At 39.1% G+C, this 144,179-nt stretch overlaps 1 protein-coding gene and 1 long non-coding RNA gene across 3 annotated transcripts; both read right to left on the bottom strand.

Annotated features, from left to right (window-relative positions):
* Positions 1 to 3,307: 3,307 nt before the first annotated feature.
* PAX1 (paired box 1) lies at positions 3,308 to 16,477 on the bottom strand. The gene is made up of 5 exons (XM_072645144.1): positions 16,187 to 16,477; positions 14,883 to 15,512; positions 12,834 to 12,976; positions 11,962 to 12,181; positions 3,308 to 4,620 (listed from the first exon to the last, which is right to left on the bottom strand). The coding sequence occupies exons 1-5, from the start codon at positions 16,461 to 16,463 to the stop codon at positions 4,529 to 4,531; spliced, it is 1,362 nt and encodes a 453-aa protein (XP_072501245.1). The 5' UTR covers positions 16,464 to 16,477; the 3' UTR covers positions 3,308 to 4,528.
* Positions 16,478 to 34,375: 17,898 nt separating this feature from the next.
* LOC140527869 (uncharacterized) lies at positions 34,376 to 102,386 on the bottom strand. 2 transcript variants are annotated; one of them, XR_011974957.1, is made up of 3 exons: positions 102,211 to 102,386; positions 101,805 to 101,951; positions 34,376 to 35,903 (listed from the first exon to the last, which is right to left on the bottom strand). It is a non-coding gene; the product is annotated as an uncharacterized lncRNA (long non-coding RNA). The 2 variants fall into 2 exon arrangements; XR_011974956.1 differs by having other exon boundaries at positions 102,217 to 102,386.
* Between the last annotated feature and the right edge of the window lie 41,793 nt (positions 102,387 to 144,179).

The raw sequence follows: 144,179 nt of genomic DNA, 5'->3' as shown, positions 1-144,179 counted from the left end.
GTTCAATTAAATAAATCCCATCCTCTTAAGAAGTAGTCAAGAGACAGCTAAGGGAAAAAATAATGCAAACACATTTGTCAGTAAGTGTTCTGATTTGTGGGCTTCTTTCAGCTCATTCAAGTGATGGGCTAACCCTTCAAGGGGACAATTCCATATTTCTTCTAAGTAAAATTGGAGCTTATGAAAAGGATTGGCTTAGAAGCAGTGGATGTTGAAATACCGTGGGTAGCCACTGCTCCTGAAAAATGAAAATTTTCCAGTGTTTAGTTTTTTCTCTTGTTCTTATTCTTATTTCATTGTGATTGAAACTTCCATCTCCATGACACCATCAACTTTGTATAAGATTTGATAGCTTCCCTTTGAATATCTGTAGAACAAGTTATGATGTATTTAGCTTTTTATAATAAAAAGCTATAATAGAAGAAATGCTGTCTTCTCATTCTTCCTTATTATTCCTCTTCTTCCTCCTCCTTCTTCAGCTTCTACTGCTCTGTCTCCCTCTTTTCTCTATGTCACTTTCTGCTCCTTTAGCTCTCATTAATATTCCTTTATCTCTGACAAATGTTAAATAGTTGTTTTAAAGAAATAGAGAAAAACAAATTTTCCAATAAACATTTCAGAAAACTGTGTTAATTGAAAAATAAAGTCCCAAAGACAAGGATCCTCTTCTTACACTGGCACCCTTGCCACACCTGGTTATTATATATGCTTTACCCATCTCTCAAGAATTCCATAAAGAATTCAACTATGAAGAACCCAGCCCTACCAATATAGAATATAAAAGATATCTAGACCAGCATGAAAACTGTTAGGCAACACCCTATCTAGGAAATTTGTAGACAGTGTTCCTGACTGGTTCTTATTTGTTATACAGTATTTGGGAGAAGAGTGGTGTTTCAGGAAATGCTTCCTTTGCCCTATTTCTGTCTTATGAGTAGCGTTAAAAACAACTACCTGACAAAAAGTTATGATTCTCTAGTTTTTTCTACCCCTTCTATCATGTCTCCCAACTTAAGAAAGGAAAAACAGAAGAAATGATGATGTGACCATAGTTCAGGATGGGAATTGAGAAGTTCAAAACTGGAAGGGACTGGGAATCTTGGTCCCATAGATGTAAAGGAATTTCCTCTAAGGTAAAACAGGTTGTAATTGGCAGATTCAGAATTTGAACTTGCATCGTCAGACTGCAAATCCAGAACCATCAGGATTATAGTTTCATAGATTTAGAATTTTAAAAGACTTTAGAGGTCTTCTAGTTCAACATCCTCATTGAACACCTTCTTTATAACCATTAAACTATAAGAATGGGGAAAATCAGAGCTTCCAGATGAGAAAATATGCACAGTAATAATCATAAGATTGATATCTTAAGTCTTCTAGTCTAATGAGAGGATGCTTTCTAGAGAAGATATCATTAAAGTGTATTCTTTTCCCAAATATCCCCATGATTTGCTCCATGACCTTTAAACATCATTTTAATTCCCTTTTCTCAATATTCCTGACTACAGAATGGAAACTGTTTTTCTTTTTGTGAATAAGCTTTAAAAATCTGCGATGAAAGACCCTATATAAATTCTTCATGTTATCTTGTGAAAGCCACCTTCAAGAAAAGTAAGATTTCCAACAAATGTGTTTGAAGCAGTTGTGGCTCATATGGATGGATACCACTTGATTCTGTCAGTATGCCATGTGTGGCTACATATCTAGGAAAGCAAAGTCACATATTTGCTTTTAAGAGAAATATATATAATTTAATAAAATCCCATGAGTTTTTAAATCATTGATTACAGAAAACCAAACATATACAAAGTACAACTCATTTACTGGTGGATATGATAAATTTTGTAGCCTGGAATAGTTTTATTTTAATTTTATTTAGATTTTACCTAGAATGGTTACTATTTCAGAAAACTTGAAGTGCTGCTTTTCCTTTTTCTCCTTTAGCTCTCCAAGAATTAGCTCTATTATGAGGCAATCTGTGTGTATAAATCATAAAATCCCTAGAATCATAACATGGTAGGGTTAGAAGAGACTTGTAGACCATCTAATCCAACCCCATTGTTTTATAGGTCAGGAAATCCAGACCCCCCCCCAAAAAAACGTAACTTGCCCAAAGTCATACTACTAGCTAAAAACAGATCAATGACTACAATAGTCTCCCAACTCCTTGTCCAAATGTTCTTTGCATTCAATTATTTTCACTACATTTTAATAAAATATAACAGTGGCATTTTTTTTAACAAATTAATTGGTCCTGTGACTGAGCTGGAATCTGTGGTCTGGGAATAAATTCTATTCTACAGACCATTATGTGATTTCTCCTTCCGCAGTCTATCTGTAGAGTGACAATTCTAGAAATTAATTAGTCTGGTGAGAACTAACCTTTTTTGTGGTAGATTGTAATTTCTGGGAAATTAGGAGTAAAAGGAAAAATAGTTAACTGAAACCAAATATTTTCCTCAAAACTCATTTTAGTCATTTGTTTTCAGCTCCCATGGATTTTTTTTAACCTGAGCTTCTCCAGGTAATAAATTGATCCCAGTTTCACTTCCTATTCCTATTCCTTGCCTAAACTTTGAGGAAATGAAAAAAGCAAATGAGATGCCCCTTTAATTAATTTATACTTTATAAAATTCAAAGTAGGAGGCAACTTAAATTACTTTGAGATCCATGAAGTTGAAAATTGTATTACTCCAATTTGGGGGAGGGGGACAGGGAAAGAGGGAATAGCATTAAAATAAGATCATCTTTTCCTGGTTGTTTGGAAATCCTGAAAGATAATTTTCTTTATCCTAAGGATAATCATATTCAACAGGTAATATCACAAACTTTGACCCTGTTTTTTTTTTATAACTATTAAACAGCAGTTTTGCATCAAGGGCCAAGAGCTTCTGAACTTGAAAATTTTATTAGCTATTATGCCTTTAGAGGAATCCTCAAGTTTTACTGCCCTCCAGTTTACTCACAAGCCAGAAGTTCTTATACATTTTTATAATCCATAACGTTTGCAGCAGTTAGTGGTTGAAATGAACGAATGATGGAACCTCAAACACTCAAAATAATGATATGTTTTAGTATTGATCAGATTCACTGGATTGGGAAGGTAATATTTCCAAAAGAGGAGAAAATTCTTAAACTATTATAGTTACAAAATGTTCTGGTAAAAAAGATGTCTTGTCTTTTCTCCTGGGCCCCATTCCAGTCTCCTTTCAGGTGAAATTACTGTATAAGGAGCAGAAAAAGGAAACTCTCTAAAGCAGTAGGATACATGGATTTCTTGAAAATATACCAAGGGCTGAAAAAGCAGCAGTTTCATTGGATTTTTATTCATGTTATAAAAATATAAAATAAAATGCTGTGACTTTTTTTGTCCTTTTCCCTAGGCAGTGAGGCAATCATCACAGTTCCTATTGTGGACTTCTGGCAATACAGGCTCTCCTTGCAGTACTGGGTCTTCGAGGGAGAAGGCAGAGAAGAATGGAGACTTGGGGATCTGATTCTTTGACCAATAGTGACACTGAGAAAGCAGTTTGGGCAGAGGCTGGTGTCTGGGAAGCCCAAAGGAAGGTGGAAGATTAGTAGTCTGGGAGATGGACTGAAGGATCACTTCTAAGGCTTATACTTGGGGAAGATCCATGGACTTAGGTACTTATTCACTTATGAAGAGAAGGCTAAAAACAGTCAGAGCTGAAAGGGGGAATTCAAAAAGGGAGATTAAAGAGAGTCAAAACTCGGCTTCAGTAACCTTCATCCGTAAAGTGAGGGAATTAGATTAGAATCTAATCAATAAGTGATCTCCAAGGTTATTTTCAGCTCTAAGCAAAAGAACTTGAGAAAACATGGGGATGGGGGAAAAGATTGAGGGGTAAAAAGACAAGCAAAAAAAAGAGATAAGAGGGTAAAAGATGACAAGAAAGATACAGGCAGAAAAAAAAACAGATGTTGAAAAAATAAAGAGGAGAATCAAAACATGAGAGAGAACCAGGAAAAAGAAGGGATAAAAAGAGAAAATGTTGACACGACAGTGGGGAGAGACAGTCTAGAAAGGAAATACAGATAGAAAAGAAAGAATTTTTCAGTCTGGCGAAGTTAAATAATGCAGTTAACTATGAGAACGTGAAAGCGGACAAGAAATAAATGAAAAAGGGATAATTTCACCCTTTCCTTTCCCTGACTTGGGAAAAAGAGGGACGGAGACAGGCGGGGATGTGTTAGAAAGCAAATCCTTTCGGCGGACAGCGGGGATGCTGCTTTCTTTGCGCTTTCCCAGGCAGCTTGGCGTTGACCCTGGCGGGATAACTTAGGTCCTCTGGGTAAGGAACGGATCTCAGCTCGTTTCCTCTCCAATACTCCTCCCTCCCCAAAGATGCCCGCTGCATCGGAGCATCTTCCTCGAATTCTTAAAAACCCGCCTGCAATTTTTGCAGGTGCCTATTCCCACCTGATCTCCATGGCCATGCCTCCCTCCCCTCTCACAGGTCCCATCCCTTCTCAGTTCTCTCAGGTGCCTGGAAACCGCTGCTCCTCCCTAGGAAGACGAAGCCGGGATAGACAGTCCGTGTAGGCTATTAAGGGTGTCTTGGGGTTTGCCGACTGGGCTGGAAGGCTTTCGATCTGCCACTGGGAAAGAAAAAGAAAAAAACAAACAAAACAAAGAGAGAGTAGGTTGTGTATAATAGGCGTCTTCAAATTCGACGGATGCGCAGTCCATATTCATATTCTAGTACTCCCACACATACACCTGTGACCCGGGTTAGAGGTGAGAGCAACTACTCCTTTGTATCTAACGGAGAGCAGCTCAGGGAAAAAAACTCGAAGCGCCTGTTCCAAGCTGCAGTGAGTGTTTTGCAGAAGACACAAAGACCACACGTTTCTACTAAGGGGCAAAAGATACGGCAACTCCCCAAGAGGAAAAACAGAGCCAGATGAAAATACAGAACGCGTCTGGCACAATGGGAGAACAAGCAGACTCAGGAGTTGGAAAAGAAAGCAAGCTAAGGAGACTGGCAGCCGGGGAAGGGGCAAGAGATGAACGTAAACGGCGGGCGGCGCTGCAGACCATGGTGCTGAACTAGAAAGAATCCTATTTTCTCCATGGCAACTGGCTTCCCTCAGCCTGAGGCCTTGTAAACGAGCTGTGGACCGTCTCAGTTTCTCCTATTTCGCTTCTGCTCCCCAGACTGCTGGTCTTCTGCAGGTTCGAGCACCCCGCACACACTCACACTTCACACAGCAGGAAACCCCAGAGACCAGGAACCCCCAAAGAAGCTGCTGGTCCTAGTTGGATACCCGTGGTTCTGTGCACAGCAGTGGCAATGAGGGAACCACCGGCTGAAATAAAGGAGGGAGGGAGGGTTCACCAAAGATTATACACTATGCAAGACTCAATGCGGTCTGAATTCTTCTGAAATAGGCGGATAATTTGCACTTTAAGAAGAGAGGAGGAAAAGGGCTGGACTTTATATAGCCCGCCTAGTCTTTGACTGCTGGGCATAAATGGCTCCTAATTGATGGTCATAAACAAGTACTGAGGAATGTTTGCCGCTATATTACGTGACACCGTATTTACCAGGTCATATGTTACTTAATGTTTCACTCTATTATTTAAGGTTTTGGTAAGAGACCCAACTTATGCTACTGGAAGACAGAGAGTGACGCTAGAATTGCAACAACTGTCCCCCCCCAACACACACGCACAAACACCGCATTCAGTCTCTCCACTTCTCCCAGAAATGCTAAGCCACAACAGCTCCATTTCCCAAGAAGCCTAATTTTATTTTCCTTCCTAGACATTTGTCGTTTGCAGGACAGGCACAGAACACCTTAATTTGAGTGGCTTCTGGATTTCCAAATGTCTGAAAGCCCTCACCTTCCCCTAACCCCGGAAGGGTCCTGTTTAGACAAATGCTTCTTCTCCAGCTGCCTGGGGGATTGGGCCCGCACCTGTGTGCACCCTCCAAGCAAGGGTGGGGAACTCCAGGCGTTCCTCTGGTCCTGGCCCTTGTCTCCCCAACACACACATAAACACACCCTAAGTCCTTCCTCAACTGATCCAGTTTAAAAAAAAAAAAGTATTGTTTTGAAAACCCATGGCCCTCTCTGTGGCATGATATTTAAAAGACTAGGAGACTCTTGATTCTTCCCCCTCTTTCCAAAACACTGTACTCGGTGCCCAGGCCTGAGTTGTTTTCAATTCCTTTCCATCTTGCACACATCAAAAGGACTATACTGTTTAGAAAACATTTGAGGCTGTCTCAGCCAACATCCTTTTGACTTTAGAGAGAGGAAAAAATAAATAAATGAAATTTTACAAATACCCTTCCCTGACAGATTTTGGTATTTCCCACTAAACTCCTAGTTACTGGTAACACCAGCCCCTCTCCCACACTAACCCTTTCTTATTTGAATTTCCCCCTCCTCTTCGATAAGCTTTGCTGTAAACACCAAGTCACTTCTGATGAAGCCCACCAACCTGGTCTCTGATGATATTAATGTACATTCACTCTGCTTATAGTTGGGGGCTGAGGAAAATGAGAAGCAAGGGAATCACTCCAGGAAGAATTGTTGTTTATTTTTTTCGTTCAGTTAGAAAAGCAGGAATTTAGTCTCTCTTTTGTCTTTGTATGCCCAACACCTAGAACAGCATCTTGGGTGTAGTAAGTAATGGGAATTCAATAAATGACTCTCCATTAATGAGTTGATTGATGGTCCCAGCTTCCTGACAAAGTTCCTACTGGTGCTGAGTAAGGGCCAGTGGATATTCCTGACTGTCACTGAGGTTTTCTTTTAAAGTTCTGCCGGCTGTTTGATATGGAAGAGACATTTGCTAATCATTCTTGGTAAAAACCCAAAGCAGAGTGGGTATTATTTTTTTTTCCTTTTAAGGTCTCCCTTTAGGATTCCTGGACAACTGGTCCAAGGACAGAGACAATTTCTGTGAGTGCAGGGTAGAAGTGCAAGGATTCTTCAAGAATTTTCAAATGGTGGCATTTTTTTTCCTTTTTGGTGAGGATTTATCATTTCACCCATGAAGAAATTAAATCCCTGGTGTGGAAACTTCCTCACCTATAATTTTTCATTTTTAAGAGTGTTTCCCAGGCCACTGAGAAATCAAATGAGTGTTCAGCCTCTTGCAGTCAGTGATATCAGTGACCAAGTCTCCTTGACTCTAAGACTGACCCTCTAGCCACTACACCTTCCTGCCTCTATTCTATAAAATAGATATCTACATTGAAAATTGTTCTTTTGTCTAATCTAGTTGGATTTTCAGAGTCTCTCCGACAGTCTTGAGTTGGGAAGGCTGGGATCCGAGGCTTGTAGCCCAATGATTGATTGCGAAGACAGGGCCGATTTTACAGTAGAGTTTCTATGTTTTTCCAAACTGCTACTTCAATACCAAATGTCCTGGGGGAACTGTCCTGGTGTTCTGACCACACTGAAATGATCACCAGTGCTGTGTAAACAAGGCCATACTGCCTGGGACGTTCGAAGAAGAGTGGTGGGTGGTAAGATCTATAAATGCCTGACTCCTGCCACCAGGACGGGTGGAGGAAGCAAAATGATCTGGCCCTTTAATTTGTCTTTGCAATTCATGAGAATTTTCAGACTCTTTACAACCAGAATAATAATAGGTTGAATTCAGTAGAGGCTAATCAACTACGTATAGGAGACCAGATGATGCATTTGGGGACTTATTAAAAGGAAATGAGGAGAGTAATTTGAAATTCAATTAATTTGTACTGAAGAAAAGGAACTTTTCCAGTTTTATTCTATATCCGTTGAATCATAATGAAATATATAACACTGACCTGTAATTTCACCTGACATGGGGAACTTACAATACAGAAAATCCTTCCACCCACAAAGAGGAACAGTTTATTTGTACAGTTTAGGGGAAGAATTATGTGCAGCACAGAGAGATTAAGTGTCTTCTCTAAGATCAGATACTCAGTAAATTGCAAGGGCAAGACCTGAATCTGTATCTTTTTGGAACCATGGAATTCTTCACCTCCAACTTACTTCTAGAGATGGATGGAACCCCAGAGGATATGGAGTTGAAAACTCTCATTTTACATATGTGGAAACTGAGGTCCAGAGAGGTTAAATAATTCACTTTAAAAAAATGCATGCATATATATACATATATGTGTATGTACATATATACATGTATGCTTATATACATATACACATGTACATACATATACTCATACCATATGTGTACATACACACACATATACATATATATCTGTCACAAACCAGAGCCTGAATCTCAGGCCAGCCTTTCTATAATACTATATTAATTGAAGTATTTACCAGTTCAAAAGCCTGACACTAGGCTACCAAAATTCATTGTTTTTCCAATGGCATACTGTTTTCACCCTCTAAACGAGAAAATTAGTCATCTTTGGTTCTAAATGGTATTCCAAATAAAGTATGGAAGTTGAAGATTCAATGGGAATTTATATTCTCAGGAAATGATGCCCTCTTTTCAAATGTTCAATTTCCTAAACAATGATGCCTCAAAAGTCAAATGTTGACAAAAATGCTTTTAAAAAAAGTCTCACTTCTACCTTTAGAACAGGGAGTGAAGTGTTTAAAGTGAGGACAATTAATATCTTTGCAACTGCATGGAAAGTCCAATTAAAGTATCCCATTTAATGATTCCTACACTTCAAATGAAGTATATTTACAATATTGTAATTATATTTGCATTCTATCTTGATATAACCTGATTCAACAGACTTAACAATAGAAATTATTTCAGTACAAGTCATTTTAAATGGGATGCTTAATGTTCTACAGTTCTGAACCAAAGACCCTGATTTTAAGAATGTACAAACCAAAAAAATAAATAATTAAGCTATTACTCTAATTACTGAGGGAGTAAGGTTTGAAATGTGTGCAAATATGTCCTTATAATGAAGAAAAGGACACCAGTTGGAAATGTAAAGACAATTAAGTAAAACATTCAAAAGTTATACATACATTTCTGTATTTCCCAAATTAGCACACATTCACTTAAAGGTAATTATCAGAAAGAGGAAGGAAAAAACTCATAATTGAAAAGTTTGTTTAAGGGACTTGTGAAGGACTATATTTCTGTTTCCAGAGGACGAACTGGCTTAGCAAATTCTAGGGAGACTAATTGATAGGACATAAGTTGATGAATTTTTGGATCCAAGGCAATTCATGAAATCATCTTCTAAGGCCTGGAAAGGTTTCATTCCACATTATTAGAGGGAGTACCCTCAGGGAAGAAATCAGGATCCTGAAATTGAAATAAATGTACCTTTATGGCATTCTGAACATTTCTTGATTTGTTTAGTATTCAAAATTTTATAAGTCATTGGGTAAAATAATATTTTAAGAGATTGCTACTCCCATCACCATTTTAAAGATGTAGGTTAGAATCATGCATATGGGAAAGAATCCTAATTGATGAAAATATTCATCCTACTTATATTTTCTGCATCTGCTAAGTTAAGTTTTACATGCTACAAACTGTAGTCTCTTGCTACTTCTCTGAATCATATGGATGACAATCCCTTTCCACCTAATGCAATGTAGTCTAAAAAAAAAAATTAAAGCACAGATAGATTGAAGACTTGAGTAAGCCAAACTCTGGGCTAAGAATTTATTTATTTCCCGTACCTCTTATTTTTCCCTGGGGGGGGCGGGGAACAAAAGGCCCTTTAAAAAGGAACTAAACAGGGAGGAAATTCAGTCTCATTTTAAAAATTTCAGTAACTAGCTCTTATCCAAAAATTCCCCAGCCTCCAGATGAGAACACTTTGAATTATTGTGACAAAGTCATCTCCAGATAGTTTAGGATCTGAGGTCGGAGAAGAAGTATCCCCTTCAACAGGTTGTTTTCCTTATGATCCAAGCCTTTCATAAAATGTGAACTGAACCTCCAGCTTGCAGTAGTCTTCCTTAAAATATGGTAGCCAAGTGCCTTACTAAATTTGAGGCCACCTGACCTATACTGTAACCTCAGTCTGAAACCAGTTGCCTGCCTGAGAATCCTGTTTCTCCGAAGAAACCTTCTCTGTAAGGGTCAGCCCACAAGTAGTGTGATGACTTGTTTCTCCACTGTCCTTTCACTGTTTCAGTCAAAATTCCCTTGTGACAGTGGCAAATATCTCAAATTTATTTTAAGTGTTTTATGATTTTCAAAGTCTGCACAACACTGTGAGGTAGTTTGTCTACATAATTTCTATTTTACAAGTCAGGAAAATGAGACTGAGGAAGAACCAGAAATTCAGTCCCTTCAGGACTCCAGGACTAGCTCATATTATCCATTCATAGCCACTGAAATCATAAAAACTGAGGACATTCTCTAAGAAGTGACTTGTTCAAGGTCATAGACTGTTAATGATAAAGTCCAAATCTAACCTGTCTCCCAACTCACAGGCCAGTGAACTTTCCATTATGATGACTTTATATAACAAGGAAATGTCTAAAACAGAATTCAAGCTATCCTAAGAATGATCAGTTTTCCCTAATTTTGGAAAAGAAGAACCAATAGGTAAGTGACTAGGAGTCAAAAAAGCAATGTTTTAGACAGCCACTGTGAATCTGGGAAATGGGGCGGGGGGGCAGATTTTGTGTTTGTTTAAATCAAGAAGAGAATTCTGCCTAATCTAGTAAGGATGTACATAAAGAATGGATTGGACAATAGGACCTGCTACAGGATAGACTTTGAAAACCCAACCCAGCACAGATCAATTGACTATTGATTTGACAACAGCAGGACCTAGACTAGATAGAGAATGAGAAATTATTGGAAAGTGATCTCTTCAACATTTCTTTTTCACTAAACCCAATGAGACTGGCTGACAAAATGGAGTATGGTGAGAAATGTGTTTTGCAGGAGTAAGGTTGAAGAGCTTTAGATATGTTTCAATCAGTCCTTCATTTTTCAGATAGAAAATAGGCCCAGGGAGGATAAATAACATGCCAAGATCATACAAAGAGTTAAGATTCAAGCTAGAGAGATAGAGAAATGTCCTGGGTTTGTGAATAAAGAACAAGTTTAAGAGTCCAAGTGGTCCCAATAGCTATACTATCTCTGCAACTGGGCAAGTGCCTGAACCTCTCAGTGCCCTGGGGCAATTCTCTTAACATTATAAATTGTAGAGCTTTTTTGCCCACCCCCACTGTCAGAGTTTCATATATCTATGAAATCACAGGTCCAGTAAAAAAAAAAAAATGTTTTGTCTACCTTGTTATAACAACCTCTCTTGGCCTCAGTTCAAAATGAGGCAGTAGAGTGGGACCTTGGGGTCAACAAGATCTCAGTTCAAGGCCTGCCTTTCCCACAATTGTGTGATATTAGGCAAGTCACCTCGCAGTGCTGGAAATAGTTCTCAGAGACTATAAATTAGAGGTAAACTGCAGATCCAAATCTACACAGTTGAAGAGGGTTTCCTTGCAGGGAATTCAAGGGACCATAGTATCATAGACTTAGAGTTATGAGCCACCTTTGAGGTTATCTAATCCTATCTTCTCCCATAATAATGGAATCACAAGTTTGGACACAAAAACATATATGTCTATTGATAATCTATCTCAGCATTGTTGTGAGAATGAAATGACCTTTATTTGTATAATAAATAAATAAAAATTAAAAAACCCTTTCAAACAATTCAAACGAAGCATATGCCACAACCAAGCAATAACTGTCTATACATGCTAAAAAAAATTCTAGAATGATGGTCACATATGCATATATGTCTGAATATAAAAATAAAAATAAAAACTTTTTTCCACTTCTGTTCCAGTTCCACATGTCTCTAGCTTCACTCTTATATTGTCATCACCCCTACCCCTGCCCTATTTCGCCCTTCCTAAGGTGCGGTGTGGTCCTGAAGTTAACGTTCCCACCCTCCTCTTCCTATCTAGTGACTTCCTCCGGGCAATCGGACCTCTTTCCCAGCCCGTGGCTCCCAGCCCTCTTACCTTCTCGGCTGGGATGTTTGAAGGCCATGGCCGTGGCTAGATCTCCCCCGTGTACGGTCACACCGGGTCCGTGGTGGGCCAGGGGACTGCCCTGCGCGGGCCAGGGATGGCCCGGAGTAAGATAGCCGCCTCCGGGCCCGCCGTACACTCCGTGCTGGTTGGAGGAGGGATAGGCGCAGGCTGGGAGAAAGCTGCCCACTGTGGAAAGACTCGGAGTAGGCTAAAGGGAAGGGGAGAGAAAGAGAGGAAGCATTACCAACCAGCCCTCCACTGCTGCACCCAGCTTCGTCTGGATCAAGAGTTAAATGTTGGGTGCCCTCCAGTTGAAAGCACTATCGTAGCTCCCAATCCGTTCCCCGCCCCCCCCCCAAAAAAGATCCTTCATTACTGGGGGGGGAGGGGGGGCGGTTACCAGTTATTAATCTTGAAGCATGTCCCTTACTCTAACTGCATTAGTTAGCTTGAATGAAAACAATGGTATTTTAATTGACCTGGGTTGGGACCAGGAGGAATGGGACACGCGAAGGCAAACAAGAAAGCGGGAGAATCCAAACACCGCTCTACAGAGTTCACAGGCTGAGGGCCGCTGAGCAAGCACCAGATTTACGCTCTGAGATCTAACCTTACATTCAAAAGTGTCGAGTTAAAACACAAATAAATCCTCTGCAAAGCCAACTTTTAAATGCTAACGAGGTGGGGCGGAGGAAAGGGGGAAGCCAAAAAAAAAAAGAGGAACACGCGCAGGGCTGTTTGGAATCTTTAAAAAAAATCTGGTTACTGCTCCCCCTTTTTAGCTGGGACTATTGGAAAACCAACATAGGATGTTCTTAATTGTTGCTATAACATTCTCCAGTTTCTGTGGCCCTGGTTACCTGTGGGTATTTGATGTCTGCTTCCATAACTGCTTTGTCAATTCCGTTCACTGCTTGTGTGGCCGGGAAACCCGTCCTGTTCACACCAGCCCAATCTTCCATTTTGGGGGAGTAGGCAGAGCTGTCAGTCCCTGACAGTGCCCCTTGAATGGGAAGAGAGATTGTGAGAAGACAGCTGGGAACCAGGGGAGCCTACTTGGCCCTATCACCTGAACCACGAAGCCTCGCCTTAAAAAGGGGAAGTCATTTACACTCACCAACCTTCACCCTATGCGTGACTGTAGCTGAATAAACTTTGGGAGAGCCGCAGGACACCCGACACCCTTAAAACAGGGAAAGAAATAAAAAATAGGCAAGCAGCCGCTCTATCCAATTTTGTTTCGCTTTCACTCACTGTCCACAGGGCCCTACTCAAAAGCTTTCTCTGGGTTGCAATCTAATTTCAACTCTTTTCTCCCTTTCTCTCCACCCTGAGGCCTTAGGATACAAATGTTGGGGAATTGTTGCTGGACAGTATTTGTTGTCTGAGAATGGACGTTTACACCCTGAGTAACGTTGCAGGACAACTTTTTTTTTCCTTTTTGGCTGTGGTAAGTGGACACTAGTTAGGGCATTCCAAATAATTTCCTCCCTTTTATATTGTTTTAAAAATCCAAGGAAAGCAAGATCTGGGGAATAGTTCACCTTGGGGAATACATTCGGATGACATTCTGGGAGAGGAAGTAAACAGAGGTAAGTGTCTTGAACACAGATGTGTTAATATTTGTGTTTGCATAATACGCAATGATTAGTCCCTAAAGACATTCTGCTTTGACATTCCTTTATCAAAAAAAAAGTTTCAAAATACTTATCTGTGGCTTCTGGTGGGGAACTCTGACTAGCCAGACTGAGCAACCTAATGGTTCTAGAGAAGGTTTAATGAAGTTGAAATTAGTCAAAAATCTCTGGGCAGCATTTAGGCTTTGAAAATCAATTTCAAAGAAACAACGGATTTGCAGATAGGCAAAATCCCTTGCAGGCTTCTGGAGTTCAAATCCACCACTACCCACCACTCTACTTCTGCTACATCCCCTCATTTCTTTACCACAGAAAGTTCTGACTCCCTCCTTGAGTCTCATTGAACTGATCCAAAGACTACCCACTTATGGCAAGCCACAGAAAGTCAAAGGTCATATGCACAGGACAGAAAAGGAAATAATTTCAACGACAAACTTTACATCCTCCCTAAGCAAGGCAATGAAGCTGCCTCTCTCCAAAGTCTGTGAACCCAAAGAGAAATGAATGACCAACAATTTGAATGTGAAGTTAATCCAAAAGATAAACCCTAAAAGGCCTTGAATGTAAAGTATTCCCAAAGCCCTCTGGAGTAACCACTAATATAGATTCCAATCCCCAGATTCCACAGGCCCCAGAAGAACAAACCTAGTTTTAAAATAACAATGATAATGATAAACTTGAAGACAGTCTTCTTATGGCGGGTAGCTAACCTATGAAGGGGTGTTCTCTCAGTGGTGGAGAAGGAACTGAAGCCTCCAGGAAAAGGTCAAATAAATTGATGGAGATAATTTGTTTTGTTTAGATCTGGCAGAAGAAGATTGCGATATGGATTCGCTGCGCTCACATTCTTTTTGCAAGACTGAAAAAGCGAAATTTCAAGACTCCGAATTTGTGGTCGACAATCTATCATCCACAAGAAAATATTTTCCACATTTTTCATAAAAAATTCAAGATGTCCAAGCTTTCCCACAGATGGCCAGGACCCTAACCTCCTCTGCCCCTCCCCACTCCAGAGTTTGTGCTGCTAGTGTTCTGAAACTTTGACTGGGGCAGAGGGAGAGATATCAAATCTCACGCTGGACGCTTGCTTAGTCCTTGACATTGCTTTCAGGAACCCACAAGGGCACCCCAACACCCCTACACACATAAAGACAGAGAAAGAGAAAAAGAGACAGAAAGACAGAGACAGAGAGAAAAAGAGAAGAGAGAGCGCTTCCCCTTCTGAGTGGACTAAATGTATTTAAAGGGCCGTATTGGACTCTGTTTACTAACCTGTTTGTTCCATAAAAGTTCGAATGCCCAGGATGTTGCTGACCGAGTGAGCAGAAGGCCAGGACCTGGGGATACTGACGTGTCCCGCGGAGACAGGAACTCCGGGATGGTTTCCCATCTTGGTCCCAGTGGGTGACATGGGATTGGGGTAAGGGTACTGGTAAATATGATTGTAAGGCAGTGCCGGCTGTGGGGGAGGTTGCTTGGTGGCTTCGTAAGGGTTGGGCTGGGACAGGTTCCCAATTTTATTCCTCAAGATCCTGCTGATGGAGCTGACCGAAGGCACGTTGTATTTGTCGCAGACCCCATCGGCCAGGAGTCTATCCCTAATTTCCCAGGCAAAGATACCCGGATCTCCTTGTTTGTAGTCCCTGATGTGCTTCACCACATTCGGGGTGGTGACCCGGGGCTTGCTCCCTCCGATCGCTCCTGGGAGGATGGAGCCGGTCTCGTTGTACCTCGCCAGAATTTTACTCACACAGCCGTGAGACACTCGGAGCTGTCTGCTGATATCGCACGGTCGGATACCGAGCTGGGCCAGTTCCACGATTCGAAGTCGGATTGCATTGGGCAGAGGTCTCCCATTGACAAAAACACCGCCCAGTTGGTTCACTTCTCCGTACGTCTGCTCTATAAAGGGATGGGATGGGGAAGGGATGAGGGGCAAAGAGAAGGGAATCGAGAAGAAAAGGAGATGATTACTCAGTATTAAGAATTAAAAAGAAAACCCTGCCTATCCCACAAAGAAGACTCACTCCGCTTTAAAGAAAAAGAAAGTTCTCTTCCTGCTCTCTCCTGGACCACTGCTGATCCGGCAAATCGGGGATTTCAAACAATAAACTTCCTAAGAGACGAAGTGACCCTTCATAAACTGACTGCTCAGTCAGTCCATCCCTTAGATCTGAGCAGCAGTCAAAGCAGGGTGACGACACAGGCTCCTCAAAATGGGAGATAAGCACCCGAACTCAAGGATATGCCCTCATCACGTACTCAGTTTGGACAGAAAAGCTTTGCTTTGATTACCGTTCCTCCCCCACACCCCATACACACACACACACACACACACACACACACACACACACACACACACACACACACACACACACACACACACTTGTAAAAGAAAGTGCGCCCTGCTCTGCCCCTCCGCTGGGGGTGAGTCGGCGGACGCGGCTTCGCTGCCTGCCAGAGAAGGCAGGCCCTCCGCTCCAGGGGGCGAGGAGAGCAGAGAGAAAGAACGAGGATAATGGAAAAGAGAAGAGCCCCAACTCAGTTTTCTCGCAGGCGTCCACTGCCTCCCTTACCCATAGCAGCGCGCAGGGCCGGCTGCCTGGCGCCCGAGCGGCTGCTGGGATTGGGCCGGGCGCAGTCCGGGTGTGCTCTGGTACGGGCGGAGATACATAGAGGGAGGGAGAGCGAGAGCTGAGAGTCACGGCCCCACTTCGTACTGGAGACGCTCCTGCTGGGGAGCGGGAGCGGGAGCCGGAGCGCGGCTGCGCTGCCTCCCTGCAGCCCCTCGGTGGCCCTCTCCCAGGACACTTTCCAACTCCGGCAGCACTTAAACCCCAAGGTGATCTTCATCCGATTGGGATAAATTCGTCTGACCAGGAGGCTTCAGTGTATTCGGATCAATTTGACGTGTCCTCCACGTCAATCTCGGCGGTCACGCCGGAGACGCGTTCATTGGCATCTCATTGGTTCCCGTCATTTCGCTCCGGCTGCAGCTCGGGCTAGGCTTCCCTTCTGGTGTGTAACTCTACCTCCCTCCTCCCACCTCTACACCCTCCTCTTCTCCACCTCCCCCACCCCCCAGTAAGTCATTCCTCCTCTCTCACCCTCACCCCTACCCCACTCCGCCCCAACCCAGTGTCTCACTCATCCTAGACTGAAACCCAAACCCAGGCAGAAACCTCCAGCCTGCTCCAGACCCAGCTCTGACCGCAGCCTCGAACCCCTCAAATCTTTTCCCTCCTCTCTTTCCCCGGGTTCACTTGTTAAGTATTTGGGAAATAATTGCAGGTTGGTTGTTGTCTTTAAGGCAAACAATGCGTGTACATCAGTTTGTGCCCGTGATTAGGGTCACGGTGCTGGTCCAGTTTTCCCTGCTTATTCATTGTTGCTGCTGTTGTGTTGTGTTGTTGTAGTTAAGATCTTGTGAATTCGATTCCTTTAAGTGGGAGCTGACCACGGATGCCAGGGTTATTTCACTGACTGTAAAGGGTACCCGGACTCAAACTCACTAACCCCTCAAGCTTTGCCCACCCACCCAGGCAGATTTCTTTTTTTTTTTTTAAAGAGGTGAAAAGTTACTATACCTGAAAGGAAGGGTGAATCTTTGAAGGTAGTCCAAGCTAAAGGTAGCAAAATCCCTTTCCCCTATTCCCCCTCAAACTTTCACTTATAGGAAATCATTTGCAAATAATCCAACCGTTTACGGTCTTTTACTTAGGCGTCGGACACCACCATCATCCCAAACACATTTTTCACTGTCGGCTTCTGGTTTTCAGACACCCAATTTCGGGAATTCTGCTTCTAAGGTGACCGAACTATACATCGACTGAGTTAGCTTGAAGACTAATGAAACCTCAGAGGAGAGTATAGGCAATGAAGGAGTCTCTCTCTGTCTCTGTCTCTCTGTCTCTGTCTCTGTCTCTCTCTCTCTCTCTCTCTCTCTCTCTCTCTCTCTCTCTCTCTCTCTCTCTCTCTCTCTCCCCCTCTCTCTCTCTCCCTCTCTCTCTCAGATCACAGACCTTAGAGGACCGAGAGATTCTCTTACCAGGCATGTCAATGTTTTAACTATTTTCATCATACATTGAAAATATTTTGTCCTTTGAAATAAATGGCCAAATATGTATTGTCCCGCGGGATTTCCCTTTTCTTGGCTATAACAATGCAATCAGAAACCACAAATCTATGAGAGTTCCCATTTCCAAGCTCCGAACTAGTTTAGTGCAGTTTAGAACTGGAGAAGAAACTTGTGCCACAATACAAATGTGCCTAGAAGGAGAGAGCGTCAGGGGCTCAGGAGGAGGGAGGGGAAAAGGTGGGTGAGAGAACTGAGAATACTGAATAACACCCGGCAAAGAAAAATAGACCCCTCCCTCCGCGGGTGTCTGTCTTCTAGTTCAGGTCCCAAAGACTGTGCTTCTGTGATTCCGAGTCAAGAATGTCGGACCCAAAGACCAAGGCCTAGGCCGAGAAACCCAAGAGTCCGCCTGTGTGTAATTTGTCAGGACCGCGTCCGGGTTGCCAATCTGAGCCGCAGTTATTTCTCCCGCAAAGACTCACAGATGGAAAAGATCAGCGTGGGCCCAGATAACAGGCTGGCCCTGACCCTTTTACCTTGACTGCTTGACCAAAGAGAATCGTTAGTTCCTAAGCAGCGTATATGAATATGTCAATTAAAAGGAACAGGACCATAAATCCCCACTCTGCATAGGCTAGGACTTTTCAGAAGAGCAGAGAGGACTGAAGTTGGGGGAAGTCTCTGTTTTGATCTGGGCTTAAGAAGGCGGGAATGGGGCGAGGAAGGCTCGAAGAAACAAGCGAAGGACAAGATTTCGCCTTTTTCAAAGAAAGACTGGATTTTAAATGAGTGGCTAGAACGGTCACTTGGAATGATCAAGAGCAGAATCTGTTGTTTGAAGGGCAAAAAAGAGTCTAAACAATAGCTTTGGGGAGACTTCCGAAAGTGTCAGGGGTGACCGTGGTTAAGGGTATGGAGAGAATACAGGGAGAAAGGATAAAGTAAGGAAGCAGACTGAGGATTGAAAAAAATCAGCTTTTCTTCCTTCCCCTCCACCCAAAGAAAGTCTTCGCTCCTTCAGGCCAAGAGATAGAATTCGGGTGTTGAGTTTGTATTTAGAGCGCTGGATTTGGGTTAGCTTTGGTCTGAGTCAACGGGCTACCTATCGGGAAGTCTGAGCCCACAATTCCAGTAGTAAAGCTGTTTTGGGGAGGTGAGGGTAATGTTGCTTTACAAACTCTAAAGACAATCCTTTCCAAAGGACACACAAGGCGGGGAGAGGGGGAGAAAGAACAGAAAGACTGAGATTCAATTAATTTTGCTCAGAGAATGGGACATCTCTATCACTCTTTCTCTACTACGCTACCCTTTTAGCTACTTTCGTTCATGAATTTCAGAATTTGACGTCATGAATTTCAGCGCGAGGATCTCGAGACACAACCAAAATCTTCTATTCTCCTTGGATAGCCCTGGTATGGTTATAAGGGCCGCTTGATCACTCAGGTTGATCTCCTGTGTTTCTCTTTGCAGAAGCTTCCAGGAGAATTCCAAGACACTCTTAAAAGGATACCGGTCAATCATTTAAACGTCACAATCTGTCTTTTCATAGGAGCCCCAAGAAATACTGAGTTTTGTGAAGAAAGCGCTTTGTAAATCTAGCGGCAATAACAAACACTAGTTTTATACTTATTGAGATGTACTGAAGTTTATTTAATATACATGCACAAAAACTTGCCTGACAGAGAAGTTGGCTTAAGGAGTTATTTTTACTCCCTAATAGTTTTGACAGGTAAAATGTTCACTTTAACCTCTCCCTTTGGAGAGAAGGCAATCTATTTAAAACATCATATGAAGGAAGACCCTTTTGAAAGCAACCCCCAAGTGAATGCAGTAAAGGTGTAAAAGGAAAGGTATATTAATAGCGACCAGAATAGAAACACTTATGGGATCTGGCTTGAGGCGACTCCTGCGGCGGCGGCTGCTGGGAGGTGGAGGCGACTGCAAGCAACCGCCGCAGCTAATGCCGCAGCAGCCAGTTTAGCGAAGTTTGGACCACACAAAAGCTTGCCCGCGGCCGCCGCTGCGGGAAAAGCTAACAGTTTGTCGCCCCCTGTCGGCAAACAGGCTACTCGCGGCGCGGCAGTCTCCGCTTTTGTTGAGGGATTTACCTGAAGGCTAGTTTTAAGGATCAAATGCTAAGAATCCAGGTTAACTTCTACTCGCATCCAGAGCCCCTGGCCTTCCTCACCCGATCTTCTCCCAAAGGGTCTAGGTCCCCAGGGAGCCCTCAGGGCGAGAGCGCTGCAGGTAACTGACTTTTTGCTTTTTCGTTTTCACTTCTGTCTTAAGGATTCTACCTCGGACTGTCGAGCTAATAATAGTCTTCACAGTGCGGGAGAACCTTTGATCTTGCTGGAGCTCAGGGTCTGGTTAAAGAGGCAGCTAGTACTTGGAAGAGCTGGGAGTCTGTGGGAGCCGCGAGTGTCAAGAATCCACTTTGGCCTCAGGCTACTGGGAATCTGATCAGTCGCGGCTCTGGTCCCTGGAGTAACTCACAGCGCGAAGTCACATGGCCCGACAGGAAAGCAGGAACACAAATTCGAGGATGTAAAAGCAGTTCCTGTACCGTGTCCTGTTTTGGTTCCCTTAGAGGCATTTCACTTAATTCCATTATTAATAATAATAGCAATGATAATGGCGAATAGAGAGCCACTGTTGTTCGATGGCCGACTTAAAGGTAAAGGAGAGCAAAGAGGGTCAGGATTTGAAAGAAGAGAGGCCCAGTAATACCACAGGGAGCTAACTCCTTTACCAGTCGTCACAGGGGCCATGCCATAACGCCTGGCCTCCAGGTGTCAACGTCACTCCTTCTTCTCAAACTCCCTCTCCCCTCCCATACAACTGACCAAACGAATGCAAGCAGTATTTGCAAGCTAATGTTTTTGTCTAACAAAGTACGAATTTTTGATGGCTCTGAGTAAAAGGGAATATAAAAGGCACGGTGTGTTTGCATGGCATCTTAGACTGCTTGCAGAATTTTCGGATAAACCCTGACCCTGTTTCGGTCTGAAAGTGCCTTAGTTTGTACAGGTATCTTAGTGCCCCAAACCCTGGGAGAATTTTGGAGTAACACAAAAGAAAGGGGTCTCCTGATTCCACTGTGGAGAGGGAACTCAGGGACTCGGAGAAAGGAATAAAAATTAAATGTTTATTAATGAGCGCTCCCAGGAAGAAAATGGAAAATTGGTGAATCGGCCTTAACTAGTCACTAAATTGAGTAATTCTAGAAACTTAGAATGTCAGAGAACCTTGGAATTCATGTAATCCAACTCCCTCATTTAACAGATGAGGAAACTGAGACCCAAGAGGGTTTCTCAAATGGCCCTTTCCTGTTGCTGAATAGTCCCTGAAGTTTCCGTTGAAACCTCAAGGACTGAGATCAAATGGAGAGTTTGAAACCAGTAAGTAGCCATCTAAGTATCCAAAGCAAACCGCCAGTCCCAGCCTTCAATGGTAAGCTGAATATTTAGAGAGATACAAGACTCTAAGCAATAACTTGTCCTCCCAGGTGGCAGACTGGGAGGGGCCTCAGGGGGCCTCTTTGCCTGCACATCAACATTGGGATCTCAAGCAAACAACCATACAACCAAACGTCCTATTCACCTCAGATTGGAAAGGGGCAAAGTGGCAAAACTTCTATCTATTTTTAAGCCACTTCCTTGAAACTGGTATTATTTGAAGAGTCCAGATAATCAAAATCAAAGAAACCAAAATTTCTGCCCTCCTATAAACCTGTCCTTTAGAAACAGGGAGAGGAGTGCAGATGCAATGTTGCCGAAACAAGTCCCTGATTGGGGTTGGTTGTGTCTCGCTCCCGGTGTACAAAAGAAACTTTTCGTCCAGGAGCGCCTGAAGAAATAAAGTAAAAAGGAGATTAAGGATGGAGGAGAAGAGGTCCTTCCCAAACTAAGGCCTTTCAACAACCTAAGAACCGAGAGCAACCTAGCCTGAAAACGAAGAGAATGAAAAGAAAAGGAAAAGGAAAGCCTTGGGAAAGGCTGCTCCTTCGCCTAACTGGCGCTGCTTTCAGACAGGGCATATGCACACGCAGCGAAGGCGAGTGAGCTAGGTCTGCTGAATCGGACTTTGTGTGCTAGCTCAGACCGCCCGTGGAGCCCCGTAGACATTACTCCTCTCCTTCTCCACCACGGTGTTTATATCCTGGCTGTGGATGTTCCGTACAGCACCTGCCGCTGAAAAGTTGAACATACAAACACATCATATTGTAAGTGGAAGGTGCTGAAGATCGTGCCAATTAGTATTAAATAATATTTCTAAGATCAATAAACAGCCATTCTCGCCTTACCGTAGACCCATCCACGTAGCTTATTTTAACTCGGCCATAATATTACATAGGCGGGACTAAGTCTGAACTTTTGACAAGCACCTCATTTTATTTGCTAGGCTCTAAATGTTTATTATCGAAAGTGGTTAAAGTCAGCAACTAGAAGGATGATGGAGTGTCTTTTCCTTCTATATTGGCTGCTGACATTCCAAGAGTATTCTCGGGAAATGGTTAGTGTGATAAGGAAAGCTGAAGGTCAGAATCTCGCTTGAAAAGAACAAAGAAACTGACTAGTCAAGGTGTGTAAGTGTAACAAAGTTGGAAGGTGTGAGAGAAGTTCATAGAGACACGTTTCAAAATCCATTTTAGTGGAAAGGGGGGAAAATCATCAAAATAATTCGGTATAGAATCCTGCTAAATTGGGCTAAACTAGGCTGTATACAAATAAAGACTGAGAAGTTCTACAATGAAATGCAGGAATTTGGATACTATATTTAGACTATCTTGTTTTATTATTGAGCAGAAAAGAGAAGAGCTTTTATTTAGGGCTTTCAAAATAAAGTAGGAAACATAAAAAAGATAAAAACAGTAGTTTGCCTACGGGTAAAGTGAGTGTGTAATATATGTATATACGTATAAATGGATAGATGACATATTAAATAGCTAGAAAGATAAGGCTCTCTTCTGTATCCATGTATTTCCAGATGTAGATCTGTGTTAATATTCAAGGATCTAATTCTCTTTACTGCTACACACTATTTCATGATTTTTCTGGGGAAGTGATCTATGATATAAAATATCATATGGGCAGGAAAAAAATAGATTTCATTCCTTTGTATTTTATCATACCTTATTAAACTCCATTTTTAAAAAAAGGATGCCTTTTGAGATGTGCGTGTAGTCACTTCTTAATATATTTATTCACCTTCATTTATAAATTTTTGGAAAGTGTCAGGCATTGTTTGCTTAACCTCTTCTCTTTTAAAGGTATATGCTAATGAACTAAGTATTAGTTTTTAAAATAGCATTATGGGAAGACTTAGAACATTATCAAATAGTTTATTACTTGCAGAGGATTAGGGATTATTAGTAGAGAAAAGCTAATGATTTAAAGGTGCTAGCAGGAATACAAAGGATCAGAAGTAGAAACTCAGTGAGTAGACATTTGTACAAAGAAGAGAAATGGAGTGGCTAAAGACTCAATTACTTGCAAAGATAGAGAAGTGTGACCATGGTGCTGCTGCCTAGAGGATGCCCTTGTGGATTATGTTTGCTCTATTGCAAATTTTTACACATGTGAGACATCTACATGAACAGAATCTAATTGGAACCATCTTGAAATGAGCTGCTCTAGGATCTTAGGGTTTGCTGTTTTAGAAGCTTCTTAGCCTGCATTGACAAACAGTAAATGGAGAATGAATTAGCCATAAGAAAACATAATTGAATCTTTTCCTTGATTAAAAAGGTTCTCATCTAGTGCTTCACTTACCTGGATATCCATGATGTCTTATTAAAACCCACTTCCTAGAATTTTTAGTACATAATGTATAATTCAAGTCCTCAAAATGGCATGAAGTTAGTGACGTTGCATGAATGATTGTTTAATAAAACTTCCGCCATAGAAGAATACTGAAACCTGCAAACGGATGGTTTCCAGATTCCCTAAACTTCAAATGGACAGTGAACCTCGTGTTGTATTTTTTTTTCTAAAACCACAGTTTCATCCAGTTTCACGCAGGCATTGAAAACAAATCTTAGTATCATTTTGCCTTTTACTGCTTTCTATCTCCTCTATTAATTTATTCATTAGTTATATCCATGAATCATCTGGAACCATGACTATTTTTTGGTAGACTTTATTACAAGAATTGATTATTCAGCATCAGCTTGGATGGCTTCTCTTTAATCCCACATCCTTGTCAGTTGTTTCTATATATTACATGTCATATCCACCTCTATTATCTATCTTTAAAGTTGTTATCAAAGTAACTAAAAAAGATTCTACAAAATGCATCCTATGGTCAATTTTCTTCAAGACACAAACTGGATTTTTTTTTTCTATTCAAGTTATGTTTTATTGTTAATTCATTCTTGTCACTTCAGCCTGATGAGAAGTTAGCAGTTAACTCCAGGTGTATGAAGACATAGCATTTCTTTCTTTTTCTGTAGTTGTCCTCCTGTCTAAATGCCTTCTTCATACATGTGTATGTATGTGTTTTCTACCTTGAGATGGTTTTAATTTTCTCCCTCCCCCCTTTTTCTCTATGAGCCATGGAGTTTTATTGAAGACCCGTTATGCCTAAGGTTTTGATTTAATGTTTTGGAGTTTGTGATCTCATTGCCCAGTATGGAAAATATTAGACAGGGTCTGTAGATTGTATGCATTGAAAGAGCCTGTATCAGTATTACAGGGTGAGCAAACATTCTGAAAACTGTAATAACACTGATTGTGTAGACACACAGTATGAATATGCAACTTTTGCATCAAATTAAGTTCTTATTGCTTCTTGGAAAACAATTAGGTGGGTCTTGCTTATGGAAATGAGCTTTTTAAAGGAAACAATGAATGGAAGAAAAGCTACAAATGAATGCTTTTTGTTTTGCTAAGGAGACTCTAAATCATTAAATTACAAGACTGGTTTACTTCATGTGGCAGTATTATAACATGAGAGGGATATCTAATCTTAAAATTAGAAGCTCTATAGTGGAGTGAGTTCTGGGTTTGAAATCAGAGGATCTGAGTTCAAATTATGCCTCTGCCCCCTACTACTTATGTGATTTTGAACGATTAACCTCTTGGAGTCTGTTTTCTTATCTGTTAAATGGGGCAGAGGAGTGCTAGATTAGACGATCTTTAAATAAGTGTGAATTCAACCTTTGCATGAATTTCTAAGAGGCCATACACTGGATCAATATTGTCCTTCTTCAAAGAGTAAAGCTGAAAATAAGTGTGAAACAAAAGAATAAAGTATGGCCTATTTTCCATTGTCCATTAAAAGCAAGAAAGCTCTGTCTCCCTTCAATCACATAGGTGATCAGAGTTGAATAGTTAAGTGCAAACACGTGTAGGAACGAGGGCAGTCTAGAGGAAGCTGGGCACCCTGATGGAGTTAAAATTGGACAAAGCTCCTTGAGCTGACATAAGATCAGCTTAAGGACCATTTAGTATGAATCATAAAATGCTCCCCAGACTGTGGGTGAGCATCAGTAGCTTGTCTAAAAACGAATGTTTATACTTATTTTCAGTTTTAAACACAGTTCTCTACATCTAAGACATGTTAAGATGAGCATTGTTCAGACATTTCCCTGTACCTTAGCAAAAGAATAGCCCAGGCTATATGGTTTCTCAGGTGAGAAGTTTTGTTATTTTATTTTAATTCAGAGGAGTGCTTATACAGATCATTAATCTATACCAACATTTCAAAAGTGAGAACTTCCAAAATTGACTATAGCAATAGAAGAACTGGAGAGTCAGTGAAGAAACAGTATTTTGAGAGTAAGGGGAAAACCTTCCTTCATTTAGCCTCCTTAATGTTTTAGCCATTAATTAGGAAGTTTCAAAGCAAAGTCCATCATGTATTTGAACTCAATATTTCAACATACTTGAACTCATGATTTTTTTTATTTTTGTAACTTTATGTATATTCCAAAAAAAGTGTGTGTGTGTGTGTGTGTGTGTGTGTGTGTGTTTTCCTCAGACGGCCACAAGAAATTTTTCGAAGTCATTTCATCTCAGCTTTCTCATTTGTATAATGACTAGATTTCTATGGTACCTTTTTTTGTCTCTAAATTTGTATGAGTCTAGTCTATGAAAAAAAGGTAACTATAAAGAAAAACAGCATTGAAAGATCACTGATTGAAGTGACCATTCTTGGACCCTGAGAACAAATGATGATACATGCTTTACCCTGTTGGGTGGAGATGTGAGGGATTAAAGATAAAGAACATTGCATAAGCTCCAGACATAATCTTTTTGTTGGTCAGTTTTGCTTAAGGAGGGTTCAGTGAGGGAGGAAGCCATTTAGTTCTAAAAATAATTCTGTTTGTATATAAAAAAAACAAAAGACATCAACAATTCTTTTTTAAAAAATAAAAATAAGACGAGCAGACTAATTTTGCTTATGAACTTTATTGTTTTGAGGTTTAAAAGTCATATCTGAGTATTTTTGTGCAAATGTTTAAACTCTTACCTTTCAAGTGTATTTTAACACTCTTTTGAACATAAGGTACTCACCAATAGAAAAGAAAATTGGATTTCTTTTTCATTTGAGCCTCAAAGCAGAGTCCATAATGTATGTGATATATTTGGACTGAAGATTTTTTTTATTCTTTTGTAAATGTGTGTGAATCGTAAAAGGTGTGTGTGTGTGTGTGTGTGTGTGTGTGTGTGTGTGTGTGTGAATTCAGGTGAGATTTAATCCATTGACTGTAAGCCCAAAAAGTTAGGTCCTTCAACTTTTGCGATAATAACTAAAAGGCAAAGAAGAATCATAAACGATCACAGGAGAAATTGCCTTCCTAGCCAACAAAATAAGGTAGTATTCCTCAGAAGCAACCAGAAGCCCAAGAGCTAGAGTTGTAACTCAAGTGAGCAGCAGATGCCCACACTGCTACAGAACTACATTCTTCATGAATGGGTATGCTGAAGAAATTAGTTCTGACAGGTTTTCCAAGCATTTAGAAATTGGCAAAGTGGATAACTGAATTAATATCCTGTCAAGCTGGGAAATACTCATTCTGAAGATTACCTCTCAACAGACCTAGAAGCCAAAGGCTCACTTCCCTAAAATCTAATACCACTGGAGATGCTGTCCATTTCATTTTTCTTAATAATACTTCTGGTTTAGGTAAAAGTGAGTGCAGCAACCACTTTGTCCGCTTGGTTTAATTTTTCTCCTGTAATTATGTTACACAAAATATAAGCTGGGTCATGCTAGCTGAGCTGGCAGCTGCAACATGTGGCTCATATGTTCCCTTATTCCAGGTCAGCCAACAGAATGTGATCAGAGCAAACCTGTGACTGTAGTCTTCATTTTTCTTTAAATGGGGGATAAGTAAGGACTGAAGAATCACACTGGAATTGATGGGAGCTTCACAGGGCCAGCGAAACTTTCATTCAAATGAATAGGGCCAGTGAAGTTTGATGATTGCTTGACTGGATTCAGGACTTGAGCTACTTTTATCATTTCAGACTGAACTAATGTTGGCCCTTCACTGCCTCAACTGGAATGATTGGATCAGATTTATTTTGGTTTTAATTATGGGTTCTGACCTCTTCTTTCAATCTCCAAATTTTTAATATTTGAGAAGATTAGAAACATATTTATGAACAAATAAGTTTAGAACTATTCCATTCATTGTGCATGTATGGTATGGCTAGACATAGTAATGTATACAGATCTGAGCACATTCATTGCTTAGAGAGTACCTATTAGCATTTACATTTTCACATATGGCATGCAACTCTCATTTAATAAATAATATTCATAGAAACAGACTGGAATACTTGGGTAAATAAGCTCTGAGCAATTAGTTATGGGTAGCTAGGTGGCACAGTGGAAAGAGTACCAGTCCTGGAGTCAGGATGACCTGAGTCTAAATCTAGCCTCAGAAACTTACCAGCTATGTGACACTGGGCAAGTCACTTAGCCCTGTTTGCCTCAGTTTGTTCTTCTGTAAAAACTGGGCTGGAAAAGGAAATGGCAAGCCACTCTAACATCTTTGCAAAGGAAACCTCAAACGGGATCACAAAGAGTTGGACATGATGGAACGATAACAAAGTTATATGTAATCAGAACCTAAGCTATGAGGTAAGGTCCCTCTTTCTTTTTCTCTACGTTTAAGGTAAGGAGGTAACCAAATGTAGTGGAGGGAGCACTGGAATTGGAATCAAAGGACTCAGGTTCAGTTCTAGGCTTAACCACTCGTGGATCATCAGGATGACCACTAACTATAATGATGATGAAGATGATGATGATGATGGTGATGATGAAATATAGTCTTCTAAGATTTGCAAAGCTCTTTACATGAATTCTCTCATTTGGTCCTCACAACAATCCTGTGGAGGTAAGTATTAAAGCTGTTCTTATTATCAATTCTTTCTTTTCCATTTTACAGAAGAGAAAACAGAAATTGAAGACTAAAGTGACTTGTCCAAGATCACACAATTGATAAGTATCAGAAACATGATATGAACCCAGGTCTCTTGTGACTCCAAAGCTAAAACTCATTCTACCACACCATGTTGCTTCATATCAGTTCACCTCTTGGGGGCCTCAGTTTACTCATCTGAAAAAGGAAGGGGGATAAACTTGATGATCTCTAAAGTTTTTCTCTGCTCAAAATTCTTGAATATAATTTTTTTTCCTTTGCATGTTTACTTTTTGAATGAGCATTTGTTAGGCCTGCTGGGGGTGAATCTACTAAATATCATAATAAATATTTCAGGCATACATCAAACTCTATGAAACAATATCTTGGGGAAGGTGGGGAGGGACCTTTCAAATATTTCCAAGACTTACAAGCAGCTTATTTTGCAATATTCTTTCCAAAGCTCCACATGGAAGACCTTAATTCACAGGTGAGAAACAGAATTGCATAGTCTTGGCAGGCAGGGTTGAAATAGTCATTGTGTAGTTGAAGTTTGCAAAAAAAATGGAATCAACTCCTTATTAAAGGGATGCGTGCCCTAAATGTGAGAGCTGGGAACAGGATTCCTGGCATTGACTCAGTGAGCAGAGAGTGGTGTCAAGTGACATCTGAAAAAATTTCTAAGTCAGGAAGGGACTGAGAAGGGAAGAAAAAGGAAGGAAAAAAACTGGGCTGCTATAATGGCTTTTAAAGATGATCCTTGATTAGTCCCATTCTTAATGAGGCAATTTCTTCAGATGTCAATGGCAAGGAAAATAGAGAACTTCAGTGTGTTTGTCCTTTCCCTGAAGAAGGAATAGGCAGTTCCTCTGTAGCAAGTAAGAAGATCCTTCCTCTGTGTGTTTGCTTTCTACCCATGTCTCCTTTGTGCTTCCCCCTCCTTGTTTATGTTTCTTACTCATTTTCTTGGGAGAGCATTCTCTGTAGGAGCAGTCACATCACCTAGAGAATGGAGGCCTGGGGGAACTGTCAAGCAGAGTCGTACAGAGGACTGAGGCTGATTTTGGAGTAAGTAATGCCTGCTAGTACTAATCTGAGTCTATGATTCTAATATACTGCTAAAATATAAGATTTAAGAGGCTTCCCAACAGACCCCTAAAAAGCTACATAACCCCAAAATCTGAAATTGAATGAATGATGGAAAAGCATTTATTAAGTGCTAATAGATAAAAATAGGAAAAAAAAACCAATCTGCTCTCAAAGAGCTTATACTCTAATAGGGACATCAGACTCATAGAAGAAAATTCAGCTGCAGGGTAGAAAGACCTAGAAATCCTAAGGGTACATCAGTGAGGTGGATAGCAAGGCCAAAAGACAATCTCATCCAAGCTGCATGACCAGTCAAACATCAAAACAGGGAGTATATTCCTGACCAGGTGGCCAATCTCTCTGACACCCAGCTATACCTGATGGGCTCTGGGATGGCTCAGGGACTGGGAGGAACACAGGAAGGTAAGGGGGAATAGAAAATACAAAACATTTGAGATGGGTGGGCTATCAGGCACTGGAGTTAGGAAAGGCTGGATTCAAATCCAGCCCCTAATACTTACTAGCTGCCTGACCAAGAGCAGCTCTTTATTTCTCTGGCTTCAGTTTCCCCATCTGTAAACATTTATATTATCCACATCACAGGGGCTTTTTTGTGACATTCCAGTGAGATGATACATATAAAGCACTGTAAAAATTTTAAAGAGCTATACAAATGTCAATTATTATTATTATTATATTCTAGTCTGAATTAATTTAATTAGGTTGTTTTTCTCCAAGCATCTCTCTGAGCTTAGAATCCCCTGGGGGACTACAAGTTTTTACATGGGTGAGGGAGGAAATCTAGATTCACCCCTCTGTTAAATAGATTTTTAAAAGAAATAGTCATCTTATATGACTGTGTGTATAATCTGACAACACATAATCAATATATTTATTGGGAGCAGGAAACATATTTATTGGGGGGAGAGCTAGAGGAAATTGAGAAAGGCTTTGTGTAAAAGGCATTGCCTGAGTAGAGTTTTGAAGGAAACTTTTCTAAGAAGTAGACATGAAGTGAGAGTACAGTCTAGGCAAAAGAGATATTGCCAATGAAAAAACATGGAAATAGACATCAGAGGGCCATGTATGAGGAATAACCAAATAAAAAAAAGGTGCCAGTTTGGCTGAATTGTAGAATGCCAGGAGGAATAATGTAGGGTGAGATTAGGAAAGTAGATTGGGTCCAGGTTGTAAAAGGCTTAACTATACATAAGACTGTATATTAAATCCTAGAGTTAACAGGGAAACATCAGTTTGTCAAGTAGGGAAGAAGTAGGCAGGTCAGACCTGCACTTGAGGAAAATCACTTTGGCAGCTGTTTCATGTAGTTTTCATTTATAATTTTTTGAAATATAGTTCTTGAAAACCAGGCTTTGATAAAGTCTATTCTGATTCATACAGAGCTATTTGACCATGCCCTTAAACCCAAATCACTCTGGCTTTCACTGATTGTCTCCAGCACAGGCCTCACTTGCTCATCCTTTAGGGTTTGATGGCTAAGTGAGTGCAAATAGTAATCGTTTCTGTTCTGGCCAGAAACTTTGAAGGTCTTCCCCTCCCAGACTGATTCTTTATGAAGGCAAACTACACCAAATTTTGCCTCAATTCTTACCTAGTCTTTCATTACTGAATGGGTATTGTTTCAGACAAACTGAGACCTCGGAAAAACCCTAGCTTAAAAAGGCCAAGATATTCCACTGCTTCTGGGGCCATTGACAGTTGTCCTGACCTATGTCTTATCACTAGACTCTAATGACTCTGGAGGACAGAGTGAAGCTAATGACTTTGCACAGCTCTGCCTCACTTAAATCCAACTCACATGCAAGTCAAGACACCACCCTCCTGATATCTTTGTCCTCTTTAAGAACAACAGCTTCCTTAGAGCTGAACCACTGTGCAGGATGATTTTAAATAGCTGATAAGCAATATTTACCAATTAAATTGGTTAATACATATTCATCTTTAAATTAAGCTTTACAATTATACTAAAGCAGAATTTCTTAACCTGGGATCTAAAGAACCCTAAGAAATTCATGGATTGATTTCAATGGATCCATGAACTTGTATGGAAAAAAATACATCTTTATTTTTACTAACTTTTCATTGAAATTTAGCATTTTCTTCAATTATGAATGTAGGCAATGAACATTATGCTGAGGAGTTCAGAAGTTTCATCATACAGACAAATGGGTATACAAAACAAAAATGGTGAAAATGACTGCTCTAAAGCATCATATTAAGTCATACCTGGGTGTATGTTTCACCATCAATCAATCAGCCCACAAAAACTTAATAAACACCTAATATGTAGTAGACACTGGGGATAAAAAGACAAAAATTAAACAGTTCTACCCTCAAGGAACTTACATTCTGTCTGGTGAGAGAACACATACAACCATAAGCATATATATTTTAATCATAATATATACATATATATGTAAAGTATACTCTGCAATATTCTTCCCCAAACTATGGCTGCATCTCTTGATTCACTCATAAAATATGACTTCTTAAGGCAGATTATTAGTGACAGTTGGTAAGAACTTCCTAAATCCTGAAATCAATGTTGTCTCCCATAATGCCTCTCTCCCTATTCTTCTGTCCTCCAAAGGCATCCCTATTGGTTTGTTGATGTCTATACTTTATTGATCAGATACAATTTCATTATTCAAGTCATTAGTAAATATTTTAAAAATCAAGCTGAAGTCATCTTCTCATCATCTCTTCTTCCCTAAGTTAATACTGTACTGTCTCTACAAAGACAGTTCCAGCTAGTTGATTCTCTATTTAACTGTAAAGTTTAAAACCACATATAAATATGAGTTGATATAGTACGACCTAGTAGACAGAGTACTGACTTTAGAATCAGGAAAACCTGAGTTTTTAATACTACCCCTAGCTTATTCTACTTATGTGATCATGGACAAGTCACTCACATTCTTAGAGTCCCAGGAAACTCTCTAAAACCATACAACATTGAAGAGTTGCTGATCTGCTTCAGTGTAGAGAATTTCCACACTATGAGTTCCCTTCATGGATGAAATCAGAAGTCTGACCCTCTATTCCCTCCCCATCCTCCTACCCTCAAAAAAATGTGAGCTATTATTACTCAGCTAGAGCAAAGACCAAATTTCTTATTTGCCTTCTTTCCATAACCCTGACATGTTTCTCATCTTGCTAGCATAGGATGCACATACTGTATCTTCTGTTTCTCAGGTAAGAAACTGACTCATCCATATCCTGGTGATTCACACTCTCCATCAGTCAGTAATTCCTACAATCTTATCTGCATACAAACATCTTCCTTATCTCTGTCGCAGTTATGAAGGTCTTCCATCCTCTTCTTTTTATTTCTTATGCTTCATTTCTTAGAGATCTCATTATTTTTCATAACTTCAACCGTCTCAATGTGGGATAGGAGATAGGAATAGAAACTGAATCTGTGACATCACCAATGTACAGAACTCCTACATGAGAAAACCACCCCTACCAGCAAAGATTGGCACCCTCTTTGAAAGTCTTAGAGAGTTGTCTTGAGCAAAAGAGGTTAAGTGATTTTTCTAAGATTATATAGCCAGTATGTTTCAAAAGTAAGACTTGAATTAAGGTCTTCCTGGCTCCAAGACCAGCTCTTTATCCATTGTACCACAGTGCTTCTCATCATTCAGTTGATGACTCTCTCATATATATCACCAGTTCTGACTACTTTCCCAAAATGTAGATTCACATCTCTATCTGCTTCCTGTACATTTTCATTAGATACTATATGTTAACCTCAAACTCAACATTTCTAAACCAAAATAATGTTCCTCCTCCTCTTTCCAAAAAACCTAACTCTTACTTAGTTCTTTATTACATTTTTCTATTAACTTCCTAATCTCAAACATTCAGAATTCTGTAGCCATTTTTTATTCTTACCTCTTCATAGGATCTGACAGCTATCCACTCACAAAATCTTGCTAATTTTTTGTTTGCAATCTCTTTCATACACATCCTTTCCCTTTCCCTTTCTCCCACCAACACCTTAATTGAGGCTTTCATTCATGGCTAGTTCAATTTACACTTGTGTAGAAGGAGTTTGGATTGTCCCCCTTTATATGGTACTGGGATTCTTCTAGTGAGACATGTGCTCTAGTCCCTTCCTAAAGGTCAAATATGACCAAGGACTGGATCAGTTTTTTGGTCTCCATCATGGAGGTGAGGGTGTAATGCTAAAGAACATTACTAACTGATCCAGGAAGAGTTGGCCCCCACTCTATGCGTCATGAAGAGGGAACAGAAATAATTACAGTGAAAAAAATATGACTTCCTATTTTTTTGAAACATATCCAATGTCATTCCTTCCTTGGCCTTTCAGCAAGAGAGTAAAGATTTCTCTGACATTCACCCTCCCCACTGGTAGCTTGATAACTGCACAGAACAAGAGGAAAAACACTTTTCTAGGTGAGATTGAGACAGATCCTCAATTCCCTTTTCTATAGAAAATTGGGACTTTGAGTTGGTGCTCAAAAAGCACAGATAATGAAGTCTTACTTTTTGTGAGAGTATAATAAAAGTGATCAGTAATATATTATGTTTTAAGTAATATGAATGGATACTTATAATTTTTTGTGTTTTCACAATGTCTTTTGTGGTACTATAAACAGCTGTCCTATATCTGATATTTACTATTTTGCACTTTGAATATCTTTGTAGAAGGGAACTTCTTAATCTTTTTGGGGGGTCATTAGACATTAGCCATACCTAAGCTTTCTGAAGGATATTTTCTCCAGAGTTTTGCTATGGAGTTGGGGCATAATGACCCATAACTTGCAACTTAAGGTATATAGAAGCACAAATGTATGTATTCTGTGTATATATACATATAAAGAGAGATGTAGAGATATATACATATAGATATATATCTTCTCTTTGGGGTCAAGTGTCCCAGGATTGATCTTGGTCCACATGAATCCAGAGCTAGAGCCCTTTTTGGACAGAGACACTTCCATAGGCTACAGTTAACATCTGTACTACTGCTTTAACTTCCTAACTAATCCCTCTGCCTTTGATTTCTCTTCCTGGTAATCTGTCCTTTACAGCACAATCCAATTAATCTTCCAACAGTTATTTAACTGAACTTCTTCCCTCTTCCAGATTAAAAAAAAAATTCCGTGGTGAATTCCAAACTTCTTAGTTTGGCACAAAACGAATTCCTTGATCTGAAGAATCTCTACCATTTGAGAAGAAGTGTTGCATAGTAGATAGATTGCTGGATTAGGTCTCAGGAATACCTGTGGTCAAAATCTGCTTCAAATTCATACTAGCTGTGTGACCCTGGGTAAATCATTTAACTTCCCTGAGCCTCATTTTCCTTGACTGTCAAATGGAGAGGACAAAAATATCAGCCTCACTGGGTTGTTGTGAGTATCATATGAAATAACATACATACCTAAAGAAATTCGCAAACCTCACATTATTAGTGAAATCTGAGCAATTGTTATGATCAATTTTTTAAGCCAAATCTTCTAACACTTCCCCACGTGAACCCTCTATTCCGCTCTGACTAGTCCATTTGTAGTTCCTTGGATATCCCTCACACTTTTCTGCTCTTATACTTTTTGTTCATAGCATATACTGTATCTGGACTATTTCTCTGCCTCAGTCTGCACCCGCTAAAATCTTCCCCATCCTTCAAAACTCAGCTCAAAGTGCCACCTCCTACAGGAAGTTTTATCTGATCACTCAAGCAGTAAAAAATGTCTTCTGCCTCTAAACTACTATAGTTTTTACTTACACTGCTCATATGACCCTTAGCATATTCCTATTCTTGAGATTATTTACTGAAGTCAATAAACATTTATTAAGTGTTTATTAAGTTTCAAGCACTATATAGGAGTTAGCTCCCCTAGAAAACAGACTGTGTCAGAGACAGAACCTATCACAAACCCTTGCACCCAGTAAGTACTTATTAAATATTCAATAGATTAATCAAGGAATAATAAATAAGCATGGGATTATATGAAAGCATATCACATATGTCTAATACATCATAGAGGAGCTGATGAAGGTTAATATTTTTAGTTGTTTATCCATTGAATGGTTAAAACTTTCCTGATTCCCTTTAATGCTATTGCCATTCCTCTGCTAATTATCTCCAATTTATCTTGTATCTATCTTCTTTGTACACAGTTGTTTGCATGTGGCCACCCCCTATTACCTGGGAGTTCCTTGAAAGCAGACTATCTTTTTGCCTTTCTTTGTATCCCCAGTATTTAGCACAGAGCCTGGAATATAGTAGGTGCTTAATAAATGCTATTGAGTGGCTGAATGTAGATAAGTTTGGATCATTTTACTATGTTAGACTTAAGGAGTTGGCTAAAATATAATTGTGATGAATATTGAGGATTTTTCATATGAATCTTTTGTCCTACTTTATCTTATTTCAATACTATTATTTTTAAAATGCACAACTTCATGAATACACATACTTCCTTCATCAGTGCCGATCACTTAGGAATTGAGTTTTAAGAAGTCCTGCAGTTGAGAAATTCATCATGGTGTGGCCAACCAGTTGAAGAGCCTCTCAGAGTGTACCTAGGCTGAGCTTCAAATGACAGGAATGCCTTCTGTCCTGAGGCCAGTGCTTTAAGCCTTTCAAGTTTGGATAGAACCTGCCAAAGCATGCCCTCTGCTGGCATTGCTTTCAGGAAATCTGGGTCCCCTCCATGTGATGATCAAGCAGCAGGTTAGGACTTCAGTCCAAGTCCATCTGAAATACAAACATTTGGATCTGAACAAACAAGAATTTGAAATTAAAATTTGGCAACACTGATGATTGTCCATGGGGTCTTAGGATTAAGGAAAAGGAATGTTACCGGAATATCTTGTTGTTCTATCAGGCAATGGTACCTTTACCTGGCTCTTTTGCCTGGGCTGAAGCCTATCTGGTAAAATGGAGTAGTGTGCATTGAAAATGCTATTTAGTAAAATATGAGATATCTTGAGATCTTATTTGATTTAAGCCTTAGACTAATGGCCCTTGAACTTTGTGTGATGGACTCTTGAAAGTTTTGTTGAAGTCTATGAACCACTTCTCATAATAATATTTTTAAATAGTGGAAGAAAATGCTATATTTCAGGTAGAGGCCAGGGAAAATAAAGATGAATTATACCCATCAACATTTATGTGTCCCCTAAAATTGATGACTTTGAAGATCTGTGGACCCCAGGTTAAGAATCTAGGGCGAGACCATTAGACCACCTCAAATGTAGCCTTGTGTTACATGGTCAAATCTAGTTCACCTACTCCAGGATTTCTTAGATTGTTTTTGGTTTGGGGGGTTTTTTGTATCACGCACCCTTTGGCAGTAAGTCTAGGGAATTCCTTCTCAGAAGCATGTCTTTAAATAAATAAAATACAATACATATGATTATAAAGCAAAACAATTATATTAAAATAAAGATGTACATTTCCCCCTCTATACAAGTTTACAGATTGCATCCCTCAAATTCTATCTACTGACACATTGGGTTGGTAGGTGGGGGCAGTCTCTGGATTCAATGTTAAAAACCTCTGTTTTAGAGACATGAAACCAGAGAAAATTCATACACTTTCTTTTCCACCACTGTCCTCTCCTAAATCCCCACCTCTACCCTAGTCAACATACCTATATGCATCTCTACCCCTCATTCCTACTGTATAAATTTGGAAACCAAGACTAGTAAGTTCTGTGCATGTGAAACAGACAGTCTATGACATAGTCAGATAATCTACTTTGTCCATTTTTTATAAAATCAGTTCACCCATAGTGTTGCCTTATAGCATTGTAGGAGAAAATAGACTAGAAAGGAGTCAAGAGCCCTTGGTTCTAGTCTCAGCTCTGTCACCATCTTGGGGTGTAGTCTAGGTCAAGTCCCTCTATCCCTATCTGTGCTTTTGTTTTTCATCTGCAAAATAGAGACAATAATCCATGCACTTCCTACCCAAATAATATGAAAGTGTTTTGAGAAGTATAAAGTACTAAACAAATGCAAAACATGGTTACGTTATTGTAAATTTAGCCTAAACGACTTCACCAAGGAGAGTTGGCAGGGGCAAAAATAGAATTACTTTTCTCATATTCATTCTCCTTTGCCTTGGCAATGATATTTGAATTAAACAAGGTGAGCATTAGTGCTTTCAACTCACCAGACTATGAATGCCAGTATTAGGCAAGCATCCATTGTTCATGTTAGAAAAATGAAAAGCTCATCCATACTTAATCTTCAGGAGCTCCATCCCATGGGCGTTGGTCTACTGGGAAGCTCACTTGGTCAGAAGACAGGCTAGAAACATGGTGATCTGTCTTGTTAGACTTTCTACTGGAATACAAAGAGAGCTGCCACTCCCAGACAACTTTGTTGCCTTTGTGCCCAGCACACAAGTAGGACAAAGAGGACGCCTTGAAATACTGGTTGGTGGATTTTTCTGCAAGACCCACCTCAGTGTTGACACATTAGCTCCATGGCACAGAAGTGCCAAATTCCAAGAAATTTTAGTCTGACCATATTCCTGAGAACTGTTTTGTAAGGATTTGAAACTGAACTTATTGAATTGGAAAAGAGATCTGAATAACTGGAAGTATTCTTTTGCTAGACTGGATATTAGTAGACTTAATAGATTTAATAATTGACTAATACTGGACCTAATAACTTTCCCCCATTCTTGCCCACCTTCATTATGAATCAGTTCAGGTGATGTTGTGGTTTGTGTTGATTAAGAGTTTAGTGTATTTGTTGGAGTGGTCAGAAATGCTTAGTAGTTGTCACCGTTCAACTCAGGAATCTAAAAAAGACTATAGAGGTCACCTAGTCAAATATGACTCAGTTTATAGGTATGAGGTCCAAGGAAGTGAGGTGACTTTCCCAAGGTCACATAAATAATATATACCAGAGTTGAAATTCAAATTCATGTTCTCTGACTTCAAATCCTGAACTTTCCCCCTGAACTATACTGATTCTCTGTTGCTATTTATTAGTATTACCATACAGGTGGTGACTCATTAGAGGAAAATGTAACTATTGAACCTCAATAATATCAGAAAAGATTAGGATGTATGTAAGGCTTTTGTTTTGTTTTGTTTTTGAAAAAAAAAAAGAGTGGCAGAGTCAAGGTGGTAGAGAAGAAGGATGGATCTGCTATAACTCTCCCCCTAAAGCCCATAAAATACCTGTAAAAATGACTCTAAACAAATTCTAGAGCAGCAGAAGCCACAAAACAACAGAGTGAAAGATTTCCAGCTCAAGATACCCTGGGAGGCCAACAGGAAAAGTCTATCGCACCTGGCTGAGAGCAGAATTAGCCCAATGGAAAAGGAAGTTCAAAAGCTCACTGAAGAAGATAGTTCTTTAAAAATTAGAATGGAGCAGATGGAAGCTAATGACTTTATGATAAACCAAGAAATTACAGAATAAAACCAAAAGAATGAAAAAGTAGAAGACAATGTGAAATATCTCATTGGAAAAACAACTGACCTGGAAAATAGATCCAGGAGAGACAATTTAAAAATCATGGGGCTACCTGAAAGCCGTGATGAAAAAAATAACCTAGACATCATCTTTCATGAAATTTTCAAGAAAAATTACCCTGATATCCTAGAACCAGAGGGTAAAATAAATATTGAAAGAAACCACCAATCACCTCCTGAAAGAGATCCAAAAAGAAAGACTCCAAGGAATATTGTAGCCAAATTCCAGAGTTCATAGGTTAAGGAGAAAATATTGAAAGCAATCAGAAAGAAACAATTCAAGTATTGTGGAAATACAATCAGGATAACACAAGATCTAGCAGCTTCTACATTAAGGGATTGAAGAGTTTAAAATATGATATGCCAGAAGTCAAAGGAGGTAGGATTAAAACCAAGAATCACCTACTCAGTGAAACTGAGTATAATACTTCAAGGGGAAAAAATGGGCATTCAATGAAATAGAGGACTTTCAAGCATTCTTGATGAAAAGGCCAGAGCTGAAAAGAAAATTTGACTGTCAAACACAAGAATCAAGGGAAGCATGAAAAGAAAAACAAGAAAGAGAAATCATAAAGGATTTACTAAAGTTGAACTGCTTACATTCCTACCTGGAAAGACGATATCTGTAACTCTTGAGACTTTTCTCAGTATTTGGGTAGTTGGAGGGATTATATACACATAGACAGAGGGTACAGGGTGAATTGAATAGGAAGGGGTGATAGCTAAAAAAATAAAATTAAGGGGTGAGAGAGGAATATATTGGAAGAAGAAAGGGAGAAATGGAAAAGGGCAAATTTTTTTTCAATGAAGGGGGAAAGAAGGGAGGTGAGAGCAAAAAAGGGAAGATTACTCTCATCTCGTTTGGCTTAAGGAGGGAAAAACATGTACACTCAATTTGGTATGAAAATCTATCTTACACTACAGAAAAGTAGGGGAGAAGGGGAGAAGTGTGCAGTGGGGAGAATGATAGAAGGGAGGGAAATGGGAGGAAGGAGTAACTAGAAGTAAACACTTTGGGGAAGGGACAAGCACAAAAGAGAAAATAGAAGAAATGGGGGGCAGGATAGGATGCAGGAAAATGTGGTTAGTCTTTCACAATATGACTATTATGGAAGTCTTTTGTATAACTGCACATGTATAGCCTATATTGAATTGCTTGGGTTCACAGTGGGGACATGCGGGGAGGGAGAAAGGGATAGAAGTTGGAACTCAAAGATTTAGGAACAAATGTTGAGAATTGTTTTTGCATGCAACTGGGAAATAAGAAATACAGTTAATAGAGTATAGAAATCTATCTTGCCCTACAAGAAAAGAGAGATATGGATAAGGGAGGGAAGGGGTGTGGTAGAAAAGAGGGCATATTGGGGGAAGGGGTAAGCACTGTGTCTTGGGGCAGGGGAAGGGGAGAGATGGGGAGAAAATTTGGAATTCAAAATCTTGTGGAAATGAATGTTGAAAACTAAATTTTTTTTAGAAGTTCAAAAACCTTTGTGGAATTTGCTAGTTTGAAGGTGGGTCTTTCTTAGATTTGCCCCCTATATTAAAATAAATCACAACCAAAAGGCAAATTTTGGCAGGATTGGTGTCATTTCCTCATTATGAACCAAAGGACACTGGGAAGCAGTGCTTTCACAGAGGATGGATTCTGCTTCAGAATTGTGGGATTTCCAGATGGCCAAACAAATGCAATGAGAGAGAAAATATTTTTAGAACTATCAGTGGGACTGTTATGTGCTGTTCTCTATATGTGAGTTTGAAATCTAATGGCAAGAAAACAGATGGTGCCATTATGTGTGATCCACATAAGATGTAGGCATTGCTGTGACTAGTCAATCAGATTCTTGCTTTGGTGATACTCGTGAAAACAGATGACATTATTTCTCTAGGTGATATCTAGGCCTGGCTGCCTATACACATCTGTGAGGAATAAAGAAATAAAGCTCACTAAATATTCATAATATTAGAGAAATCTTTCAGAAATATAGTTATTCCCTGGGATTCCAGATTTATCTGCATTTTAAATGATGATAAACAAGAATTCAAGTTAAATTTCCTTAAAACCATTGTCATAATTGTTAAAGACATTTCTAAGGGAAAACTAGGTGATAGAGTAAAACCCTTGAATTGGCAGGACCTGAGTTCAAATTTGGCCTCAGACACTTAATACCAGTAAGACCTTGGCAAATCACTTAACCCTGTTTGCCTTAATTCCTCATGTGTAAAATGAGCTGAAGAAGGAAACCTCAAATCACTCCATGATCTTTTTCAAGAAACCGCCAAATGAGGTTGAGAACCAGAAATGATTGAAATGACTCAGCAACAACAACAAAGGTATTTCTGGTAAAGATTTTGAGGAAGAAAAACTGGATTCATTCCTTTCCAAAAAATAATCTGATACGAAAGCAATAATTCTGATGTAAAGAGAATAACTTTTTATTATGGTGGTAAGATAAGTCCTATAATGCAATTTCTCAAATGTTTCCCTACCAAATTAGTGCTTTTCCCCCCTGACTCACTTAAGAAACCAGATGCATTAGAAAACTTGAAGAGGCAACTGTGGAATCCAGTCTTCTAGGTGTCTCATGCTTGCTCTCTTGAGCTTTCATCCTATGCTCATAAAATGCTCACTAAAGGATTTGTACTTGCTGCCAGGAAGAAGCAACAATACATCAAGTCTGAAGGAAAGTACATTTTTACTTTTTGTACTTGGGTGCAATGTCGGTTTTCTTTGTAAATGCAGTACGATAAGCAAATTATTTAGTAACCAAAAAAGTGTGGTAAAAAATGGTGAAGATGGTGAGACTGAGAAATGAGAAAGAAGCTTGAATGAGAAAGATGATTCATTAGAGAGATAGGAAGAAAAGCAGCAGCCTAAAACTTTTGGTGCCAAGGGAGGAGAAAGTATACAGTAAAGGGGAATGATGACAGTGTCAAAATCATCAAAGAACTTGAAGAAGATGAAGACTAAAAATGGTAACTGGATTTGGCAAATATGTTCAATGGTGATCTTTGAGAGATTAGTTTCAGTAGAATGATGAGTATAGAAACCATATTGTTAAGCGTTGGTGAGACAAGAAAATGAGAAAGTGCAGATACTAGGCTTAAACTTTTCAGGAAGCTTATCTATGAAAGTATTGAGAGAGATAATTTGGTAACTAGATAAACTTGAAAGATTAAGGATACCTGAACACCTTATGGGTCAATAGGAAGGAAGAAATGGAAAGGAAGAGATAGATTAAAGATTCATGAGAACAAAAATAAATAAATAAATAGCTGTCAATCTGGGTAGGCATAGGTGTGATTAGAATAAGTATTAAGATACTTCAGGAGCTAGCACAGACATGCTGCTTTCACTCATAGTAAAGAGACCAGGTGACTAGTATTGCCAAGCTAGTCTAAAGGTTAGATAGGATTGGCATGTGTTCTAAGAAGAACCTAAACAGTAGGATACCACTTGCATACCACTAATTAGCTGATGCTTTAGAATGTAGAATTTAGGCAGCTTTGATGTACGCCAGAAGGTAGAGATGAGGAAGAGTATATTCTAGGGTTGAGGGACAGCCAGCGAAAATGCAGAAATATGGGAGAGCTGTAATCAACAGAGAAGCAGCCAGCAGATAGGGAAAATCTGAAGATTAGAGAGAGAGAGGGGATGAAAGAGGGAAGAATGAATATTGAAGGAGATGGGACAGATGTGAAGTCCTTTTTACATAAGCAAATAAGAAGCCACATAAACAATCTGAAACTTTGCCTTAAATCAATCAAGCGCCAAGAAAAGTTTCAATACTTGTAAAGAAAAGATCCAAACCAGGCTCCAAGCTCCAGGAAAAGCTAGCCCAAACCTACAGGGCAGGCTCACAGGAGCTATTCCTCCTAACGTGCCTTCCATATCTGTCTAAAATACCATCAAAGAATTCCTGAACTTGGAAGGGATATTGATCAATTACAATTGACATTTAAAAATCAAGTGGTCATCCAGGTTCTACCTGGAGACTTTCAGGGAAGGGAACCCACAACTTCTCAAGGCAACTCCTTATCGCATCCATTGATAACTCCAATTTTTGGAAAGTTATTCTTGACACGAAGTCTAAATTTTCTCTGCAACTACCACCTATTGTCCTTCCTCTTAGAAGGATAACTCTTGGGAAGAGAAGCAGAAAGCTAATCCTTTTTCCATATGATAGCCTTTCAAAAGTAGCTATTATGTCCCTCTCAAGTATTCTTTTCTCAAAATTAAACACCCCAAGTTCCTTCAGTATATATTCATATGACAGGGACTCAAGACTCTTACCCAGAGTTGTGTTGAATTCTGGAACCTGTTTACAAGAACTGATTTATAAACTTTCATGGTGAACATTTTATACCTAGGAAATTAGAACATGCTACAAACTGGGGATGGATTTAATGTTTTGTTGATTGCCCAGTCTTAATACAGTGGTGAATAAAATGTTAAAAAAGAAAAAGAAATTATAAGGTCTTGGATTAAGGGATATGAGGATTACCTTTTTAGGGACTTCAGATTGTTTTGCCTAAAAGGATTATCCATATCTATGGTAATGCTGTCCTGCTTTTTTGTTTCTCTAACTGAAATGATACATAAGCCACCCCATTGGACTTCACATTTCGAGGATCACAAATGTTTTTCTGAGTTGATTGGATGTATCAGAGAGAACATCACATTATTCTTTATACTTTTCCTGTGTAAAATATATAGTGAAGATAAAGCCTATTGTATAACCCTGGAATCTAAAACTTCATTGTAAATCTCAGCCTTTCAAAAATCAATGATGTTTGTTCCAAGTTCATCCAGAATTCAAGCTTAGGATCTTGCTAGTAATGGAGTCTAGAAATACATGTATTTGATTCTCAAAGGCAAGTTGTATACGGTTCCTGTGGAAAATGGTAATGAGGGTAGTTCGCTGAAAACTTGTAGCATTTCTTTAATGTTCAAAAAGTTGAGTAAAGACCTGTACTCTCAAATATATTATACTCCTTATATTCCTCTCCTGGTTAGATAGAAAGAAAAAGAAAGAAAGAGAAGTAGAGACAGACAGAGAGAGAGAGATTTATTAAGCACTTGTCAGGCATTATCCTAAGTCCTGGAGATATAAATATATCCAAACAAGAGAGTCCCTACTCTCAATATATGTTCTAATAAGGGAAGACAAAACGTAGAAGAGAGTTAGTGGAACAAAGAAGGAATTAGAATGGGAAGGGGAGGGGAATATTGGGGAAAAAATACCTGCCTAGGCACAAGGGAGAAAGGAAACATGGATTTGTTAAGTGCCCATGTGTGGCACTGTGCTAAACCCTTTACAAATATCTCATTTTATCCTCACAACAACCTTGGAAGGTAAATATTATTTATGTCCCCATTTTATAGTTGAGGAAATGAGGCGAACATAGGTAAGTACCTTGTCCAGGGTCACACCAGCTAGTAAGTATCTGAGATCAGATTGAGCTGAGTTCTTTCTGAGTCTAGGCTCAGAACACTTGGCTATATTGGCAGGGGTGGGGAAGAGAAGTCAGGAGTCTAGTGGCAAGTGAGGTGAATACATGACTGTGGGCTTCTCTAAAATGAGGGCAGTTACTAATCAGGAAAGTAAGAATTCAGGACAGAGATTTCTCCAGGGTGGTAAGACAACTGGAAAGGGGAAAAAGTCTGGTGATTGAGTCAAGGTAAGAGTGATCTCAATAGGTCTTCCAGGGAGTCCTGGAGAAATGCAGCATGGTGCATTGGAAAGGATATTGGATTTGGAGTCAGAGAAAACAATTCAATTCATGGCTGCGTCACTCAGTCCACTGGGTGATCATGATTAAGCTTCTTTCACCTTTTTGGGCTGCAATCTGTCATCTGTGAAATAAGCATATTGGGCTAGATATTCTGTAAGCATCACTGCAAGCCATGTCATCAAATGTTTCACAGGGCTGCCCTATCAGTAGAAGGAAAATGGAGAAGACCATTGAAATGTTGCCACCATCTCTGGTCTTCCATGGTTTTGTACAGTGCTTTACTTGAAGGAACAAAAAACCTTAGAATCAGCGAGCCTGACTGTCATCCACAAGCTCTATGACTTTGGACATGTCACAATTTTCTCTGTCTCAGTTTCCTCATTTGTAAGATAAAGGATCATCATCATAATACTTGTACCACCCACCTAAAAGGATTGTGGTAAGGATAAAAAGTGGTTGGAGTTATAAAGTGTTTTGTAACCATAACATTCTAGGTAAATGAAGCTATATTATTAGGGTGCGGTGAAATATACTGTGGAAATGGGGAAGCATGATTGTGCATACACTGGCACACTGTTCAAGAAAGCAGGAGGGCAGAGGCAGTATAGGAGTCATCGTGATCCTGGAGCTCCTCTACCTTGGTAAACCACTCCTGTTTACATATAGAGTCCTTAACTTGATCTAAGTGCATTTTCTGGCACAAGCTTCTAGGAAGTTCTCTTGCTTGGGTCATGAAAAACAGCAAGCCACTATTATTAAGTCCCTTGCTTTGCTGCCAGTAGTTTAAGGGTCTTTCCTCAATCAGCAGGAAGCGTTTGTGAATTGCTTTTCCAGTAACAGTGATGGACTGCTCTAAGCCATCCACACTCTCAAGCCTGTTCCCTCTGTGAAAAATAGTACTCTTTGTAAAATCATTGGCCAAGGATAGTGAAACAATCTAAAATAGAGTCATATCACAAAGATGTTTTGTTATAAAGAAAAATGAAGATACATTTAATATTTTCAAGTGGGAGCAGCCTGTGTTACATCAGCACTTAAATCTACTAAAAATAAAACAATTGGGTTCTGCATTTCTGGAGCTGAAAATGTAATTCTATAATTTTAACAAAATAAAATGAACACTGGGTGTTTTTAATTTTAAAACTGCTCAGAGGAAACATTCCTACCATCTGTACAAATAGAAACCATTTCAAGGCTGAGTTTCAGAGGTGAGGAGAGGTTTACAACCAGGCAGTAAAACCATATAAGTGAAGAGGAACCCATGAAACACTACTGGACCTTTAAGGATTGCAGCCTAGCAAAGACAAAGTTAAGGGGACTAGGGTGGAAACTAGGTAGTTGCTTCCAAAGAAAACATGATTCTTATTATTGATAAAACATTCTTCACCTGACTATATTTTTCGGGAAATACTGCTGCTCATGTGGGGAAAAAAAATGCCAACTCGATGTTTAGTCATCATATAAGCAACTGAGATAGGCAAAACAAATTCAGGTGATGTCAAACCCACCAATGTTGACTTTGCTTGTCTGCTGATGAAACTGGTGTCAACGGATATCATTTCTACCTTACCAATTCCTCTGTAGCACCTAAGCAGAAAGATTCCAAGATTGCCCTGTAGCAGTCATTGGATAATATTGAGTGTGACCACCTCCCCCCACGTCAGGAAGCTCTTAGCAAAATACATTCTTGTGAAATAAAATCACCCTGGGTTGATGTCTATCATCTGGCTACATTAGGCCCACTTTGTATAGAAAGGGGCATTGGGTTTAAATCATAAAACTTAATTTGAATCCTGACTCTGACATATACTGTTATGGAGCCTAGAATGAATCATTTTGTCGCTCTCAGTCTCAATTTCTTAATCTGTTAAATGGAAAATAATGCTTTGCACTAGTTGCATTCCATGATTGTTGTGAAGGTAAGTCCTTTATGAATCTTTAAGTATGTTATCAGTGGGAGAGGGGAGGCTCTAATACTGTAGATTTAAATCGTCCATTATATCCTTGTCTCCATGAGGTATAACTGTTGATTATTCTCAGCCCACTTAGGAAAAGATTATCCAGGGAACAAAGAGGACACATTTAGGACAATCCAGCAGACTTATATGCACACATTTAATATGTGTGCCTATTTATATAGTGTGTATATTTATATAGTTTACAAAGTACTTCCATCAAAGTACTTCCCTATGACACAGTGAATGTGTTTTACAGACAAGGAAAATGAGGAGCAGAAAGGTAACCTGTTGATAAAAATAGCTGACATTCATAGACTACTTTAAAGCTTACAAGGACTTTTATGTGCATTGGCCCATTTGATTCTCACAGCAATCCTGTTGGGCAGGTGATGTAATGCCCATTTTAGACATAAGGAAATAAGCACGGAAAAGTTAAGTGTTTTGTTCGTGGTCCCATGATAGTTTATAGCTAGTAGTGTTAGAGATGGGATTGGTACGTGAGTTTTTGCTGACTCTATATGAGGTATACAGTGGTATACAGGTATACAATGCATGCCTTCTCTATTACACTACAATGCCTTTTCAGAGCTAGTTTGTCCAAGGTCACATGGCTGATTGTAAAAGCTGGGACTTGAACTCAGGTCTACTGCCTCCAAATCCAACACTTTTCTCACACTCCACTATGTGGGGTTGCCTCTCATTTGCCAGACCAAAACCATGATCAGAGTTTCCATGAGCTTTTGCAATGAGGAATAATCAGTCACCTGACTTAGTGAAATTACATGATGGATTTTTTTTACATGAGAAAAAGCTACCTAAATAATCATAGGATACTATACTTAATATTTGCCTATTCTTTCTTAAACTAGCCATAGGAAAATCTTTCTGCATTTCTTAAGTTGCAACAAGTGTGAGATAGAAACAGACTGAGCAGTTGCAACTATATAAACCTTCTAACCTGTGGATCGGAATGGAGAAAAGGACAACAGTACTAACTGTGTGTGCTGACTTAAAATGGCAGAGGTTAAAAAAATTCTTTCTAACTTTGTGTGTCATTTGTTTATTTTGTTGTACTTCTGTCTCAAGTGGTGATTCATAAGAACTTCACAGAAATAGGGTGTGATTACAATACATGGACTGGGTTAAATCTTGTCCAATCGCCTCAGCGATTTTTAAACCCAGTATTGCTACCACTAAAAAAAAAAGGCTAAACATATGACAACCTCAATCCCCCTAGATTAACTGTCCTTGTTCATTAATTTTGACGGCATTAAATGCCAGTGGTCTCTCTACCCTGCCCTTCACCCTTACCCCCCATTGAAGTAAGCAATCTCAAGCCCAAATGACAAAGTTTGGGGGGATTTCTATTTACAATAATTTATATTCTTTGGTCTGGTGGCTTTGTATTGCTGAGCTTAATGACTGTTTCTATTTAATTTTCAGATGCTTAATTACAATGGAACACTTCAACACCATTAAATTAAAACAAGCTACTGGCTTGTTCTTGCTTGTGGCCTGGCAAACTTCCAAATGACGTTTAGAGCCATCTCAGATGCTTAATTCATACCACACATTTGGCTAACTTTGGAACAAAAAGGGAAAATGCCTTCCAAATAGGAGCATTTGAGTTAGGAACTCTTCCACAGGGGAGAGAATTGGGCCCAAGCATTTCATCTGCTACTAACAATTCCTTCATATTACGCACAGGCCATGGTACTCCTCAGGATACAATGATTTACCAATTCAGCATTAATAAGAACTACTTACATTACATTATGTGAAAACTAATGTAATTACATGTTTCTTGTAATCATGGCCTTCCTTTCCCTGCCATGGGATCGCTCCTATTATTTGCTTTTGGCAAATGTACTGAATTGCCTTTAATCAGCCACCTAGGGCTTGTAAAGCTAGCTTTTTCAGTCCTATGAAAACCTAAAACACAGGTACATTAGAATGCAGTTCAAGAAAACACAGTGTCTCTGAAAGATAATATTCCCTGGAAATGGATGTTAAGAGTTAGTATGCCTTTGCAACATCAGGCATACGGGTATTGTTTGCATCTGACAGTTTTTCTTTTAAGATTAATGGGCTTATGAAAACCTTGTGCGTTACTCTGCGAGGCAAGCTTGAAATCCATCAGCATTACCATCAGAATGACACAATGCTGGGAGAGCAAAGTAAAGCAAATGACAAACAGAATCTGGTTTTCAGAGGCCAGTGTGTGTTGAAGGGAAATGATCTGAAGCCAAATTTGGCATCCTTCCAGAAATTCCTCCTTCTCCACTATTGGCACTACCCAAAAAAAGGAAGGGAGAGGTTGAAATGGAAGGAGGTGGGGGCACCCAAGCTGAAGAGAGGGAGAGAAAAGAAGGAAAGAAACCATGATTAATTGAAAAAAGTCATATTTGGGCATTCTGACAAACAACGTCCATATATAAATCTCATGAAAAACTTTAAGTCATAGAAAACAAAACACTTTGTTATGGGAATAATGGAGTGTCCTCTGGGTCATTGAAGCAAGTCATTTGTTATGTCATCAGTGTAACATCCAGTTGGTAATGGCCAATTGGAATATATGTTTGGGCATCCTGTTGGGAGAAGAGGGAAGCAGGAGGAAGAGGGAACTTCAGGAGCTCCTTCACTCCTAATGCCCTTTTAAAGCAATTAAAAAAACAACAACAACAATATGTTTGGGGTGGGGTTTTTTTAGATTTTTTTAATTGTCTTTTGATATATTTTGTTTTTAGATAAATTTTATATTTGAATATATTCCAATTCTTATGCCTATCAAAAGACATTGCTTGTAACAGAGAAAAAGAGAAAAAGCTGTCCAAAAAACCCAATTAACATATCAACAATGTCTCATATGTAATATTTCACACTCCTAGATTCTTACTTCAAAGAAGTAAGGAAAGTATGGTTTATGAACACTTCTCCAGACAAAACAATCAAAATTCCATGGAATTAATGATTTTTTTCCTATTTAAGTTGTTTTATTTATTGCATAGATTTCCTGGTTCTGCTTAGCTCACTCTGTATTCAGTTCATGTTTTCCCATGCTTTTCTTAATTTTTCATAGTCATTATTTCTTAAGGGATAATTTTATTCATTCACATACTGCATTTTTTCAGCCATCCTTCAATTGAAGAGTATCTGCTTTGTTTCTAGTTCTTTGTTATTCAAAAAAAAAATGAGAAAATATTTAATAAGTCTAAAGTGCTATGATGGACCCTAGTGATATGAAAATAAAAATCCACATTCCCTAACTTTAAAGAACTTCAATGCAATTAGGGGTGAAGGTACTAACATATATACAGATAAGAAAATGCAAAACTTATGCAAGGTTTAACAATGAAGCACTTAACTGGGACTCATAGGGGTTAGCAACCTGAACTACTCCTGGTCTTGTACTCAGTTTGCTCCAACTTCATTCATGGAGTGCCCACCTCTAATTAGAGGCTCCTCTATTTTCGCAGTCATTTGCTCATTAAAATCCTAGGGATGATGCTAATTGTGATAAAAATTATGACCCATGTTTGGGTCTCTCCAAAGAGGAATGGACAATATGAATTTATTTCTATAGAGAATAATAAGCATGAGATTCGTAGCTCACATTAATAGAATGATTATAACAGAATCCAATAACTTAATTTATAACCATTGATACAGTCTACTGGGAGGGTGGTAATTAAGCCTTACTAAGAAATAAAAGTTTTTGCAAGACTGCTAATTAGCCATATTATATTTCCACTCCTCCAGATATTATCCTAACAACTCTACAAAACAGGCCAAACTTAGTCCTTCTGGCAACAACCACTCTCTTCAATGTGTACGTTTCACTTAATGCTGGTCTGACTCTGCCTTGCTACAACTTTTACCATTCTCACGTATACTTTTACCACCACACTGAGACGTTTGGTTTTTCAAAATTCACAAAATCTCCTAAAAGAAAGAAAACACAGATGAGGCAGATATCCAGGGGCCCCTGGTATATGCCTGCTTCCTCGAGTCCACAGGCTATGTGGTATCTTTTGGAGGGGGTCATTTTTCATTTGTGTCCAGCTTTTTGTGACTCCATTTGAGGTTTTCTTAGCAAATATTTTAGGGTGGTTTGCCATTTCTTTCTCAGTTCATTTTACAGATGAGAAAACTGAGGCAAAGTTAAGTGACTTACCCAGGGTCACATAGCTAGTACACGTCTGAGGCCGTATTTGAATTCAGGAAGATGAGCCTTCCTTACTCCAGGCCCAGAGCTCTGTTATGCCACCTAACTGCCCTGAGCTAATCTGTATGGGGAATAGTATATATAGAGAAGAACTGTCTTCCACCTCTCACTGAAAATCGTATCTTATTACCTGGAAAGCCATAGCTAAGAGGCCCAGCCAAGAACTGTCTCCTCTTTCAAAAGGTTCCATGAGTCATTAGCTCTTCTGGCTAAGAGACTCTTATTGATATCCTATATGACTAGAAGCTGGCCTCCAGAGTTCTCATGTGCTGTACATCAGGGGTTCTTTAACTATTTGGTGTTATGGGCCCTTTGGCAATTAAGTGCATTCTATGGGACCCTTCTCAGAATAAACTTTCAAATGGATAAAGCAAAATATGCTGGATTGCACAGGAAACCATTTATATTGAAATACAGTTATCAAAACATAAAAAGCACCAAGTGTGTAACACAGCTTTATAAGCACTGGAAATTTAAGGATTCCTGGTCTATAAGAAATAGGCAGAGGATATCTGTGCCTGTTTGGTACAATCCATGTTACAAAAGTAAGGCAAAGTAATTCAAGCAGAAATTCAGTTGTGCTTTGAAGGAAAGTAGGTGGAAGTGGAGGTGGGGAGAGAGTGCATTCCAGAAGTAGGAACCATCTTTTGGAGTGTCTACTATTTCCAATGAATTTTGGTGGAGGAGATGCAAAGTTAAGACATGATAGACCCTGCTTGCACAGTGTTTACAGTCAAATGCTGGGATACGACATCTACACAAACAACTGTAATGAAAAATCAGCTCCTATCAGCTCCTCAGAATCTTTTCCTACAGCAACCTGAAGTCGGTTTGGTGTCTTCCATCTTCTCTCTCAAAGCTGGAAGGCAGAAGCACCAAAGGGACTGCAGAACCCAACGAAACTCAAAGAACTCGACCAACTCTATCCCACCACTCACACAGCATAGGGCGCTGATATCCCCCAATAAGGAGACAGTCCCCCATCAGTGGGTTTGGGGACTGGGGTTACACATGATCTTTATGTACTCAATAAATGTAAACAATGTCCTTAGGAGACCTTAATGTGATGTCCCCCTCTAGAGGACTTCAAGAAAACTTCATACAGTGCTAACTTTTTATTTTAATTTTTTTTTGAGAGAGAGCAATATGGCTTTGTCTCTGCTTAATGAAGCAATTGAATATACTTATAGGCTTGGGGAAATAAATTCAGCCTCCATGGAATTGGAAGATGGGGTGGGGAAAGATGGGACAACAAGATGTCAGGCAATAATAGAAACCATTCAAAACAGAGGCCAAGTTGGCAGGGTAACAGAGAGTTAGAAAAATGGGCACAAAAAGATACATTCCCTCCACCCCACCCCAATCTCAGCCACTAGGCCCTTAGGCATCTGAGCTGACAGCAGACTCCACTGAAGGTAGTGATGAGAGCTCTCTTGGCCCCACCCTTCTTGCTGGCTACCATCTTTCTTGATTTTAGACAGCTTCCCTTCAGCTTCAACAAATCCCACTTTCTCAGCTTAGAAAGTGGGTGGCCATAAATAGAAAAAAGTATTTTGGAGTTTCCTCGATCTGTATCCTTACTGAGTCTTAAATCACTTCCAAATGCAGTAACTGGGGACCTGGTGCAAGAGCCAAGAGATTGCATTGGAAACAGCAATTCCCCATCAGAAATGTGATGAATTGGTGGGACCCCAAAGCAGCTGCTGCTGGTGGAGGGATCCAAGATACTGTCACTGCCTGAGGGAGCTGGGGAACTGTTGGAAGAGGCTGTGTTTTTACATCATTTCTGAAAAGTGCTGCCTCAGAGTCCTCCAAGAGAGCTTGCCTGGAAAGGCCAAGGCTCCTGGGGTAGAGACAGCTTCAGATGGCAGTTTCCTCTGGTTTAGGTTGGAGGAAGTTCACAAAGGCCAAATATCTAATGTGTACAGCAGGCCCAAGGATGAGGTAGACTTGACTGGCACCATTAATAACCAAATAGAAAATTCCATCAGCTGCCTGGGATCCATTCCTAGACATCTCACATCTGGGGAACCCTGATTGAGCCCCAGGCCTTTAAAAAAATATATGTGGTGCAGAGTTCAGCCTGGCAGCCATGAGAGTCAGGAATACAAAACAGGCCCCGTCTGAATCTCCTGCTTCAGTAGTCACAGGAGGAGGAAGGTCTGGTGACCAAACACAGCACAACATACAAGTCCAGAACTCCAGCTCTTGTCCTGGCTCAGCTCCTAACCTACCACTGGTGGCATTGTCCAGTTCCCTTTGACTTCCAATTTCTTCATTTGCAGAATGAGGGCCATTCTGTGTTCATTGGGAGGGGTAGGAATTGGCAGAATGGGAGGAAGAAGAAGAAAAGGGCTTGTTAAGTTTCAATTAAGTACTTTGAAACTATAAATTATTGTGCTACAAAATGTGCTCTTCTATGAGTTACACTGTATTTTGGTTTTTCCCGACATTTTTCCTGCTACTGGGTTTCTCTCCTTAGGGATCTCTGTAGACAGAGGCAATGAACCAGAACTAGGTCAAATCTTTGCTGTTGGGTTTATGGAAACCATTATTATCTCTGTTAGGCAGTGGAAAAACATGGGAGAAGTAGTTAGATCACGGAATCACAGAGTTAAAGATGAAAAGCATCTCAAAGAACATCAAGTTCACTGCGCTCATGGGACAGTCTTAATAATAGCTAATAGTACTAATAGCTAACATCTATATAACACATACGTCAGACACTGTGCTAAACGCTTGGTCCTCATAACTACCCTGGGAAGTAGGTGTTATCCCTATTTTACAGAGGAGACTGAGGCAAACAGATTGAGTGACTTGCCCAAGGTCACATAGCTAAGTGTTCGAGTTTTGACCTCAGATCTTCCTTATTCTAAGGCCAGCTCTATATCCACTCTGCCACCAAGATACTCAGAGTAGTTAAATGACAACTCAAAATCATACAAATAGTAAGTGGCAGAGCTGGGTTTTGTCACAGGGCCTCTGACTTGGGACTCCTTCCTCTCTACCATGCTGATGCCCACAATCTTGAAATGATGCATGTGAAGGTATGTAGTTTGTGATGTTTTATAGGAGCAAACTATTATCATTTATTTCAGGGTTTTTAATAGGATGAGTAAAAAAGCAGTACGTTACCAGAGTCCTAAATGTTTCCAAGTGCAGGTATAATATACTTATAGTATAGTATACTTATGGGGAGAGATGAGCAACAAAGGACATAAGAAAGACATGACTGCACAATAGGATGGAGTAGGCACTATTAATGCTTTTCAGAGTCCTTGCTTTAGACAAACAGCCTTTTTTTCATTTATTGGCAATATAACTTGCTTTCCTTGGAATAAATATTCCACCTCCTTAAATATTTTTCTGTCCTTTTCTGTCTTCCCAGCTGCCTGCACCATAAATCATCTCAATTTTCTATTATGCTGCAGAAGAATCCAGAGAAGACATTTACTTCATACAAATTAGATGAACACCACATTGACTCTCTTTCCCCTATATTTAGCTGGGAGTTTTGGAAAGCCGACCCTAAAAAGTCTCACAATTTAAAATCCACATGATTGTATAATCCACCAAATTTTTAAGGCATCTAAAGGAAACCTCATCAAGCAGTTTCATTTCAGGGGTTCCTAAGGTGCAAGGGGATACATACATAAGTGGTACATATGACAAAGAGCCTGCCACTGTCTAGATAAGATAAAATGGGTATTTTAGGGAGTGGGCATTGAGATTGTATTATGAGAGGGTTCATAAGAGAAGTCGATTCAGACGCTGCTGCTAATTCTCCCATTGCTATTGTGATAGCACGATCTACTTGGATATCTCTATGAATCTGTGAAAGCCTTGATGTGGCCAGTTTCTTCAAGTATGCAAGTGGCAACCCTTCCAAGTCACCTCAAACCATGCAACTCTTGTTCATGTCCACTTAGGGAATTCCCGGAATTTACTCAGTATGTGGAGAGCTTTCCTCTAGCTTTCTTGACATCATATGGACACTAATGGCACATAGGCCAATCAATCAATCAATCATAAACATTTATTAAGTATCTAGTACATGCCAGACCTGGTGCTAGACAAAAAGAAGATCTTCTGCTACCCAGGAGCTGCTATTCAATGGGGAGAGATAACATACACAAAGAGATAATTACATACAAAAAACATGCAAAAATAAATACAAAGAATTTTGAGAGATAGCGCACAAGGAGTTGGAAGGACCAACAGAGCATCAGAAAATTGATTTAAAACTGGAAGAAATAATAAAGGTCAGTGAGTTCAATCACTCTTTTTTCAAATGAAGAAACTAAGACTTATATAGTTTAGGTGATTTGCCCAAGGTCTCCCAGATAGTAAACAGCTGTTCCAGGTGTTCTGATACTCACTCAGCCCTGATTCATCCATCATTTATCCCTTGCTGTCACTACATGAGTACCCATCCTCTTCCTGGTCCCACATCTCTCTGATGATAGCCTTTATATCTTTTCTGAGCTATTGTTCTTCAGAAATATGTTGTCCATCATGTCATCGAATCCACTCTAATGAGTATTTATTCACAGCATATTCTGCATCAGGCACCATAGTAGGAGTAAGGAATATACATACATAAATGGCAGTGGTTCCTGCCCTCACTTACATTCTACTCAATTTTCTTATCTGTAAAATGGGAATAATAATAGCCACTGTGAGGATCAAAGAAAGTATCATACGTAAGCCACGTGATAAGCCTTAATTTTTTGTTCAGTCATTTTCAATTGTGGCCAACTCTTTGTGACCCCATTTGAGGTTTTCTTGGCAAAGATACTCGAGAGGTTTGCCATTTCCTTCTCTATCTCATTTTACAGACAAATAAACTGAGGCAAACAGGGTTAAGCGACTTGCCTAGGGTCACCTAGTTTGTCTGAGACAAGATTTAAACTCATAAAGATGTCTTCCTAACTCCAAACCCAGAGGTCTGTCTCCTATGCCACCTTGATGCCCCTCCATTGATCTATTTTAGGAGGAATGTATCTGAACTGGGCTAAAGAATTGTGTTACTTGGCAGGAATCATTCATATTAGTTATCTAGTGCATTATAAAGGAATCCTCTCTTATCAACTTAATGCTGATGTGTAGCAGAGCTCACTTCTGAAGAAATGGGCAAAACACTGGCACTTTGTGATAGGGTAGACAGAGGAGTGGTGTGGTATGAAGCATGGACATGGGTTCACAGTGGGGAGCTGTGGCAGCAAGCAGGGTGGGATTTGTTTGTTTGGAGTTATTTTCCAGGTTCAGGCCAGACTGTGAGCACCTAAGGGTTCAATCCTCTTTGAGCCATGATGATTCACAACTGTGCTGAGTCATGTGGGTTTCATGCCTTCTGACTCTGAGCCAATCAGAAGCCAAGTCTTAGTTATATATACTGGAAGATTAGTATTTTACTTTGAGGGTTTGCTTATGAGAGGGAACTTGTGATTCCCTGGTTGAGACTCTGAGTGGCCACATGTTCAGACCCCTGACTGCTCAGACGGAAAGGCTCTCTCTATCCAGGGATGTATGTAAATAGCATGACAATATTGCTCTGATTCAGGCAGTAGAGCTCTGTCGATTTTGATAAAGATATAAAGGCTGTTTGCTGAATAGATGGAAGACTTGGTAACTTTGAGAATGTAAAAGACAAAAACGTGTGTCTGGAAGCATTTGTTTCAAGTGATTAAAGTGATTGTTGACCACTCAGAAGTTGCTTTTCCTTTTATAAATGCAGATTTAAGAACCTATGATAATAGGTCCCACCTGTGTATGCTAAGGTACTTACTGATACAGGAGCTTCAACCAATCCAGGAATACAAAGAGTCTCTAAGAGAAGAGGGAAGAGAAAGTTCAAAGCTTCAAAAAAATTGTAGAATCCACTGAGGGGCAGAAAATCCCCAGGATTCTTCATACTTCAAAATTCTGCCAGAGGGCTCCTCTAATAGTTCACATTTATATAGACTTTGCACTTAACCTCGTTTGCCTCAGTTTCCTCATCTGTAAAATGAGGTGGAGAAGGAAATGGCAAACCAGTATTTTTGTCAAGAAAACTCCCCATGGGGTCACAAAGAAAAATAACTGATCATTAATTCTTGTCCTTTTGTTTAAAACCAAGCTACAATAACTACAGGACAGATCAAAAAGAATACACTAATGTTCCTGATCCTTGAATTCTGAAAGGTATAAAAGCTAGACTAGAAATCAGGAAGACCTGGTTTGCATCCTGCCTATGCCACATTTTTCTGACTGTGTGACCTTGGAAAACTCACTTAACTTCCCAGTACTCTAACATTCCAGTCTTATATGTTGCAGAGAAAGCACTGATATGCTTTGGTAGAGGGAGTTTCCTCAGTGGAAGCTTCCTATAGGGAAGAAATTAGAGGTCCAGATTTCTAAAAATATAATTGGACAGGTGCAGAGGCACAAGCTAACACTATCTGCTGCTGTGGGGGCTGAGACTGACGAATCAATTGAGTTCAGGAGCTACAGTGAACAGATTGAATGTCCACACTAGTTTCCTTCCCCACACTGGTGAGTAGTGGAGGGCCTCCAGCCTGCCTTAGGAGGGGTAAACCAGCCCAAGTTTAAAAAAAGTAGAGGAGGGTAAAAGTTCCATGCCATCCATCCCCTAAAGAGATCAACCAATGAGTAGCTGCTGAGCTTCCAGCCTGGGTAAGATAGGGAGACTCAGGTTCAGAAAACAGGGTAAGGGGGAGAGGTCTTTTTTATTCAGGGATTTCAAATTGATCATAAACAACATTCCAACTGCTTCTGTGTTACTGAAGAGCACTTACACAACATAAATACATAAATCACAGAACGACAGAGAGGGCGTATTTGCAAGGTATCAGTTACACCTTGAATTGTCTGGTTTTAGATGTAAGGCTTTAAGCCCTTAGGCTGGGAAGAGGAAAGAGCAAGTGTATCACCCAGCCATACGTGGTGTGGGCAGAATTCCCATTGGTCTAGAAAAAAGGGGTGGGAAGTAAGCTGGGAGGATGAAATGTTCAATCTCTGGACCACTGTTAAGCTTTTCTTCAGCATGTGAACACCACTGGGGTACAACTGAGTAGTAAACGTGGTACAGGAAGAGGTGAGAGAGGCAGGATAAGGTTTGATAATCCAGGGTGCCCAGTGTGTGTTATTTCAAATCCTGTGTGGGTTATTTACAGGAATCTTCCCTCTAAAAACGGAATCCAGGAGGACACAACCCATCTATATTTCCTTAGTATGTCTGGAAAATGTTATAAAGTTTTTTGAGGTCTGGGACAGCTAGTATTGTGGAGAGTGGCTTATAATTAGTCTGCTGAGGTTCAGGAACAATTATATACCTCATCAATGATTTCCTAGGAGCAACTTCTATTCAAGAAGTGGTGCTTAGAGGGACTAAAATGCAGCTTTAGGGCTTGAGATACTCTGGGGAGAAGATGGTACTGCCTCCCTGACTCAGTGGAGGGTAGTGGTATCAGTAATCTCTAAGCTTCCTCCCCTTTCTCTGGAGGAAAGAGGATTAGAGGTGAGCTGGGAGTAGGAGAAGCTATATGGAGGAGTGAGATACTGAGCAGTTCTCTCTTCTCCTCACTCCAAGAAGGAGTTCAAAGATGGATGCTTTGAAAATGTAATACTTTAGCAGGGAATAATACCCTTTAACACTTTTCACTTGGAGATTCTACTGGTAGAATAGCTGTAATTTTTCATAACTGGTAGTGAGAGGATGTGAAGTGGGATCAAACTACATAGAGAAACATTTTTCTTAAAAGTGTGGAATGTCTCTAGCCAGGTATGATTAGATATTATGAGCTTCAACCCCTTTATTTTATAGATGAAGAAAGTCTGGAAGCCTGAAGAAATAAAGTAGCTTTAAACAAAGTGAAAAGAATTAGTGGAAAAGAATAGAATTCAGGTCTTGTGACCAGAACTATTACAGTGCTCCCTCCTCTGTGCTAATGCTCCTTCTTCTTTATTTCCTTCTCCAAGGAAAAATATTTGAGTAAATGCAGGAAGATCACAAAACTGTACTCCACTCCTGGATCAACCCCATAAGCTTTGATAGACCAACTTTGGCCTTAACTTGCTCAGTTCCAGGCTTCTTACTGAAGTTTCTGGACACATCCAGCCATGTACTTCCCTCCTTCCAGTTTCACTTTAAGTGCTATCTTCCCAGTTAGAATGTTAGCTCCTTGAGGGCAGCAGATTCCTTTGCTTGCATTTATTTGACTCTAGATCTCAGCACAATGCTTAGGAAGTACTTAATAAAGGCTCTAACTCTTCATCTCACTCATGATCTAATTCAACTCCCTTCATTTTACAGTGAGGAAATTGAAGCCTAGAGAGGTTAGTTAAGTGACTTGTCAAAGGTCACACAGGTAGAAAGTAACAGAATTGAGATATGAATTCAGACCTTGGGGATCCAAGTTCAACTCTCTTTTCATTAAACTGTGCTGCCTCTCTAGATGATTGATCCCTCTGTGATAGGTACACAGAAGGCAGATATTGGAGATATTTTACAAAATAATCCATTATGTTTTGTATTGGAAATTTTAGTGGTTGCCCAGTACTCTTTGGCAATGTGAATCTCACTTCATCTAAGTGAACCTTGTGTTGAATCTTCCTCTCTGTGAATGTATTGCTGGGAATAAGAAGATAAGGAATACTCTTCTATAGGCTGTGATAATTTTTGCATACCTTACATTATAGGTGGGAAAACAGGTAATATAAAAGTTATGAAACTCTTCAAGAAAATATTATATGGGGACATAATATGCTTTATGGACTTTTTTCCCTTTATTAATGACTACTCAGAACAAATAACTAGGGATATTAAATCGAAGTGTGGAAGATCTATCTAGATAAATAAAGTGTGTCCTTTGTACCATTATTGACTCAACAGTTAGGTTATTCATCAAACAGCTTATGGTTCAGATGGTGCCTCTACTATGGATAGGCTGTTTTTTGGCTTTTTTGTTTGCATGTATATAAATCAACCATTCTAAAAATATGTAAAAGAATCCATTTAGACAAGAAACAAACCCAGAATAGGTTTTAAATCTGTATGGAGGAGCAATTTTAATAGAAAGTGATGCTAGGGCCAGGAAAGAATCCCAAATGACTTTGCATTAGTGTGGCTGACAAGCAGGTTGGGCAGACCTCTATAACAGTGAGGCAAAGCCCTTCTCTCCTACCCCAATACACATGGAAATTTCCTGGGTGATGTCAGAAAGAATAAGGGAAGATCTTAAGAATGTCTCAAAAATTTCTTCCCCAAACAGGGCAGTGTCTTCTTACCCGTCTCAGGGAGTCAGGAATGAATGGGGGTGGCTTTTCAAACAGGAGCACTCTGTTACTGACTAAAAATGTTTGCTTAGAAAGAGTGCCATGGCCACTCAAGAGACATAGGAGAAAAAAGGGGGAACCTCCCTGAACAAATAAGTTACACATTGATTCAAAAATGCAAGCCTGCTATAACTCCAAGAGACAAGGGGGATTTTATTAAAGTTGAACGATTTGTAATTATTACATGTGTGTATAAGGTAAGGAAGGAGTGTTGAATGGTAATACTTGGGATGTTAGAACAATTACCATCACCAGCCATGTTCCTCTGGACACTCTCATCTCTTCTTCCCCTCCCCCCCAAAAAAACTTCACTGGGTTTGCTGGTTTTAAAGGGAACTCCACATAAAGAATAGCTACTATTTATATAACCCTTTTAAGGTTCACCAAACACTTTACAAATATTATTTTATTTTTTCCCCACAACAATTCTGCGAGGCAGGTGCTATTGTTATCCCCATTTTAGAGATAAGGAAACTGTAGCAGATAGAGTTGTTACATGACTTGTCCAAGGTCAACTCTATCCATTGTTCCACCTGTGTTTCTTAAACAAGAATTAGGTCTAATGAGTATGTCAATGTTTACCTGGTTTTGTAAAGTTAGAAGATTACTGTGATTTAGATTGGTTTTCAGCAAGCTTCAAGATGAGTTTGGCTGCTATTCCCATCACACACACACACACACACACACACACATACACACACACACACACACACACACACCCTCTACAAATGATCATAATCCCAACATACCTACCTGATATTGTTTCAAGTTTTATTCACATCTTATTTCTGTCCTGCTCACCAGATCCACTTCCCATTTGACCAAGTTGTCACATCCCTCTCGTTGCCTCTCATCTTACCCAGTTACATACTATATTATCTCTTTCTTCCCCTCTACATCCCTGATTTACCAAGGCAAGCACTAAATCCCCCCTCTACTCTCAATCTCTCTTCCTCCAAAGAGATGTGTACCAATGACTCTCTGTCTTCTTTTTCTGGCACTTTCTGCTTTTCATTCTTACAGGTCATCCAATTGTAATCTTCTATTGACAGATTCACTTTTCTCAAATCCTCACACCTAGGAGTTACTATCAGTCCAGCTTCTCCTCCTTAACAAAAACAGAACAGAATGAAGAAAAACACAGATGAGCGATTGATAGAAGGCAGGCACTCAGTCCATAAACATTTATTAAGTGCCTGCTATGTTCCAGGCACTCTGCTAAGTATTGGGGATACAAAGAAAGATAAAAAATCCTGGCTCTCAAGGAGACAACATGGTAACAGTATGAGCAAATAAGATATAGACAAGATAATCGATAGAAGAAAAGCATTAGGGTTAAGGAAGAATGGGAAACTCTCCCTGCAGAAGGTGGGATTTTGATAAGATCAAAATGTGTATATGATTTAGACATAAAAGGTGAAACTAAAAGCAAATTAGGAGAGCTAGGAGTAGTTTACCTGTCAGATCGATGAATAAGGGAAGAATTTATGACCAAACAAGATACAGAGAACATTATGAAATGCAAAATGGATCATTTTGATTACATTAAATTAAAAAGGTTCTGAACAAATAAAGCCAATGCAACCAAGATTAGAAGAGAAACAGAAATCTAGGAAACAATTTTTAGGCTAGTATCTCTGATAATGACCTCATTCTAAAATATATAGAGAACTGAGTCAAATCAAAAGAATACAAGACATTCCCCAATTGATAAATGGTCAAAGCCAAAGGAAGTGAACAGGCAATTTTCAGATGAAGAAATTAAAGCTATCTATAGTCATATAAAAAATGTCTTATGTCACTATTGATTAGAGAAATGAAAATTAAAACAAATTAAATCAAAAACTTAAATTAAGAAAATTAAATTAAGAAAATTAAAACTCTGAGGTACCACATCACACCTATCAAATTGACTAATATGACAAAACAGGAAAATGATAAATGTTGGAGATGTGGGAAAATTGTACCACTAAGGTATTGTTGGTGTTGTGAACTGATCCAGCCATTCTGGAGAGCAATTTGGAATTATGCTCAAAGGGCTATAAATTTGTTCATACCCTTTGATCCAGAAATACCACTGTATTGCTGTATCCCAAAGAGGTCAAAAAAAAGGGGAAAGGACCCACATGCTCTTTTTCTGGTGTCCAAGAATTGAAAATTGAGGAGATGCCATCAATTGAGGAATGACTGAACAAGTTGTGGTATAGGAATGTAATAGAATACTTATGTTCCATAAGAAATAGTGAGCAGGGAAACGTCAGAAAAATCTGGAAAGACTTATATGAACTGATTCTGAGTGAAGTGAGCAGAACCAGGAGAACACTGTACATAGTAACAGCAACATTGTATGATGACCAACTTTGATAGACTTAGCTCTTCTCAGCAAGTCAATGATCTAAGATATGATCAAAAGACTCATAATGGAAAATGCCATCCATATCCAGAGAAAGAACTGTGGAGTCTGAATGCCGATTGAAGCATACTATATTCTTTTTTTGTTTTTTGTTTTTTGTTTCTCACTTTTTTCCCCTTTTGTTCTGATTCTTCTTTCACAACATAAGTATTATAAGAGAGCTATAAGAGGGTGGGGGGAGGGAGATGACATGAGAAGTAGTGAATATCTCAACAGCTGAAAAGTAGTAGTAGTAGCAATTATATCACCCTCCCCAGCCAAGATGTAAGTTGAGCCAGCAATAATAGTAACATAGGAGCAAAAGGAAAAAGGACAAAGAAATAGTGGGACTGAACCACAGCAAACAAGGGAAAGACCAATGAGTAGTACTCTTAGGACTATGGGCATCTCATTACAGAAGCCTCCAGCTGAATCCATGAAGGAAAGTACTGAGGAAAGGTCCAAGAAAAGGCCTGGTTTCTCTTTCCTGAATTTCTCCCAGTGACTGTCAATTAAGACATATGTATTCTTCTCCCTTATTTATCAATGTTTCTGTTCACCTGAATTTTGTCTCAATTATAAAGAGACCAGAGGATAACGAAAGATAAACATAAATTTAAATGAAGGCAGAGAATAAATTTCATCAGTTTGGGTCGCCAGAACTTCCCTCAGAATTGGAGGTTTAAGCAACATTTGCTGGGACTTTAGCCCATTTTCTGAACATCCAGTTCTGAATCTCATTGAACTGCTTTGCAGTGGGGAAATATTAGCAGCTAAAATTAAACTACCCTGAAGTTCAGTGCTTTATCCATTAGAGTTTGGTTCATTTAACTCAGGTTCTGAACACATTAGTAATGAGTCTATTGTGTGCAGAGCACTGTAATAGGTACTTACGGAGAAATAAAGACAATTCCTTGGAGACCTTATAGTTTAGCAAAGAGGTAAGGTCCTAAGCAGAGATATAATGCCTAATAGTACAAGATAAAGGTAATAGAGAAATGCATTCAAAGTGCTTTATGAGATGGAAGTGGGGGTAGACATATTAATGACAAAGAAGATTAAAAATGGTTTAAATTAAATAGAAGGTAGACTTTGAACTGGGCTTTCAAGAATGTATAGGGATTCAATAGAAGAAGTAATAGAACATTCCAGACACAGAGAAATGTGTGAGCAAAGGTGTGGAGGAAGAAAGAAAGAACATTTTAAGTGAATACTGGGATAAGGAGCACAGGTAGGATAGCACCAGGTGGTGAAGGCCTTTGAATGCTACGCAGGGGTGTTTGAACTTTACTTGGCAGGCAATAGTAGATGATAAAAAAGGTTTTCTTTTTTTTCTTTTTAACTGTAGAGTGACATGACAAGATCTATTCATAAGGAAGATTAGCTAGGAATTTGTATGAAGAATCTACTATAGAAAAGAGTGAAGGAAAGGGTCGAGGTAGTGAGACCTATGAAAAGGTTATTGCTATACTGAAGACCCCATTATTCTAAAGACTTTGAATGCTAAGACCAGATTGAAATGTACAGCAGAGGCATTAAGTCCTAAAACAAAATGCTAGCCAGGTTTTCTTGAGTCCTACTTTTTGTGTTTCTCAGTTTTTTGGAAGATGGTACCAGGCTTTCTGGCTATCTACATTCCATCATGGTGTCATTTCAATAGACTTCCAACATTGTTTGACCCTGTGCCTAAAACTATATAGAGGAAGAGTAGGTTTATGCTTAGCATCATTTGAAGTACATAAAAATCACCCTGCCCTTAAAAATCTCTTTACCTTCCCCATTCATACCTAAAATTCTGCAACTAGTAATTCATTTCTTTGAATTCAACAAATATTTTCAATACTCAGTGTATGATATGCAAGGCTCTATGTAACACCTTCTCTCTTCATTCCTTTTTTTGAAGTACAAACACTTCCAGGAGGAATAATTCATTAAACTTCCTGAAATTTAGCAAGATTATAGATATCTTTCCTTCCTGACAGTAGATCTAGCTATCCATGGGATAGGGGAGAAGGATAAATGGAAAGGAATGAAAAATAGGCATTCATGACAAACTTTGCCTCCTTCCCAATTTTTTCACAAAGACAACTCCATCTCTATGAACTCCAAGATCAGAACTTATACATTTTTCAAAGTTGGGAAAAACTAGAGTTCATTCCTTCCAAACTATGTGACTTAGGCACTGGGGTAAATAGAACAGAGTCTCATTGTTCAATGATATTGTAAATAAAAAAGTTCAGACGAAAGAAGAGAAAAATGAAAGTGGAAAACAAAGGGATTTAAAGCAATGAAAATTTTTTAAAAAATCAAACACTTAGAAAAGCCTGGAAAACACTCCTTATTTGGGTCTTGTGGTTTGGTGTCCAGTTTCACCTGGATACCAACAGACACAGCAGCTGTTGGCAGTCAGATACCCAAAATGAACTAACAGTGAAACTCTATTGACATGTTAAGTGTGTGTGTGTGTGTGTGTGTGTGTGTGTGTAGCAGGTTGATTTTAAAATGTCTTCTTTCCCTAAATCAGAGCATTATTAGAAAATTTGAGCTAGAAGGAATTTTAAGAACCATCAAGTGTACATTTTACAAGTAAGGCAAGGGGAGGCAACAAGCATTTATTAAGCTCTTTCCTTATACCAAGTACATAGTAAGGTAAGTATAGACCCATAAAGGAGAAGCAATTTGCCCAATCTCACACAGATTACAAGTATCAGAACTGATTTGAATCCAATTCCTCTGACTCTCCAAATCTAGTGGTCTTTCTACTATAGCACAATGCTAGTTTTCCCGAACAAGACCTTGATTTTATAAGAAGGAAACTTATTTGAGCTTATCCAAAATATTTTAACATCTTATTCATGCTTAGTGTGATTAAGTTCTGTCCTCTTCAGACATCTGAATGTTGTGCCTACAGTTACCCTACCCTATCCTCTCCATGGCAATGTTCAAATAAAGGCGTGTGACTGTTTATCCCACAGAAACTCTGCCTCTGGTTGAGATCTCTTTCACCCTTTGGTGACTTCTCCTACAAAAATGTCATCCTTCAACACCTTTCTGTCAACAAGCCCTCCATCAAGAAAGGTTGAAGAACTTGATAGGATCTGTACACCAAAGGAAACCTGTCAAACCAGCAGGTCAGAAAAAAGCTAGCCTTCTTGAGGAAAACTTTTCCTTCTTTGAGCTCTAGGAAGTTGTTTTTTTTTTCAACAATCTGTGTATTTATATTTTTATGGATGGAGGATAAAGATGCCAGACCTAGGCTTAGCTTCTGATGTATTTCTCAGAGATATAATCCAGAAAAAGAATCAGTCACATTGAGATGTATCTCTTTATAAAAATGGAATTTTATTGTGTGATTGTTATTTAGTATTATGTCTCCATCCTATCCTAGACGATTTATAGAATATTTATCAAGAAATAGTTATGATCTACCCTGCTAGACCCTAAGATGTATATGAGAAAGAGATAAAATACAAAGACCAATAGAACATATAGGAGGAATGATGGAATAATAGAAAGGATAGACTTGGAGCTGAAAGAACTGCTTCGAAGTCCTGCCTCTACACTTCACTAGCTTTGTGATCTAGACCAAGTTACATAAAATACATCTATTTCATCACCTGTAAAATAATACTATCTTCAGCAGCATTAATAAAAAGTATAATGTTCAGAAAAGAGAGATGACAGTCCTTTTGCACTCTACCCTCGTCAGACCATACCTAGCATTTTCCTTCGGATGCTAGTCGTCAATGCAAGGAATCAACTTGGAAACATCAAAATATCCAAAAGAGAGTCACCAGGTTGGTAGGAGAATTTGAAATTTTACTATGTGAGAAACATTTAAAGGAACTGAGCAGTTTAGAACTTTCAGATGAGAAGTCTGGAGAGAGGAGGAGGAAGCATAAGATAACTCTTCAAATATTTAGTGATGCAAACTCTTTTGGTTGATTCCAGAGCAGTAGGCAGTAATAGATGGGAATTACAGAAAGACATCTCCATATAAGCAAAAAGTTTTAGAGATGTCAGTGAGTATAATGAGCTGATTTGGGACATAATGAATTATCCATCACTTGTAAAACAGGGTAGCAACTTGTCTGGAATAGTGTAGAAATTAATCTCATCAATCAGACATGGATTATGCTTGATGAACTCTGAAGGGTTTTGCAGCTCAGAGATGCTATGATCTATCTTTCTTATCTCAAAAAGATATTCTGAAAATCAAATGAAATTATGTATGTAAGGCACATTGTGATGCAAAAGCACTATCTAAATGTGAGCTATTATTAAGAGCAAATAAAATCATATAGGGCAAAAGAGGTGACAACAGATGAGTTTCAAAGAAGCTCAAGAGCTGTCTGAATTTAACAATAAACAATTATTAATTGACAACTATATAATCGAGATAAAAAGAAGACACAGTAATAGGGGTTGTCCTAAAAAAGCATACTCAGTAAACAGTATCAAATTGTAGAAGTTATAACCTTTTGAGGGGGGTGGAAATAAAGGGCAGATCTAAACAAATGAGGCTATAGAGAGAGATCCCCCAAAGTTAGCATTACTGTACTGTGCTGCCAGGGCTGAAGGGAAAATAATTAACACTATTTATCCTAAGAGGACTATTTAAAAAGGAAAAAATGGAAGGGAAGCTTCACTTGGACTCTTGTCTGAAGGTTCTAGGTGTAAACACTATTCTAATTTTAGTCCATTGTGAAAAGAACCAAGGTGAGAACTCAACCCTAGAGAAGAAAGAGGAAAGAGTATCCAAACCCAGCAGTTCTCACCTTTTGTGGGTGGAGTAAAGGGAGGGGCTCGCCAAAGGGTGCAGCTGGGCTGAAACTCTTACAGCTGGAGTCTTCTGTTAAGCAAGTACTTTTAAATGCAATTTGACTAACACAACTTAAACTTTAAAAATTTTGTTTTGGACACTGAGGAGAGGCAAGGCGTAAGGAGGACACATTTATCTTTTAGACAGTATGTTATATACAAGTATGAGAAAATGCACCAATTCCTACAGGATGAAGAAATTCTACAAATGCACAAACTGGACCAGTAGTGCAGAGACAACTTGGTAAAAACTGAGGAGAGTAAGGCCAAACTGCCATAACAAATCCAAGGTCTGCAACGAGTGATATTAGAAGTGGGGATTTTGGAAAAGGCACCCTCAGAAATGCACCAGGATGTGAAAGTCACCTTGGAAAGGAACAAGAAGCTGCTACCTCAAGAACCAGAAGCTGTTTTGCCTGTCTCGACCACCTTTCTCATCACTGTTTTGAGAGAAATTCTCATGAGATCCCCTAGGGATATACCTCTGGATGCTAAAAAAAAGCCAGATCTCATCTCATCCTATCTGAAGATTAAAAGAGTGTCAAATGTGGAAGTGACCCACCTGGCAACAAAGAAAGATTTCTCTATGCTCTTATTGTACTGGGGGTCCAGACCTTCACCTCAGACAAACAGTACTGGGAAGTAGAGATGGGAGATAAGACTGAGTGAGAAGTGGGCATCTGTGAAGATTCAGTCAGCAGAAAGGTGAAATGCTCCACATTATCCAAGGATGTAAGAACCCTAGCAGACTGCGAATGTGAAAATTATTTCTTTCTCTAGAATTCACAGGATAGCTCTCCTGTAAGTTCACCTGTACATAAAGTGGGCATTTTCCTGGATTCGGAAGGGGGACATTAAGAATCTTATGAGGCCATAGACAGATCTGTACTCTGCAGTGTCCCAAAGTCTTTCAAAGGACTTTTCAACCTTGCTTCTCTCCTTGCCTTCCCAATGGAGAAAGTTCCTCTGGATCTCACATTATTTGCCTTAGGAGATGGCTGCCAAATTCTCATAATGACCATGAGATACCTTCCATTTTAAATAACTCAAAACAACACCTGAAGGTATTTCCACTCATTATAACTCATGTCAGTCAGGTAAATAAAGTAATGGATAGTTATTAAAAAAAAACACAGAACAATTCTCCTCAGCAATTATTTCTTTTGCTTACATCTATATGTTCTTCCCTCCTTTGCCTTCATTTAGATGTAATCCCCTGAAGTAAGAACCTGTCTCATTTTTACCTTTGTCTAGCACCTTGCATAGTGCTTGCAGAATAGAAGACTTTTTAATTTGAATTTTATATGGGGCATGATATGATTAAATGAATTTCAGGAATTATCTTAAAAATCTCATTTTCATCACAGAATTATAGGATTTAGTTGTGAGTGATCTCAAAAGTTATCTAGTCAAATTTCCTATACAAAAAGAGAATACTCTTCTGCTGGATGGTCATTCAGTCCTCACTATATTACCATCAGTGAACATTATCTCACAACCAAACACCTGAGTCTGCACATTCAGTTTTTTTCAATATTTCCAATAGCTAGAAAACCTCTTACACTTCATTGTAATGTAATCCTAATCATTCCCATGGTTCAGTCTTCTTTTTTTCCTTTTGGAACAAAGCAGAACATATCTGCTCCTTCTGCTGTTCGTTAGTTGTTCAATCATGTTAGACTTCCTGTGACTCCATTTAAAAGAGTTTTGGGGGTTTTTTTGGTAATTTTACTCCCATGATTTATGATTTACCATTTTCTTTTCCAGTTCATTTTATAGGTGAAGAAAGTAAGGCAAAAAGGATTCAAATTACTTGCTCAGGGTCATACAGTAAGTATCTGAGGCCAAATTTGAACTCAGGTCTTCCTCATTCCAGGCCTGGCACTCTGACCACTCTGTCACTTAGCTGTCTGCTCTTCCTACTTGTCAGCTACTCAAATATTTGAGGAAAGAACAGTACAATAGGAAGAAAATGGATTTTGTCTCAGAGAACCCACGTTCAAATACCATCTCTGCCACTTACAACCTTTGTGACCTTGGGCAAATCATTCTATGCCTACACCTTTTATCTGTAAAATAAAGTGGCTGGATTAGATGGTTTCTGTGATCCTATTCAGTAGTAAATCCTAAGCTGTGTGCTCTTTAGTGCAATGATCCTAGGGTCATGTTTCACTTAGTCTTGTGTTCTTCAGGTCATAGATGCTGAATTTCTTCAACTGTTCCTTGTATGAAAAGGTCTCAAGTACCCTTACCATAGTAGTCAATGTCTTCTAGATGCATTCTACTTTGTCAGTTTTCCTTTTAATATTTCTTGTCTGAAACTGTGCAAAATAATCCAGATGTCATTTGAACAAAACAGATATAACAGTCCTAAATATACAGCCCCAGATTGTGTGTATTGTTTTTTGAGGAAGTATATGTTACTACTGCCTCATATTAAACTTTTGTTCAACAAAACACTGAGATAATTTTCATGTGAACTCCTACCAAATCAGTTCTATCCCCTATTGTACTTTTGCAATTTTTTTATACTAAACTCAGTACTTTGCATTTATTCTTTTACAATTTCATCTTAAAGCAATTAGACAATTGTTAGTCAATTTAACACCAGGGGAAACATCTGGTATACTAAATTCAGGATAAGCTAGAAAACCAAAACACAGATAGTGCCATACTCTAACTGAGTTTACTAGAAAGCATGTAGTGGCTCCCTATTGCCTTCTGAAAAAAAAATATCTCCTAGCTTTCAAGGACCTCCACAATCTGGCTCTAATTTTCCTTTCCAGAATTACTTTGTGAAACTCTACACTAGTCCATCTACATTAGTTACTGTTCTCCAATTTCATCTTTTCCTTTCCTAACTCCCTCCTTTGCCATATGATGCCCCCCATGCCTAGAACAGGCTTGTCTGCCCCATTTTCTACCTATAAATGTCCCTGCCTATTAATAAGACCCAATGATACCTACTTCACTGAATTTCTCATACTACTCTGTCTGATTTCACATTTGAATTTAATCACTTTCTAATTTTTATTATTACTGTATGTGTTTCATTCAACTGTTAGATTATAAACTCCAGAACAGGAATAACATTAACTAACAATTGTATAGTGCTTTAAGGATTGCAAAGTACTTTGAATATCTTAGCTCATTTGACCCTCACTAAAACTCCTGAGGTAGAAATTATTATCCCCATTTTACAGAGGAGGTAAGAAAGGCTTAGAAAGGCAAACTGACTTGCCCAGGGTCACACAGCTAGTAAATGTCTTTGGCAGGATTCAACCTAAGATCTTCCTGACTCCAAGTCTTACATTCAATCAACCACACCCCATCCATGGTTCCATTTAGTGGCTCCTTAAATATTTCAGGAAATACATGACTTTTCTGCTTTATGTCCCTAATGTATAGAGTGAAAACTTGCATTAACTAAAGATAATATCCAGGAAATTGAGAATCAGGAATTCATGAACTCAGGGAAATAAAGAGGAAGAAGGCAGTTTGCATTTTAATAGGATGTGTTTAATCATAGTTTCTTTTTGAAGGTAAATTGGAGTCTGCTGGTCACCTTTAATACTCATCATACACACACACACACACACACACACACACACACACACACACACACACACACACACACACACACCTTAAAGGAACTGGTCAGATTATATCCAGGGACTGTACAAATAGCCTGATAAGGGGGCACCACTTTCCCATTAAACATCCAGCCAGTCAAAAGAATGAAACATGACCTTCCCTCCAAATACTATAGAATATGTGAATCCTCAAAAATCTCAGATCAGCTACATAATAGGAAAATTTCTAGCACATCTCCACACCACAATTGTCTCCATGCTGTTCTAATGAGTAGCTACCATCTCAATTCTACATTTACTAAGCATTTAGTATAGCCTACAGGCTATATGTGTGCCTTCCAAGAACAAGTCTACCTAAATCTGGAGATATTCAGCAATAGTAGACTACCTCCTTATTGATTCTTTGACAACTGTGCTCTCATAAAACACAAAAAACACAAAAAAGTCCAAAGTTCAATGAGATTTCCTTCTACTCTGCCTCAACATGACAGAATGGCAGAAATGGGAAAGATGAAAAGAATCACACATTTTTGAGATATGTCCAAACACCATTGTAACTGTTGGTACTCTAAATGTGAGATCTTGTCCTTGAAGGGGAAAAGAACCTATAGAGATCATGAATCTACTCAGTCCACATAACTCACAGTATAGTGAAGGGAAAGGTCTAGGTGTACTCCTTCATATCTGGCAAAACAGATCAAATTATGTTATTTCCAGGAAAAACTCTGGATCAGGGCATAAGACAAAAGAGATTTTTTTGAAAGTAGCCCTGCAAAACTGAATTTATTCAGGTAGACCCATACCTTCAGTTCTAAGCCATGGGCTCTATCTTTGGGACTTTTAGAGCCTGGGGCCATGGGATCCTACCTGTTTTGTCACTGGGCTCTTTAAAACATATTCTCTTCTAAAACTGAGGACATACAACAGACTATGTCCAACTTTCTCCTAATTTATCATCAACTCTAAGAAAGTATAACCACCACCTCCCAAGCTTTTTATTTCTATATCATAAACTAATTCCTGCTAATTGGCCACAATCAATCAGAGAACAACAGTTCCCCTCATCCCTTTCTCTATCTAGTATATTTTTGTTGCAAAATTGCTTCTGTTTTTCTCCCCTTTGAACCTCACCCAAATACTTTCCACTGTACCTTGAGATACCATGTTATATCTCTGTCCTTTTTAATAAATTAAGCACTTGCTCCCTTCAAACTCCCATAATTCATTATTGTAAGAATGAAATAATCCTTACTTTCCCCCCCCCATCCCCCATCTGGTCCTAGATTGGCCTGATCTGACCTTTAGTAAGACTTCAGCAACAGGGCCAAAATTTGAGTTCCTGTGAAAAGCTTGCCCAAACACTGCGAAAAGACCTGTTTCTTCTTGCTTAGTATAGACAAGAACTTGTTTATTTTGGCACACACATACACACACACACACACACATACACACAAAGTTGATGAAATTAAATGTGACAATACCATATGTCAAGCTTAATACCAGTTTTTCTTAAGGTCAGCAAAAAACTAGGCTGGAAAAATACCCCCACCACCCATCAAAATCTCTCTTCTTACATTTTCCAAAAGGCAAGGAGAAGAGTATTTATTTAGTTGTATTTATATGTTTCGCATCTACCTGGTCACAAAAGGATAGCTATTGATGGAGAGAAAATATCTTTTAAAAAAGTACTAACTAGATAAAACTGAACCAAATCATTTCCCTTTTCTGAGCCTTAGTTTTCTCATCCACAAAATGGTACTTGATAATCTCTAAGGTCCTTTCTAACTCTGACATCCTATGAGCTCATTTGATTTAATAGAATTTAACAGGTGATATACTAAAGAAAAATGGTTGCTTGACTCAAAGTACTATATCCTATGTTGTAATCATTCTTGTTAAAAACAATACTGAATATGGAAAAGTATTTTCCTAGCTGATTTAAGAATAGTAGTCAAGATATGCTCAAAGACAAATGAAAAGATCTTATTAAAACTTTATTATAACCAGTTCATCAAGAAAAGACTTCCTTGTGACCAGAAACATAATTAGCAATTCTTCCACCTAAGGCAAAGATGAATTCAGTTGGGGGTTGGTGAGAATCATGGAAGAGTCCTCAGACCTTGGAATACAGGGCCCCATGAAGAGATATATGGACTATGGGCCATTAAAGGGAAATCAAGACCTGAGGATAACTCAAAGTTACTTCTGGTGACACAGCCACTGGTAGAGGAAAGAAGGAAGAACCTAGCTGAGTAAGGATATGGGTGAGGCTGCTAGGGATAATTATTTTTGCTAAATTCAGTTGTTTCCACCTACAAGTGTTGCTAACATCCTCTAAATTTTGGTGTTCTAGAGCAAAGCTCCAATCACACCAACCTAGTTATGTCTCTACCTGTGAGAGAGATATATACTTCAGTTACATACTTATATGTAAAACAACTTAAGTCACAGTAGCCTGGGCTGTGCTTTTATGTCTATTTAGCATGCCACTCCCATCCCCACTCCCTATGTATCTTCTGCATAATTTAAAGTCACTCTCAATATGTATACGTCAGAAATAGCAAACTATATCATGGATAGTAAAACATTATGAAATCAGACTAATTGAGGGAGATGATCCATCCAAATTAATAGAAAGTACAAGGAAATTTCAGGGAGTGTTAGCACTAGATAGAATCTTAGGGGTCATACAGCCTGAACTTTACATTTTGCAGGTGAAGAAACTGAAACCAAAGACTGCAAGACTTTTTTTCATGTGTAGTGTGGATAGGAGTGTGTTGGACTAACATAGCCTCTGAGGTGCCTTTCAGCTTTGAGATGGTATGATTCTGAAGCCCTCAAAAGTTCAATAACTTGTCAAAGACAATATAGTGAAGTAGTAACAAAATTAGAACTAGAAATGGAGCTAAATTTTTGAGATTTATGGTTCTACAACTTTCAAATGCATATAGTTGCTAAAAAAAATTGCCTAGAAGAGATCTTTATGGGGCCTGCTCTATTGAAGAGAATTGAACAGCATAGAATCAGTATAGCCCAAAGTATTTATGTATGTGCCAACTATGTGCCTAACATGGAAGGGAGAGGATACATAGGAAGTACAATAACACATCACCTATTAGGAATCCCTCTATCTGACATTTTAATTCACGAGGAACACAGTTCAGAATGGAAGACTGAAAAATCATTAGTCATTTTTTAAGCAGCTACTATTTTCCAAGCGTTGTGAGAACATATATAGAAAAGTTAAATATTCTTTGCCCTCCAGAATCGTATATTCTAATAGGTGGCACATGGATAGAGTACCTAGCCTGGAGACAGGAAGACTCATCTTCCTGAGTTCAAATCTGGCCTCAGACACTTACTGTATGACTTTGGACTAGTTGTATTAACCCCATTTACCTCAGTCTCCTCATCTATAAAATGAGCTGGAGAAGGAAATGGCAAATCACTATGTTTGCCAAGAAAACCTCAAATGACTATCAAAATTTTTTTTAATTATTTTATTTGTTTCCAGTGTTCTACAGTCACTTCCATATATCTAAGATTTTTTTCCCTTCCTTCCCCTTCCTCCCAGCTCCCTCCCCACTCCCTCCTCGAGACAGTGTGCAATGTTATATAGCTTCTACACATATGTTCCTATTAAATACATTTTCACCATAGTCATGTTGAGTAGAAGAATTAAAATGAATGGGAGAAACCATAAAACAAAACATAATACAAAAGAAAATGGTATGCTTCATTCTGTGATCCAGTTTCATAGTTTTTTCTCTTGATATGGAAGGTGTTTTGCCTCAAAAGTTCATTGGGAATTTTTTAGGTCCTTCCATTGCTTTAAAGGACTAAGTCTACCAGAGAAATTCCTCATACAATGGTTGTTACTGTGTACAGAGTTCTCCTGGTTCTGCTCCTTTCACTCAGCATCAGTTCATATAAGTCTTTCCAGGCCTTTCAGAAGTGTTCCTGTTCATCATTTCTTATAGCACAATAGTATTCCATTACATTCATATACCACAGTTTATTCAGCCATTCCCCAATTGAGGGGCATCCCCTTGATTTCCAGTTATTGGCCACCACAAAGACAGTTGCTATAAATATTTTTGTACATGTGGGACCTGTTCCCATTTTTATGATCTCTTTGACATACATTCCTAGAAGTGATATTGCTGGATCAAAACGTATGCACCTTTTTGTTGCCCTTTGGGCATGGTTCCAAATTGCTCTCCAAAATGGTTGGATCAGCTCACAGCTCCACCAACAGTGAATCAGTGTTCCAACTCTCCCACATCTTCCCCAACACCTATCATCTTCCTATGTTGTCATGTTAGCCAGTCTGATAGGTGTAATGTGGTACCTCCAAGTTGTTTTGATTTGCATCTCTCTAATCAAAAGTGATTTAGAGCATTTTTTCATATGACTATAGATAGCTTTAATTTCTTCCTCTGAAAACTGCCTATTCACATCCTTTGACCATTTATCAATTAAGAAATGACTTGTACTCTTATACATTTGACTCAGTTCTCTATATATTTTAGAAATGAAGCCCTTATCACAGACACAAGTAGCAAAAATTCTTTCCCAGTTTTCTGCTTCCCTCTTAATCTTGTTTGCATTGAATTTGTTTGTGCTAAAACTTTCCAATTTAATGTAATCAAAATTATCCACTTTGCACTTCATAATGTTCTCTATCTCTTGTTGGGTCATAAATTTCTCCATTCTCCATAAATCTGACAAATACACTATTCCTTGCTCCCTGATTTGTTTATAGTATCAATCTTTATAACTAGATCTTGTATTCATTTGGACTTCATTCTTGTATACAGTGTCAGGCATTGGTCTATACCCAGTTTCCACCATACTGTTATCCAGTTTTCCTAGCAATTTTTGTCAAACAGCGAGTTCTTATCCCAGAAGCTGGGGTCATTGGGTTTATCAAACAGTAGATTGCTATGTTCATTGACTACTGTGTCTTGAGTACCTAACTTATTCCACTGGTCCACTCCTCAATTTCTTAGCCAGTGCCAAGTGGTTTTGATGATTGCTGCTTTATAATATAATTTGAGTTCTGGTAGGGCTAGGCCACCTTCCCTAGCATTTCTTTTCATTAGTTCCCTTGATATTCTGGACCTTTTGTTCTTCCAAATGAATTTTGATGTTACTTTTTCTAGCTCTAGAAATAATAATCTGGTAGTTTGATTGATATGACACTGAATAAGTTTATTAAATTAGGTAGGATTGTCATTTTTATTATATTATATATTTATATATTATTATTATATTGGCTATCTTTTCATTCTTTAGATTCTGTTTGACTGACTCTTGATGCTTCATAGAGTCATTAGCTTCTACTTGCCTTGAACCCTCACTCAGAGCCCATTCGGTATTGTTTTACATATCATTGTAACATCCAGCCAGTTTGGATATTTTGTTCTAAGCTCCCAATACATGAGAGGAAATAAATTCCAGTGGGTGGTGAAGCCACAGGCAGGTCCTGCACATTGACTGTAACAAGTAATGATAGCTGGTAGGTTGACAATAAAGGAGGAGACAAAAACTAAAAGTACTAAAATATGACCATTTAGGGTAAGGGTAAACAATTCTATGCATGTCAATAAATACATCTATTTTAACAAAAAAGCCTTTATTGATTACTCTAGACACCACATTTTAAAAAGGAGATTGGCAGGCTGAGGGAGGTTCATAAGCTGACAACCAAAATGACCAGGAGACTCAAAATCACATCATATGATACTCAGTTTCAGGAATTTGGAATGTTTACCTCAAAAAACATAGGAGAAATATGACGGTTTTCAAATATTTGAAGGACTAAAATGTAGAATAGTTATTTTATTGACCTCAGAACTGAAGCCAGTGGGCAGAAGTTACAGGGGGATAGATTTTAATTCAATATAAGGAAAAATTTGTTTAATTATTAGAGCTATCCAAATATAGAGTGTGGAAAGAGCATCTTAGGCTAACTTCTTGTCAAGGTTATTTCCTTGTCTGTGTTTAACAGTTTAACAGAGATGAGACCTTTGTTTCTTGTAATAGTGATATCATTTTAATCAGATATGAACTCACCTTTCCCTGGATACTCAATGGCACAGAATCGTCACTCTAAGGATGACTGCTTTAGTCATGGCTAGAGTTCCTGGACCACGATTTCTAGATATACCAAAGATTTCTAAAATAAATCTGAACTCCTAGAAGGGAAGAACACTTATCTTGAATCTTTATGGGTAGGCTAAAATCTTTCCTTTTTAGTAGTTTTTGTCACATTAAATAAAACAACCTAAATTTGATTTGGGCAGCTGAGTGATACAGTGGGTAGAATGCCTGGCCTGCAGTCAGGAAGATCTGAGTTCAAATATAGCCTCAAAAACTAACTAGCTGTGTGACCCAGGGCAAATCACTTAATACTGTTTGCCTCACTTTCTTCGTCTGTAAAATGAGCTGGAGAAGAAAACAACAAACTCAGAATGGGGGGTCATAAAGGGTTGGGCACAACTGAACAACAATAAAATTTGATTTATTATAAGCCCGAGTGCTTGCCTAAGAAATGAGAGTCTTTTTTACCTTTATTTTGAGAGGCCCCATTGTAAGACAGAAAGTGTGGTGGATTAGGGATCAGACAAAATAAGTTCAAATCCTAGCTCTTCCACTTCCTATCTATGGAACATTGAGCAACTCACTTTACCTTTCATCTGTAAAATGAGAAGGTTGGAATAGATAACTTATGAGATCCTTTGCAGGTCTAAATCTCTGATCTTATATAGAACACTGTATACAAACTGTGTTCTGATGTTGCCAAGAGCAACTCCAAGTGGAAGCACAATCCATTTATTATGGTTTGAAAGCATGAAAAAGGCCATGAGGTATATAAAAGTGAAATGGCCCACTGAAGGAAGGAGGTTCTTCCTTTGTTGAAGTTTTCAAGGATAAGCTGAGTATTTACTAGTAAGCATTGTCACGAAAAGGGACTTGTTTTATCAGGTATAGCTTGGGCTAGATGGGCCCTAAAGTTCATTCCATTTGTTAGATTCTATAATTCTGTGAATCTTTACTCCAGTGCTTACTCTCTATATGACCATGGGCAAGAGATTTAGTCTCTCTAGAATTCAGTTTTCTCATCTATTTTCGTGTGTGTGTGTGTGTGTGTGTGCGCGTCTGTATACATACATATGCATACACATACCAATACATATATTATGGGACTTATCTCCTAGGTCTATTATAAGGATCAGATTAAATAATGTGTGCAAAATGATGTAAATGCCATTAGGTCCTCTCTGCAGATCTTCTTGCAAAAGAGATTGATTAAGAGAGAGTTTGATTTGCAAGCTTTTACGCCATGTTTTAAGATCCTGAAAGAATACTTGCGTACAAATGATTTAATATATGGAAATGACAATTTCCATATGGAAGTTTCCAAATGGAAACACAAGCCATTACTTGGTGGTACAAAGTAGGTGCAACAGAAACTGCTACTAGTCAACAATAGAGCATTTGGTCAGACAACTGAGTGACTACTTGGGAAAAGACAATGATGGCAATGAGAAAGGTTCTAACAAAGTCCAACCCTTAAGGGATAAAGCACTTAAGTAGTATCTGGAACATAGCAATTTAATAAAATTTTTCCCTTCCCCTCCAAAATAATATAAGCAAAGTACAGGACTGAAAAACAAGAGAGATAAACTAAGAGAAACTCCACCCCCCCACACACACACACACAAATAGATCCCACAAAAAAAGGAGTATATTGAAATTCTAGCTCTTAGCCAGTATCAAGAGTGGGACATTTTGTGCTCTAGTATCCCTATCTAGAACTCCAGAAAAAGGTCAAGATATAGAGGATCTCTGCCAGAGCATTCCTTTCCAAGAGGCATAGATTCCTACTTCCTCCAACCCACTAATGACCATAAAAAGGGGAAGAACCTGGGCCTGGTTACCCCATCCAAAACTGTTACATGGGATTAGAGAAGAACAGAAAGAGAAGGTTTGGGCAGCCCCATACACTGAATGTTAGAGGGAATAAAGACTAAATCTGAATCAGTGTCCCAATCTAAGATTGTAACAAGGAGAAAAAGCCCACAATGTTCCCAGCTTCACGAACCTGCATAGAACTATGGAAGGTGATAGGGATAATGATTAGGATCCCAGGTTCAGGTATCCCAACTAGTACCATAATCTCCACCACGGTATCCTAGACTAAAACTTCTAGAAGGAATAAAAACTGACTTTTTGACTTCTACTCCATGTTAAGGACTAAGAGCTCAATGTGACTATTTTCAGTTCTCTACTCCCATCCCATTTCTCACACTAAGGGATCAGAGTGACAATGACTTCAACAATTTCAGAGTAAAAAAAATACTTCAAAATAATCAGTAAGGAGAGGGACCTATGTGAACTATACTTAGAAAAGAAACATGAGAAAAAGAATAAAGTCCTAATACAGTCAAGAAATATTACAGGTTAAGATAATTCTAAGATAAAATCCCAGAAGAAGAAAATAATTTAAAAATAACCACAAGTAAATATGGGTGGGGGGAGATATGGAGAGAGAATGGATTAGCCACAAAGACTTAAACAAAGCCTACTAAAATCAAGGCAGAGCTGAAACAAATGATAAAGAATTAAATCAGACCTCTTAAAGAAATATTTGGGAGGATGAGCAGGTAAACTTTGTCCAAGAAGTGGTATCCTAAAAATAAAATGGAGAGAACTCAAAATGTTAATGATACAACAAGGAATATTAAAACCAATTGGAAAATTAAATCATGTAGGTTACCTATTTCAGCAAGAGTTGACATGGAGCATAGCATGAGTAGAGATAATTTAAGAATAATTGGGCTTCCTGAAAACCATCCTAAAATCAAAATCTTGTACCATATTTCAAGTAATCATAAGAGAAACCACTGAGAACAACTGGAAATAGAAGACAAAAAAACATACTCCACAGGTCCCCTATTAAGTGAAACCCAACACAACACACTCCACAATATAATTGTGAGTCTGCAGTTTGCAAATCAAGGGAAAACATACTGCAAGTAGCTAGGAAAAGATTGTGCACTAATGAACTACAATGAGAATCATACACAAGATTCAATCAACCAATTAGTAAGCATTTGATAAGTGTCTACTACATGCCAGTATTTTTAAATATATATGGATATATGTGTATATGTATATATGTGTGTATGTACACACACACTGTCATTCTGATTTTTTATGACTACTGGACTTCAATAACCCAGGAAGAGAGAGTGAAGTTGATGACTATGCAACTCTGCCTCATTAAAAATAAAGGATGAACAACTATATGACAGGTACTTTGCTATTAAATATAAAAGGAAAGGAAAACCTGAATAAGATATATCAAAACAAAAAGCAAAAGCAAAAAAAGAAGACCTACAAGGAAGAATAAGGTCCTGAAAAGCTTAGCATAGACCTAAATGATCTATGCTAATGGGGCAATGCATTGATCTCTAATAAAACCAATGTCTTCCATAAACATTCCTGTTGACAAAATCAGATCTGGCTAGATTCTTTCAAACACGAATGTGAGAGTTAAGAGAAGCCTCGAAAGCTAAAGCTAAACTAGTAACTTGTAATATCTAAGTGATATATGAAAAAAAAATCTAAATCATTAATATTTAGATAAATGTAACTTCAAGCAACTCTGAAGTTCCACCTCATATTAAGCAAACTGGAAAAAATGACAGAATTAAAATGATGAATGTTGAAGGGGATGTAACAAAACAAGTACATTGATGTAGTGCGGTAAATTTGTCTAGGTATTCTGAAAAATCAATTTAGAACTATCCCCGAAAAGTTAGTATACTTGCCATACTTTTGAACTCAGTGATGCAACTACTAGGCATCACTACAAAGAAATCAAAGAAAAAGAAAACTAACTCATGTGTACAAAAAAATATTTATAGCAGCTCTTCTTTAGTGGTAAAGAACTACTTTTGTGTTCTGGTAAAGCACTATGAAGGGGGTACCCCTCAATTAAGGAATGGATAAAAAATTATTGTATCTGAACTTAATGCAACACTTTAACATAATAAGAAATTATGCAAGGAACAATTTCATAGTAATCTGGGAAGACTTGTATGAACTGATGCAAAGTAAAGTTAACAGAACCAGAACAATGTACATAATAGCAACAACTCTGTGAAGACAAACAACTTGAAAGACTTAAGAACTCTTATCAACACAATGACCAACACCTATTTCAAAAAACCAATGACAAAGCATTCTACCCACCTCCCAACAGAGATGATGAACTTGGAGCACAATATATATATATATATATATATATATATATATATATATATATATATATATATGTACATGTATATGTATATGTACATGTGTGTATATACACACATTATATGTGTAAATGTACATATACATGTACACACCTATACATGCACATATTCACATATGCTTATATGGAGACTATATATATATTATGTGGCCAGCATGGAAATTTGTCTAGCTTGAAAATATACGTATGTGTGTGTATGCACACATACATATATAATGTATCCACATATGATACAAGTATATTATTTAACATATATTATATATTTAATGGAGCCAATGCGGATATTTGTTTTGTTTATATATGCATCCATATATATGCATATAAATAATATATAATTAAATGTGTAATATGATGAACTATTAATTATAATATAATTAAATTAATAGTTTAAATGATATATATATTTAATGTGGTCATTGTGGACATTTGTTTTGTTTGACTAGACATATTGGCTGCAAGGGTTTACTTGTTTCCTTTGCAGTAGAGAAAAAAGAGAAAATAGATTCTTACTCATAGAAAAAAAGTATGAAAGAAATAGTTGAGTGATCAAATGTTTGAATGCTGAAAGGAATCTTGGGGTTCTTACCCTTGAGTTGTTCCTGGCACATCCATGGTGTAATCAGCAATCTAATTACTAATTTAATAACGTTTAGTAAATAATAATTTAGTGGGGAAAATGTTGCTCCAGAAACAAAGGAAATCATTTAAATAGGAAAACAATCCATAGATAAACACAGTTTGTGCCAAGATGGAGAGCAAATAATAAAACTGTGGGGTCAAACAGTGAAATTGCATCTATATGAATATTATCAGCTAAACCCACACCCAGTTCCCATCCCAAACAAGGTCCTGGTGGCAACAGCAGTAGTGGAAATTCAAAAATTTGAGCAGTGTAACGTTAGAAAGATTTCTACTCCCGTAGTAAATAAGGAAAAAAAAGTAATACTTAAAAATTCAAATCCCTGGGCCATTTGACCCAGATGGTGGAAGGAGTTTTCGCTTTATAAGATGAGGTCCCTACAGGCACTTACAATTTGGTTTGAGAGGAAAAAGAAACACTTTTCTCTGTGGATCACAGAACAACTCCTCAGTGATCTATCAGTCATTTGTCTGTTAACTGGTCGTTGTAAGTGCTAGTTCTCCTGAGCCTTTCAACCATCTCCCTCTCTACAAGTCTTCTTTACACTATTTACTTCCTTCAAAAATCTGGCAAAAATTTTTGAATTCAGGTCTTCCTGACTCCAGGTTTGGCACTCTATCCACTATACTGAGTAGCCACCCCATCATGGATTATTACAGATTCTAAATTATCAGGGTCTAATTTAGTGAGACTCTATGGTGGTGAATGCACTAATCCTTCTATTGTTGAAATGTCATTCTAAAAGGCTATATTTTGAAAGGAAAAAATAAAATTATTTGGAATTGCCTAGAAACACATCTGATGCAATGACTCCAGATAAGAAATTAATAAAGTTTCTAAATAGTGTATACAGTATGAGAAAGCATAGTTTGTTTGCCTTCTGAACCCCTGCAAGGTACAATCACATTAAGGAGTTCAGGGATTCATTGAAGTGCTGGTATATGCTATATCTTCATATTTAGAACTGAAAATTAATGCAATAAATATTTATCAAGGTAGTTCTACATGCAAATTTGCATGTGTGTGCATGCAGGCATGATCCTGACAGCTAGTTGAGGGTAGGAAAGAATTATCAGGAAGAACCACTGGAAACTATTTACTGCACACTGTTTGCCATTCTACAATTACTAATACAGGCTTTTGTCTCAAAATCTATAGGAGACCGAAAGGTATTTATTCAGTAACAGGAATGTGGGAAATGAACAAGTCAGACAAGTCATGCCCTGTTGGTGGCTCTAAAATCTAACTTCCTAATGACATCCAGATTACCAACACTGACACGGCTGGCTCTCTCAACAGGAATTATGTAATGCATGGAGAACTTGGCAGTCACCTCTCGCCCCAAATTAACACTCCTCACCCTTAGCTTGAATGAAGTTCCTCCATAGCTTCTCCCCCTTTTATTTGCCTGTCCCCGTTTTCTACTACAGTCTGCTTCCTGTTCCAGTCCTCTTCTTTCAATCCAAAGCCTCTCCCAAACCATTCTCCTCATCTACAATCCCCTTCCCACTTCTTTGCTCCTGATTCCTATTCCCTCCCTTTCTTTACAATTTTGTTTCAGATTCACTTCTTTCTCCCCAATGCCTTTCCCTCCAATCGCAAAGACTGCCCCCACCATTCTTCATCCTTCCCACTTACATATATACTAAGCAATTGGGAGTCTAGCTTTAGTTGACTAGATCAATCAGAGATAACTTGTCAGCTGGAAGATGTTAAAAGTTATCTAGCTCAGCCCTTTCTCTTGATGTTCAAGATATCCCAAAAGTCTTAATGCAGTTTTCAGCTGTAATAAATTAAGTAGCTAAAACCCACACTAAGACTTGAGATATCTTATATGACACCTTAATTTGTATAGAATTCAGAGTTAGGAGGAATGGGTAGACACCACAGAGAGGCAAATCTGGGCTTTTAGGCTTTATGAACAATTTCCTAACAATTAGAGGTCAGCAAAAGTGGAATGGGCTACCTGAGAAAGTCATGGGTTCTTCCCTCACTAGACGTCTTCAAGCCACTACCATTTGTCTAGTATATTACAGAGGGGATTCTTGTTCAAGTGGATAATAGACCACATGGCCCCTGACGAACCTTCCAAATCAGAAATTAGATATTTTAGTGAAACTGAGGCTTAATGGGTTTTGATAGCCCATCACTACTATTTTATACCTATGCCAGGCTTGTAACTTGTTTTCCAAATTCTTTATTATTATGCAGATCTAACCATTTCATCTCCCTACCCAATAAACTCCAGTGGCTTCCAGCTGCCACCAGGATCAAATACAAAATCCTGTATTTGGCATTCAAAGCTCCTTTTAACTTAGGTCTCTCCCCCAAACACCCACCTTTCCAAGTCTTCTTATATATGGCTCCCCATTACATACTCTTCAAACCTGTGACACCGGCCTGATTGTTGTTCTCTAAACAAGACATTCCATTTAACGATTACGGGCATTTTCTCTGGCTATCCCCCATACCCAAAATGTTCTTCCTCTTCATCTCTACCTCCTGGCTTCCTTCAAGTCTCACTTAAAATCCTTTCTTCTACAGGAAGCCTTTCACAACTCCTCTTAATTCTAGTTCCATCTCTCCCTTATTCTCTCTGTTATTTCCTATTTATCCTGCTTGGTTGTATATTTGTTTGCTTGTTGATGTAGCAGCAATGTCCCTGGCATACACAGGAAGGCCTGCTGTACAGGTTCTTAGATCTGCTTTATTAGAAGGAAAGCAACTTTTGAGGGATCAACAATCTACTTTAATCAAGCACATATGTCATTCACTCAGTTCAGGGGAAAAGTCAGCACCCTAAACTTCAGAGAAAATACAAACAGAAATTACAAGCAGAAATTACAAACAGAAAGACCAACAGATAAGGCTTTCGATTGTCTGACCATAGAGAATACATACATCATTACCAGAGAGAGAAGCACCAATATCTGGGTTTTCAAAGCTGGGATTCTCCTTAGCGACTACCCAAAGTCTCATCTGGAACACACACCTTCTTACAAAAAATAAGCCCCAAAGTAAAACTTCACCTCAGAGTATACATACATTTTTCAGAGCTGGAGGGCACAACCCTCCTGACTCAGTGCCTCATTAGAAATTTACAAGAGGTATTGAGGCCCATTAATGGGCAGGGAAGATCTTTAATTCTTCCCCCAACCACCATTAACCTTACATTAAGATTACAGTTGTCTCCCCCATAAGATTTTGAGCTCCTTGAGGTCAGGAACTGTGTTTTGCCTCTTTTTGTATCCCCAATGCTTAGTACAATACCTGCCACACAGTAGGTGTGTGATAAATACTAATTGACTATTATATGATCTTCACAAGGAATCATGGTGAATTGATGATAGCTAGAACTTTCTGCAAATTACCTTATATCACTAAGGAACTTATAAAGGGCCCCTCCTGAAAGGGCCATTAAGAATGAATAAGAGAAAGCCTACTACATAACTTGATATACTAAAATAGAGAGAAAATACGGAGGGGAGGGAAGAATACTAACAGAAGTAGAAAGGAAACATGAGTTTGGAAAACAGTTCTGCCACTAACCAGCTGTCTAACCTTGACCTGTGGAAGTTTATTACACCTTTGTTTCACTGAATCATAGCAGATGTCGGGATGATTGAAGTCATTACTTCAATGAAGTGATCCATCTATGCCAGGTTTGTAATTTATATTCTGAGTTCCTTCATTTATATAGTCATCAGTCTCCCTCTGCCAAAAGAAGAGCAATGTAGAACTTCTTTCTTGACTTGTGTAAAGGTAGGAGCAACTGAATCAATCAATCACCTTTCCCCAATTAGCCTTGATACCTTTCTCAGGTGAAAATATATCTCAATTAAATCAATTGACCAGAGATGTGAACTGTTTGAGAACAAAATCTAGGCATCTCCCACTCTCTATTTATAGTTCTTCAAAAGTCATTGGATATGACTTATACAGGAAGTGTGTTTGGGATGGTTGAAGAAACCGGCACACACTGAAGATTATCTACAAAGTACTGAGAGATTTCTCACCCAGGAGATCTGAGCATCTGTCAGTTGTAAAGGAGAGCCCTTCCAGCCAAACCCCATAGGAAAAAATGATTGGTAGGGGGAGGAAACAAGCAAGTCTCCTTCCTATTCTCTTCATAGGAGGAGGAACTTGTGATCTTTGAAGGGCCTGTAGGACTTTGAATTTCCCATCAGCATCTTAGCAATAACCCCAGAACACCTGATGGCAGGGTCTACTTGAGGAACTGAGAACAGACTGGATGCAATGAGGAAAGGTATATTCGAGGTTCTACCACAGAGTCCCAGAATAAAAACCACTCCATATCTAAAGGAAATATCTTGGGGACTCCAGCAAAAGGACTTCTATGAACTGTGAGTTATCTCCTTAATCACATGAGCTCAAAGCCTGAGCCCATTTTCCCTACACTCTGTATGTTCTTGGGGGAAAGTGTGTTATAGACTTCAGGACATGGAAAGATGTTTTGTACCAATTAATCTCGTTATACCACCCCAATAAATACTCCCAACTAAATGCTAGCTGAGTCTGGATGCCTAATAGATGTCAATTTATAATGGCAGGAGGGGAATACACTGTTTGGGGCTCTATTATTAGAAAACTACCCCTCAGCCACTCAAGGTTCTCTAAAGTCTTGAAAAGGAGATATAGCAGACATGCTCTAGGGAACTAGCTTGCCAGTATGAGGAGAGATTGGGATAGTAAGTCCAGAGCTGATGTTACATTTACATTAATGATAATTTCATCTTGTAAAAGTTGGAGGTATTAACAAGGGAAAATTGTTAGGATTCTCATCAACAAGGAGGTATTAATTTCTGGGTTGGAAATTATGGGAACCTTTGTGGAAAGCAGCATTTCCATTTTAAAGTTTGTTTTGTAGAGCAGAGGAAAGCTGACAATAGTCTCACATGCAAATTTTAGAGGGGTTACAGAAGGATATGAAGGATCCCAAAGGCTAAAATTCAAAAGTCAGCCTAGAAAGCTCTCAAGAATGAAATGCTAATGATGAAGAAAAGGAGGAGTCGTAGTAAAAGACCATTGTGGTTGCAGAGAATTCATCAATTAGACTACAGTCTAAGTAGGAAAATAGTAAGAGAGCAGCAAGTTGCCTTTGATGTCTTCAAAAATTTGAAGCGTTGTTAGGTAGGCAGTGAGGTCGTGCCAGAGTGCATAGATTGACCAGCCTGGAATCAGGAAAACTCATCTTCATGAGTTCAAATCTGGCCTCAGACACTTACTAGCTATGTGACCCTGGGCAAAAAACATAACCCTGATTGTCTCATGAGCTGGAGAAGTGTGAAGGTTGGAAGTTCAATTCCGTGTGGATGGTCTCGGGCGGGTAAAGGTGGGAGCTTCTAAATCTTAGAGTTCTTACGAGGCCCCCCAGGAAAACTGCAGGGAATCGAGAAGGTCAGACCGAGCTAGCTCGGCTAGCTCGGGTATTTCCACCTCTTCCCGGGAGATACGTGATGGGTGGAGCCTCCCTGCTCTTGAGGCTGTCCCGGATTGGACACACCTGTTGTCTCCTAACAGGCTCGATATTGATATGTAAACTACGCGACAGAGGGCTTAAGTAGGTCCAGGAAAGCCCGGAAAAAGCCTCTTGGGCGGAGGGCCACGTGTGAGCTTACTAGGCTCCCCATTTTCCTCTCTCTTCTCTCCCCTCCCCCTCTCTCCCCGCTTATACTTCTACTTCCAATCTCTTATTGTAAGATCTTTGCCTCCTTGGGAGATCCCTCTCTCTCTCCCTCCTAAGGAAGAATCCCCTGCACTTGTAACCGAGACCCTGAAATAAAGCTCAACCCTTGTTCGACTCTGGAACGTCCTTTCTCTCATATGCGCACCCGGCGTGGCCAGCCAAAGACCTCGCGAGGTGAGGTAAGAAAGACTTGGGTAGCCCTCAGGCCTCTAGGCCTGGCAGAGAAGGAAATGGCAAGCCATTCCATTATCTTTGCCAAGAAAATTCCAAATGGGGTCATGAAGAATCAAACAACTGAATAACAAAGTTCTCTTTCCATTATATGGCACAAAGGAAGACGTATAAGGCCCAGAGTAGGAAATTAAACCACAACTTCCACTATTTCACCCTAACTTTCTATCTTCTTTGGTAAAAAGAATAATAAGTAGTAATACTAGCTGGCACTGATATTATCCTCACAGCAACCTTCTGAGGCAGATATAATTGTTACCCCCATTTTACAGACGAGGAAACTAAGGTTGAGAGAAGTTAATCAGAGCTTCCTGACTCTTGTATTCTATCTACTTCAGCTGCTGAGCTACCTAATAGTGAAGAAGTCCTATCTATCTAGGCACCCTTACCTATTCATCAGCCTTACATGGAGGCCTTCAGCACTATATCGTCTAGCCAGAAGCAGATGTTTCTTGGTTTCAAGAATGCCTGCTTTCTGTTTGAAGAATGTGTCAGATGTGCAATTAATTAGACAAACACCTATGACTGACACACCCTGAGAAACATGCAACTTAGGTTGCCAGTTCTGTCTGCTTCCCCAGGTTTTCTCTGATGAATCAATACTCAAATATTCCCAAGAGGAAGAATGGAACTTTTCTTGAACATAATATGTTAAACATACAGTTATATTATGTATTCAGAATCTCTGCCACAATTGAGGAGACTAGCCACTAGCAGATAAACAGTGAATATCTGACAGTGATTCCAGTCCAAACTATTTGAGACTAGAATTTTCTAAATGACCAGCTCTCAGTATTGGCAAGTTTCCCAGATGCAATCTAAGCCAATTCAGGTCTAAACAAGAACCCCTCTCCACAATATACTTGATAAGGGGTCATCCAATCTTAACTTGAAGACCCTCAGTGAGAAGGAACTCTGCCTGACTGAGGGGAAGAGGAAGGGCCATTAATAATGCTTATCCCCATGAGATGCTGGCACAAGCAGGCACACTTAGGTATCTTCACCCATACTCAGCTCTCAGTTTGCCTTTTCCCCTGAGTTAGTTCATTCCCTTTTGGCAGGCTTTAATTGAGGGAAAGTTTTTCTTGTCATGGAGTATACCCTAACCCAATGCACTATATTTATATCTGGCCTACATTTGCCCCTTTGCAAGTTCCATTCATTATTTCAGTTTCTACCCTCTGGGCAAAGTCTAATCTCTCTCCCAGGGACAGCCGTTCCAAGTTTGAGTGGATGTTTTCTTAAGTATCATCTTGGGCAACTAAAGACATAGAAACTCAAAGATGAAAGAGACTGAAACCATCTTGTCCAATCCCTTCTTAAGTGTGAGTAAATTGAGGGCCAGCAAAGAAGAATTATTTTTCCAAGAGAGTAGAAGCAAACTGATGACAAAGTCCAGACATGAAGCCAAGCTTCCTGACTCCAAATGTAGTTTTCATTAGCATTTGACATCCCCAAACTGCCCTTTGAGAGTATGAGAGGGCTTAGAGAGAACCAAATCACAGACTTTCAGAGTTAGAAGGACTTTAGAGGCCATCCACGCCAATTCATACTTGAGCAAGAATCGTCTCTGCTACTGAGAAAATCAAATATTGGTTTTATATTTTGTATGTGATTCTATTCTGTAACTGGCTAAGCCGTATTTTAAAATTCAAAAATTCAGCTTTCCTCTCTGAGCTAAGTTGTCCCATCAGTCACTTTAATTCAAAGAATATACGATCTCTAAGCACCTCACTGCACAATCAAGGGTGCTCTGTAATCTCGCTAACAAACTTTGCAAGATGCAGGTGGGTGCCAGGAGTCTGTTATCTCTGCAACATGGACTACCTTCAAGAAAGTCTACTCTGTTACTGCTATCTGCTAACTAGCCATGCAGGTGTACAAAGCCAATGAGCTTTCCATAGTAACAGGATGGGAGAAATGATTGTTGCTAGTCCTGCATTCCAGACTTCCATCCAATGATATTGTCTTCCATCTGTGATGGTTCCTGTTCTTTGTTCTCTTGTATTTCCCAAAACTTATGTGAAGGCTAGAAAGCCCTACCTTTGGTCTTTTGGCTTGCTGAGGAGCCAAGAGATCCTTTTTATTGGTAATTACTAGCTTATCAATAAATTAAGCTGTGCCTCAGTTTACCTTAGTTTTAATTGCAATACAGCATAACCAGTGATGGAAGGCACCTTACCTCCAATAATAGAAAATCCCAGTTTGGGACTACTATAATCATTAGGAATTTTTCTTCACCTCAAGCTTAATTTTCTCTGTGACATCTACCTGTTACTTCTTTGTTCTATCTTCTGGGGCCAGTCAGAAGAAGTCTATTCCTTCTTCTGCCTGATGGCTCTTTAGACATTTGAAAATATCTATCATATCTCTGTCGCCATCTTTACTAGCCTCTCTTCCAAGTATTCTCATCTCCAGGCTGCCAATAAATCAAATCACCACTTTAGGCAAGACTGGATCAAAGCCATTCCAAAAGAACCCCATTGATCTTCCTGATTCAGTAGTCCTTGAAGTATGGTCTTTAGACCCACAATGACCCCTGAGACCCTTTCAGGGAGTCCACAAACTTAAAGCTATTTTCATAACAATACTAAGACATTATTTACCTATTAAAATACTCCTCCCTTTCTAGATACATATTTGTATGAGGCCAGATGTTTTTTAACATCCTTCAACCAAAACAACATATCGAATAGATTGAATGCAAAAGACACATATGAGGATCCAGTTGTCTTTTGTTAAGCTAGACACTAGAAAGATTGGCAAAAATAGATAAAATAAATCCATTCTCAACAAATTTTTGTTTTGAAAAACAGTTATTTTTCATAAGAATATTTACATTTACCCATAATGGGTTAATTGCAATTATTTTAATAAATTAATAAATTTTTCAAACTAAATTTTAGTTTTAATGTGATAGCTTCAATAGCTAAAACCCACATAAACAAAAGCTCTTTGGGGTCAATGGTTTTTTTAAGTGTAAAAGAGTCCTGAGACCAAAAAGTTTGAGAACCACTGTCCTAATATATCAGTCAAAAATTCAATAAACACTTATTATAAGCTTTGCAAAGATTTCTGTGTACCCAAGCCTCCCTACCACTTTCTAGCCATCTCCTCATTTTGCTGCCAGGTACTCCAACCATTATTTTGTCATCTCCCTAACCCTGCCCAACCCCACCCACCCACCCACCACGAAACTCACATGCTCGTTGAAACCTTGGACTCTATCCACAGGTATCTTGGCTATGAAAGGTGAATTTTACCTGAAACAAGGCTTTCACTCCACTTCCCATCAATTACCATACCATGGGCAAGGCATTTATATGTTGCCTTCTCTCACTGGGGTATAAACTCCTTGAGGGCAGGGACAATCTTATATTTGCATCCCCAGAGTTTAACACAGTCCCTGGCACTTAGTAAGTGCTTACTAAATGCCTTATTTATCTAACCTAGATCCCTCATGCTGGTTGATTTATTTTCAATGGTCATGGGCAATAGGAAAGTAGCCAGAAACAGGAACATCCATCCAGTCCTACTATATTTCTTCTTCCCTACTTCCCAAGAAGTATATATACATGGTTGAATTTTAGAAAATCAAGAAAATGGTGAGGGCAAATCCAACTTGATAGTGCCTACAGCTCTGGTGCCACCTATGAAAGAATCCACAAGCATGTGGAATCAAGAGACTTGACTTCCAAGGATAATGGGATGGGCACTTTCCAAGAGCCACTTCAGGAATGCTGATTTACTAGATGAAAATTTTCTTTTACCTCCTCATGGCATTCTTGAAGGCAGAGCTTTTGGAATGAGGTGTCAAATTGAGGTCCTGACCCCTGGGGTGGGGCCCAGGCTTCCAAGCAGCCTTTGAACATAAAGAGGTGTTAAACTATAGTCTCCTGGCCAAGCCCAACTCAGGAAATTAGTTTTTGTCTACTGGGATTCCATGCACCTTTTCAGTTTCCTCCCCTCCATCTCATGGTGTAGAAGAGTGAAGGCTTCTTTCCAGCAGCGTAGTACCTGTACCCCACATAAGTGATTCCTTATGGATCACAGTTGCCATAAGGTGCTACATTGACTCCAAGGGACTTTTTCAAGTGAGAAGATGAGAGGTAAAGACATGGACTTAATGCTGGTGGTTACAGTGACAACTAGAGCAGATGAACCTACAAGCTGTTTGGCAGACAGTTCATTTGGACAACTCTTCCTGGTCTCGAGCAAAATCTGGTGCAAAGGTAGACAAGATTATCTGAACTCAGTTTAGACACAAAAACGAAGGCTTACAAATACAGCCCAAACAGGCTTAGTTCAACTTAATTTAAGAGGTGTTTTTGTAAGAAATGCAGGCCTCTCTTTGGTAATATGATTACCAGAGGTGTGGTACTAAATGTTTCACAACTAGCTCCCCAGAAGAAAAAAAAATAATCATACATACTTTTCAGTTTAATATAAATAACATTTTCCCTCTCATTTTCTTTATTCTAGATAATCAGCAGAATAATAAATCAAGCTCTAATTTGTATTGTTTAATGATTTCTAAGATGTATATTCTCACATTGAAAATTTAATAATTGCAGAACCACAGACTCAAACTGATTCCAGCATGCCCCAATACTAATTTGCACCATTTTGAATTTGCTCTTTTGTGCAGCAGCATTAGAGAGTGGCTGGAATCCTAGACTTTGAGTCAGGAAGACCAGGATACAAATTCCATTTTTGACAATTATTCTTTGTAAACCTAGGCATCTCCAGGTCTCCAACTATTCTTTAAGGTTGTATTAAATGAATTGCCATCTGCCATAGTGGAGGGAGTTTTCAAGCCTAAGAAATAACAGGTCTTTGACATATTGACAGGTTCTTCTGTGTATGTTCCTGTATGCCTGTGATTGGTTGTACATTCATGTGAAAGAATGTATTGGGTGAGATTTTAGCAGCAAAAAAAATAACCATAAGATTTAGAGCTAAAAAAGAACTTAGAAGTCATCTAGTTCAATGTCTTCATTTTACAGGTGAAGAAAAGTGAGGTCCTGAGAGATGGAGGCAATTTCAAATGGTATTTAGCTTTTCAATAAGGACCATATTCTCAGTTTTAAAACTTGTCACTTCATTAAGTGAACAATCACTCCGTGAGTCATCTCATGAATAGCACTCAGCTGGAGCATGGATTAACTTTAGGTCAGCATTTACCAAAAAAAAAAAAAAAGTATCCTATGGAACTGATCAGGAGTTCTTTAAGTATTGCTGTCACTAACATATTCCCTTTACAATATAAAATATTAGATTATGTATGTGTGGAGAAATAGCACTGAATTTGAAGTCACAGGCTCTGGATTCAAATCCTATGCCCCATGTTGCCTCAGACTAATGCCAGGGAACCAGTGATGGAGTCTAACTTCTACCACTGTGAGCTGGCTTCCCACTACCGGGGTTGCTGCCGAGTGGAGGGAGTTTGTGTTCCAAGTTGAAACTCATAGTGAGTTTATGTAGGAGAAAATATTATTAATGATGGATCAGTTCCGTAGAATAAGAATTCAGTTACAGTCTAGGCTAAATGGACCATTATGAGTTGGCCTAGGAACCTAATATATTTTTTTACATCTATGGGAAAATGCTTTCCACAGCTCCAATCAACTGATGTTCAAAGGAATATTTTGAACACCATCCATATGCAAATTTGAGACAGATTCTACAGACCTGAATACTATAAATTCAGAGATTGGGTGGCCATATATCAAGGATCCCACAAAGAGGAAGTTAGACTGCATGACCTCTAAGGTTCCTTCTAAGAGCTTATGACTTCATTGGACTTCAAGATTATGATAAGTTCAACCTTGGGAGTGTAGGAAGTCAAGCATCATTTCACTTACTATTTTTGGCTGCTTCTGATGCTGTCAGTCCTGCCTGTCTGGTTCAAACCAGAATTCCTAAATTCACATTCAACAGTTTTCCCTGTGTGGGAGCAGAATATTTGAATTCTGCCAGACATCTCTGTGTTATTATTTTCCAAGGTATATTACCACAACACTCATTGACCAAAAACTGCCATTTTATTGGGCAAAGAAATGTGTGCCACTTCTTTTCACACATGATCTCAAAACTCTTGACCTCTGAAGCTCAACATGGTGACATAATTGTCATTGAAGTATTTACCAACCAGGAAACACAGAGGAAGTTTTCAGGGATATTGTTGTTTCTGAGACAAACCAGGGATGATCTGTGAGCAGCACTTTCCCTTTGAAGTTTACCTTCAATCCCTACTCCGATGTATCTTATATGTATCTATTTGTATTTGTATTATCTCCTCAGTTAGAGTATAAGCTTCTTGAGGGTAAGAACTGTTTTTGCTTTTTCTTTGTATCCCCAGAGCTTAGCACAGGGTAAGGCACATAATAAGCAATTAACAAATGCTTGTTGATTTTTTGATAAAAATTTTATATAAGATATAGAGCTCAGTTTAAATGGTACTAAAGGAACAGTCCATTAGGCATTAAATATTATATTGGGAAAGACAAAAATGTATAACAGAAAGCAGGGCACAAAACAGCTCAAATTTGGAAGCAATGCATCCTGTTGTAAGATGATTTTCATAAACCTCCAGGGTAGATGCCAGGATCCACAATAGGAGGCAAGCAAATTCAAAGTTACAGAACATTAAGATGACTCACACTGAGAAACATCATGATAATGATGCCATACATTTTTATGGTGCTTTGGACATTCTTCAAAGCACTCTCCAATCTATTTCCTGCGTTGCCTATAATAAGTCCTTAGTAAATGCCCTTTGGATTGAATTTGAACATTCATCTTTATAACACCCCTAAGAGATAGATACAGCTAATGTTGTCCCCATTTTATAGGAGAAAAAAACTGAGCTATAGAAAAGCAAAGTAATTTTCCCCAAACCACGCAATAAATTAACGGTAGAGTTGGAACTATAGTCCATATCTGTGTTTTCCACTAGACCAGGTGAGCCAGTGGCATAGCAATTCATCAAAAAGGGAACTAGAATAAGCAGAGAAGATAGGGGATGACTGCTCATCTAGCAACTTGGCAAGAGAATTAGAGCAGCCCATTTTCTTTTGGTATTCTTGGGGGTGAAAAGCAAGCCGGAAATGGTCAAGTCAAATCATTAAGTACTTATTAGCATTTGCTATGTGCCAGGTACTGTGCTAAGTGCTAGCAATACAGATACTAACAAAAAAGAAAGAGAGTCCCTCCCTTAAGAGGCTTATATCCTAATGGGCAAAGGTCCATAAATGGAAGTAGAAGAGTGGGGGCAGGGGAGCAGAAGGAGAAGGTACCTGAGTGGTGGCATGGTAGAGAAAGTCTGGAGCACCAGGAGTGGAACCCAGAGAGGAATGAAGGAGTAAATAGGGCTGACCACGATTCTTTCCTTAAAATGTTAAGTTCTGGGAGGGAACTTACCTCAAAGATCCCTTCCAGCTATGGATTTCCCAACAATCTTTCCTCCATTCCACTATTGACTGTTTAAAAGTTACCATTTGCCAATAGTGTTTTTAGTGAAACAAGTGGCTTAGGCTTAGATTATTGGCTGGTGAATGCATGCCATGTGACATTTGGAGGAGGAAGAAGCAGGTCAAAAACTTTTGAAACTTGAGTGGAATGAGTAACTCAGAAGCTGATGAATGTTCAGAGAATGAGATATAATCTACAAATGACAGTTACCTGGAATAATACTGTACCCATGGTAGAGGACAAACCCAGTGGAGTTTGCTCTGGAGCAAGTGGAATAAGACATTACTAACCAAACCCTGTAATCAGACTCATTCATACTAAATTGTTCAAAAATGGGGGTCAGAAGAATTGTTGTTCCCACAAGGACAGTCTTCCTTGATTCTACAATAGTAACTCAGAGATAATCTCGAAACTCTCTCAGGTAAACTATGAGACAATGTGTGCCTCTCATGCCACAGCTAGCTCTTTCCTCTAAGTGAAAAGAGCATGACTTGTTTTCTTTTCTGATTAACATTGTGCTTTCACAACCACAGCAGGACTAAACTATGCAGCCAGGTTGGGTATCCATTTCTTTCTTTGGACAGGTTGTTTTCCTAGCAGCAGAACCAACAGGACATTCCAAACCTCTGGAGCATCTCAGCACTGACTCAGTTCACTTAACAAGGAAGAAATGGTGTCTTTGGGTGTTCTTATGAACCTTCTCAAAGGTGGAGAGCTGCTAGGGTATAGAGGATAACAACAGTTAGGGCACTAAACTATTGTGATTCCCCAGGGTCCAACTGTCTGTTTTCTCCTTAATTTCTAATGTTGGTTCCATTTTAGGAGCCATGAAAAGGACAGGACACTGAGTGGGAGATCTAATCTCTGCATTTGCAGGGAAGAACTTTTGTATCTGGCTGTTCCGGACAGATGGCATGGTGTAGCTGGTCTCAAAACCAGGAGGATCTGGGATCAAGTTCTCCCTCTGACTGGCTAGAGATCTGGGACAAATCATTTAACTCTAAGCAATTTTCTAGGGGTCTAAATCTTAGAGAGAAATTTTCTTTACCAATGAAATCCCAAGTCCAATTCTCTATCCTTGGTACTTATTTCTCTTTCTTTTGATCAAATAAGAGCCTATGGATCATTTCCTTACCTCAGTTTCCATTAATACCTGGAGGTGGGAAGGGAAAATGGAAAAGTTATAGATAATCCTAGAATCATGAAAAAGTTTCTTAGTCAAGAACCAATAAATTTTCTTCTCCATGATCAAAGTCTTATTTCTCAGAATCCTGATATATTGGGGGTAACCAACAACTCCCCCTCTTACCACTACCCCCACTACGACACTTTCTAGAGCACACTCCATTGGAACATATAGGGAACTGAACTCAACTCCCTTGGCTGCTTCTGGGAATGCATTGAAGGACTGTGAGCTTTGGGGTGACAAAGAAATCTCCTATTGGTCCCCTAGGTTATCCTTACTGCATTTATGGAGTCTGATAGAGCAATAGGAAATTGTTTCATTTCCCACCTGACTTCTGTTCTGGACTTCTCCATCCTGTTCTCAGTGCTGTACTTCCCACCCCCCATTGCCTCCCTTTTCAGTTTTTCCTGTGTGTTGTCTTCCCCCATCAGCTAAGCTCCTTGAAGAGGAGGACCTTCTTTACTGATTACTCTATTCCCAGAGCCTGGCACTTGATAATTCTCTGTCTGCCTATCTTCTGTAAATGCAAAGACAAAAATGAAAGAGTTCCTGCCCTCAAAGGAATTAAATTCTAGCAGGGGAAGCAAAATAGGATCATGGATTTGGTACTACAAAGTGCTAGTCATCTAATCCACCCCACCTCCTTTTACAGATGAAGAACTAAAGCCCAGAGAAGTTAAGAAACTTGCCCATGGTCACACAGGTAATAAACAGAGTAGCTGGGATATAAAGCTAGACCCTCTCATTCCATACTTTTCACCACAACATGCTTACACATATAAGGTAGACCAGAAAGAAGGTGGGTAAGTTAGAATGAGCATCAAGTAAGAGGTATCACTTCAACTGAGCTTTCAAGGGATCTAGGAATTATAAGGAGGAAGGAAAAGAGGGCAGAGGTGAGAAGGAAGCACTCTAGGCATGTAGAAGAGTCAGTGAAAAGACCTGACTAGAAGAGATGGAATGTTGTGTGTATGGAGAATAAACAGGCTAATTCATCCAGAAAGCAGAGGACATGAGAAATAGTAAGATATAATTATCCTAGGAAGATAGATAGACTGGAACCAGATTTCAAAAGACTGAATGTCAAGTAGAAGAGTTTGGATTTTCTCCTAGAGGCAATAGGATTGATTTTTTTGAGCAGGAAATTGACATGATGAGACTTTTGTTTTAGAAACATCACTTTGATAGCTATGTAGAGGGTAGACTGGAAAGAAGAGAGTCTTGAGGAAGGGAGACCTTTTAAGTAAGCTATTGCAATAGTCCATATGAGAGATGAGGAGGACCTTCATTAGAATGGTTGTATGAATCAAGAGAAAAGGATGAATGTGAGAGATGCTGTGGAAAGAGAATTGACAAAACTTGGCAATTAATTGGGAGGTGAAGGATAATTTAAATTTATAGATGACTCCAAGGCTGCAAACCTGGGTTACCAGAAGGAGGATAGTGCCCTCTAAGTAGGGGCATACTAAAGCAGCTTTCAAGAGACAACTGTTAAATTAAGCATTCACACCTCAGAAATCAACAAGTGCTACAAACCAAGGCCTAATTTATTGTTGACTTTTGTTCTCTATCTTTGATTGGATTTGTTCTATGAAGTTTGGATTCAATCAAAGGGCCACACTTGAGGACCTAGAGGGCCATATGTTGCCTCAAGGCCACTGGTTGGTTCCCCATCCCTTCTAGACTTAAGAAAGTGAAGATAAAATGTTAATAGTTCAAGTTAAACTTAAAAGTGTGTTTTTTGGAGATACAATCATTAAATGTTTATTAGCACACCTACCCCTTCCATTTTATAGATGAGGAAGCCAAGGCCTAGAAAAGGAAAGAGATTTCCTAGCTATTCATAAGTAATGAAAACCAGATCTCCTGACTCAGTCCAATGTTCTTTGCCTTACACCATGCTGTCACAGTATTCAGGAATTCAGTAAATGCTTGTTCATTGATTAATGAACCTACATAACTTGGCTTTTTGTATTTATTTACATTTCTCTCTGGGGTTACCTGCCAGGAATATTTTCTGGACAGATAGATGTGTGATAATGCTGGGTGCTAAGTGACTGAAAGAGACTATATGAGCAAAGGTAACACATAACAGTAAGAACTCTGACTATGCAGTCAGACCTGAATTCAGATTCACCTTTGCCATTACCTATGTGGTGTTACACCTACTAACACTGAGATACAACCGAGTATAAATTAGTTCTCTACTGCTTATGATAATTTTGGCCTGACTATTAACACCAAGAAAATGGAGGTACTCTGCCTACCAGCTGTAGCACCCATGCAATATTCACGGTGCCCATAGCAGTCATGAATATGACAGCACAGTTCTGAATCATGAAATACAACAGACTCTCCACATGGAAGACAGAACCAAAACGTGTATTCAGACACCAGAAAGCCAAATCCATCATAGTAACAAAAATCTATATATAATAACAATGCAGGGGGCAACACCATCCCTAACCTTCCCTCTGTTAGGCTTCTCACAAACCAACTCCCTTAAGCACAATCACAAACAAACTTTCTCATTCATGCTAGCCAGCTGCCTGCTTTTTTCTCTCTCTCTCAGTTCTGACTGCTCTGACCAATTTCCTCTCAGCTCTGTTCTCGCCCTACCTCTTCCTGTTCTATCCTTCCTGCTCTACCCCTTCCTGTTTCATGTAACTTAGACTCATGTGATTCAGGCTTCAATGTGATGTAAATAGGTCACATGGGCCTATTAATGGATAGGAAAGATCTTCCCATTAAGAAGTAAAATTAGATTAACAATAAGCAAAAATGCATTATCATTACATCAGCACTGCACCATCCATATGTGGAACTATCAGTTACAGCAAATGGAGAAATTTTGAATGCTGTGGATAAGTTCATTTACCTTGGCAGTCAGTATATTTTCCAGGGATGTACACAGAGATGATGAAGTTGACACACACATTTCTAGGGCTAGCTTAGTGTTTGGAAGTCTCCAAAGGAAAGTGTGAGATAGAAGAAGTATTAGGCTGACTACCAAACTGAAGATCTACAGAGTTGTGCTGACCTCATTGTTATATGCCTATGAAACCTGGACAGCATACCAGTGCCATGCCAAGAAACTGAATCGCTTCCATTTGAATTGTTTTAGGAAGGTACTGAAGATCATCTGGTAAGATAAAGTTTCAGACACTGAGGTCCTTTCTCAAGCTGAACTGCCAAACATTCAAACTCTACCACAGAGAATACAACTTTGATGGGCTGGCCATTGTTAACATTTGTTTGTCTAAAAGACTATTTTATAGAGAACTCACCCAAAGCAAGCACTCGCACAGAGGTCAGAAAAAAGTGATATAAGGACACTCTCAAAGTCTCTCTGAAGAACTTTGAAATCAATTGTGAGAAATGGGAAACAGTGGCACAGAACCACCCAGCATAGTATGACTGCATCAAGGAAGGCATTGTGCTCTATGAGCAAAGCAGAATTGCAATAGCTCAAAAGCAAGATGAGATGTGCAGATTTAGAGCTATCTCAACTCCAAATGTTCATGTGGAGTTCTTTGTGTCCAATTTGTGGTAGAGCGTTTGGAGCTCATATTGATCGGATCAGTCACAATCAGACACACTGTACCTTGACCCCAACAGCGTAATCAATTTGGTCTTCTTCCAGCACAATGGATGAAAACTGATTTTGGATAAATCACTTAATCTTTCTGTGCCTTAGTTTCCTCATTTGTAAAATGAGGGACTTAGACCAGATAGTCTCTGAGATCCTTTTCAGCTCTGGATCTTTGATTCCATGAAAGCTTGTTCGAAAGTTATGCAAGTATTCTAATGACTAGATCATCTGATACTTATGATACTTTCCAGCTCTAAGATTCTATGCTCCTAAGCCTCCAATTCTTATTCTAAAACAGTTTAAACCTTCCAGTTTATACCACACCCACTACTTCATCTTTGCAGATTGGAACCAAACGAAATCAAAATTAAAACCAAAATCCCAGCTATTGGGACAAGTTCAACATTGACCAGAAGATGGCACTCTTTCCTTAAGTCTGCACAGCTGCTCTCCAATTTCTGACTGCTTTCTGAAATACAGGATTCTCCTGACTGAGGCTATTTCCTGAAAAGAATTCTTCCATAAAGAGCCCATTGATAAAGGAGAGAGAAGAAAGACCATTTGGGAGAAAAGGAAATCAGAAAAAAAAAATCCATTAGCTGACCATCTCCAGATCACAAAACCCTGTGCCCGGTAGCCCAGGTTGGAAGACTATTTTCTGTTTGCAGTCTGGGGGTAGAATTAGAATTTCTCTGAGTCCCTATGATGTTTGAATCTATCCAGTTCCATGTGTACATATCCCTGAAAGAGGAATACGGATGTCAATAAACAAGCTACATAAGCCTCATTCTGTCAGCACATTTTGTTGAGAAAACAAGACAGCTTTAGTACTCAACAAGGTAGGAAAGCTACATGACTTAAAATCTATGTGAGGATACATAAGAAATTATTTGTAGCAGGATCTACTTTTACACACATCAACAAAGGAAGACATTCACCATTTTCTGCCTTCATAGGGCCCCAAAGTACAACACTTTCCTGTTCTCCTGGTAAGGAAAAAAGCAGCAGCTGACACTGCTCTTTATCAGCTCCTCTTTCTCAATATTTACCAACCAATAAATCTTTTTTCCCCCCAAGACAACAGACATTCGAATCTCGTTCATTTGGAGGCTTGTTACCCAAATAATATTAAATGAACTGGTTCATTATACATTGAAAAGTAACAAGATGCCATTTTCTTAATAGGTCAATATTTAGGAAGAGAGAGTGGACTGTTTCTACACCAGGGATAGGACAGCTGCCCCTGTTCTTCTAGACTTTATATCTCAGTCTAAGAACTTGCCTGCCAGGCTACTGGGGGAAAAAAACTATTAATCTCATAGTGGAGTAGACAGCCCTGAACTAAGAGTCTGGAAAATCTGGGTTCGAATCTTACCTCAGACACTTATTACCTGTGCCTCACTTCCTTCCTCTGTAAAATGAATGGGGATCAATTGGATAGCCTCCAAAGTCCCTTCCAGCTAAAAATATAGGATCATCTGTAATCCTGTTCTCTGGCCTTTGGTTCACATTCAGAAAAATGTAGGGAGCCTTCCTCATTTTGTTCAAAAGACTGGATTTAGTTTCTGCCCTATAGCATCTTCTAAGAGAGTTAGGCACTGAGAGAGACAAGACTGGCAGTGCAAAGATCATGAAATGTTTTCAGCTCAGTTGATGGGAAAGGAAATGAGAAGAAATGAAATCCAAATGGGACATATAAAAGTTATCACCTATTTCCCAGTAAGGAAAAGGTCAACATTTTTATAAAATTCCCAATTCTGCCTCTCTTTTTTTCACACCAATCCAATATGACAGGACAAACTAAGGTAGTGTACGTGTGAGTGGAAAGAAGAAAATGGCTGAGAGAGACACTGTTGCAAGCAGAATTGACAAGGCTTGGCGATTGATTGGATATGGAGACCTAGATGAAGAAAAATGAAGAATCACAGGTGATTCCTATGTACTTACTGTTCTCAGAACTCTGAACTAGATGTTAGAGAGGGACAACGTTTAGTTATGGCACAGTCTCTGCCCTCAAGGAACTTGCAATCCAGTGTCGTCTAACTCTTCTTCCTTCTAGTCTTTCTTCTTTCATCAAAAGCATGTATAGAGGACCTAAAATCAATGCGGGGAACATTGGCAATGAGAAGGAATACCTTGGCCATCACGGGATCAAACATTGTATTGGTTTCTGAGCGATACTGAAGAGTCTCTGTTCATAGAGCTCTTCAGGAAGTGAATAGAAAAGTAATAGTCCTGAATAGCTGAGGTCCTATAGTCATCAATAGATGACCTTTGCTCCTGTTTTTCTGTAGCTTGATCTGAATTGTGCTCCAAGTGAGAGGGCAAGACACAAGGTAAGACAGTTAGTTACCTTTACCTGTTCCTTCCTTTCTTTCCTCATGTAGCCAGCTCCTAGATCCTAAATCCTATTTTAGAACCAAAGAATCATAGAATTTTCGAGTTGTAAGAGGCATGAGTTGTTATCCAGTTCAATTCATTATAGAAGAGTATCCCCACTATAATGAACTCAAATGGTCATCCAAACTGTTCTCATAGACCTCCAAGGAGGGAAAATACACCACTGAGTTCTTAGGTTCAGAACTGAAGCCAACATTCCCCTAGAAGAATGCTATATTGTGAGGACATTGGCCACATGTCTGGGACCACCAAAGTTTAGAGACCCCACTTTTTCTGAATGGGTGGTTAGAAATAGGGCACAATAACCTCCCAAAATACCATCCTCTTCCATGCTACCAGATACCCATACCCAGAAATATTATCACTTATATGCACAATATGTCAGACTTATACTCTGCTGGTTCCCCGACAAACCTTTTGAAGAAGACAGAGTTAATCTCAGAGATTCCCTTTCCCTTTCTGACACCTTTCCACTCCTAAACAGTGCTCCCTCACTTCCCTTCAGGCAACTCAAAACCATCAAACTTTCTCCTTTCTTCCCTCCTAATAAGATTGGGAAGGGTACTGACTTTGGCATCAAAAGATAGGAGACTAAGTCCTGGCTCTGTTATTTACCAGCCTCCTGACCTGTCAAGTCATTTCCCTTATGTTAGCCTTTGTTTCCCCCTCTTTAGAATGAGAGCATGAGATTCCACATTAGATTCCACATTAGATCTCCTTAGAGATCGAAGGTGCCTGCCCTCTGGCTCTAAGACTTCTAACAATAGGAAATATGTTGTCAGAAAGAGTTCTACTTTCCATTATTTATCTCTTGATACAATTTAAGTCAGTCATCTTTTTTCAGGAATCATTGCATCTAGACATTTAAATATGATTGTGGCATAAAAGATTCTGTCCCCTAATGAAAACATTTCAGGCGTAAGTCAATGGGTTGGGAAGGTATTTGGGGAACTGGGAGGGCTTCACTGAAACCTTAACATTCAGGCAACTGCCTGTTCTACCAATTTGTAAGGCTGATGCCGACCAGCAGTACTCATTAGGAGGATTCAAATATTAATGCCAGGCAGGACATGGATGATCACTTCTAATTCATAGTCTATGAAGAGGTGGCAGCTGTGCACCAAGGGAAAGAGGGTGCACAGCTGCCCATGGTAGTGAATTACTCACCAGGCTATCAGAGAACATCAGGAAATGCTCCTAATTCTGGTAGCTGATGCTGTAGAGGTGGTTTAAAGCTGGCTCTGGGATGTGATCAAATATGATGAAAGTGAAATCCCTAGTACTCAGAGAACAGAGTGGAGACAGAGTGCTATGTTTAGGCTATGTTCACGTATGATTTAGGAGCGAGAGTAGTTAGTCTTTTGACTCTGTGTTAGTTGAGGAAGTGGTAATTGGGGTGCAAGTGGAGTCTGTGTTTGGGTGCACATCTTCAATCACTCTGAGAGTGGTTTTCAACATAGATTTTTGTGTAGAATTCTCCAGAGAGTTTGGGAGGGCGGAATGGGGGCTATGTGTAGACTGACCACTGGTGTTTCAGGTCCTGTAACTGAGCATGACTTGGGTCCTAAGGGCTGATAACCATAAAGGTCTTCTTTGAGTTATAGGTAGTTAACTGAAGTGGTTAGCATCAGACCTAGAGTCATGGAATACCTCAGTTCAAATCCAGCCTCAGATACTTAGCAGCTATGGGACTGAGAAAATCCTTTCTTTTTTTTTTAATACTATTTTATTTTTTCTATTTACATGTAAAGACAATTTTTAACATTCATTTTTTATGAAATTTGAAATTCCCTCCTTACTCTCCCCTCTCCCTAAGACAGTAAGCAATTTGATATAGGTTATACATGTGCAGTTATGCAAAACCTACGTCCATATTTCACTAAAGCTTTCTTAGCCTCAGTTTCCTCGTGTGTCAAAGGGGGATAAATATGATAGGTCCTACTATAAACTGTTTTGAAAATCTCAAAGGGCTATGTAAATGCTAGCTATTGTTGTTATTTGGTCAAAGCATAGACAATAAACATTCTTATTGAGTATCTCAGACTGGAGCCATTTCAAAAGCCTTCTGTTTTTTCTGTTAAAGTGGTTCCTCTTAGAGACCTACCTGGGCAGGCATTTTGATGCATAGACTCTGTTCTCTTTTGTGTTCTTGTTTTCAACATAAAAAATGGAAGAGGAAAGAATTTTCAGTGCTTTTGTTTTGACTTTAGTTCCCTGCCCATATCCTCATAGACATGCTTTAAAGTAGCTAATGTCACATTGCCCCCCAGCTGGGGTCCTTCTACCCCTGAGCTCTTGTGACTTAAGTATAAAACTAGTATTCAGAAATACCCTTAAGGGAACAACAGATAAAGGAAAGGGGCTCTTAACTTTTGAATTGAGCTCAGAACCTTCCACCAACAAGGGATGGGTAGGAGAGGAGAGAAATCTTGTGAACAAATTCTGACTCTAGAAGATAACTCAAAAATTATAAAGAGCACCTCCTATATTCACTTCACTTCCAATGAGTAAACGTTAAGTGCTAACTAAGTTCAAGGCCCTGTGGATACAAAGAGATGAAACAATAGTCTCTACTCTCAAAAAGCTTACAGCCTCATAGGGAGAAAGAACATGCTCTGTGTCTTATACAAAGAAGACGCTGCTGTTCTCCTATCAGCAGGTCATGGGTTTTGGGTAGTTAGTCCTGTCATAGTAATGCGTGTGCATGCTCCCCCTCCTCTGTCTCTCATTTGGTTCTCCTTGTGACCTTCTCAGTGCATTTCTGGAGACAAGTACAATCTGTTGTCATGGAACAGGATGCAGCTCCTTGTTGGGATGAAACTGACCAGTGACTTCAAGCTCATTAGCACCATCCTCTAATCAACTGGGCTAACCCACCCATTTACTTCAGTATTTCAACAATCTTTCCCTGATCTCATCAATGTGCAATTCCTTCCAACGGTGCAATTTATAACCAAGTACACCTTGTTCACCATGTACCACATATCATGCTGTAAATTCTGCAAGTCCTCCACAGTGCAATCCACCCAATGTGGATCAGGGATGCCCTCTTTATCTCCTGGTATTACATGAGTATTCATGCAATACGTGAGCTATACATCTTATTATTTGTATATTACGGCATGTGGGGATTAGTGAGGCAAGCTCATGAATTTCAAAGAATAAGAGCTAATAATATTAGCTGTTTTGTATAGTGCCTACTATACATAAGACACTGTACTGAACTCTTTACAAATATTATCTCATTTGATCCTCACAACAACCTTATAAGGTAGGTGCTATTGTTATTATTCCCATTTGATAAATGAAGAAACTGAGACAAAGGGAGTTTTAAGTGACTTGCCCAGAGTCAGACAACTAGTAAGAGTCTGAGGCTAAATTTGAACTCAGATCTCTCTGACCCAAGTGTTCCATCCACTGTATCATCTAGCTGCCATTTGCCAGCAAGGTGACCTAAGTAGGGTGAGAGAAGGAAGGGGGTAAGGGGTGCGAAGACTGTGGCTGTCTAAATTAGGCTTATAAAATGAGAACTGTGCAATGTTCACACTCTTCAAAGACCTCATTTGAGAGTTATCTCTGTAGGGAGGGGATGAATGTGCATCCTGATTTACATAAGGATCAGCATGTGTGGCCACTCAGTTGGGATTTACTAGCATCAACCGTGCCTAGTCAGTTCTATTGTTTGTAGCATGGTGCTAATGAAGCCAGGGTCATAGGTTTAGCTCTCTCATGGGCCACTTAGCTTCACTCTACTCTCTGTCCACAGTCTTCACCCCTGACCCCAGCCAGTCATCACACATCTTGGTCATCAGGGTGAGCAAACATGGATGGTTCAATGCAAATAAATCACCATTATCAGAAAACAACTCAGTATGATGGTAGATCAGTTACATTATATCTATGTATACAACAGACTGTCCATTTATATATTGTTAATATTCTAATAGCCAACGTTTAGAGATTTTCAAAGCACCCCACTAAAGTCTGATGTACCATTAAGGCAAGGAGGACTGGGCTAGCAAAGTTCAAGCTCTGGAAATAATTCAAGCATGAGTAATAGAGCATATGTCTGCATGTAGGTTCAATGGATAGCAAGCTGTACCTGCAGTCAGAAAGACCTGAGTTTGAATTCTGCCTCAGACACTTACCAGCTTTGTGACCCTGGGCACATCATTTGACCTCTCTCAGCTTCAGTTTCCTCCTCTGTAAAAGGGAGATAATCATAATACCACCTACCACTCAAGGTTTTTGTGAAGATAAAATGAGATAATATGGAAAGAGCTTTGCAAACCTTAGGGTATTATATAAATGCTAGCTATGGCTATTTCTCTCAGAGGACCAACTTAGCTAAGTTTGAAAAACTCTTAAACAGATTGGCTAGGGTAAGGAATTCTTTAGCCACTGTAACTCTCAAAGACCAACTACTAAGTTGTAAAATAACTGTAATCAGCATGAGTGGAGGGAGTACCCACATCAATGAGATTACCATTTTAGTAACAGTAGTAGTAGTAACAGCAACTCACATTTATATAGTGAGATCCTTGAAGTACTAAAGCAAGAATTGAAGTCTTAACTTATGTTATTTCATTTAATTAATTGGAAGGAATATTTGGAGTCAAAAGACCTGAGATCAAATCCTGTCTCTACCACTTTCAGACCTATGTGAATGGTCAAGCTATGTAACCTCTGGGACTTGGTTCTTCATCTGTTAAATGGGGAGATTGATCTAGATGATCTCTAGGGTTCCTTCTAGCTGTAACATCATTCTAGAATCATGGGTTCTTATGGAAGGTCCATAAATTTGAATAGTCTTTTGTTTGTTTTTCTAAATGTGGTCAGCAGCATCTCTCAAAATCTGTAGGGATGGGATTATGAGAACAGCATTGTAAATCAATGAAATTCACTCCGAGAGCCACCTTTGATACCTATGACCTAAGTTATCAACACTCATTTTACATTCCCAAACCTCAATGAAATGACCTCTGTGATGGTTGGAGGCAGGGAGAATTCTTTTCCATAGGGAGCCATTATATAAATACAATCTCTATTATTGTTAATAATACATAGTTATTAATAATTGATATTAAACTAAAAACAAACTAATATAATAGTTATTATTGTTATTAAGTCCTTTGTTTTGGTTCTTTTCTTCTAGATATTGTTTGTCATATACAGTTCATTGAGCCAAAAGAAGGAGGTCTCCCAAGATCTCTAAAATATGTAATTAAAGTAAGGAAGCAAAGATTCATAGGACCATTGATTTATATCCAGGAGAGTTCTTAAAGGCTATCAAGTCTAGCTCCCTCACTTTATGGATGAAGAAACTGAGGCAAAGAGAAGTTAAATGGTTTTCCCAGTATCACACAGGTATATAAGGACACAAAATTTATTTGTAGCAGGACCTACTTTTACAAATGTCAATAGACATTCATCTTTTTTTTACCTTCATGGGTCCCCAAACTACATTTTTATTTGCTTCTGGTAAGGGAAGAAGTAGATAACATACCTATATTCATGTACATGTGAGTGTGTGAGTGTGTGTGTGTGTGTGTGTGTGTGTGTGTGTGTGTGATGCATAGTGCATAGTCTCTGGGCTCACTTTCCCAACTCATACTCAGATTAACAGGTCAGGTTCCCAGAGCAACTCTACCTACTTCCCCTGCAACCTCCAGATTTTAGAGGTAAACCTGAAGGACTTCAAACTGTTTTCTAGTATTATACACAAACCTCCATCCAATGGGTTCCCCTCAATATTAATCTCCAGCTGACATCTACCCAATATCAATTGATCATTTAATTTCTCCTTAATATAAATTAATCAGTTAATACAAATTAGCTTTTACAAAGGTATATTTACTGAAAAAAATATAAGATGGGCAAAAATATAAAACTATCCTTTTAAACTGCAGAATGTACTCTCCCCTCTATATACCTACTTGGTCCTTAGGGAGAGTGGACTCAGAGTGAAGATTGCCAAACATTCCTACCACCATGTTCTCTTCTGGGTTTTGTAAACTGATGGACTAGATGCTCCCTTGCTTGTAGGACATAGTGTCTCTAGTGCTGGCTCAATTCGTTGCTAGGTTGGGTCAAGCAGGTCACTTCTCAGGACTAACTCCTCACCAGCCTGGCCACTGTGGCTCCTGGAAAACTCTAATAAGGACCCAAGTCTGGATCTCTGGTGATTCTTCCAACCCTTTGAAGGTCCCAAGAGCATAACCTGTTTGTCTCCAATATTCATTCGCCTAAGATCAGGAAAGAATAAACCCAGTAAGTCAAAAGAAAGAGCAGCTCCCCAGCTGCATCATGGTTGGGGGAGAGATAAGGCAGTGAGGTACAGGCTTCAGGCCATCACCCTTTCACTGCTTTCACCCACCTTTCACCCACCCTGTGGTCTAAAGACATTTTTGTCCTGTTCAACATTCACCGAGAAAGAAAATTTTCATCTTTTCAAGCTTTTTGTACATACACTCATTTCTGGCTTAGCAGCCCATTAAAATGTCTGTCAGCACACAGTAGGCTGACTGGAAACAGAGAATATCTGCACATGCTTTAAATTAGGAAAAATCCAGTAGTCAATACACAGAAATCAATCTCATCTATGTGAGTTGGTACCAGCCAAAGCATATTGCCATAATCTAAGGACTGGGCCCTAATTGGCCAGTGTCTCCATAACATGTGTATGAATGTATGGCATGATAACCAGTCCCAGAACAATGAATTTGGAATCATGGGATGTTGAGTTCAAATCCCAGTTCTATCACTTACTACCTTGGCGATTCTTAGACAATGAATGAATACGACATTTATTAAGGGCTTACTTTGTGTCAGACACTGTGCTATGCATTGACTATACAAATATAGGCAGTGAAGCAGATCTTGACCTTTAAAGAGCTTACACTGTAATAGGGGAAAACCAAACATATAGGAGAGTAATAGCTAAGCAGAATTGTTTCTTTATGGGGAGTCACAAGGGTAGTGCCAATGGGCAGTCAAATGACATGCCCTTTCTGGAAGTGATGGCACTATTAATTTGATTATCATGCCAGGCAGATGGCAAGATGGTCTGGCTAGATGTGATGTAAAGGTGAGGCAGCTAGGTATAGTAGACTAGGTAAGTGTGCATTAGGCAAATCTCTTAACTCCTCTGAGCCTCAATTTATTCCTCCGTAAAATTACACAAACTTTGAAGTCTCTTCCTACTATAATAGAATGATCCTAATATCTCTATAAAGGTAGGTGGAAGAGATTGAGATGAGAGATGGAAATAGACTTCACATGTTTGTGTCTATATCCATATAGACACACATGTAGTTTTTAAGCTTTCTGTCTTTTGTTTACTATTCCTTAGAGTATCATCGGAAGAGGTAAAACATCCTTCCTCTCCAAGATGTGGATCCAGTGATAGAGGTCAAGTGAGTTGCTCCAGTCCCCACAGCAAGTCTGTGGCAGAGCTATGAGCTTCTGACTGCCAGGCTTCTGGTCCCTCCCCGAGGCCAGGCTGCCTCTCTGTTGCTTGTTGGCATTTCGCCCAGGTTTTTCCTGCTCTGCTTTGAGAGCTCCCATTGTGGGTGTTAAGTGGCTGTGTGCCATTGCCTGAGATCCTGCAGGTGACAGATCTGTTCTGAGATGCAGAAGTGGCTTAGACTCAGTGAGGAAAAAAGGCTCCTCTTACTCTATGTGGTTAAAGGGCTGGAAATGAGACATGTCAAAGGGAAGAGGAAAGGGTGGGGGCAAGGAGAGGGGACCATAGCTAATGAGGAATAATGGAGATTTTGAGAAGGAAAGAGAGAGATATAATGATGGCATAGAGAGAGAACAGCAGGGAAAGAAAAGAAACAGAGTGGAAAAGGAAAACAAAGAGAGTGAGAACATGTCGGGTCCAGGTAACTTCTGTCACAGAATCAAAGAATCTCAGAAATAGGATGAATCATAGCCAAGGAGCTGAGCATCACTGGAAATCTATCAGGGACTCTTCAAAGGGCATAAGTAGAGGGGAAAGGAGGTTGAACTAGAGGACTTCCAAGGTCACTTTCTACTCTAATATTATAGGAGTCAATGATTTGTTGCCTGATAGAGTGTCAACTCTCCTTCTGCCTAGCCTGTATTTTTTTTCCAATTTGAGGTGGGATGTGGGGAGCAAAAATAAAGTTGGTGGTGAGGAGGGGAAAATTATCTCCAGAAAGCCCCTATTAAAATACACGTGGGACATAAATGCTCTCACAGTCTTTATCCCAACTCCCTTTTGCAATGCCAGTTTGATTCTCCAGAGAGTAGTTACATTGTATCTCCTTTCAGGGTACTAGGGATAATGCTATGTTGTTATGAGGTCTTTGTAATGTCATCAACTTGAACCCTCGTTCCAATGTGCCCCCACCAATGGTAATCTCCAGTTATAATTAATGTCTCCTTTATATCATTGATTGACCCAGTGATTAGCATTCCAATATCAATTATCCAATTAACATCAATAAGCTTTTACAAAGACATATTTGCTGAGAAGATATACCAAAAACAGACATATAAATTCAGCACTTCCAGGGAGAGGGGGACTCACACTCTTTCCTAACACCTTAGTTCCTGGGGAGAGTGAGCTCAAACTTAAAGTGGCCACTATGAACATTTGCCCACCAACCTCATTTTCAGGTATGGGCATAGCTACTAAGTGAGTCAGTCATTCCCTTGATTGAAGGACATATGTAAGGATACTCTAGAACCTCCCTTGACTTAGCTGCCAGCTAACTCTGGTATAGATTACTGTCCCTGGACTTCTGGTATTCTTCTGACTTTTTAACTCCCACTAAGTAACAACTTCATTCATTCTGGCTTCAACACTCATTCCCCTAAGATCAGAAAAGGCACAACAGAGGCAGAAAAATAGCACACTATGTGCTCATGACTTCATATCAATCCAGGTTGGTAGAGGAGGCTACTGGTGCTTCCCATATCCCCACCCAGGCTTATCACAGTTTTTACCTTAATAGCCTCTAAGGAAATAGATCAATTTTTTCATTTAATATACTTTATATGTAACCTCAGTTTTGACTGAGCAGGCCTTTTCTTCAATACTTCGTAAAAGGGCAGAAGACAGTCCCAAGAATGTGGAGTAGAAAGCCAGGCTTTTCAATTCCACCTCATTAGACATTTTCAGCAGCAGGTTCACCAAACATGTATGCTCCCTCATTGTTCCCCATTTCACAGGCATCTGTTTCCAAAAAGTAAGAAAAACCATGAGGCTCCTCCTTTAGTTTTCTCCTAATAATATAATATAATCTCCAGATTATTTTATCAGATTAGATAATTTCCACAAGCTTGGAGCAACAGTGATGAATTATAGAAGGGATTGAGTTTCAGTGAAGGAGATAGGCACAGTATAGTAGTGACAAACACTAGGTTGACCAGGACACAATAGGAAAAAAGTGAGACCCTGGGGACAGCAAATGAAAACCGCAAGGGAGAAATATGCGACTGGACAGGATCACAAAACCCCAGAATCTAAGAGTTGGAAAGGGCTTCATAGGCTATCAAATGCAACCACGACCTGAAAAATAAGCTCCTCTAACCATGACCTACAAATGGTCTTCCAGTCATCCAGTCATCCAGTCTTTACACCAACCCCTCCAGTTGCCCATTCTACTAAACTCTAATTGTCAGGAAGTTTTTCTTTACATCAAGTCTAAATCTGTCTCTCTACAACTTCCACCATTTTTAAGTGCTTTCTCCTACAGCCACCAAGAACCAGTCTATTCTCTTTTCCATATGACATCCAGTCAAATATTTGAACTGAGATAATGAGTTTTCTTCAGGCTAATCATCAACAGCTGTTACATCCGCTCCTCAAATAGCATGATACTGAGGACCTTCCCTAATCCGGTTGCCTTCCTATGTATGATCTCCAGCTTATAGCACAGCACTCCATCAGTGGTATCCTATGTCCTATCATCTAGCTACAGTGTCCATATCCTATACTTGTATGGTTGATTATTTGAAATGAAATGTAGAACTTCACTTTTATCCCTAATAAATTTCTTCCTCCTACACAGAGTTCTTGTTTCATGGATTTCCATGGCCAAAGAATTCATCACCAAGTAGTCAACCTTTTGGTAATGAACCTCTCCAAATTTAGCTAGACTTGCCCTCAGAAAGTAGACAATATCTGTTCCCAGAACTATGTTCAAACTATTTACAAAGTGGTAAAATTTACTAAAGTTTGTGTTCCACTGCCATACTGCTCAAGAACTCATGCCAAGATGAGGCATAAAAGTGGAATTTTGTGGAGAAGTAATATAAATAATATCATCAGGGGGATGAATGAACAGAAAAGTAGGTGAACAAGTCACAAAATAAGGTTGATAAGTGAGCTATGTATAGACAGCCTGTATACTTCATTGATATACATACAATATCAAGAGACTTAGAGGCAAGCCTCTAGCAGGTTAGATGTCCCTCTCTGCCACTCCTCTGTCCCATGAATAATTTATGGGACACATGCTCTAAAGTCACACAGGTTAGGAAGGTATAGATGAGTTGTAATGTGTATCAATAGTTAGGGCATAAGATATAGTTCATTATTCTAGCTTATTCAAAACTTTTTAGAACCTGATTCTGTCATTTAGAATCTTGTCATCTTGTTTTCAGTGGACCTATACCTCACCTAATAATTACTACTTCCATTTCTAAGTTCACAAACTATCCACTTAATTATAGTTAATGAAGTAAAATGTTGCCAGGGATTAACATAAAACTAACCAGCCAATAGTTTTTGCAAAGTCCACATATATATACACATATATATATGCATATATATTTTTCCCACAACTATTAAAGAGAATTGCCAAAAAAATTAATAATTGTTCATCTAATTTAAGCATTTGAATCCAAGGAACTGAACTGTCTTGCAAGAGATGCTCTGTAAGAGACAGTCACACCAGAGAAGCCCAATGGAGAGAAATTGCATGGACAGGGAAATTGAAGAGTGCTCTGTCTAGTGGGTAGTAAACCCTCCTTCTCTCTCTTGAATGACCAAGGATCAAAGCCTGGAGCCAATTGGATGCCTAAGACATCAGCAAGACTTGCCAGAGCCCAGGCAGAAGTATTGAGGGGAAATGAAGTACTCATGTTTAACCAGGGTGAACCAATGATATGAAGCAGATTTGAGTGTCTTTCTCATTTCTGCTCTTGAAGGAGCTTAGGATCTGGATGAAGAGCAGATTCTTCATAAAAGTGGCCAGTTGTCCCAAATTAGATAGAAAGTGAGCCAGTAGTGGAACCTAATTCTGTCCAGATATGGCCCCACAAATATCCTTGTTTGATTAGAAATGTAATGTCTAGGGGTAGGGGAGGAAGAAGGGGAAAATTAAAGCATTTTATCCCAGGCTTAATTTTGTTTTGTTCAGATAAAAAATTGCATCTATCAATTTTTCATTAGGATTTCAAATAGACTACTCAAGATGAAGTACTCATGTTTGCCATGAAGTCTTAAAATTTTTAAATGATTTCTAATTGTCAGAAAAAAAGCTTTAAGTGTTTCCTATGTGCCAGGAACATGGGGTGTGAGCCTGTGTATATGTGTATTCCAAATGTTCTGGTTTACTCAAGCAAGAACAGTTTTAGATGCTCCCCTCATTCTTACTTTGGAGGAGTTTTAGTATTTCATTTACCCTAAGTGCCTTTGACTGGGCTCTGACAGGTCTTGCTGATATCTTAGGCACACATTTGGCTCCAGGCTCTGATCTTTGGCCACTCAACAGAGGGAGAGTTTTGATGATAGTCTTAAAGTTGAGTGACAAATTCCTAGGACAGATAGAAAAATATGTGTGTGTGTGTGTGTGTGTGCGCGCATATGCACATGCGAGGAGGGGGCAACATTAGTGACATGGAAATAATCTTCAATCTAAAGTCATTAAGATCCAAGTTCCTGTCCTGACTCACACCTACTAGTTATGTGACCATGAACTTTTCCTCACTGAACCCCAGGCAAATCTCTAAGACTATAAATTATAAATTAGTTGGGAGATTTGCAGTGATCATGGGAATTCTCACACAGAAAGGTACCTCAGGATAAAATTATAACCTCCTTTCCCAGAATCAGAGATCCTTAATATTCAGTTTTGATGGTGAAAATGCCTTGTTCCACAATGAGATCATACCCAACGATGCCCAGGGCTCTCTTCTCTGATTGTATCTTCTGAGGATTCTTACTCTCTCCAATAAGGAAACATTAAAGAGGAAGGATTGGCCACTACATACTTAGTAGCTAAGCCTTCTTATTTGTTGTTGGTCTGTCATTCGGTCCTGTCCAACTTATCATGACCCCATGGACCATAATGTCTGTTTTTCTTGGAAAAGATACCAAATTGGTTTCCTTCTCCAGGGGATTAAGGCAAACAGAGGTTAAGTGACTTGACTATGATCACACAGCTAGTAAGTGTCTGAGACCAGATTTTTAACTCAGGTCTCCCTGATTCCAAGCCTAGTTCTCTATCCAGTGAGTCACTTGGCTGCCTCCTAGGTCTTCTTATAATTAAAGATTATATTCAAAGATGTGTCTGGATTTCACCTACAGCAACTGACCTTGCTAAGAAGGAACTGTACAAGGACAACAATAAGAACTTCATTATATTGGTGCTTCCAATTTCTAAACCTAAAGTAACCTCTCAGCAGAAAACAAAATAAAATTTAATAGATAAAGCACTATGGGAACTAGGAAAAGAAGTTCCTAGAAGGTACTTTTATAGACTCTCTTATGAATCAGGAAGCTTGGTCCTAGAGTCCTTCTTGTTCTCCATCTCTGCCACTCTGGTATTTCCAGAAGGAGTCCACATACAACCCAGGAACTTCTGGAGATGGCAATATTGCTTCCATCTGCTGCTTCTCCTGGAGCCATTTGCTCTTCTAGAGAGGAAGCAAAGTCTATGTGTCCAAATGGTTTCTCTCTGAACACCTCAGTCCTAGTTTTCTCCATCTGTCTGCAGTTCTCTTTTTCAAGGACCAAATCCAATAACAGAGTTCAAGTCCATGACGATCTAGGATTCCCATGGCTTAAATTATCATTTTATTACAGATAATTCCCAAATCTATACATCTGGTCCTAATTTCACTCACAATCTCTTGCCCTCACAACACCAAGTACTATTTGGTGGCTGTTGTTGTTGTTGTTGAGTTCGTCCTTCATTTTCTAAAAAGACCATGACATCTGAGAAAAGACAACATGACTTGTTCTGGACTTTGTTGTGAATGAGGGAGGGCTGTGCAAGGGCACCAGCCTCATCTAATTAAGCATCCTATAGGCATCTCAAACTCAACATGTCCAAAGCAAATTTCATTGTCTTCCTGCCTAATTGTGTCTCTTCTACAAGTTTCCCCCTTTCTGTGGAGGAGACTGCCATCCTTCCAGTCACCAACATGTATAATTTCAACCATGTTTAACTCTAGTGAAATGTAACCTCCCTCACTGCAAAGACTAGTCTCACTTTTGCATTGTTTCCCCACAGCCTTGCATAGTGCCTGACATATGGTAGATGCTTAATAAATTCTTGATGATTGATTCACTGATTTATTGCTATGCAAATATGTACTCATTCATTTCTTGGAACATATATACATGTATATGTATATGTACTCACATGTGTATATGTGTATGTACTCATATATGTATATGTACTCCATATAAATATTTAAGTGGAAATTCATAAGAAAGAGTACACTTCTCATCAGCTGTGATAGGTTCTCTAAATACTCTCAGAAGCCTCCTTTATGTCTGGAGTCTGTGGACTTATGAATAATTTCTCAATAAGAATTTACTACCTGACCACCTATTACTATGAGTTACCCCTTCAGGCTTTCCAGAACACCCATGTTGTGCTGTTCCCACATCATTTGTGTTGGCTTAATTGCCTTGGCTTTATAATGTATCCTGATTCTTCTTTCAATAGGAAATTATGATATCCACTCCATCATTTGCTGTATTCTAGTGGCTTCATCAGCTGCCTAATTTTCTCTAATTCTCACTGAATCAGAGAGCCATACAAAGCTTGTATTGTTCCCATGATTGCCTTGATGTATAACATCTCATAACAAAGATGAATATTTACCAGGTTTGTTTTCACTGGATAATGGAAATCTTCCAGATGATGTGATAACTTATCCTGAAAAAAATATACAAAATGAAGCTTTAAAATATGATGGAATTTGAAGATTACACTTCAGCCATGTAGGCTTAGGCTATTGAGATAATACAGACCTTATTATGACAAACAGATAATGGCTTGCCATCCTATTAGCCTTGATGATGTTTTTTGGCCTTAGAAAACCCATATGCCCTATGGAAATTTGTGCTGATAGTTTCCTTGAATGGAGTGTGAAATAATGGATAGAGTGTGAGATAATGCAAAGAGAGTACCCGGAGAAATAGCAGTGTGATTCTAAGGCCAGTACCAAACAGGAAATTTGGGGCACTGCTCCTTTGGGGCATACCTGAGACCTAGTTGGAAGTCACCCCCTTGTGAACAAATGACCCTTTCCTTCCTTTGAATTGCATATGACTATAACTGGACATGTAATGAATATGAGATACTTTGAATTAAAAGGTTCTTTGGATAAATACTTCTAGGAGAAGAGGGACATGTGAGTCACAGGACAGTAGGAGAAGCTTTAAAAATATGACCAACTAATCACATCTATAAGGTGGACCCCAGAAACTGGCAGGAGAATCTAGAAAGCATACCATTTTTGCACTAGAAGGAAAATCAGGAGTGAGGTTTAAACCCCCTAACTAAGAAGAGATCCTTGCTTTATAAAGCATCTTACTTTACAGTCAGCATTGCCAAAAAGTAGAGCAACACCCAGATGCTGTAGGAATATGAAAGTGAGACCAAGGACTTTGTGCCAGATTCCATGGTTAGATTAGGGACACCTTCCATTTATATTCTGTAGCTTTATAACTCTCTATTCTATTAATAATTCTCTATCCTAGAGTCTATTTCCCTAAGCCCTTTCCAAGCCCTTTTGAAAAACCCAATTCCTGTGCACATGGAAGGGTAGAAAAGGGATCATTCGCATTTTGTTCAGGAGGGACTAGGTTATATACACGGAAGCCAGATAAGGATCTGTCTCAGTGGTAAAGAAGCTACTGACGAAATACACTCATCCCTCTTGCTGCTTCCTATCAAAACCTGCTATCAGCCTTTCCCCAATAAATGAGTGGTCAAAGGACAAGGATATGAACAGTGTTGTACACTATAAATTACCCCAAGAAAACACATTCCAAATCATTAGAAATAAGGAAAAATGCAAATAAAATAAATGAGATTTTACCTCATAATCTGAAAATTGGCAAAAATGACAAGTCACTGTTGGAGGGGCTATGTAAAGATAAGTATATTAGTGCACCATTGATAAATCTATAAACTGGTCCAAGAGTGCAGGATAATTATTTGGAATTATGAAAGAAAAGTGACCAAACTGTTCAGGTCTTTTGGTCCAACTATGCCACTATTGGACATATTCTCCAAAGAGGTTAAAGACAGAAGCATGCCCTTAATAAATGCCAAAATATTTATGGCAACATTTGGGTACATGAGAGAGAAAATAATTGGGCACAAAACAGGCATCTATCAACTGAAAAATGATTGAACAAACCTTGGCGTATGAATATCAAGTATAAAGGAAAGTTGACTGAAGAATTCAGAGACACAGGAGGATTTGTATGAACTGATGTGAATTAAAATAGGAAAAAAGAAAAGAAAAATGTAAATGAAGACTGCAACAATATAAATGAAGAGATCATAAAAGAAAGTCAAACTCTGATATGCATTTAATTGAGGAAAGTCATATTTGAAGGAAAACTACGTGAGTAGAGTACTAGTAGTAGAGTAGTGAGTAGAGTACTAGTCCTACAAATAGTCCTGCCCATCACTAGGAAAAAGGCAGATCAGCGGTTCTGTTTCTTATACATCTCTACTCATTACAAAACCTTACAAAGGAAAGTTTGGGGAATCTGACACTGACTTAGAGATGCTGTAAGTATACCCAGTCATACCCTAGGTTGAGTTGGATGAATGAAAAGGGGACTCATCAAATTTCCGTCATGCCAGGTCATTAGAGAGATCTTAATGACATAGTTGATCTTACTGGCATAATGCTCCATTTTCTATTCTCCCCTCCAGCATCTGCCTTGGAAAAGTGCAGACATTCATGTTACATGTTTCAAAAGTTAAATGTCCCACTCTTCTCTGGATAACCTCACACTGAACCTAGGTTTGAGGGGCTGGGATATTTTCAGGATTGGTTCTGAGTCCTAAGTTTAAGGTAATTCCACCTTAAATCAACTCCTAGACATACCACAGAATTAAAATCTTAGACATAGATGACTGAACAGGCATCACTTTCTGGGAATGAGTCAAGTTTGGGCTGTTACAGCTCCTTCCTCCTAACCACCACCACCCTTAATGAACATATTTATCTTGGACCTTTCTGGTCACCCTTCCCAGTACTGGCTGTACTTTTACACTGGTCAAGGTGGGGAATATTCCTTGCTCCCCATCACCATTTTTCAAAATACATATAAAAATTACTCTAACCCTCTCCTCCTTTCATATTCCCTCAATCTATATCTACCACCCACTAAGAATTCTGGTAGCTATTGTCAGCTGACCTCCAGGACACTCTCATTCTTTCCTCAAAATGCACAACTGGGGGGAGGTGTAGCCAAGATGGCAGAGTAGAGAAGCACTCAACTGAGCTCTCCCAAATTCCCCTCGAAGCAACTCTAAAATAATGCCTCAAACTGAATTTTGAAGTGGCAGAACCAACAAAAAGTGAAATGAAACAATTTTCCACCCCAAGACAAGTTAGGTAATCAGCAGGAAAGGTCTTTCTCACCAGAGGCAGGAGGAGAACCCTGAGAACACAGTGCAGGCAGTACAGACAGCACCTTTGTGGTGGTTACATTGGCTGGACCATCAGCTTTGGGAACTCTCAGTCCACAGAAGGTGGGGGGATTAGACAACTGGTTGGAAGATTTCAGGGACTCTTTTGCTGGCTGACTGGATTCAGAACCCTGTTGCATTGCCCATTTACAGTTCCCAGTTCCATTCACTTATGGTACTGGGGAGCAGGGGCCTAAGTCACAGTGCCACAGTGAAAAAGAGTGTTTGTAGTGACTGACAGGGAGTAGGGGACCCTGGTCTCAATTCAGAGACAGAAATGAGCACTAGCAATTGTGGCTACAGGAGAGCAGGGGACATAGCTACAATCCTAGAGCCAGGAGGAGTGCTAACATTGGTGGCTACAGGGAAACAAGGTCCCTTTTTTGCGTTAAGGCCAAAGTACAGGTCAGGATAGTAGCAATCACACATCTTGGAAGCACTGAAAACCTACAGACCCCTAGAGCTACCTCTGAAAACAATAGCAAGAAAGGTCTGAAGCTTGATTGACCCTAGCAACAGAGCCAGTTGAACATAAAGTTAAAATTCAAGAAATAGGCTAGAAAAATGGACAAACAACAAAAAAGGAATCTGAATATAACATGTTACTGTGGCAACAGAGAAGATCAGGACACAAACCTAGAAAACAATATACAAAAGAAGCTACAAACAAAGCCTCAGTGAAAAACATGAATTGGATATAAACCCAACAAAATTCCTGGAAGAACTCAGAAATGATTTTAAAAATTAAATGAGAGGTAGAGGAAAAATTAGGGAAAAAAAATAAGAGTAACGCAAGAAAATTATGAAAAGATATTTAACAGCTTGGTACAAGTGGCACAAAAATCCAATGAAGAGAATGCCTTAAAAAGTAGAATTGACCACATGGAACAAGAGATACAAAAGCTCATTGAAGAAAATAATTCCATAAAATTAGAATTGGCCAAGTGGAAGTTAATGACTGCATAAGATGTCAAGAATCACTTCAACAAAATCAAAAGAATGAAAAAATAGAAGAAAATATGAAATATTTATTGAAAAACAAATGAAACAAATGACTTGAAAAACAGATCAAGGAGAGACAATTTAGGATTAGACTACCTGAAAATCATGACCAAAAAAAAAGAGCATAGACATCATATTTCAAGAAACTATTGGGGAGGCAGTGAGCCAAGATGGTGGGCCCAAAGCCCCTCAAAATACCTGTAAAAATGACTCTAAACAAATTCTAGAGCTACAGAACCCACAAAATGACAGAGTGAAATAAATCCCCAGCCCAAGACAACCTAGAAAGTCAACAGGAAGGGTCTTTCACACCAGGCAGGGATGCACTGGTGCAGATGGGCCAGAGCAGGTATCAGAGAACTGAATCACTGGCAGTTATGGCAGCTTCCAGACTTCTCAACCCAAAAACACCAAAAAGGTCAGTGGAAAAGCTCTGTGCGACCTGGGTGAAAGAGGAGCACGTAGTCTGGTTGGGTCCAGCCCCAGCTCCAGGGTGGTGGGAGTGGTAGTGGTGGTGGCAGCAGCAGCAGCAACAGAGGCTGCTTCTGGAACTCTGGACCCACAGACAGTATGGGATTGAGCAGCTGATCCAAAATCCCTGAAGCCTGGAACAGTATACCAATGCCTACCCCCACTGGAAGCAGAGTTCTACCTTGAAAAGGAGTTAAAAAGTCAAGTGCTTGGCTAGGAAGATGGGTAAACATTGCAAAAAAAAAAAAACTCAGACTATAGAATCTTACTTTGGTGACAAGGAAGATTAGGACATACAACCAGAGGAGCACAGCAGAGTCAAAGCTCCTACATTAAAAACCTCCAACAGGAGTATGAATTGGTCATAGGCAATGGAGGAACTCAGAAAGGATTTTGAAAACCAAGTAAGAGAAGTAGAGGAAAAATTGGGAAAAGAAATGAAAGCAATGCAAAAAAAATCATGAATATTGAGGCAACAACTTGCTAAAGGAGACCCCAAAAATAGTCCAGAAAATGACACCTTAAAAATAGATTAACCCAAATGGCAAAAGAAGTCCCAAAAGCCAATGATGAGAAGAATGTCTTAAAAAGCAGAAAGCTCACTGAAGAAAATAATTCCTTCAAAATTAGAATGAAGCAAATGGAAGCTAATGACTTTATGAGAAGTCAAGAAATTATAAAACAGAACCAAAAGAATGAAAAACAATAGAAGACAATGTGAAATATCTCATTGGAAAAATCACTGATCTGGAGAATGGTCTCCCACTAGCATAGTTTTACTATTTCCTTGTGTACCTCATTTAACATTTTCTTTAACAATTTGGATGCTCTGCCATTTTTTGGTGCATATATATTTAGTATTGATGCTACTTCATTGTCCATGATCCCTTTTGGCAAAATGTAGTTTCCTTGCTTGTCTCTTTTAACTGCTTTGCCTGAGATCATGATTGCTACTCCTGCTTTTTCATTTACCTCAAATGAAGCATAATCAATTCTGTGCTGGCCCCTTATATTTTACTCTCTGTGTGTCTCTATTTCAAGTGTATTTCTTGTAAACAACATATTGTTGGATTTTGTTTTTTAATCCATTCTACTATCCACTTCTGTGTTACGAGTAGTATCTATATAAAACCATCAGGTGGTATCTATATAAAAGCATTATCTGAAATCCCAAAGATCTAAGATTTTTGGGACAAGAAATCACTATTTGACAAAAATTGCTGGGAAATCTGGAAAGCAGTTTTGGAAAACTAGGTATGAATTAACATCTCATCCCATATACTGATATAAGGTCAAAATGGTCACATGATTTGGACATAGAGGGTAATGTTATAAGCAAATTAGGAAAGCATGGAATATTTTACCAGTCAGATTTATTGGTAAGGGAAGAATTTGTCACCAAACAAGAGATAGAGAGCATTATAAGATGTAAGATGGATAATTCTGATTATGTCATATTCAAAAAGTTTTGCACAAATAAAATCGATGCAGCCAAGATTAGAAGATCAAGAAACTAAGAAAATATTTTAACAGCAAGTTTTTCTGATAAAGGCCTCATTTCTCAAATATATAGAGAACTGAGTCAAATTTGTAAGAATACAAGCCATTCCCCAACTGATAAACAATCCAAGGATATGAAATAGCAGTTTTCAGAAGAAAGCAAAGCTGTCTGTAGTCCTATAAAAATGTTCTAAATCATTATTGATTAGAGAAATGCAAATTAAAACAACTCTGAGGTATCAATTCACACCTATCCAATGGGCTATTCTGACAGACAAGGAAAATGACAAATACTAGAAGGGATATAAAAAAAAATTGGGGCACTAAGCAGTTTGGTGAAGTTGTGAACTAGTCCAATCATTAAGGAGAGCAATTTGGAACTATACCCAAAGGGCTATAAAATTGTGCATACCCTTTGACCCAATAATACCACTACTAGGTCTATATCCCAAAGAGATTAAAGGCAAAGGAAAAGGACCTATATATACAAAAGTATTCAAATAGCTTGTTGTGGTGGCAAAGAATTGAAAATTAAGGAGATGTCCATTGATTGGGAAATGACTCAACAAGGTGTGGTATATGATTGTGATAGAATACTATTGTGCTATAAGAAAGGACAAGCAAGAGGCATTCAGAAAAATCTAGGAAGACATACATGATTTGATTCAAAGTGAAACGAGCAAAACCAGGAAAACATTGTACATAGCAACAGCAATATTATATAATGATCAACTGTGAATGACTTGGCTATTTTTAGCAATACAGTGATCCAAAATAATTCTAAATATGCTATCCACCTCCAGAGCAAGAACTGATGGCATATGAAGGCAGATGGAGACATACTTATATTGTCTTATTATTGTTTTGTTGGAGGGTATTTTGGGTCTGTGGGGTTTTTTGTAATGTGGCTAATATGGAAATGTTTTTCATGAATACACATTTATAATCTATATCAAATTGTTTACCTTCTCAAGGAAGGGGGAATGGGAAAAGGAGAATTTAGAACTCAATATTTTTAAAAATGAATGTTAAAAATTTTTGTTTATATAAAATTGGGAAAAAATATGAAAAAAGTGTATTTCTTAAAAAAAATAGTGCAGTGCTTGGCTCACAGTCTCTTACTCCTCCCTCATACCTGCCCTTAACATGCTTTTTAACATGTATATTCCCTCAAACACATAACCTTACAGTTCCTCAACTTACTCATTTCCCATGACCTACTTCTCCACCTCATCTCAGCCACACACAAAGAGTCCTACCATTGTTCTTACTATCACTCACAAATGCTCCAATTCTATGTTTATGAACTCTGAAATTACCTTATTTGATCACAATCTTGTCATTTCACTTCTTCTCTCCCTTGCTACCCCAAACCCTGTTCTTTATCCACATCATAACCTCCAATCCCTTGATCCTTTGGTTCTCTTCTAGGATGCTGAAGTCTTCTCTCAGACTGAACTGGCCAAGCATTCAGATTCTACTGCAGAGTGCTGCTCTGATGAACTGGCCACATAGTCCAAATGCCAAACATATCTTTAACTAAAAGACTAAAATGACAGAGAATTAGCAAAGGCAAGCACTCATGTGGAGGTCAGAAGAAGTGCCATACCAACTCTCTCACTATCTCTCTGAATAATTTTTGCACTGATTGTGAGACATGGGATCCACCTGCACAGGACCACCTAGCATGATGTGCCTGCATCACAGAAGATGTTATGTTCTATAAGCAAAGCTGTATAACAGTAGCACAAAGGAATAGTGAGATGCACACATCTAGAGACATCTCCATCCTGGGCATTCAAATGCATTATTTGTGTGTGACCTGTGGTAGAGCCTTCTGATCTCATATTTGACTGATCAGCTACAGTTGAACATATTGTCCTTTGACCCCAACATCATGATGTTACTGGTGTTCTTCAAGTCCAAAGAAGAAACAGCATCATCTGCTCCTATAAATTCAATTATCATCTCCATGCATCCAGCTTTAACCCCCCTTCTGACCTCCAGGCTCACATCTTCAATTGCTATTTGGATACCTCAAACCAGATGTCCTATAAACATCTTAAATTCAACATGTTCAAAACTGAGTTCATTTTCTCTTTTCCCATACCCTCTCTCCTTCCAAACTGCCCTATTATAGGACAAGCTAGGTGGCACAATGAATAGAGCACTGGCCCTGAAGTCAGGGGGACCTAAATTCAAATCCAGCCTCAGATACTTGACATTTAGTAGCTGTGTGACTTTGGGCAAGTCACTTAACCCCAATTGCTTACCTTCCCTCCCTCAAACTCTCCCCCCAAAAAACCCTGCCTATTACTATCAAGGATACCACTATCCTCCCAGCTATTCAGGTTCCCAAACTAAATGTAATGCCTCTCAATCTTCCTCTTTCCCTATATCCAATTTACCGCTAAGTCTTATTGATTTTTACCTTTGTAACATCTATCACATACACCCTTTTCTCTTCTCTGACACCATCACCACCCTGGTACAGACCCTCATCACCTCAGTCCTGGACTGTTCCAAAGCCTATTCGTTCATCTCTCATCTTGAATCTCTTATCACCTCTGAGATCAAATGTAAAACCTCTGATTTAGCATTCAGATTTCTTCACAACCTATCTCCTTCCCCCACCTTTCCAATCTTCTTCCATCTTATTCACCACCTCCACCCCCTCTGCCACTTATAATCCAGTACACTGCCTCACACACAACATCCTCTCTCCTGACTCCAGGCATTTTTACTGGCTGTCTCCAGGTGCTTGAGATTGTCTCATCTCTGCCTCCTAGCTTCCCTGGCTTCCTTCTAATCCAAACGAAAATCCCACCTTTTATAGGAAGGCTTCCTTTAGTCCTTAATTCCAGGGCCTGCCTTCTGTTGGTTATTATCTAGTATGTAGCTTGTTGGTACATATGTATTTGCATATTATCTTACCTATTAGATTGTGAGCTCCCTGAGATCAAGGAATTTTACCTTTCTTCAGATCCCCAGTGTTCATCCCAGTGCCTGGCACATAATACACACTTAACAAATATTTATCGACTGACTGTTCTAGAGCAAATTTTCAGATTTGGAGAAGGAAACCAGATTATCCAGAGCCTTCGTAATAACAGTGATAGCTATGGTTATACAGCCCTTTAAGGTTTATAAAAGATTATAAGTTTATAAAATATAACCGTATTAATATACATGTATATATTGATATGTAAATGAATATATAATCTCCTTGACCCTCACAATAACCCTGTGAAATAAGTGCTATTATTATCTTCATTTTACATCTAAGGAAACTGAGGCTGAGAAAGGTTAAGTGACTTGTCCAGGGTTACACAGTTAGTAAGTACCTGAGGCAAAATTCAAGCTCAGATTTTTCTGAGGCCAACACTCTAGTCATTGTACTATCATGGGATTTGACTGATCCTTTATATTTGGTGCAGAGATCACAAAACCCTTTGTAGGTATCAAACCACTTGCCCTTCTGTTACTCAGTCATGTAGGTTGTTTACTACACTTTATAGATAGTCTGAGGCACAAAGATGCCTGAGGATACACAGAATACTGTAGCAAAGCCAAGAATGAAATAAATTTGGCTTCTAACTCCAAAGATCAGGTTCAACATGGTGCCAGGAAGTTCCCTTCCAAATGCCAGTACACATAGAATCCAGCAGACATACCTTACCCGTGATTCTTCAGGTATTCATTATTACAATGAAAGAGCCCTAGAATGGAAATCCAGAGACCTGAGTTCTAGTCCCAGGTCTACCATTAACTGTGTGACCTTGGGCAAGTATTATAACCTACGTGGGTCTCAGTTTCCTCAAATGTAAAACTATTGGATGTGATATAGCGGGGTGGGGGGAGATTGGGAATCCCATTGGGATTCTGTTTGTTGTGTTTGTCCTTTCTTCTCTAAGAGGACCATGACATGAAGATGATGACATGACTTGCAGATGACTTTGATTTGAGTAAGGAAGGGCTGTGCAAGGTCACCAACCTCACTTTCTCCTCCTGAGTCATCTCTAGGTTCTGATAACCAGGATTTGAATCTCAGCTTTATTTCTTATATGCTGTGGAAACTAAATTAATCATTTAACCTCCAAAATCCAGTTATCCAATTGTAAAATGAAACAAGATGTTCTCTTCTAGCTCTAGTATTCTCTGATTCTATAAATTCGAATCCTTCACACTCTGAGACTAGAAGAAATGAAATCTTTTTTTTTCTAGAAATACTACAAGAATAACTCACTTGCAAAGGTTATCTACTCAAGATACCAAAAACCAATACAGTCAGCACTCAAAATTATCCATGCTGATGCAAGAAAGAAGTAATACAGATAATCCAAAAGCCATTTTTCTACACAGCTCTTTTTCTTCCTAGTTCTCTTTGGCTTTGCTGGTATCCCATAAGTGTGAAAATCTGGGCAGTAGGGTAAAGTAGCCCAGAGTATGTTGGGCCACAGAAGGAAGTTAGCCCAAAGTTAAATTTGATGGAGCTAATAATAACCCACCTGATACGTACTGTAAGTTTTTCCTCCTAAGTAAAAATGTCATTTTGCATTTTCCCAAAGCAATGGTGGGGAGGGGCATGGTTGCAAACAGAAAACAAGGGAGATGGGTCCAGCTTAAGGAACAAATCAGTGGCTCTGTGACATCAACAGTGTTACCAATGACTGTGGTCATGGGTGGTTAATGTGTCTCATTAAAGAGGGCAATGGTCCTTAACCACACATGCAATAATCTTGCAGTCTGTGCTTATTACAAATACAGACTGTTTGTTTCCTCAATAAGATGTCCCTACTTGGTTTTTCTATTATACTTATCACAAGGGATCAAAACAGACAGACGCATTTACTGTTTTCCCTCCAAAGATAATGAAAAGAAACAGTTTATAAAATCAGATTATGTGGAAAAATTGCCTAATGATTATAATTTATAAACTCATTGCTGAATAATGATGTATTCAAGAGTTGTCATTGTATGATGAAAGGCAACTAATATGGAGGATTTTCTGTATGAAGAATGACTACAGATGAATTGCACCAAGATACAATCCTCTGATAAAGAACAATAAGAGCCTCTAGAACACTTAATAATGGACTACTCAGGGTGAATTGAGTATTGCAATAAAAGCTCATAAATTAAAAAGTTTCCCAATGATTTCTGATAAAAGACATGCCAAGGTGAAATAAAGAATCCTTGAAATCAACTGATAGCCTGGCTATAATTCCACAGGTAATGGAGGGGAATTTCAACAAAAGCACAGAAAGCGTCATTTCTAAACCTAGAGTTTGAAAAGCCTAGGTTTTGCTTCTTCTATTTGGAAAGCTTTCAACTGTGTTTTTTTTTTAGTTTCCATAAAACATTTTTTTAAAAAGAGGCTTATGAAAGTATTTTTAAAGCACAGAAGAGAATAGAAGGAAAAAGAAACTGACCAACAGGGCAGCTTTGAAAGCTACTTACTGAATTTATTTTTTTCTGAATTTATTTTACACTTAAAAAGCAAACTGTACATAGATTTACAGTGTCAGGTCCAATCAGTCAGTGAATAAACATTTATTAAGAATCTGCTATGAGCTAAGCACTGTGCTAAACACAAAGAATACAAAAAGAGGCAAAAAAAACCAGTCCCTGCCCTCATGAAGCTCACAATTCTCCTTTTTTGTTCTACTTTAAATATGGAAATACTCTTTTTATTTATTATTTGTTAGAGTTCAGAATTTTTTAAAAGATTACATTAACCCACCTTCCTCCTCCCTCCTTACAAAACAATAAGAATAATAATAGTTTCAAAGAACTCCCATTATCTCTTTCCAGATGTTGAATCCTAAGGAAAATACAACAGCTGGGTCCCACAATCAAGAAGCATGAATTCATTCGCTCTGATCTCAGGAAGATTCATCTGAGTTCAAATCTGACTTCAGACATTTCCTAACTATGGGACCCTGGGCAAGCCACTTAGCCCTGTTTGTCTCAGTTTCTCCATGTATAAAATAAGCTGAAGAAGGAAATAGCAAACTAATATCTTTGCCAAGAAAACTCCAAACCAGGTGATGAAGAATCTGAAATGACTGAACAACAATACTGTTTTTTCTCATCTGTGAGATTCTTGTCCATGAAGAGTACTAAAAGTCAAATAAATGGATTTAACAACTCTACTCCTTTCCTAGGGTAGTTAGTATTTTTTAGCTCTTTCACAGGTTGCCTAAGGGTCTACGACCCTGAGCTCAACCTTCCTGAAATGAGTACCTCCATGCTTAGCTAGGTCAGTCCTCAGCCATCAGGCTAAGTCTTTTGCCTAGAACATAGCTGAAGCCTTTCCAGCTAGGCAGGAGCTGCCAAAACTTCTGTTCCACCAGCAGGGATTTTTAAGAGCCCAGGTTCAACTCAGGGCATGATGAAGCATCCAAGAGAGAATTTTGTGTTATTTCACAACTGGTAGGCTGAAATATGGTGAGAGTTTTTAAATGAAAAACTGACAGACGTACACTTCTGGAAAATATCAGCTACTAAAAAATTAGTAATCTGTATTCATTAGAAAAAAAATGAGTTGCCAACAGCATTTATTAAGTGCTTACTATGTCCCAGGCATTGTGCAAAGCATTAGAGGTACAAAGAAAGGCAAAAACATGGTCCATTCTTTGAAGGAATCTATGTTCTAATGGAGTTCAACATGCAAATGAGGTACCTAAAAGACATAGAATGTAAATGGGAGGTAAGGTACTAGCAGTGGGGTGTGGGGGGTGTGAACTATAAAGGTCTCCTACAGAAAGTGGGATTTAAGTTAAGAGCAAAATCTCTAGAGGTACAGCTAGATGACTCAGTGGACAGAACGTTGCTTCTGGAATCAGAAAGTTGTTGTTCAGTCATGTCCAACTCTTTGAGACCCCCATTTGGGGTTTTCTTGGCAACGTTGGTGGTACAGTGGATAGAATACTGGGCCTGGAGGCCAGAAGATTCATCTTCCTGAGTTCAAACATGGCCTCAGTGGCTTCCTAGCTATGTGACCCTGGACAAGTCACTTAACCCTGTTTGCCTCAGTTTTCTAATCTGTAAAATGAGTTGGAGAGGAAATGGCAAAGCATTTCAATACCTTTGCCAAGAAAACTACAAAAAGAGTCACCAAGAGTCAGGTACAATAGAAACAACTGAACAACAACTGGCAAAGATATTAGACTAGTTTGCCATTTCCTTCTCCAGCTCAGAAAGACCTGAGTTCAAATCTGCTCACCGAGGCACAGGTGTTAATGGAGACCCAGAAGGTCCTCTATCAGGGAACACATTACTTCGCATTACTTGATATACTTATAAATAACAGCATTTTCATAGAAATATTCAATAATTCAGGCAATTGAGACTAACTTGTTTCTTGGTTCAAGCTTGTGCCATTGTTGTTTAGTCTTCATGACCCTATGGATCATACTCTCCACTGGGATTATTTGGCAAAGATTCTGGAGTAGTTTGCCATTTCCTTCTCCAGTGGACTAAGGGAAACAGAGGTTAAGTGACCTGCCAAGGGTTGCACAGCTAGTGTCTGAGGAAGGATTTGAACTCAGGTCTTCCTGACTCCAGACCCAGCACTCTATCAACTGAGTCACCTACCTGCTTCCCAGGCAAATAAGGGTTAAGTGACTTGCCCAAGGTCACTCAGCTAGCAAGCATCTGAGACCAGATTTGAACAAGAATTCCTAGTTACAACTCTGTTCCAAGGTGGCAAAATGCTTTACAACACCTAAGAAGAGTGTTGTGTGCTGCTTTCTAGGAGCAATCAGAGGGAGAAAAGAAAAGCCTACATATTTTGTTATAGGCCAAAGTGGCTGGTAAAGGAACCCAAATCCAAGAAGCAGAATTGCAGCATTAAGAAACCAATCAGGGAAGAGCAATGACTCTGAAGTCAGAGGACCTGCAGCTGATACTTACAGCCTGAGTGGCCTGGGACAAGCCACAGCTTCTATGGGTCTTGGTTTCCTCATCTGTAAAAGGAGGAATTTGGACTAAATGGGACTAAAATACCTTCTAGCCCTATGATCCTGTGAACCCAAGAATCAATGAGCTGACTAATTGGGGAAAAGGTAGATTACAGGGTAAAATAGGCCTAGGAAACAGCAATTATTTTATTTGTTGCACTATGTTCTGGCTGTGTTATCATCATACATTCCAAGTATAAATGCTGGGAGCTCCTATCTGTGGTGAGAGCCCATAGTGATCAGCCTTTGAGTATCCCTTGTAGAAACCCCACCTCTTAAAACTCCGAACTCAGGGATCTCCAGAAGATGCAGCAATCAATAAACATTTATTAAGCACCTACTATGTGCCAGGCACTGGAAACTATGAATTATATAAAATAAAGTCAATGGCAACAATAGCAACTCAACAAGTAGTTTATGGTCATGAGAAAGGATGTTTACAATCACTGAAAGGACAAATTCCCCTGAAATAGTTTTCTGCCTTGAACTGAAGGTTAGGGACTTTTCTTTTTCCCTTAAAAATGGGAAGAGGGCATGAGCGATGATGTATAGTCAACATAGAACCACATTCTACTAAATGAGAAAATTCAAATCCAAGAAGTCCCATAGTGATGTCAAGGAAACTGACTAGCAAGTCTTTTGGCACCCAGGAGAGGGCACTGTTTGTCTTCACATATCCATCACCATGACTAGACTTATAGAATCATGGATCATTAAAGCTAGAAGGGATTTGAGTGTTTCCATCTGACAGGGATGCTCTGTTTACAAGGCAGTCCTCTGATGAGGAATGTTGCTTTGTGATTGACCAGACCTAAGCTCTGTGACTTCCCATATCTAAATATGATATCAGTTCTGGTCATTCACAGTCTAATGTCAGGTTGTTGGACAATTTATCAACCACCCAGGGCTAAAGCATAGAGGTGGCCCAGGAATAAGCACCCTTCAGCCACTGGACTCCATACTTCCTTGCGGCATGGGGAAAGGTATAACTAAAGGGACCCCCTAAGAGGGTCAGTAGTTCTATTTATCCTAAAAGCTGTAGAGAGAAGAGAGCAAGCATCTTTTATTTTCCTAGCCTACTTCTTGCTCTCATCTCCCTGTCCCACATAGACCCTTGAAAATCTGTCCCACATAGACCCTTGAAAATATCAATCCTGGCTCCAAACACAAAAGGAGGAAATAAACCACATTCCTTCAGTAAAGAAGTAGGGAGTAAAGAGGTGAGATGTTATATGGACTGACAAAAGTGGTCACTTTTTCAGCTGGGTTTTGCTCAAATTTTCCTTTGTTACAAGGTAATTTCAGTGGGGTGGGCATATTGGCAAATACTTATGATTTTTTTAAAAGTAAGGTCTAAATTAGAGTAGTAAATTGGAGAGAGCCACAAAATGCCCAAAAGAAATGAAATAATAATCAATTATTGAGATAATAGCAATCAATAAATGAACAAGGATTTATCAAGCACCCACCTATCAAAGGCACAGTGCTAGGAGCATATATAAGGCCAGAGAAGAAGCAGTCACTGACTTCAAAGATTCTATATTCTATTGGGGAGATAATATCTCTCCATGTACAAAATAAATGAATAAGGCAACTTTTGGAGGACAGGGAGACCTTAGTAGCTGGGGGAATTGAGAAAGTCCTCAGAAGATGGTGTTTGAGTTGAGCTTTAAAGGAAACAGGAATTCTCTGTCGCTGAAGTGAGGACAGAAGGTATTCCAGGCATGAGGGACAGACAGGTTATGCAAAAATGCGGTACATCATACACGAGGCAGCTAGGTGGCACCATAGTGCAGAGAGTGCTGGGTCTGGAATCAGGAAGACACCTTCCTGAGTTCAAATCCAGCCTCAGACACTTCCTAGCTGAGTCACCCTCGGCAAGTCACTTCACCCTGTTTTCCCTAGTTTCCTCATCTGTAAAATGAGTTAGAGAAGAAAATAACAGATCACTCTAGTGTCTTTGCCAAGAAAACCCCAAGTGAGATCGCAGAGTCAGACACACCTGAACCAACTGAACAACAACATATGGCAACAGCCAAGTGATCAGTTTTGGCTGAACTGAAGTCATAGAGTATGTGAAGGGGAATACTGTATAGGTGGAGACCAGGTTAAGAAGAACTCTAAAAACCAAACAGAAGAATGTATATTTTATCCAAAAGACCATAGGGAGCCACTGGAGTTTGTTGAGTCAGGGAGTGATACAACCAGAACTATGCTTAAGGAAAATGGAATCATTGTGGAGGATAAGTTGAAGTGGGGGAGATGAGTCAAGGAGACCAATGAGGAAACCATCCCAGTAGTCCAGGCAGGAGCTGATGAGGCCTTAAAGTAAGGTGATGGGTGTGTGAGTAGTGAGGAAAGAAAGGTGTAAGACATGCTACGAAGGTGGAAACAGTAAGACTGGGTAAGTGATGGATATTAGAGTTACAGCAAGCTGTTGGAAAAAAGTTAGGAGACTGAGGAGAGATCAGATAGTTTCTCCTGCTAGTTCTACTAATAAGGGTTGCTAGCATTTGTATGATGTCTTAAGTTTAGCAAAGTACTTTGCATATGTTATATCATTTGATCCCCACAACAACCCTGTGAGATGGGTGCTGTAATGGAAAATGATCCTCATTTACAGATAAGGAAACTGAGGTTCAATGAGGTTAAGTAACTTATTCAAGGTCACTTAGCTAGTAAGTGTCAGAATCAGGATTTGAACTCAGGTCTTCCTAACTCTTTCCACTGTGTCACCTAGAAAATCAAGGTGGATCAAAAGAGGTTATCATAAAAATTCAGACTACAGAGAATGTATAGTAGAAAGGAATGGTCAACAAAAAAGATATTTTAAAAACAGAAAAATTTAAACAAAATCTCAGAAACAATTGTTGTTGTTTGATCATTTGAGTCATGTCCAACTCTTTGTGACCCCATTTGGGGTTTTCTGGGTACAGATACTGGAGGAGTTTGCCATTTTTTCTTCCAGTTCATTTTACAGATGAAGAAGTAAGTCATACAGGGTTAAGTAACTTGCCCAGGGTCACACATTCGGGAAATACTTGAGGCTGGATTTGAACTCAGATAGATGAGTCTTCCTGGCCAGGTCCAACACTCTATCATTATGTTACCTAGCTGCCCCCAGAAACAATTAAAAAAGTAAAATAGATGACATCTAGGTACAAATCGAAGAAAGACTGATACAATAAAGAAATGTTTCTACACAAGAGAATTAAGAGACAAATACTATAGGAATAAATATATCATCACTTAAGTGTTTTACTTACTTAAGTGTTTTACTTACTTTACTTAAGTGTAAACTTAAGCATTTATCTCCCCCTCTAGAATAGATGTAATTATTGGTACCTTGTTTGACAAACAAAGAAACTCCTGATCATTTTTTTTTGGTGACTAAGGTTACCTTCAAGATGGCTGACTGACTGTGACTCAGAACGATGGACCCTTATCAGAGAATCTGCCTCTTGGTACAGAGCTAAAAAAAGAGAACAAGAGACTATATTCAGTTCTTTTGCCAATTTTCTTTTCCCCTGTTCACAGAATAAATCAGATTAAAAGATAGAAGCTGCATTCAGGGACTATAAGGACAGGGAAGGGAAAAACACATGGGAGTGTGCATATACTTGTTCATTGCTTTCTGAGCACATCAAAGATTAGTATTCCTGAAGAGTGAACTTTCCCAACCCAAAAGATGGAAGCAGACAGAGCATTGATAGAGTAATAGACATGTTCTCCCATAGCCCAGGAGGGTGATTCATGGACCATGGTCATTGTACCAACTTCCCATCTATAGGAGGTAGGGAATTTTGGCTCCCTACCCAGCATGATCAGAGAATCTAACCTTCTAACCAGAGAAGACAGAATTACTTGGTCCCGCAGTCCTTGGGAATTGCTTCAAAAGCAATCTCAAATTCAAGGCTTTGGGCATCAGAACTTCTAGGAGAGGAAAATTGCCCATCCAGTTCCTGAATCATTTCTAGTCATGGGGAAAGAAAAGAATCATACTCACAAGGTCCAAGTCACTGGAGGACCAAAGCCACATCATGAGAGGGAGATATATGATGAGAGATCAGGACCTTGGACATTGCCATCCCTTGCTGTTACACTGAGTTCTTCAGATAGTATAGTTTTGATGCAAAGAGGACTGCTTATTCAACAACATCCCCCAAATAGGTCAAGTTTCCAGCAAGAGTCTAAACTACAGAGTATTACTATGAGTTTTGAGTGGACTATACAGGACACTATGGGAAAGATACAGAACCCACACATTCATCAGAATGTGGAGTATTTGAAAGCTTTATGTTTCTGCATCTGCTTGTGGTCTACTATGATACCTTCTCATTATTTACATTTTGAGTTGTGTTTGTCCGTTGTTCATGGAATAAAAGTTGTCCTATACTAATATACCTTTAGTACTTTGAGTGATTTCATGGGAGTTGGAGACCATTTTTACCCACATTTAAGGGAACCCAGACATGAATAATATTTAGAAATCTTCAAGTAACTCCAGCTGGGGAAAATAATACAATAGAATAAAATAACACTCTGTTATCAGCCCCCAGAATCAGAGCTGGTCTGTTATGAAGCCAGAAGCTTGGCTAGGGTGGGGGCAGGACTTGAGAAGTATGGAAGGGTCCTGGACCATAAAATCCTATCTAGTTTAAACCACAAACATCCTGATCAAATTCTTCCAGAACTGAACCAAGCATAGTTAGTTGACCTAGTCCTTTTAGTCATAAGGATAATGTGTGATTAAGACTCTTCTAAAGCCACCAGTCTGAGAATTTGATTCCATATCCTGGCAGTTATTAACTGTTACATGTGTCTGAGTATAGAAGCTGCCATGTTGAACAGTTTCCTTTTGTTTCTTTCTTCCTACAACCAGATAAAACATTAAATACCTTCTACTGTTAACCTGGCTGGGCACAGCTACCAATCTCTCTCACCTTTCAAAGCTGGTCAGCTTTAAACGTACAGAGGAAGTTCCTTGCTGAGTCCCTTAATCAAAACAGAGAATGAAACAAAGGAGGTAGAAGGAACCAATCTTTCTATATCTGAAGAGAGAGAAAATAGTAGATTTTTCTGACAAATGTTGCTGTTGATTTAAATACATTAATAACAACCATTTCATCTGTTTTTAAACTAAGAATAATGGCAAGAGGTGTTCATGAGATCCTTCTAGTTTGGGGTGGAGGTAGGGCAAGTTTTAGTGGGAGGCTTTCGAATCCCTGCATTCAGATGGTTGTGTTTGAAATAGCCATGTTTGCTCACCGCTAAGCAGACAGGGAAGTAAGATGATTTATTATAAGCTGTTACAGAATATATTATGCATGGTAGAGGCATGGAAAGGTCTTTGATATGTATCTGAAAGAACTTCAAACCCATAAAAGAGATAAATTTTGTATGAATAGTGTCACTGAGAGTATGGGAGGAATCTCAGACACATCTTCATATCACATGAAATAATGTAGGGTTTCTATACTTAGACAATCTGTGCATTAATTTCACTTAAAGAGGTAGTCATTAACATATCTATAGACCGTACTTCACATGCTAGCCAGCTTGAGCTTGTCTGAAGCACTCTTTCTCTCATTTTGTTTCTTCCATGTTCATACTATGCGGTGGATATATTACCAGTGTTTTTCTATACAGTGGGTATCCTTAGGTTCCTAGGAAGCTTTGCTGAGAAAGAAAGCTCCACTTCTCTGAAATGAAAACCCTCTCGATCAGCAAGCTCTGAAGGCTTATCGTGTGTGTGTGTGTATGTGTGTGTGTATGTGTGTTCCCTCTTTCTGTGTGTGTCTCCCCTTTCTCTCTTCCCCTCCTCTCTATTCTCTCCTCACTCCCTCCCCTTCAATGGCAGGTACTATGCTAAGGACTGGGGACACAAAGAAAAGCAAAAGATGGTCCCCATCATCAGGGAAGCTCACAGTCTAATGAGGGAGAAAACATCCCAACAACACTTTTTGCAACACGGTACATACAGGATAACAATATATATATATATGATAACTTAGAGATAATCATCACAGGGAAGGCGCTAAGAAAAATGAGAAAAGCCTTCTTCTAGAAGGTAGGGTTTTATCTGGGACTTGTAGAATGACAGGAAAGCCAGGATGTGGAGTTGACGAAGGAGAGAATTCCAGGCGTGGGAGACAGTCAATGAAAATGCTGGTAGACATGACAAATGCGGTTTCAGAGGGCCTAGGCTGAAGTCCTGGCTGTGCTACTTACTACCTTTATGACTGTAGACAAATCCCTTCACCTGTCTAAGCTTTAGTTTCTTCACTTCTAAAACAAACAGACTGGCCTAATGAGCTCTGGGAGCCTTTCGGGCTCTAAATCTTAGTCTTCTCTGGTCCGTGGATGGCCATGGCATATGCCAGCTTTCTTTGGGGCTGCTTCTATTCCTTGTGTGTATTTCCAAGGGCAGTGACCATTTACATGATCTGCCCAGCTAAAGGCCAACAATGTGTAGTCTGTCTCCTTTGACTGTATCTTCATTTTCCACCAAAGCAGGAGGTGAAAGCACAGCTCAGAGTCGTGGTGGGGAGAACACAGCACTTCTGGTTATAACTGGTTACTGAGGGAGCCACATAATATTTGTCAAGGGTTCCTCTTGCTCTCCACCATTCTGAATTATGACTTCCTGTCTCAGGCTGCTGCTACTGTTTGTATTAGGCTACACCTAATTATGGCTTTATTTGCTTTAATAAAGAGACATCCGAGGGTACAGGACAGTGGCATACAAGACAATAATAATAATTCCTCTCTCTAAACATCTGCAATTAAAGCATTCGCTGTTAATTGCATTAATTAACCTCATAGACAAAGCAGCTGGTGAGACTCCTGTGACATACAAGGAGAAAAAAACATCTATGGAAACCCTCCAGTGGACAGCTTGAAGGAGAGAACTCATTTACAGAGACATCAGTCCTAAGGCTGGTTTACTGAGGTTTGCTGAACCAAGGGGTAACTTATTTCAGAGATCACTTCTGTGTGTAATGAATTCGTTTCAATAGCTAAGAGAAATAAACTAGGAAATTTGGCACCCATGACAAGGTTTAGGCAGGAAATGTGCCCTCTATTTAAAGAGGAGCTAGATCTCACCCCCCACAAAGGGGAGCCTCAGTGGGATATCAGCATGAGGTCACTGCTGGCAGTCAGGGAAGAGAGCAGAGTGAGAGATGAGCTCACCTCAGCTCACTGTCTCATTTTTCTCGATAAGTAGGTGCTAAAATCTATTGGTTCCGTGTTATTAGAGGAGTGCAAATGTTTTTTGGCACCCTCTGATGGTCCCTGCAAAGTGTGGTGCAAAGCCTCTGTCACTGTGTCCAAGTTACAGCTCCAGTAGCTAACTCCTCCTAGGTGCTAATAGGACCATGATAGTCAGTATCTCGCATAGAAAAATCTGCAACTGAAGAAGGCGGATCAAGGACAATTCCAGAGGACCAATGATGAAACATCCTACTATACGCATCCTGATAAAGGATGCAGATTCCTTCACTCTTCTCCTAGCCCTGCACATGATTTCCTCTGAACTTCAAAGCTACATTCACTTTGCTGGGTACATTCATCTGCTCCCTCCTTTTCAGCTCCTTTTTCTATGCTATCTTCCCCCATTAAAATATAAGCTCCTTGAGGGCAAGGAATGTCTTTCTTTTTGCTTCTATTTGTATCTCCAGTATTTAGCACAGTACCTGACACATAGTAAGTGTTTAATGAATATTTGTTTCCTTCCTTCAGAATGAGGCATCTACTTTTTGTACATGGCCATTATGTAAATTATTTTTTCACTATGAATATGTGTTCCAAGAATTTTTTTCTTTTTCTCTATTGAGGTAGGGAGGCAGACAGGAGAGAAAATTATTTTTTGTTCATTGAAAAAAATAAAATTAATATACACATACATAATACGTTGTTTTCATTGTTGTTCAGTTATGTCCAATTCTTCGTGACCCCATTTGGGTTTTCTTTGCAGAGATACTGGAGTGGTTTGCCATTTCTTTCTCCAACTAATTTTACAGACAAGGAAACTGAGGCAATCAGGACTAAGTGACTTGCCCACGGTCACACAGCTAACAACTGTCTGTGGCCAGATTTGAATTTAGGAAAATGAGTCTGACTCCAGGTCCAGTGCTCTACGCAGTTTGCCACCCAGCTGCCATATATATGTATGTATATATATATATTCATACATACATACAAACATATGTGTATATAGGGTGGGTCAAGGAATTTGAGTTTTTAGAAGATTCAAATAAATAATAGAGAATTATTTGGCCTTTTTTTCTTTTTCTTTTCTTTTTTCCTTTTGCTTCATAGAGAGGATTCTTTGCCCCATCTGATATTAAATAAGAGAAATAGACTGAACAAAAAACACAATTCTCTACATTTTTTATATCAACTCACTAACATGCACACATGTACTTAATACTTTAAGATTTTTAAAGCAAAAGCCCTTACCTCACAACACCCCTGCAAAAATAGGTCGGGCAAGGATTATTATATCTATGCTACAGAAGGGGAACTGAGGCTCAGAGAGGTTAAATGACTTATCCCTTTAACATAGCTAGTAACTGTCAGCTAACATTCAAGCACAACTCCCCTGACTCTAAATCCAATGTTCTTTAGGCTACACCTTGTTGTATCCATAGATCATATGTCCTCTCTATGACACCTTATACTTTTCCAAACAGGCAGTTCTGAAACATAACAAATCAGATTGGAGCCAAAGGGTAATAAATTGTCATACCCTTCATAACAACCCCCAAATATTTATTTGCTGATTCACAGATAGGTTGTGATCTACACTAGTGAATGGAGTTCCCACAATGTGAATTCTCTATGCTCCCAAAATCACAGATCCTTCTAACAAGCACTTATTAAGCACTTACTGTATTCCAGATACCATACTAAGTATTAGGGATACAAATACAAGCAAAAAAAAAAAAGTCCCTGCGCTAAAGGATCTTATATTCTAATAGAGGGAAATAAAGCATGAAAGAGAGCTGAAGGTAGGGAGAGGGGACATACCCAGTCAAATGAATGCTGGCAAAACATAACTGGTAGAGGAATGAAGCAGTGTCATCCAGGGCCCATCCCCAAACTGGAGGCCACCAGAAGGAACTCACCAATGACAGGAGGGAGGCAGCATGATTGAGGTTCATTCCAGGGTAAAATGACGCTAAGACTCCACAGAGTCAGCAGTGTGTAACCAGCAGTGCAGTGCTGATTTCTATTCTTTCAGACTTACAGCAAATCTAAGAGACAGGTGAAGGTAGATTCCCATCCTCAATTTGTAGATAAACACAAAGGGCTTATGATTTTCCCAAGATCTCATAGCTAATCAGAGAGAGAACAGGTCCCAAGTTTCCTGAATTCCAGTCCATGCTTATCCCACTCGAGAGAGAATCGGAAGCAAGTTTCCAGTCTATCTCGCCTATGGTCTTGCAATGACAAACCAATATTTTGAAAAAGAATCACCTATTAAAATTCTTCCTCCAGTGATATAACAGGATCCACAGATCCATCAAGTCATTTTAATTCATTTCTCTTCCATAAATATTTACAGTTGTTTTGATTACTTATCTGTATGTATGAAGCGGAGGAACAGTTTCTTGCCAAAAGGATGAATTGGTAGTTGTGGTTTTGGTGTACCTATTTGAACCAGCTAAGAGTATGAAGTATACAAGAATACAGAAGGACTTGTGATTTTGGCAACTTAGAAAACTCTCAGTGTGGGAAGTTCATTCACTAGTGCAGATCACATTTTAACATTAGTAAACAAATGTTAAGGGTTTGCTATGAAGGGCAAGACAATCCATTACCATATAGTACCACTCAGATTTGGTGTGATTCAGAGTTGTAGGCTGCCTGGACCCATGCTCCCTTCCCATCCATGCCCCCTAATATTCTCCCTTACCAGAAATTACTTTATGTATATTTTCTATTTCCTCATATGCATGCATATGGTTTCTCCCAAGTAGAATACTAATTCCCTGAAGGCAGAAATTTTATGTCTGTAATCCCAGACCCTAGAACAGTATCTAGCACATAGTAGGCACTTAATAAATGCTTGTTCCTGAATTGAACTAATATAAACGCTAATGCTACTGAACCTTATCATCTCATGATTCTGAGATACAGAACTTCTTCCCTCCATCCCCACTTTTTAACCAGTATTACAAATTTAAGTGATTTCTGGCTGAGGGGGGAAAGGTTATTTATAATGACAGTTAACATTAATGAGACTACCATTCTAACATCTTTAATGCTCTCTTCTGACACCTTCCTTTGTATACTAGGAAAAGAGGGAGAAATACTTTCAGCTAAAGACTATAAAATAATTAGGAACATTTTCCTGAGATAACCTGGACCCCCACAATGTCTCATTAAAAGTCCTAAAAGCTTGGCACCAACTAGACCCTAGGTAATAGCCACAAGATTTGAGTCATTTAGTAAAGGATCTAGGACTAAATATCTTTAACTAATTCCCATGAAAGAATTAACTCTTTTATAAAATATGTATTTATTTTTCCCTTGAAAGGATGAGTTGTCTGAAAACCAAGTGCAATACATGAATATCTGTTGTTCTCATTCCAGGGAAATTTTCTAGAGGTTACAAAACAGCTCCCTTGGCGTTTGGTGTCATTTTTTGTTGTTTCTTTTTTTCTATATTTTCCTCCCTTTGTCTCTCCTAGGCCATCTGTATCCCTGATGTCTTTAGGTTCAGTGCTGAAAGGTCTTTTTCTCTGTAGAAGCTGCTCGGGAATCATTATCAAGCAAGCTCTTTCATGCTAGATGACCATCATTTCTGAAGAGTCCAAAGGCTGTCACAGAGAAGTGCCCTAAACCCTTATTTTCTTCCCTGGCTGAAATGTCCACCTGTGGTAATTAACGAGATTTGTTACGACCCCAATTGAGTTAATAGAGCCACAAGACCGCTGGAAGCCCTTAGACATACCACATTTTTTTTAAAAAGTGTTTCTCTGATTTCTTGCTCCCAGATCTGAAAAGCCATCTCCTATGAGCTCAGTAGAAAACTCCAATTAATTAACTGTTTTCAACAGAAAAAGAAAATCTCAAAAGACTTGTTGACAGGCACTGTACTCATGGCCTTATCCTTATCTTTCATTATCCCAGCTTTTGTTAAATAAATAAATTAAATAAAAAAGGCATTTGTTTTCATAGACATAACCTCACAGGATCCTTTCATACTCAGAAATAAAGACACAGAATAAAGAACCACACTTATTGGAGAGACCCTACATACCCTTGAAGTCTCTGAAGAAATCTTCACTATCCATTTAGAAGTAATATTTTCCTCATTACCACTCTGAGCCAGTCTTTACTGACTATATTGCTAGGTTTATCTATTCCCAGGTGTAAAAAAATCAAGTCATTTAAATGTGTTTTTAAAACCTTTGTATTGCAGCAACTAAGGCAAAGGTTTTAATCCCTCAGAGTTATTTATGGTTGTCAAAGGAATTGCGGTTCACCTCCTTCTTTATGGAATAAAGATTTGACTCATAGCGGTGCCAACAGAAGCAGATGCAAAATGGGAAATGGAAAAAGTGCAACTAATCTAGTAACTTCCCCTCATTCTCCCACAGACCACCATATTCAAGCAGCCTCAACTATGTTGATAGTTGGGGAAAAGGAAGTAAGCCATGCATTCAGGGGAAAACAGAAACCAACTAAGCAAAGCAAGTACATTAGGGCAAGATGAGGGAAGAAGGCTAGGACAAGATTTCCCCTACAATAGTTGCTGTCGCTATAGGCTCGAAGGACCCCATATCTGGAACTCCCTGGAACTCCTTCTTTCAATTCTCAACTAAAATCCTAATCTTTTACACGAAGTTATTCTGGATCTTCCTTACTCTTAGTGTCTTCCTCTGAGATTGTCTCTAATCAGTTTGTCTATACAGAGATGTTGTCATGTCATCTCCCCACCACCACTATCCCCGGCCATTTCAATATGAGCTTCTTGAGAGAAAGGATTGTCTTTTGCTTTTCTTCTATCCCTGAAGTTTAGCACAATGTCTGGCACATAGTAGGCACTTAATAAATGCTAGTTTAATGGCTAACTGGTCTTCACTCTGTCAGCACCCAAGACCATTAAAACACTAGGAAATCTAGTCAAGGACCTCCCCTGCTCCAGTTGTGCCAATAGAGGGGTGTGGAAAGTAGACACTAATTGTCTGTCTGTTTGTTGTTTGTCTTTGTGTCTTTAGCTTTTACCATAGTGCCTCGTGTATGGTTGATAATAAATGTTTATTTTCTTGTCACCGCAGGACTGGGCTGTAGATCTTGCCTCTGATGGTTACTTACCTGTGCAAACTCAGGCCAGTCAATTAGCCTTCCTGGGCCTCAGTTTCCCCATCTGTAAAATTAGAGGGTTTACCTAGATGGCCTCTGAGGTCACTTCCAGTTCTTCACCTATCTATGATTCTATGATTTCATTCACTCCCATGGCTTCAAGCGAGTGGATAACCCAATGGTAGAGTAGAAAGAATGTTACATTGGGCTTCAGAAGCACTGAGTTCAGTCCTAACTGTGCTTCTTACTACTTGTGTGCATCTAGATTAGTCCCTTAGGCTCTCTCAGCCTCTATTTTTCATCCGTTGCTATCGTTTGTCCTTTGTTCTTGGAGAGGACCATGACACAAGGAAGATGTCATAACTTACAAGTGAATTGGATTTAAGTGAGGCAGAGCTGTGCAGGGTCACCAGCCTCACTCTCTCCTCAGGAGCCATCTGGGACCAATGGCAAAATATAGATCAGGGCAACTGGGGGAGGCCCCGAATGCAGTGGGAGGCCTTAACCTTTTTAAGGTCTTTCCCAGGTCTCAGCTTGTCTGAAGCAATGACCCACTGTAGGTGAGAAAGGAGACAGAGAATGGCCTCATTTACCTAGTCAAAAATAAAGTAAAATAATCTGTGAATCTAGATCAGTCCCTTCAACTCTCTTGACCTCCACTTCTTCATCTGTAAAATAAGATAGTTGGACTAGATTAGGGATTCTTAAATTATACTCCACTGATTCCTAAGAGGTTCATGGGTAGATTTCAGGAGGTTCATGAACTTAGATGGGAAAAAATTTAATTTAATATTTCTTTCAATTATGAATGTAGAACACAAACATTATTCTGAGAAGGGGTCCATAGTCTTTACCAAATTTCTAAAATTGTCCATGACACACAAGTTTAAGAACCCCTGGACTAGATGGTCTTCAAAAACTTTTCTGGCCCTACAGCTATGACCCTAAGAGCCTATGAATTGAATTGAAAGGACACTGACAGTAGGAAAAGGGAGATACCTCAGGTTTATAGATTTATAAATTTTTGAGCTAAAAGGGACCATGTGGATCATTTAGTCCAACTCCCTTATTTTATGTTTTTGGTGAGGGGGGGTGGGAGAGATCACAGTTAAATGACTTGCCCAAGGTCACACAGCTAGTAAGTGTCAAGTTCTGAAGCCAGACTTGAACTCAGATCCTCCTGACTCCAGGCCAGTGCTCTATTCACTGCACCGTCTAACTGCCCCTAACCCCCTTATCTTAAAGACAAGAAAATGAAGGCATGGAAAGGCAAAGTTATTTGTCTAAGCTCACACAAGTAGTATGTAGGCAACGCAAAGGATTTGAACTCCAGTCCCTTGCTTCTTAAGTTTAGCCATCTTTCCATTAATCAGCTTTAGTTCTGTAAGGAAACAGAGCATCACTCCGCAACTCTAGAATTTAACAGAGCATCCCTTCATAACTCCACATAACATTACCCAAAAATCTACTCTGTTTATCACAGTGATGAACTTTCCAGACTTAATAATTGGCCCAACATACAAAGGATCTTTATCCCTCACCACATATCCCTTCTTCTGACAACACCATGTGGAGTTGAAGGTAGAAATTAAACTTTCAAAATGCTGAATTTTGAATCAGAGGACCTGGGTTCATGTCCCAGCTCTATTACTACCTTAGACATGCTAGAGCAAATTGCATAACCTCTCCGGGACTAGGTTTCCTTAACTGTAAAAGAAAGGGTTGAGTCAGATGACTTC

The sequence above is a fragment of the Notamacropus eugenii genome, chromosome 1 (genome assembly GCF_028372415.1).
Source record: "Notamacropus eugenii isolate mMacEug1 chromosome 1, mMacEug1.pri_v2, whole genome shotgun sequence".
Taxonomy (NCBI): domain Eukaryota; kingdom Metazoa; phylum Chordata; class Mammalia; order Diprotodontia; family Macropodidae; genus Notamacropus; species Notamacropus eugenii.
The sequence above is the reverse complement of the archived record's forward strand: the minus strand, read 5'-3'. Positions and strand labels throughout refer to the sequence as shown.

Coding starts and splice junctions, on each gene's coding strand:
- PAX1 (XM_072645144.1), bottom strand. CDS start 16,463: ATGAAGATCACCTTGGGGTTTAAGTGCTGCCGGAGTTGGAAAGTGTCC. Junction 15,513..16,186: donor GGCCCTGCGCGCTGCTATGG/GTAAGGGAGGCA, acceptor ATCCCTTTATAG/AGCAGACGTACGGAGAAGTG. Junction 12,182..12,833: donor CAGACATCAAATACCCACAG/GTAACCAGGGCC, acceptor CCTTCCCTTTAG/CCTACTCCGAGTCTTTCCAC.